A 144,179-nucleotide genomic window follows, 5' to 3' on the forward strand; every position below is an offset into this window, starting at 1 on the left:
AGTTCACCAGATGGCAGTAATATAAATTAATTATTTTAAGTCTTCCAATTTACGGTCAGCTGTACTGAATAGTTGCGGGTATCGTAAAATCAGCTGATCATCAGCTGTGCACTAATGTTTATTATAATCACTGTTGTTCACGAAGATAACACTATACTGTTCACTACACGTTATTAATTGTATATCTTATAACTGTTTTATCTACTTTTAAGTGTTAACAGGTAAGTTTACTATTTTTAAATTGAAAAAATAAGCAGAGCGAGACTGTCACACACCACTGTCAAAAAGACATTGATTTTTCGGTAAATTTTGGATTCAGACTATACATTTACATAACAAACAGCTATATCTAGTAGCTTGGCTCTATCCACAGTACAAGCACAGTATTACAATAAGGAAATAATATTGTAATACTGTGGTACTAGTTCTGTGGAGAGCGGTCGAGAGCGGACTGAGCATCGCGGCGGGCAATGACGATGTTTAATCGCCCTTTCGGCACGCGAGGTACATACACTCTTTCCTTCTATCTCGATATAGTTCTGTGGCTCTACCCGACTAATGCTCTAGTACAAAAACCTAAACATTTCATATACAGTCCACTTTAAGTATACTGCAGCTTCCAAAGAAATATATAATAGAACCATTATGAAAGATTAAGCAGTGTTATAACTTATAAACATGCCCGGGCTCTCCCGGGCTACGTCTTTAAGGATGCCGGGAAAAATGCACTTCTCAAGTTAAATTTACATAATCTTGAAGCAAGATGAATGCACAATCTCGGAGTTAGCTTGCATAGTTGGATACTATACACATTTGTTTGAGTTTAATTAAGTAATGGAATTTTTATTTATGTGATACTAGCGGTCCGCCCCGGCTTCGCCCGTGGTACATGTTTACGTTTTCTCTACATAAGAACCATCCTCGTACTTCAAGGAATATAATAAAAAAAGAATTATCGAAATCGGTTCAGCCGATCTCGAGTAATGCGCTTACCAACACATTTTGCGATTCATTTTTATATATAAGATATATTTTGTGATAGTAGGGCCGATTTTGGAAAGCCTTGTGCTAGCACAGTATTACAATATGCTAGTGTTTATTATCGTCTTGATAAAATATAAAGAAAATTGCAAATTCAAATTCAAATTGTCTTTATTTGCCGAACGTCGTTACAAAGCTGAGGTACAAATAATAAAAATACTTTTAAATTGTGGAAAAATATTCTGATGTACAACCTTATGTTTCAGTGATCTGTAAGTACAACTATTCGGGAGGTACAATTGAATAAACATACACACAATAGACGGTAAACTAGTAGGAACAGTTAAAGGAAGAGAAAGATCTCATATTTTTCAAAATCTTAAGATATCAAAGACTTTCATAAACTTTCAAATACACTTACTGCACTTTAATGTGCAAAATCTTCAACGTTATAATGGTACCTATAAATTCAATGCATTTTCAATTGAACTATTGCAGAGAACGTTCCAGAAATACTTTGTTGTATTCACATTCGATAATGGACATTGGAATTAACAACCTAAATATTACTAAATACGTCTTAATCGTAATAAATGAGCCGTGTTTAAACCCATTTTTTTCCATCGTTTGTCATTTCCTTATCTACACTATTCAAAACCATTTGCTGTAATTTTAACAGCTACAAATAATAGATAATATCACATGGTAAGGACCAATTAACAAAAGATAATCCTAACCGACTTAAAAAAAGCTATAAAATATATCGCAATTGCATCGATATTCAAATTCACAATTTGAATATAAATCGAAATTGAACAACGCACGGGAACCGTTCAATTTGACTGAAACAATACATTCTCACTCTCTCAGACTTGTTGCTTGAATGTCTGACAAAAATGAATCGAGATTTTTTTAATGATTTAAGTTTTTAGATTATCCTGGTTTGACAGGAGTTAAATAAAAACATATTTTCCATGTCAAGCCTATAGTCACTCTGAAAATGTAATGTAGATCGGTACTTACTTTATTTTAAATATAAGTCTGAACTGAAAAAAAATAGTACCGCTCTTTAGCATAATAATATAATCATCATCATCATCAATCAATCATCAATACATATAATAAAATTCTAGAAAAGTGGTGTCTGTACAATGAAAATATGTAAAAAAAAATTTGCAGGGGTTATTACTAAATCGATCCCAAACCCAAAACTGTTGTTAAAAAAATTTTTGTCTGTTTGTCTGTTTGTCTGTTTGTCTGTTTGTCTGTTTGTCTGTATGTTTGAACACGCTAATCTCAGAAACGGCTTATCCGATTTAGATGCGGTTTTCACTAATATATTGTGGTAAGCTTCATTTAACATTTAGTGTTTATTTCATGTCAATCGGTTCATAAATAAAAAAGTTATGACCATTTAAGTAATCACAGCGAACATTTGCTAAGGCATTCTAATACATGAATTACTTTATTACGTAAATTATACGCTAAAGTTATTCCTTGACATGTCCAGATGATCATATCGAAAGTCCCCAAGCGTGGGGGGGGGTGGTTATGCTGAGGGGGTAGTAGGGGGGGTCAAAGGACCGTTTATTAGAGATTTAGGAAGGTTTATTTAGATTTTTGCTCATAAGTTTAAAACCTGCACAAATATGAAGCATTATGGTTACTTCTAGGTAAATTTTCTATATAAAAGGTGTTTGAAATTATGTCGTAGGTATTATTTTTAACCCCCGACGCAAAAAGAGGGGTGTTATGTCCGATATGTGTGTATTGCGTGTCTATCTGTGCCACCGTAGCTCGCTAACGGGTAGGTAATACCAATTAGATGCGTTTTTTTGTTACATTAGTTGTTTATTATATTATATAGGGATAAGTGGGAATGAAAAAAACGAATGTTAGTTGTTAATGTAGGTTGTTAATGTAGGTTATACCCAAGTGATATATCAAATGAAAATAGACGACATGTCAGAAACAATTAGTCAAATTTTATCAAAATCGGTTCATCCATTTATTTGATATAGGGGTAAAAGTGGGAATAAATAAATGAATTTTATCAAATATACTCAAGTGACGTATCTAATGAAAGACATGACGTGTAAAGTACAATAAGACATATTTTATCAAAATTGGTTCATCCATTTATTGATTTATATCGGTAAAAGTGGGAATGAATAATCGAATGTGGTCAAATAATATAATCAAGCGGCATATCAAATGACGTGTGAATTACAATTAGTCATGTTTTATCAAAATTGGTTAATCTGTTTATTACATATAGGGCACCTTAGGGGTGATAGTGGGGATAAATAATCCAAATGTAGTACCAAACGAAAGGATATGACATGTACATAATATATAGGTATGATTAGACAATAGACATGGTTTAGATCAAAATCGGTTCTGCCATTTACTAGGGGTGAAAGGGAAAAGTTGAACGTCTGTGAAAGTAGAAGGAATATGGGAGCGGGAGAATAACCACATCCTGGAAATTTTGAACTCTTCTGTACCTAAGTTTTATACCTAGCTCAGTTTAGTAATAAATTTTACTAACAGTTCTTTTGTGTTATTATTTATTTTATTTCTTAACTTTATAATAATGTGTAAGTACTTATAATTTAGTTGTATATGATAGTACGTGTTTCAAGACGTGTTTACTCAATAATTGTGTGTTAAGTAGTAACTACTATGCAGTCACTATTCCACGCGGACGAAGTCGCGGGCACAGCTAGTTAAGACTATATATTTACTTAAAAAACAATCCTTTTTCCCGTTAATTATTATATTACAATTACGACACGTCGTAATTCTACTCATAAATAACTTCAGTAACAAGCTATTATACCCAGTGTTTCTAACAAAGGAACTGTAATAATGGAAACAGACTGAAGCGTTTATTTGACGCCGAGACGACCCAAATTTCCTCTTTCTTCGGCGCAATTAATTTTTGTCTTCTAATGCTTGGGCTTAGGCAATTGAAATATACGAAAAAGTAATTCTTTTGGTGGTTTCATTTGCTTTAGTAGGATGTTTTGTTTCGTGTATTATATTATTATCGTAAACGTGTACCTACGTAAAATTTAACAGTAAACAAATTCAATATTCCTACACCTGTATTTGAAATAAAATTAATCATAATTGTTAGGGTAGATAGTAGTTGACTAGTTGGCTATAATATGAAATGCGTTGTAAAGTTTTTGTCTTTTTTAAGATAAAAATATATTAAATTAGCAAAAAAACTGAAGCCTGAAAGTAACATCTCGAAAAAAAATATATTAATTAACTACCTACTTACTTACCAATAATTTTGGCATCATTCCCGTATTCGGCCTAGGTAAGTATATTGAGAAAGCCTTTAACATCCATGCTTCTAAAAACCCGTTCGGCCTGCGCCCGCCGGCCGCGGGCCGCCTCCCGAGCTTCACAAATATCTTATTGACAAACTTGTCGCAAAACTATAATAAACTCTATTAAGTACTTATTTACTCTATCATTAATAACTAGATAAACTAATATTTCAATTTTAATTTATAATTTTATATACAGCGCGCGCAGAATGTAGCGACATCTTGTAAAATTACTTTAAAATGAAAATTATAATATTACCATTGTTCAAGCATAGATGGCGCTATATCTATTTCGACAATAAGTAGGTATTTAGAGCAACTTTAACTTGTCCTAATGCTCGGTCCTAATGATATTCACAGATTAAACAATTCACTATTATTAACTAATTTTCTTAATTTGATTTTCATAATATATTTTATTTTGCATTGAACTATATTTTAAAGACCGGTTTTACCGGTTTGCAAATGACATAGCTGTACTTTTTTTCAATGTTTAGACTTTAGACATTATTGACAAATTGAGTTGACTTGACAATTTATATTCCGTCACCGTCATCTCATTAACTTTTGAAGCTCAATAAATCAGGGCTCAGTTTTATAATTTAACATTTTGTACTCGTTAAATATCCATCGATATGTGTTATCAATAGCGCGGACTGGTTTGGGAAAGTGCAACGTGTTAAAATTGTAGAACTCGATCGCAATAATGAAACATGTCGTCGCAACCTCACTATGGATCCATGTACAACAGAACAAAAAGAAAGTGACGAGTTGATCGTGTGTAAACTTAGTGTATTTTAGTTTATTTTTTAGTGTTATTTAAAAATGGCGCAGACGGTGAGACGTGCCATCGAGGGGAGATATCCCTCTTGTTACATACCTAGCAGAATTAAGGAGAGAAGAGCGAAGGCAAGGGCATTGAGGTAATTAAATGTAAATAAAGAAACACTCGAGATCAATGACACGAATACGTAACCTCATATTTTAGTTACCAAACTTATCTTTGTTATAAAGATTAATTTGACCTATTTTAATTGCAAACTTTATAGTGCCAAAAGTGTTTATTGGTTTATTTACTAACTTATGTAAACTTCTGCATAAACCTTTATGATCGTATTTTAGTTGTTGTACATAACATAATGAGAAGGCTTTTCTATTTATTTACAAATAAATTAGAAAAACTGATTAACTGTTGCCATGGTATTGGATTATTTATCTAAGGTAAACTAGCGAAATACAAATAAGATAAGAGAAAAATAGGCACAATAGATTACATAAAAAGTCAATAATACTTACAGTCTCTAATTTTTTGATTAGAAATGCTATATTGGTAATTGGTATGTACTTTTCTATACAAATATTATAAAGAGGAAAGGTTTGATTTTTTGTTTGTTTGTTTGTTTGTATGAATTGAATAGGCTCCGAAACTACTTGGCAGATTTGAAAAATTCTTTCACTGTTGGAAAGCTACATCATTTCTGAGTGACATAGGCTAGGTTTTATCCCGGAAATCCCACGGGAACGGGAACTATGCGGGTTTTTTTTTGAAAACGCGGGCGAAGCCGCAGGCGGAAAGCTAGTAATAAATAAAACGAACATTATAAATACCTTTACATATTAAAAGATTTTAAGTTTGATATTTTAGAAGTAGTTATAGGACTTTTTAAATTTTAATTATTAAATAACTAGATTTCCGCCTGCGGCTTCGCCCGCGTTTTCAAAGGTAAACCCGCATAGTTCCCGTTCCCGTGGGATTTCCGGGATAAAACCTATCCTATGTGTTAATCCAAGTTACCCTCTATATGTGTGCTAAATTTCATTGTAATCGGTTCAGTCGTTTTTACGTGAAAGAGTAACAAACATCCATACATCCATACAAACTTTCGCCTTTATAATAGTATTAAGATTAAGATTACTTAAATCAAACCTATCTATACATCGCTACTATTTGTTGTAGATTAGAGCAGCAACGAAAGCCTGAAAAGCCGGAAGACTTTGTATGTTACTCAGATAGCGATAGCGAGGAGGAGACACCAGCTCAGCAGCACAGGATCCTATCCACGTCCTATAACTTTGTGGACTATGTTCGCTCCAGGGAAATACAGGCTCCCGAGGTATGTAACTAAATATACTAAGATATTATCATACACTAGCTGCTCCGCGCGGTTTCACCCCCGTGGCTCCACTCCTGTTGGTGGTAGCGTGATGATATATCATGTATTGTAATCATGATATAATATTATCAAATTGAAGTGCAAAATTGTGTATGTAATAATAATATTGTTATCAATTCCCAAAGTTATCAAAAATCAATATCAAGATGACCTTTGGAAAACTTTGACTTTGTCATGCCCTATCAAGTATCAACATTTGTGAAGTACTAATAATTATTTAATAATTGTTTTTAAAAATAAGTTTAATAGACTATGCTTGTTAAACATGTTTACTAATTCCCATCTATACGAATATTATAAAGCTGAAGAGTTTGTTTGTTTGTTTGAACGCGCTTATCTCAGGAACTACTGGTCCGATTTGAAAACTTCTTTTAGTGTTAGATAGCCCATTCATCGAGGAAGGCTATAGGCTATATATCATCACGCTAAGACCAATAGGAGCCGAACAATGCGGGTAAAACCACAGGGCACAGCTAGTATGAAATATACAGTCCTAAGTATGTGAGGATGGATGTGTATGTATGTTTGTCTTTACTCTTTCACGTAAAAACTACTGAACCGATTACAATGAAATTTAGCACACATATAGAGGGTAACTTGGATTAACACATGGGATAGATAGATTTTATCCCGGAAAACCTACGGGCACGCCATACGGGAACTATGGGGTTTTTCTTTGAAAACGCGGGCGAAGCCGCGGGCGGAAAGCTAGTACACAGAAAATAACCATGTGCTTCCTATATGATATTTTAGACTTATATAGAGGAAAAAATATAGTTAAACAACCTTTATAATCCGGTATATAACTATTTGTTGAAATATAAATTTAGGAAGTGAATTCCCTACCGAACTAGTTCTTTTCATGATGAAGCATAATGTAATGCAAACAATAGTATACAGGCCAACTACCAATTATTTAAATATTTAACAATTCAACACATATTAGTTGACCTCTGTCTAAACATCTAAAAGATGTTACAATTTTGAAATAAAGCATTGTTGAAGTAAAACTTCCATTTAACACATATAAGTTGATCTCTGTCTAAACATGCAAACAATGTTTGAATTTTGAAAATAAAACAATGTTGAAGAATATGCTATTTACAAATTTAATTTTCTGTTCTTACAGAGAATTAAATTTTCAAATCAAAGTTGCTATTCACTCATTTTATACAGGTTTCATTTTAAACTATCATTCACTTTTTCAGCCTCGTTCCGTGGACCCATCATACGCGACACGGCACATGCTCACGCACGACATGTACCGCGAGACCCCCGTCAACCTGGGTAACATGAACAAGGTGTTCTGTTCCCAGTGGCTCTCCGACAGACAGATTGTGTTCGGCACTAAGTGTAATAAGGTGAGACTTTTTAATGGGTGTTAGTGATGTTACAGGTCAATGTTTAGCTTGTTTACCTTGTAATTAGATTATGTACATAATCATCACCTTCTAATTTAAATTACCTACATGTATTAATTGCAAGAATGTAGTTACTTCAGTTGATTCGCTTTTTCCAAATTAAGTTTGTTTCTTCTTCTGCGTTACGAACAATTTAGGCAACATTTATATTTCTCGTTCATTATACTTTGTTTATTCTCTAATTCCGTCTGTACCTTTTTTAAATATATGACTTGTAATTTACGCCATATTTATGTTTAATAAAGTGAAACTTTTATTACATCGTCTCAAAAAAAACCACACAACATTTGTGTGGTTGTGTGGTTTCATAAAACCACACAACATTTTTTTTTATTATTTATACAGTTAATGGTATACGACGTGCGCTCCCGGTCGCTGGACGCGATCCCAACACTGCGGTCGCGCGCGCCGTGGCCGGGCGCGGAGCACCAGACGGGCATACATGCGTTGCAAATCAACCCGTCGAGGTAAGGCTGTTTACACGCGAGGCGGTTTGTGGCCGTTTTTTGGTGATTGGAATTGTTTTGTAAATTTATATGGGTTTTCTTTCTCCTATGTATGTCATTCTATGATTTTAACAATGAATCGAACGTAGCAGGAGTAGCATATTAAATTTTTTTTTTGTTGACAAAATATATAATTTTGGTAAAAATTATACCTTTTTTTATTTTTTTATAATTTAGTTAAGTATGACATTGCCTATTTTTCAGAACACTATTAGCAACAGGCGCACGTAATTCTTGCGAGTTGGCTATCTACCGTCTGCCAACACTTGACCCTGTGTGTGTAGGAGAAGCGCATAAAGACTGGGTAAGTCAATAATAATTATTCAATTTTATAAAAACAGGATAGTTCTTTGATATCATAATTATTTTTGTAAATTTTAATGTAAAAAATCTATTATTATATTTCTGTAGAAACTGCTATTCGAAGCGATAGCGTTGTCTCTGAATTACGACGATTTTAAAACACCAAACCAATTTTTAATAATTTAATTATACTCATCAATTGAATATTTCAATTGATGATTATATTTTTTTGAATAACAATTAATTTATCAATTATACAAATCAGGAATACTAATGGTCCATATTTATGTCCTTGTGGAACCCCAAATACTCTTAATTCGTTGTAGGGTCGTTTATTATAAGACTTGAAACCGGTGTCTTTAGCTAATTAGAGCAGTAATAATGTAATTATCACTGTTTTGTATAATAATGCATGTGAAAGTTTTGCTCGAATCAAATTATAGTGCTTAATGGGTAATGTTACCCGTGTCAAAGGCCTGACATGTTTGATTCATCTGAATTATATTTATTGATATTTTAAGCTGAAGAATTTGTTAGTTAGAACGAGCTAAGCTCTGAAAAATAAGAAATGGAAAAATATTTTTGAGATGAATTATTCGGTGCGCTTCTTAATATGAGCGGAGCAGTAAAATAAAATGTTGCACAAATGGGAAAAAAATTAATTTTGTGAGCAAACGTGGATGGGGGACCGCTAATCTATACTTATATTATAAAGCTGAAGGGTAGTTTGTTTGAACGCGCTAATCTTGGGAACTACTGGTCCGATTTGAAACATTCTTTCGGTGTTAGATACCCCAATTATCGAGGAAGGCTATAGGCTATATATTATCTCGCTAAGACCAACAGGAGCGGAGTCGGTAAAACCGCGTAGCACAGCTAGTACAGAAATATTTATATCGTCCCATTGAGTTACTATGTTACTACGTACTAGAGAGGCCATCGCTACTACTCTTTTTCTAACACGAGTTAGAGTCAATCGTCTCAAACTATTTTTTTTTGTTACATTGATTGGTTTTAATTGATAAGTTTATTCATATTTTTATAATAAGATAAACAATATTTATTTGTTACATTGATTGGTTTTAATTTATAAGTAATAATAGGCAGAATATTTGCAAATTGTATGACTCACTAGCCGCCCCGCCGCGCTTGTCGCACAGATTTTGTTGGTGTCCTCTCTATAATAATACCTCAATGTATCGTCCAGATCCTGGACATGTGCTGGCTAGACGACGAGTTCGTAGTGACCGGGTCGCGTGACTCGCGGCTTGCATTGTGGCGCGCGCCGCCCGACGAGCCGGCGCCGCTCGCGCCGCTGCACCGCTACATCGCGCCGCACGCCGCACGCGACTGCCGCGCCGGTACGTACACACAGACATACATACATTTTTTTTATTTTTTTTTCATTTCAGAACCAAAGACACATATACATAATATCATAATACAAACTGTAAAACAGTTTGTTGGCAGATGTAGCTCCATTTTACAAATGTACTTCCATTTTACTTGTAAATACAAGAAATTTACACTAAACTTTAATTAAATTTAATACTTTGATATTCTAACTAACAATGTTACATTTCAACGGCGACAGATCACACATCAACTCACTCTCAAATATGTATAACTATAACACAGCTACACATGAATTAAGGGGCTGTTAAGAGCAAATTTAACAGTGATTGCGCTCTCCTTTACTCCCATACAATTGGACAGTGTGCGCAAACGAGAGCGCAATATCACTGTTACTTGGCGGGGCCAGGAAGAAAACAATATGAAAATATGTGATTTAAGGAAAAGTGTGGGTCATATGCGAAATATGACTCGTTACAGTTTCAGGTATGAATATGTTGACTTTGTATTTTAAATTGCAGACCCGTACGTCAAAAAAATAAAGACATAGAATCGTTTAATGATGATTTTAAAACCAATCTTTGCAATTATTTTCTATCGAGACGATTTCGTCCAATTATGTATCGAGTCCGTCCACGTTCTTCGAAATATGATGAATATTAACATATTTTTTTTTGATGGGCTAGAATAAATATATATTTTCTTAAAAAACTGCTCAAATAACTTCAATTTGGTGTTGTCAGCCCCTTAAAAACAGACACACGCAACACAGCTTAACACATGTTCAACACACGCATTATCTCGCGCGCGCAAAGCGAGCTCCTCTATGTTAACGCACACACGTAACACACTGCACGCATACGTCGCACGCGCACACTGCCCACACTTGCACGCAACCTTACACACACATATTAGTTCGCTCCACACGCACATTTGTAAATGCAACACACCCACACACGCGTAACAAGTCAACGAAAATATGACGACACATATGTACTTTTATTAAACCTTTCTTTAATGAATAAACTTCTCCTAAGTTACTTTAGTTCTTTCGAACAGCATGCCAACATTTTTAGAACACAATGTATAAAAAATTGCAGCGTAATAAAACACAAAATCCATAAATTCACAAAAAAATCTCCAGGTCAAAAAGTCCGCGCGCTAACATTCAACAAGCGGTGGCGTGAAATCGCAGCGCTCACTCTCAACGGCTACATACACGTGTTCAACGCGGCGACGTTCCGACAGACGCTGTCAAGGAAGCTGCCGTCGTGCCAGGATCTAGTGTGTTTGGCTACACAGGTTAGTTGATATACACAAAACATGGGGTTTTTTTTTTATGTTAACGTCAATTATTTTTCAAATGAAAGTTTGCAATGTTCAAAAAAAAATTTTGTGACAAAAAAAAGGGCGATTTTGTCGGATTTTTTTATAATTTTAGACTATGTTTGTATGAAAACAATTTTTTTTGTCCACTTATTTTTTTTAAAGATTTATCTATTCGTTTTATATAGAATAAAATACATACATACATGATATCAGTATTTACCTTTCGCATTTTCAGCACTTCAATTTAACTTGAGGTATCTGAAACCGAAATCCTAACCTAAATTTTTTTTTTTAATTACAGGAAAGCGGAATTTATGCGATCGGCTGCAAATCCTACACTCTGCTATTAGACTGTCGCACTTTACAATCAGTTAAGAAGATCACATCGAGATACAATGGATGCGGCATCCGGTCGGCCACGTTTAGAGGCGATATGCTCACTATTGGCACGGGTTTGGGTAAGTAACAGACTAGTTATTAAACTTATTGGTTAATCATAACAATAAAAAAAATCTAGCAAAAAAAATTATGATTGTTTGACTTTATTAATTGTAGACTGTGAAATGTAATGATAAGTAATGAAAATAATAAATGAAAATTTGATTTATAATTGACATAATTTTAATTTGCATGCTGTTAATAACGGCTGAACATGCTGGAAAACTCAATTGTTAACATTGTATATCATGTTTTTTTGGCAAATAAATTAATAAAAAAAAAATACCGTATCCTATATTGAACGTCGTCTCGTCTTTAGATTTTTCAGCTTCAGTTTAATTTTATTCATTTTTTAATTTGTGTGAATGTGTGTGTTTTAAATCGTTCAACGTACTATAAAAAAATTTACTCACACATTCGCGTATTATAATGTTGTCAAAAATTTCCCAGTAGCGTTGTATAAAACGTTCATTGAAAATTAAATTATTACTATTGTATCGCTTATTGGAAGACTGCCAAAAACACGCGAAGGCAGAGTTTTGCTTCGGACGTATTTTTTTTACAATTAATTAAAAAAATAATCACGTTCTTATTGTTATTTTTGCAATTTTTGTGTCGATTTATTAATAATTATATTTCTAAGTGTTTATTTTCCCATCCTTTAAAGTTTAAAGAAACGTATTTTTCAGGCTTGTTAATGTTCTACGACCTGAGGGCGGGCAAATATCTAGAGAGCAACATTCATTCGTCGAAAACAGTCACACTCAGAGCTTCCAGAGGTTACGTGGTAGGTATTTTTTAATTGAATTATTACTATTTTTTGTGCTTTCTATTATTTTTCCAACGCTTGGATTTATAGTTAAAGAATTTCATACAAACTACTCATAATAATAAAAATAAATTGTTTTCTACAAAAAAATAACAGATTTTCAAGTGCATATTAAATTCAATAGAAAATCATTAATTTTTAATGTTCTATGTCCTATTAAGTGAAAAAAGTCACGGGCGTCGGCTATCATATAAATTCACAACTGCCAATTTTTATCTAATTTCACTAAATTAAGGCGAAGGGTGTGGTTCGATTCCCGCTACCCCGCTCAATCAATATCGAAATTTGTATAAAGTAAAAAAAAGTTTATGAAGGCGAAGCACGCGGGTTCGATACCCGCTATCCCGCTCAATCATGTTCGAACTCTTATCATTAAGGCGAAGCACGCGGGTTCCATTCCCGCTACTCGCTCTGAAATCATGAACGAGCTTGTGTCATTAAGGCCAAGCTTGCGTGTTCAAATCCTGCTACTCCGCTCAACCATGATCGAACTTTTATTATTAAGGCGATCAGCAAATATAATTGATATTTTCTTTAAAAAAAAATAAGTTTCCTTAAGGCGAAGCACGCGGGTTCGAATCCCGCTTGTCTTTTATCACTTTTTTGAAGTGAAAACTTCTTTAGCGGCGTTGAGCACTTTTTCTGTAATGGGTATAAAATCTTAAACTCGCGTCAGGACACGTGACCTGATCGAAAAAGCGTAAGACGGATACCATTCCAAAATATCAAACATGCTCAACGTTAATAATCAAGTTTTCACTTCTGCCGGCACTCCCGGAGTGCAACCCGTCTTTTTTTTAATCCCTCAGTCCCTGAATCACAGACACAATAGAAAATCTATTGTGTCGCGGCCCGATCGGGCCGCTCGGTGGTCAATGGGTTAATTTTACCAAAAAAACCTTGCTACCAATACAACATTAAACGCGCCAGTTCCCCGACGAGGAGGCGGAGGGGTTCAACCAGGTGAAGTACGTGCCGGCGATATACACGCACTGCTACGACGACAGCGGCACGCGCATCTTCACCGCCGGCGGCCCGCTGCCCGCGCCGCTCGTCGGCAACTACGCGGGCATCTGGCAGTAGGGGGAGGGGGGGCAACTACGCGGGCATCTGGCAGTAGGGGGAGGGGGGGCAACTACGCGGGCATCTGGCATTAGGGGGGGGGCAACTACACGGGCCTCTGGCAGTAGGGGGGGCAACTACACGGGCATCTGGCAGTAGGGGGTTCTATAATTCAAGAGGCAGAGGGGGGAAGCTTAGAGATGGGAAGGTCGCACGTTGGGAAATACGCGGGCAATGGGGGGGGTACGTGAAGAGGGGGAGGAGGAAGCATACAGAAGAGCGGGAGGAAGCTCACGCAGTACGGGGTGAGGATGAGGATGATGAACAAAAGGGAAGAAACTAACGGGAGAAGAGGGGGGAGCTCGTTGGCTACTACGTACGCGGGAAACTGGCAGTAGGGAACGAGAGGGGAAGGGGAGGAGAAAAGGGGGGGCGATTAGTTGTGTGATAAAGGTGGGCTAATGTTATGAGAAGGGGGGGAGGCAACAGTATGTGTAAGAAAAGAGGGCAGGAGATCTTAAGCTGATTGTGTAAGAAAAGAGAGTCGAACGGTAGCTGATATTTCTTGTATTGGCTGGCTTGATCATACGCAAGAAGGGCTTGTCGCAATAACATGATGGTAAATATCTAAATAAAAATTAAAAAGATAATCAAATATGCTATTAGATTTTATGAAAATGGTTTTAATAAGATATGGATTGCTAGGAGATTTTGTATTAAATGTTCTGACAAAATTATAGATTTAAGCGATTTTAAAGGCAACGAATGCAATATTAAATGCCTTTATATTATGTACCTATAGAATTTTTATATGGTATTTAAGTAATGTATATTAATCATAAAACAGCAGTTGCCTCTCTCCCCTCTTTTTCGCAGTTTTACCCAATGGATGTAATATTATCGCCTATTCAATAATATTTTATGTTAAACAAAATTGAGACCTTTTTTTACTTTGTGACATGCCATTACATTTCCCTGAAAAATTAAAAAACGTAAGATTAGCTGACTGAACATACATGTGATTTTTCGTTGCTCAAATGACATTTTTATTTGTTTTAATGACTATGTGATCAAATAGTAAAATGTAAAGATTTTAAAACACTATGATATTTGTGTTTAAATAATATTTTAAGTTATTTTTTTATTATTGTTATTTGAGCAATGAAATCACTCCTTAGAAGATTTCTAAATAGGTAGTGATGAATTGATGTATTCTATTATTTTATTTCTGTAAAACTATTAATTTCTGGTATTTTTATAAATTGATTTTGAAATAAATATAATGCAATATGAAAAAAAATTAAAATGTTATGATAATTGCACTTGTCATTTTTAAGCGTTTACAAAAACAGCGAAAATGCGAAATGCCCATCAAGTGATCATATTCTTCGTAACTTTAAAATTAATTAAGTCCAATTTAAAAATAGTTCTATCATTGAGTGATTATTATTGCAGATTATTCCATGCAGTTTAGAAATTTCAATCGTAAACGATTAATTTATTTATGAAGTTTACCGCTATTTTGTGATCTGTGACATTGGCCTTACGTCAAAAATTTGGGAGGGAAAATTACGAAGTTTTATTATTAAAGGCTAATGATTGGCAAATTATTTACCTAAGAATTCTAATGTTTATAATATTATAAGATTGATGGATACGTTATGATAACATAAATGTGAGTGAAATACTTAGCATCGTGGAACAGCCTACAAACTAAAGCAAGGCAAGTATGTATGGTTTAAAAAAATCGTGCATTAAAATAGGCAGGTAAATCATGTAGTTTATAGTCTGTTCTACGTTGTTGTTTGGTATGAAGCCGTATTACCTCAATTTGATGTAATGTAGGTTTTATTCTTAGGATTGGTTAAAAGTTTGAAATGTTACGGCCGTGTTTAAATTTGTCGTGTTTCGGGAGCAACCTTGAAATTATATCATTTTAGCTTTGAAACCATATATTTACTGTGAAAGAAATTGATAACTAATATTGTCAAAAACTCGATTGAAAGAAGTTAAGTTATCGTAATAAGGAAAATATTCTTGTAGACCTAGATGTCGCTCAAAACGCTAAAAATTAATTATTATTATTGAAAACAATCTATATCTTATTGAGCTGCGATAATATTGTAATATGTTCATTCTAAGAACTTTATACAAGATTAGTTTTAAATACCACTTACCGAGTAATTTTGGTGCGCTGTCAGATAATTTAGTCCATAGACCATAGATTATTAATGTATGCAATGTAATTTAATGTAATGGAGATGCGTTTGGTGTGTTTTTACAAGTAATTTTCTTTAAAAAAATGATGATTAAAAGACTTGGATACACAGTATATTGTTTTTCTTATAAATTTAAGGATATCTATCACTACATAGTATAAAACAAAGTCGCTTTCTCTGTCCCTATGTCCCTTTGTATGCTTAAATCTTTAAAACTACGCAACGGATTTTGATGCGGTTTTTTTATTAGATAAAGTGATTCAAGAGGAAGGTTTTAGTGTATACGTAGTATATTATTATTAGTCTGTGGTTTTAGTATATAATTTATTAGGTTTTAGACAAAGCGGGCGAAGCCGCGGGCGGTATGCTAGTATAAAATAAAATTATGATCAACATTTTTCCTGTCATAGTTTGGGATGATTAATAAAACAACAGATTCTATCAAATTATTTATTAGGAAGCGATATAAATGCAAAAAATATCAAATGTATTGAAAAACTGTAAATACAATCCAAACTTATATGTTGACAACCCATCCAGGTGGAAGCGGAGAGCCTTCACTATCAATGTATTGATCCCATTGGGACCTGAAACAATAAAAAATACATATCTATTAGATACATATGAATAAAAAAAAGTACTGACATGAAGTTATCTATTATAAATTTTATATTTTTATGTAATTTTTTGTTGATAATGATTGGATTTTTAGTTATAGATGATATTGTTTATACAGCAATATTCATAGACTGACTCAAAAAAATAATTATTGAGAAAATTTCCTGCAATTGTTTTATTCAATGTATAATGCATAGTTAAAATAGGTACATGAATATTTCTCATAATATTATATAACACTAGCTGCGCTCCGTGGTTTCACCCACGTGGCTCCGCTTCAGTTGGTCTTAGTGTGATGATATATAACCAATAGCCTTCCTCGATAAATGGGCTATCCAACGCCGAAATAATTTTTCAAATCGGACCAGTAGTTCTTGAGATTAGCAGGTACAAACAAACTCTTCGGCTTTGTAATATTAAGTATAGATAATAAAAAAAAATACCAACCTGACGGAAACAAACTTGTCATTATCTCCTTTAAAATCAACCTGTGGGTTTGTCCCACCAAAGAGCACCTGCCTCCAATCATCCAAAACAGTGTCTATTTGTATGGCATCTTCCACTGGCTTTGCTTCTTTGGTCAGCTGAGTTTGCAGATTGGTTTCCTCTTTATCATACATTTCTAGCCTTTGCGTCCATAGGGTTTTTAACTTTTCTATAAGATATAAGATAACCTTATCTTAATATATATAAATCTCGTGTCACAATGTTTGTCCTCAATGGACTCCTAAACCACTTAACCGATTATAATAAAATTCGCACACCATGTGCAGTTCGATCCAACTTGAGAGATAGGATAGTTTAAACATGTATGTACCACGGGCGAAGCCGGGGTGGACCACTAGTATTGCAATAAAAAACAAATTATTTTTAAATGTGAATGAATAGTATTAAAAAAATTTAGTTTACAATGAAATGCAAGTTAGATAATTGCCAATTAGATTTGAAACTTATTTTTTTTTTTATTGATACACCTATGTTTTGTTAATATAATATAGACAGGTTATTTACTAAGAAATACAACCCTTACAGTATAAACATTGCATGTTATGCTACACCCCAAAATATACATGAAGAATCAAAAATAAAAACTTACCAATATTTTTTTGGAAGGCATCAGTTTCATTATTAGATATATTTTGACCTCTGCCTTTGGCTGTGTTCTGTCTTGCTTGCCGCAACTTCAAGATAGCATCCAATTTAGCTAAACACTTTTTGGTGTCATTCTTCTTTCTGATTACATCCTTGAGTACTGTATCCGCCTCTAATTTAGCTTGTTCTTCCTGTGGACAATTTAAAACGATTGCACAATCCACAAAATAACATACTTATAATTATAATACTAGCTGCTCTGCGCGGTTTCACTCCCGTGGCTCCACTCCTGTTGGTCGTAGCATGATGATATATAGCCTTATAGCCTTCTTCGATAAATGAGCTATCTAACACCAAAGGAATTTTTCAAATCGGACCAGTAGTTCCCGCGTCGCAATTCGCGCGTTCAAACAAACTCTTCAGCTTTATAATATTAGTATAGACAACAGTTAAATAGTAAATAATATCTTAGGACTTTAAAGTTAAGAACTAATAATAAAGATGTGAAAAAAACCATCACAGAAAAGCTAAAAATCTTCATTTTATAAGTCAACCTGTAACTTGATAATAACAAAAACTTGTTATCGCAGTAAATAGCTTACAATAATCATAGCTGCTTTACCTTGAGTAAATCATCCTTTATCTTTTGCAGATCTTCATCAATCTTTCTAGATCTTTCCTCATTTTCTTTTATTCTTTCTATCTTTTCCAGTTTCCTTTCTTCTCGCAATCTTTTCATACGCAACCGTTTAGCGGATCTCTTTGCCAGGGATTTCCTAGCTAACTCCATGTATGGACTATCAAATTGTGTAATTATTCCATTGATTATAGCCTTTTTCTCCATAACAGTGTACATTATAGACTTCCATTCTTCTTCTGTGTATTTATCAACATTTTCTGATAATTCCTTGTGTTTCTCTTGCATTTCTTTCAATTGCAACATTAATGTTGTTAGTTTTTCTTTCAATTGCCCAATATTTACATCTTTTGGCTTAGTATGTCGTGTCGACCTGATACGACGTTCAAATTTCTTAACAAATTCTTGATCAGTCAATTGAGGTGTTAAAGAAAAAGGGGTGACAGGAGGGGGTGGGGGAGTGGGTAATGGGTTTGGATATTGATTTTGGAATGTAGAATTGCTTCCGTGATAAACATTATAAAAGTTTCGATTATTAGCCATGATTGTTAATATAATTATAATACTATAAGAAAAATATAAAAGCTAGGTTTAGGTTGATTCAGGCAGCTGGCTTTCAGCGTCTTTGAGCACCTGCTCAGCTAATTGGTAATCTTCGTTTTCTTTTAGGTCCTGCTCCGATTCCAGGATTGATTTCAGGTCTGTATATGCTTTCATAAGTCTGGAAAATACGATGATTATTAAATTAATTTTACTTACATCAAACGAATTAAAATCTTTTCAAGTATGCTTAAACAGTTTAATCACACTGCGACCGCCTATCACAAAAGAATCATGCAACTAAAATGTTGACCGCAAAACATAACCTTAGCACACATGTGAAAACAAAGTCATTTTTAATTGTAATTACGTAAAGTCTACGTTCAAAATGTGTTTCAAAATCAGCCCCATAGAGAGAAATGTTAGTAAAATAAATACGTACCGTCTCTGACAGTCAGGGACCATCATAAGAGACTCCTGAAGAACTTCCTCTTGCTTCCGAATATTATGTTCGTCCTGACCCTCGTCTTTTATTCTTTGTACCCTATTCCTTTGCTGCTCGGCCTCCTTTTCGTAAACGACTTTTTCCTTAGCAATGCGTTTTACAACGCCAGTCTTAATTTTTATTTGCCTGATGCGGGGATCTGCCATTGTTGCTCACGCTCGTTTTTGTTTTTTTCCAAGTTTGACAGTGTCATGAAACATGATGTCATGAATCACCACCACCTTCAAATTCGGTTTGACTTTGACATAACTACCTATTTGTACATTGCAAATCATACCCAAAAAATATAATATTCAATGTAGGTATGCAAAAGTATTTTTGAATGAATAGGTAAATACGTGTAGCTTAATCTTTTACACAAAATTTAGCGTCATGTGAGTATTTTTTTAACTATATTGATTATTTTTTATATGGCAACTATTCCAAAATACTTCTTCGGTTTAATTCAAATAATGATCTTCAAAATTAGGTAGACCCACAGGGTTAGACACTATCTGCCAAAGAGAATACAAATACTACAAGACTATCTGCTATCGTTAGCGGCACAGTGGCTGCAATTATCTTAAGCGCTGGCTTTATTAGGTACTTGTTATGTGGTGTTGGCCTGTGGCCAACACCACATAACATTACACAACAATAATAAGGTTTCTGAGTATGTACATAGGTACAAGGTATCCTAATATAATTACTAATTAAAATAATATAAAGAGATAATATAAGATAATATAAAGACTCTTCTAGGGATGAGAATTATTCGTTAAATTATGTGTACTACATCAAAAACAATTCTAATCAAGCTTACATTATGACGTACATATAAAATTACCTTTAAGTTTAACAGACAACCTTGGCATATTGGTTGAGGCGTGAGCATAGAATCGAGGTATCGAGGTTCGATTCGCGGTGAGGATATAGAAAAATATATATCTTGTTTGGGCGGGACATAAAAGACTGATCACCTACTTATTTAAAAAGACAATCAATGAGTGAAACAGGCTAATTGATTTTCTTTATAAATAATAGTTGTATTGTATAAGGAGGTAAATATATGTATAATACTCTAACGCGACCAAACATCATATTTTATACAAAACACTTTAAGATGACAATATCTAATCAGACAAAATTTTATCAGCACTCGATAAAACCGTTATGGAGTCCAAATTATATATCAAAGGTGGTTACTGCAGGTTGTCATGTATGATCGCCTTCTGAATAAGATGTAAATTTATTTATTATTTATTAAACAATTCTATCTATCTTCTACCGTATTGATTTAAGTATAATACATAGATATTATATCAACAACTTAAAAAGGCAAAAATGCGTAGTTTAACAAAAAAACATTTTAATTTATGAAACATTGAAGAGCGCCTAATCCAATAGAAAGAGATTAATTAAAAAAGTAATAAAGTTTCATTAAGCCTACAAAGGTATAACTGGGCCTTGATCGAGATTCAACGCTCTTCATTTATATATGGCGATATTTCTCGACCAACAATTGAATAAAAAATTGGGAAATCTCTCAGTAGTCAAAGAGTACCTAATCATTAGGAAGGATCTTTTTTTCACAGAATATTTTCAACACAATGAAGTTGAACAGAGTATTTTCAACACGTTGAAGACTAGTTGAGTTAAACACTCGAATCAAAGACTAACTCGAATATCGATAGAATATGTTTTCGTCTAACCGGGGATTAAAGATACTGTCAAGACTAACTGTACAAGATAAGAGGTGATATGAAGAAATAATAAATTGATCTCTAAAAATGTATTACGCTCATATCTCTCTGGGTTAAAAATGAAGTGGCTTGTCTTGTTGGCAGGTAAGTTATTTTTTTTATTAAGAATTTTTAAGATGACGTAATTCCGTTTATTTATCTTGGTAAAAACCTACGTTTAATCGAGCTTAACTAACGCGAAATAAGCTAAATTAAAAAAAAATCTAAGTATCTTGTTGGAGCCAGGGCGAGTGGTAGGTACCTATTTTAGAAAATTGTTGTTTAGGTTGCTTGAATTAATCTAATAATTTTATAATTATCAGGGACATAGTTATGAACTTGCAGAATATTAAAGAACATCCTACTAATATTATAAGCTCGAAAGTTTGTGAATAAATGAATTATAAAAAAAATGAATTTCGCAAAAACCACTGAACAGATTTTGATTATTCTTAAAAGTAGCTTATGGACCAGAATAACACATAGAAACTTGCCCACTGGTTCGGCTTTTATTCGCTTTAATTAGTATGTAGCCCATTCTTATAAGACTCGATTTTGACCCACTTTTAACGGACAGATTCAAACTGTCTTTTCATTGCTTAGATATGTATGATCATTGCATTTAAGAGCTTAGACTATCCTTTTAAATTTAGGATCGTATAACGCATCTTTAGTAAACCTCTCAAGTACAAATTCAATAAAGTTTCGATAACATTAAACCAAAATATTGTTAACCATCATCATTCGACTTTTTCCACAGGCTTTTCGGTGGCGCTGGGAGTACCCCGGTCGCCCACCGCCCGCTCCTTTATCATGGAAGACCATGAGAGCGGTGGAAAGGTACTCATTGCTGCTCCTTCAAATGGTAAGTACTTAACAATAAAAAAAACTAATATAGTCATTAGGAAGAGTAACAGAAGTAACAGAATCAGTAAGATCTAGTAATATTTCTATTTTCTACGAATAATTTAAACTAGTTATCAATTAAATTCGTATTACTTTAGAATACCATGCCATTATTGTATGTCAAATCCGAAATGATAATTGAAAGTAGCTGAATCATCCCTTCAACATAACAAGGAAACCTGCACTGTGATAAGATTCCTATTCTGTTAAATTAATATTATAATATACTATAGTATTTCATAGTCTGTGTTTTTATTTGATACCTACTTAGGAAATTCGGACTTCGTGGGTCACATTGGGCGCAAGATTTCCCTCGATGATGATGAGGTATCATTCGACGTATCTGGTACTTACTACGACGATATCCAGGGCTACAAGCTATCCGTTTCGTGGGACGGTCCGAGTGATAGAGTTTTTGAAGACTGTTATAGCTTTGGTAAGAATTATTTATACGTAGCAAAATGCAGTTTACATTTTGTGTGCAGTTACTTGCACTTACAAGAATGCATTTTTTTTTCACACAAAACTTTTAAATATTTATTTATTTACCTTGATCTACGATTATACAACAAAGAATAGCATGATATATTTTTTTTTCTTAATAAGGCTCAGCCCAATGGTTCGGAGGACCAGAACAAAAGGAACAATACTGGCCAATTCAAAAATCCAACCTGCAAAAATACTCAACAATTTCAAAGGAAGACGACAACTCAGCTGTATCGGAGAGATATTGGCTCAACTCTGACGGTGTTTACGTTTACGTCCATCCTGAAGCACCACTGTTTGTTGACTACCACAACGTTTTGGACAATCACATCTGTTTCATAGCTGAAGTAGCAGCTCCTTACTCTTCAAGGCGCACACATAATGTGCTCAAATACGATATCTGGTTCTTCGAGAACGCAAAGGTAGCCCACCAACACGCAGTGAGCAATTACTTGGGACAACCTTCTGGCATCCCAGATTACAGAATGATTCAGTACCCCATCTGGTCTACATGGGCGAGGTATTCCAGGGAAATTGATCAAGACAGCCTATGGGCTTTCGCTAATGAAATTAAAGATAGTGGCTTCCCCAATGCCCAGTTCGAAATAGACGACCTATGGGAAGTTTGCTACGGATCTCTTACAGTGAACGAAACTAAATTGCCAAACTTTAAACAGCTAATTCAGGATATCAAGGGATTAGGTTTCAGAGTTGCTATTTGGGTGCATCCATTTATCAACAAGGACTGCGAACCTTGGTACTCAGAAGCTCTAGAGAAAGGGTATGTGATATTTGCTAATGCGATACTTAATATTTATCGATCATTCAGGTTTTCATTAAATTCTAGTTTTGTGTAATTTTAATTATGATAAAATCTTAATAAATCGATTATAGCCAACGGATAGCTTATATTTTTTATGGTAAAACAAAAAACACGTGATATTCTTATTTGCTCAATTATTTTAGCTATCTCGTTCTAAACGAAGAAGGCAGCCCAGACACAACCTGGTGGAACAACAATGGCTCTATCCCTGGATACATCGACTTCACAAACCCAGAAGCCTCGAAGTGGTACACTACCAGAGTTCAAGAACTGATTGAAACTTATGATATTGATACTTTGAAATTCGATGCTGGTGAATCCAGCTGGTCCCCTCAGGTAAGGTATATGAACCGCTCTCTCAAAATGCTTAAACTCAAACTCAAACTCAAACATTTATTTATTCAATTAGACTTCTTCTAGAAGCACTTTTGAAACTTACACTTACTTACTTACTTTGACACTTACTTACAAATATTACTCTATACTTGTGTATCCCAAATTAAAGGATAAATTTTTAATCTAATAATTATTTTTTTAGATTCCAGTTCAAAACGGAGACATTGATTTACATCCCGGACACATTGTCCAATCTTACGTGAGAGCTGTCGCTGAATTCGGACCCATGATTGAAGTTAGATCTGGAATGAGGTACATTTCCATGTTCATTAGTTTTTGAAGTGAAAACTTCTTTAGCGGCGTTGAGCACTTTTTCTGTAATGGGTATAAAATCTTAAACTTGCGTCAGGACACGTGACCTGATCGAAAAAGCGTAAGACGGATACCATTCCAAAATATCAAACATGCTCAACGTTAATAATCAAGTTTTCATTTCTGCCGGCACTCCCCCAGTGCAACCCGTCTTTTTTTTAAAGCATTTTGAATTGTGTTCATTTTTATAACCTTACAGAAAGCTAAAATATTTAGCAATTCACCAAACTTGAAACATAATAACGCAATACGTAATCGATAACCTTCTTTTTTTGGGTTGATATATTTATTATTTTGTAATTGAAGTTCTTACTTTTTGGTTTCAATTTAGATATAATTTAATTTTTATGAAAAATTGTTAAAGCGGTGCCTACCTGTAATTTAGATACGTAAATACTAATGTTTATTTTAAGTAAATATTGAATTGTTTGAACAAAAAATTATGTATCTAGTTGGTAAGCCTTTTTTAAATAAATAAATAAATAAATAAATTTTTGTATGTTACTTGTAACTACTAGTTGTACTAGTTGACTGAAATGTTTTTTTTTTTATTATATTGATGCTCTCATCGCTAATTAAATTAAAATAAACACGACATAGTTCAATTTTTATCCATTTGTTTTCAAATTTCATAAAGACATTCCAATTATTTTCCACCATTACAGAACACAAGACCTCCCAGTATTCGTGCGAATGGTCGACAAGGACACATACTGGGGCTTCAACAATGGCCTCCAAACCATGATTCCCACCCTTCTCGCTATGAACCTCAATGGATATACCCTTGTCTTACCAGACATGATCGGTGGTAATGGGTACAATGATAAACCGAGCAAAGAACTGTTTGTGAGGTGGCTGCAAGTGAACGTGTTCATGCCTACACTGCAGTACTCTTTCGTGCCTTGGGATCATGATGACGAGGTATTTTTTATTTGAATGTGGTTTAGAAGCTGTTCGTAACTTTCATATATAGATGATATGATTGTTTTCCTCAGAAGAATATTATGTTAAAAAGTTTAATGAGAATTAAATTAAGACAGTAAAGTTTTACGTAAGATTTTTATATGTCAAATTATCCACGTAGTCCATTAGAGCTGCAACTCAAATAAACTGCAATTCAAAGAAAATTAGTATTTACTGATGAAAATTATATTACTTAGAAACTATTAAATTTTCTTTTCTGATGAATATTGTCAAAGCAACATTATTCATCAGTTAACAACCACTTAATTTTCGTTTTCACATATTCCAGGCGGTAGAAATCTGCCGCAAGTACACAGACATACACGCGCAGTTCGCGGATGAGATCGCAGCGGCCATGGAGGCGTCAGTCCGCGACGGGACGCCGGTCAACGCGCCCGTGTGGTGGTTGGACCCTACTGATGAAGCCGCACTTGCTGTTTGGGATGGTGAGAATTAGACATATTATTTCCGTTGATATGTTATCTTAAAAAACTCACTACTATTTATAAACAATATTGTATACAGCCTTAATAAAATGTGGTGCAATTAATAATTAACTGATAATAAAAATGATATGTTTTTAAAATAGCGCTTACCACTGTTAAGCGCGTCAGCGCTGTTACAAATGACCCACAAAATTTCGGGTCATCTGTAACAGGATGGCGGTTCTACAGGGGTCTTAGTACGCAATGACAAAAAGAAAAATGATGGTCAGAACGCTGATACCGGATAAAATATTATAGTATCTTCACCGTGTGTGACGCGCTTAACCGATACTTATGATAAACCCTTAGTTCTTTTATCTTATATTGTGAGAATTTTCAAAATAAAGCTTTATATAGTGTACCTATCTATTTTACAAAATATTAAAATTATTATTATTTCAAAGTTTACCTTCAATACGCACAAAAATAATTGAAAGAACCTAACCTTAACTGTGACAAAATATGCTGCTAAATAAATTCTGCTAAAACTCTTCGTATATTTTTATTTAATTGCTAAATTCCATCTGTGTTTTGTGTAAAATAATTAGCAACCACACAATCTTCCAGAATTCCTCCTCGGCACACGTATCCTCTCCGCTCCCGTGGTAGAAGAAGGCGCTGTATCCCGCGACATCTACTTACCTCGCGGACAGTGGAAGGATGGCAACACTGGCCAGGACTACACTGGGCCAATTACTCTGTACGACTATCCTGCTCCTTTGGATATCCTTCCCTATTTTATATTGCAAGATTAAACAATTAATAAACTGTTTTAAGTAAAACTTGTGTTTTTTTTATATCACACTATAATACCTACCTATATTTTGGCAACACGGGACAGGAGTACACTGGGCCAATCACTCTGTGCGACTATCCTGCTCCTTTGGACATCCTGCCCTATTTTATATTGCAAGATTAAACAACTAATAAACTGTTTTAAGTAAAACTTGTGTTTTTTTTATATCACACTAAAATAACTACCTATATTTTGGCAACACGGGACAGGAGTACACTCGGTCCAGTAGTTTATGCGTGAAACCATACATACATACATACATACATACATACAAACCTTTCCTCTTTATAATATTAGTAGATATAGATATTCATTGAAATTTTTAACACTATTTTCTTAATTTAAATTCATTTAAATTTATTTTCTATTTTTTAGTTCGGTTTTCTATAAAAAGCGTGTTTTTTAGTTTTTAAAGTGAAACTTTTATTACATCGTCTCAAACTTTTTGGTCTGTGTAGGCTGTAGCGCATGTCGCGTGACGGGCAAACCGTACGATAATAATTATCGTACAAATACGATAATTTTGTGCCTAAGTTTCACTTTTACCGTGGTTTCATAAAACCATACAACATTTTTATATTTTTTTAACTATTATTATTATGTTGGAGTAATTTAATAACAAATGACGTAGACCTACATCTTAATCTTGTTCATCCTAATTGATAGTCATCTCATGATAACTACTGATACTAAATAACACAGTATCAAAAAAAATTGTTATAAATTTAAACCAATAACAAACGTGAAGTAACTACTTCTTTTTGAGAAAATAAGAGGAAACTCATTGGAGGCCCGTGTCCCAGTAGTGGGAACGTATAAGGGCTAATTATGATGACGATGATGAAGAGGAATCTAATTATACATTTATATTGTTTTCACTATATATAATACATACATATATTTTTTGTTGATTTATTTAAATAATCAGAGATTGTAGAGAGCCAAAATTATTTTAATAAAATATACAGACGGTGATGATTGATGACAGAAAGATTATCTTCTATTTGCCCATAAGCTAAAATCAATCATTTAAACGAATTTGAATTTCAAATCCCCACTATTTATTTGGGGTATCACTCAAGACCTAGGTACTGAATATTGACATAGGAAATCTTCAATCTACAATTGAATAAATATTTACCTACCTAATGCCTACCTATAGATATTTATCTTAAATCGATACTGTCAACAGGAGTTAGAATAAGTTATCTGATAAATTCATCGTTTATTTCGAGAGATTTCGATAAAAGATGATAATAAATCACGAGTTAGTTGCGGCTGCTGTGCGATCAAAGATGGCGGCTTTGACTGTTTTTATTGGTATGTAATTAATTAATTTATACTATTATGATTCCCAGAAAAACAACTAAGTAAAGGTTTCTAGACTGTGCTCTCGACTGAATTTCGGATAAAGGGTGCTAAATTATTTTAACTGGGAAGATTTGCTATAATGGTGCAAACTAGGGGACACCCTACTTATAATACCTATTCTTTCATGATAATAAATGGATACAGGATATGTAATGGATACAAATTCATGAATATAGACAGAATCAACACCTATGTTCCTGATAGCGGGCTTCTAGTGATTTAATAACTAAATTATTATTTCTTTCGACTTAAAACCTGAGACATCTCGATTTGAACATGGCTACCACTAGACCATCGGTACAGAATTGATAAAATTATTAAAAACTTAATATTTATAAAATGCACAATAGCGTAGGAGTGATTGAATTCGTTGCCTAATTTCTTTAGTAAGTATCTACTGAACTCAGTTTGAAAAAAGAAAGCATATTATATCCAGTCCGTTAATATAATATTTATACTTAATATTTTCCTTCAATTTGAAAAAAAAAGCATACTTATTAGGTATATCAAGTCCGTTAATATAATATTTATAATATTTTCCTTCAATTTCAGCGGTGCTGGCCTTCAGCGCATTAGGCCATGCAATGCCAGTGTCTCTTCGAGCTGATGGTGTGGAGCTGACGCTAGAACCACAGCTCACTGGCGGATTCCACTTGGTACTAACAGAAGGTACGTTTATATACTTTAAAAAGAAACTTAAAAGTAAAAGATCCTTATCGAATTTTCCGGCGCTTTCTTGTCGGTATGTTAGGTTCGTTTATTTGACAGAAGAAGATAAAACATTGATAATACAGGGAATTTAACCGAATAACAATATGACTCACGATTTCAAGAGATAACACTTCTGAAGAAAAACACCTTTTTTATAGTGGGGAAATCTTCCAAAGATACCCACGGCCCCCGGGGAAGGAGCCGTGGGTTATGTCGCATTCTTACCGACTAAAACCCCACTGTGTTCCGTCGAGCCGCTTTAATGATGGGGCCCCTATTTGTTAGTATTCTTCCGCGTCCGAATGTTTCTCAATATTTAACGTTATTTTATAGGTGATCAGAGAACTGTATATGGCCACATTGGAAAGACGTTATATTCATCTTTCACGTCAGAAGATATAGAGGGAGGTGTTCTTATCCAAATTGGAGGGACCAACCTCACTGTTAACACAGTGTTCGATAAAGACGCTGACGCGAGAGGCGTTAAGATCAAATGGGATACAGAGAACTTGATGCGATTTGAAGACTGTATAGATTTTGGTAAGGAATATTTACAGTATAAGTGAATGCTAGTCAAATTATTTTAATTAATATTTTAATTCTTACTATGAGTACGTCGCTACTTGAAATGAACTATAAAATCGATAGTTTATCAATAAGTAAGTATAATATTTTTCAGCGCCTACATCTTCACAGACTGCTTTAAACATCTTTAATGTAGCTAAAAGTAACAAATCCGAAATTTCTTTTAAAATGAACTTTGTGTTCAGGTGATAAGCAATGGTATGGAGGGCCAATGCAAGAGGACCAAGTGTATCCCATTCAGCACGCACACCAGAACTACACAGCATACGTGACACAAGAAGCCGACAACGCAAACATAGTCGAGCGATACTGGCTTAACTCTGCCGGCGAATACATCTACGTGCACCCACAAGTACCTTTATTCGTTGACTACAACCTCCTTCAGCCAAATCACATCTGTTTTGGAGCTCAAATCGCTGAACCCTACTCCACTAAAAGAACACACACTGAACTTTCATATGATATCTGGTTTTTGTCGGACGTTAAAGCAGCGCATAAACATGCAGTGGCCAACTATTTGGGGAAACCGTCTGGCTTACCAGACTTCCGCATGGTACAACACCCCATCTGGTCAACTTGGGCTCAATACTCATATGATGTCACTGGACAGAAAGTTATGGACTTCGCTAATGAAATAAGAGAGCACGGATTTAACGATTCGCAGTTGGAAATTGATGATCTTTGGGAGACGTGTTACGGTTCGATGGAAGTCGATACAAATAAGTTTCCGAATATGACTCATCTCGTTGAAGAGGTAAAGAAATTGGGATTCCGCGTTACAATCTGGCTGCATCCGTTTATTAATGGAGGATGTGAACCTTGGTACTCTGAAGCCTTGAGCAATGGGTAAGTCGAGATGTTGCATTAAATTTGCATACAAAATATAATGTAAGCAGATTAAAAACATTAAAATTCCACAGAATTATGTAATTGCATTTGGTTCAGTTATCGACAGTGCATTGTTTTTCGATCATATCATCATTATTTTAACAAGACTTCATTAAAATATTTGCTTTTCATAATTAAGTAGATTTGATCTCTGATGCGATCGTCTGTCATCAACGATTAAAATGTCCAATATTCAACGAAAAATAAATAAATATAAGTAGTCGCTAATAACACATACAAACAATTTTACATAAATCCCATTTATCATTTTCCAAATACATATTTAACCTACAAAATATTTCAATAAACTTCCATCTTCAGCTATCTAGTACTCAATGAAGAAGGCAGCCCAGCAGCATCCTGGTGGAACAACAACGGCACGTCGCCAGGTCTGATCGACTTCACGAACCCGGCCGCGGCGGGCTGGTGGTCCTCTAGAGTGAGGAACCTTCTCGATACTCATGGCTTTGATAGCGCTAAGTTTGACGCTGGACAGAGCAGCTATTCGCCACAGGTAACAATAGAATTAAAGGTTTTTTATTTATTTATTTACACACACACATAGAACTAACTATCATTACAGGTTAACCTAATTCGACAGAGTTCTTTTATAAATTAAGAAAAACAAACATATCTCATAAAAATATAAAAATAATCACGTTGTAACACAATAATAGCCTATTAAGCCTCAATAATTCATAAACTTAACATTTCTGCTGATAGCATAATATTTTCTTTCGTTTCAATAACGTTTATGTTTTTGAAACGAAAGAAATATCAATTAATAAAATTAATCCTGCCAACGACATGATATGTACTACAGCATACTACCACAACGAATTTTACCTTGCTAACAAAGAATATGAATAAAAAATATGTAACGACAATACTCGAGCTTTCATATTTTTAAAGTGAAACTTTTATTACATTGTCTCAAACTTTTTGGTCTGTGTAGCGCATGTCGCGTGACGGTCGGCTGCCGAGTAGGTATAAAGCAGTGTTCGAAAAGTTTCACTTTTACCGTGGTTTCATAAAACCACACAACAATTTTTATTTTTATTTATTTTATTGTATAATTATTTTTAGGTGCCAGTACAGAATGGAGATATAGATCTACACCCACACCACATAGTGGACGCATTTGTGAGAACTTGCGCAGAATTCGGGGACATGGTGGAAGTCAGAGCAGCATTTATGTAAGAAAATAAATAACTTATACATCTGTTTGAACTCTGTGGTTCGAACTATCAATTATTTATCCAACCTTTTTCCACATAAAAATTGATTCATTAAGGTCGTGAAAAGTTATTATTTCTGTGAATATTTTCTTAAAAAAAGTTTATTTTTAACTCCATACTCCTATCATCATACACAAAACCTTACTTTACTTTACAGGACTCAAGACCTCCCCATTTTCGTGCGCATGGTAGACAGGGACTCCATCTGGGGCATCAACAACGGCCTGCCCACGGTCATCACAACCACCTTCCAGATGAATCTGAACGGCTACCCCTTCGTGCTACCAGACATGATCGGCGGCAATGGATACAACCTGAACCACGCGCAAGCTGACATTCCTTCTAAGGAACTGTTCATTCGCTGGGTTCAAGCGAACACGTTCTTACCGTCGATGCAGTATTCGTATGTGCCGTGGAACTTTGATAATGAGGTAAAATGTGAATATTAAGCATTTATGGAGAATAAAAGAAACGGCCAAGTCTATTTTCGTACCATATCCAATGGAAAGCACAGTTAATTCGTCACACATCAACACATCCCTACTCAAAATTAAATAGGGGTGCGTATTAACGCACCCCTTTTATATATATTATTATCGTAGAGTAATTGAATAATACGATTTGCGTCAATTTTCGTTATAGCTACTTACAAAAATATGTTAAAAATTGAAACGAGTGGTTTTAAAAAAAAAGACGGGTTGCACTCCGGGGGTGCCGGCAGAAATGAAAACTTGATTATTAACGTTGATCATGTTTGATATTTTGGAATGGTATCCGTCTTACGCTTTTTCGATCAGGTCACGTGTCCTGACGCGAGTTTAAGATTTTATACCCATTACAGAAAAAGTGCTCAACGCCGCTAAAGAAGTTTTCACTTCAATAAATCATATCAACATCTAAAATAGACTAAATTAACAGCATTGCAGTTGTAAAGCAGATTATTGTGTTTTATACGTATAGATATCATTATTAAACATATTGCAGTTAGACTAATCTCTAGTAGGTATTTTTTGTCCATCGCATGATCGATTACGACATACATCTCACAAACAAATCAATCAATATTTAATAACAATGAAAGTGTTTCTAATGCTAGGCTTCGTGTTTACAATCTTCGTCATCACCTTTGTTAAATACAAATTAACTCTAATTGCCAGAGACACCTTCAGGAATAATAAGACGTACTTAATATTTATAGCATACCTATTTAATCGTCAATAATCAATTATCTTATTGAATGAGTAATTACTATTGATTAGTGAAATAAGCACCTTTGGTCGGATTTCGTTACAAACTAACTAAATCATTAGAATTTAGACGATTTATTATAACAATGCAGAGTTAAGATTTTAGACCACTAACACCAAACTTGAACATCGATATTTTCATATCCAAATGAAACAAACATAGTTAAAAATATAATTCTTATAGCATCTTTTAATTACATTTTAGTTTATCGCGTTATCTTTGGTACCTGAACAAGGAAAAACCCTATAGACATCATTTCAATATATTCCAGACGATCGAAATAAGCAAGAAGTACACAGACCTCCATGCAGAATATGCTGACCAGATCTATGCGGCCATGCATGCGTCGGTTCATGACGGGTCACCTGTGAACCCTCCGCTGTGGTGGATCGACCCTACGGACCCTGAGGCCTTGGTTATAGCTGATGGTAAATAATTTTCTTATACATCTTATGAATATTATTTCGCTTCGCCCGCGTTTTCAAAGGAAAACCCGCATAGTTCCCGTTCCCGTGGGATTTCCGGGATAAAACCTATCCTATGTGTTATTCTGATGTATAAGCTATATTGTGGTAAAGTTTCATTCAAATCCATTCAGTAGTTTTTACGTGAAAGAGTAACAAACATCCATACAAACTTTCGCCTTTATGATAGTATTAAGATATTAAGATATAAAGATTAAGATGAGGAAGGTTATGATAGATAAGTATGTTGATATGTCTCTTGAACGAGCAGCTTATATGCTCCACGATACACCGTAAGAAACCTCGGGTTACATTCGATTAACTAAAAAATTCAACTTTAATTATCTTAGCAATAGCCAATATAACTAAAAAATTCATAAAAATAGTAGTTTTATCAATTAAATTTGTTTTGTATCCCGTCTTATCACTGAACAGCGAACGATCAGGATAATTTTTATTTCAGCTTACAAAATTTTCAAATATTAAAGTTGTGTTTTACGCGAATTTTATAAAACACAAGATAATTTTCCCATCTTTCTCAGAATACCTATTAGGGGAAGAAATCCTCGTCGCTCCAGTTCTTAAGGAAGGTGCTAGAACCCGTAACATCTACCTACCAGCTGGCACTTGGTTCGAAGAAGGCGACCCAGACAGGGCTCATCTGGGCCCCATTTGGCTCAAAAACTACCCAGCTCCTTTAGAGACACTTCCCTACTTCGTGAAACATAAAGAAAATGTATCTGATTCCGCAACTATTCCTACTTTAACTTTAGCTACCTTCCTATTAGCTCTAGCTATGATTTTCGTTTAATTAACCTTTGAGAGTTTTAATATTGTATTAATATATTAAATGTGAATTGTAAATAAAATACTGTAGTTAGTAAGATAAAATAAATTATACTTATTTAAGAATTTGTTGTTGTTTTATTTCCAAAACTCAAAACCGAGAGGTAAGATAAGATTTATTTAGACAAGGACCGAGTTCCTACCTATTATTTTTTCTGGAAAATATTTTAAGCAGTAAAATAATTTCATTGCATTTGGACGATTGAAAAGCCAGTCTTAAAAGAAAGCTATTTAAATAATACCTGTAAACAGGTGTTTAAGAGATGTTAAAAAATAAGTAAAATTATTAGTCATGAGAAGTGATTTGTAAGATCCGCTTACGAACACTTAGTTGTAATTTCCATACGATTTCCAAGAAAGGTTAAATGGCTGAAACAGATCAGTTGATCTGCCTATAATTATAGAGATGTAATTACTTCCAATGATAGCAAAAACAGATACATAACAAACGCAGGCGCAGGGATGCGAGTTACACAGTCGCCGATGTACTGACCTACGATATGGACCACAAATTATTGTTCTGTGAGAATACATTTTTCTTATCTATATACTAATATTATAAAGCTAAAGATTTTGTTTGTTTGTTTGAACGCGCAAATCTCAGGAACTACTGGTCAGATTTGAAAAATTATTTCGGTATTAGATAGCTCATTTATCGAGGAAGGCTATAAATTATAATATCATCACGATAAGACCAACAGATGTCGAGCACTGCGGGTAAAACCGCAGGGAACAGCTAGTTATTGATATTAGGACATTTATATTTTAAATACAAGCTAATAGTTCTATTTTAATTGCGAATAGATAGAAAGATACCTACGGATAAATAAAGAGAAAACAGAGTCGAACCAAGTTAAGATCTCCATTCTTCGGCGCTGCAAAGGTTTTGCAAAAGTTGTTTCCAATTGTAACAAAAATTACCTTAATTGTTGCTCTTAAATATTCTAATATAGTCCGTAGTCCTGAAAATCTAGTCTATAATTAGAGTAAGGAGATGTACAGATAGATTTTTGTAAATGCAAATATTATAGGTATTCATAGATGCGATGAATATCAATCTTATAAATATTAAATTTCCAAATACGTAACACCAAAAATTTACCCCTTACAACCAAATTACAACTCTATTCCTTTTCAACTTTCAACATATTAATCCTATTAGTTTTTTTTTGCATAAATAGTGCTCGCAGTGTTATCTGCGAGCGTGTATGCTGTGGATATCAAGATATTGGATACATCAGACATAAAACTTCAACTGGAAAACAATCCTCATGGTGGACTTAACGTTATATCCGATCGCAGTAAGTATTATTTATTTTTAGCATACAAATTCATTCCAATGATTATAATTTTGCACGCCTCTTAAGCGAAGCGTTGAGGTGGGTACTACCTACTGTCACTTCGCGCAAAACATCTGATTTTTCAAACTTAAAATGTCTTTATGTATCATACATTGCACTTGTAAGATAATACATACACACACATATTAAGAAAAAACACTATTTTTAACGTTCATGATATTTTTGATGTCATTTTTGTTATTTAAACTAGTTAAAAAACAGTTTAAAAAAGTTCTGTCTTGGACGTCCGTGTGTCTGTAACTATGTGCGGATCCTTTTTCTTGTTAACACGATAGCGACCGAAATACTTTACTAATCTAGTCTTTTTTTTTCTCTTACGCTTGAGTATGCTCAGGAATAGAACCCTTTCATTTTTCAGGGTCTGATTCGATGTGGTTTAATTGTTATTAAATAAACAAAAATAATAATTAATAAATATTTATTAAAAAAAAATTATGAGGCGTGCACTTTTGGATTTTCCAAATATTTTTTTGTATATGCCAGGGATCGAAGACCTCTCAGTTCTAGGATCACACATTTATCACCACCAATTTTGTGTAGTACCGAGATTTAATGAAATCGATTAAATTCATTTTCAAATCTCCCATGACAAATCAATGTAAAACGAAAACGAAGTTACATAAATAAAAAGATTTTAAATTTAAGCCGAAATAAGTTAAATAGTCTTTCATCAATTTTTAAGCAAGATCTCATCTTTAATCCATTACATATATTCCTCAGAGGGTCTCCGAGAAACCATTTCCGTGATAGGCCGTCACGCCGGAGACATTAAAGATACGAATCAAGATGGAGACATCATCCTACAATACGAGAACGATACACGACTCACTATTACGGCTAAAGAAGTGACCAATGGCCATCTCATTACATTTACCTGGCTCTCAGGAAACAAAGAGCGGCTTGAAGATTGCGTTAATTTAGGTAGATATTTATAACCCATTGTTTGTAGTAATTATTGACAATAAGAATGTATTTTCTAACGTGTAAAGGAATTTTCCTGTTTGAGCTGTATTTTTTCTCGAAATCAGTGTTTGTCTTAGCATCTTAGTTATCCATTTATTATTTTCAGTCACAATGGCTTTCAAACAAAACTAAAGCAATGAACTCTAATAACTTTTATGTGATTAATCCGTGAACAAAAACCTAGATTATTAACCTATATTCTATTTTTTAGGTAGCCATCATTGGTACGGAGGACCACAACAAAAACGTCAGTACTGGCCAATCGAAAAACTGCTCTTGCAAGATTATTCGTACGTCACGAAAGAAGCAGACAATTGCGCTGTAGCCGAACCATACTGGCTCAATTCTAACGGCATTTTTTATTACTTCGACAAGAAAGTTCCCCTTTTCGTAAATCAGAATAACATAGATAAGCATGCTGCGTGTTTCTATGCAGAAATAAAACCTCCCTATTCAAAAAAGAGGGAAATAAACGAATTAGTTTACGCATTGGGTATTTTTGATAATCCAAGGGCAGCTCATGAGTTTGCCATAGAAAAATATTTGAAGAAACCCAATGGATTGCCAGATGAAGGCATGCTTACGTACCCTATATGGTCTACGTGGGCAAGATATAAAAGAGGCATTAACCATGACGTAGTATTAAAGTTTGCGAATGAAATCATTACCCATGATTTTAAACGCAGTCACATAGAGATAGATGATGTTTGGGAAAAATGTTATGGATCTCTTACCGTAGACGAGAGGAAGTTTCCTGACTTTAAGAATACTATCGCTACTTTAAAAGAGATGGGATTTAGAGTTACGATGTGGGCTCATCCGTTTATTAATAAGGATTGTGAACCTTGGTATTCTGAGGCAGTGGAAAAAGGGTAAGCAGAAAAAAAAGGATAAGTTCAATGATATTATCTGATAAATTTTTTTTTCGATTTCATCTTCGTTTGATATGGTGTCTGCGGTTATGAAAACCTTCCCTGCTTTAATATATTTTGATTTTCCCATCAAAAACAGGTTGTCGTTATGAAGTTTTTGCAAAAACAAACGTTCGAATATTTTTGTTTCAGAATTATTTTTGATTGTATTATTAAAAAAAATAACATCACATGAATCCAAAAAAAATATGTCTCTATTATCACTTTAAAAAAAATCTTACCAATTATAATCCCCTTTCAGTTACCTAGTGTTATCCGAATACGGTTCAGTAGAAACTAGCTGGTGGAATGACAATGGTACCACCACAGCATACATCGACTTTACCAACCCAGACGCGCGTGTCTGGTACACAGAGAGACTGAAGAACTTGCAAATGGAGTATGGCGTGGATAGCTTTAAGTTCGACGGTGGAGAGTCTAGTTGGTCGCCGCAGGTAGGTAATTTATTTTCCACAGAAATAGATAGATTACTCTTATTCCCAAATGAGCAAAACCTGTCCTATTAAAATTAGCAGTTTTATTTTAGAAAATCCCAGCCTTGAGCTGTACGTAGCATTGAGCAGAACAGCAGAACCATCAAAATCCGTTCAGTGGTTTTCGTGGGAAAGAATATAAAACATTCATACATTGTTACAAAAATTCGCGTTTAAATATTATGAGGAAGTAGGATAAATTAAAATTCTATTGGTATTTTTTAGATTCCAGTACTTAAAGGCGATATCAACGACCAGCCGGGTGTCATAACAGCAGACTACGTGCGAACTGTGGCGCAGTTTGGGCCTTTAGTTGAAGTTAGAACTGGATATAGGTAACATTTAAAAGAAGTGTAAAGTTGCCATAATTTTAAATTTGACAGAACTTTAGCCTACAAAAATTATGGCCGTTGCACAGCGAATACCTAAGCTGTGTTGGATATAGCAATGAAGCAAACACCAATCAGAATTGCACTCCAACGTTAGGAACGTGTCTTATTTTACCATACCTTCCTGTACCTTTAACTATACCTACACCAGTTGATAAAAGCATTACTCTAGGACGCAAGATCTACCCGTCTTCCTGCGCATGATAGACAAGGATAGTTACTGGACCTTCGAGAACGGTCTTCCAACAGTCATCACCACATTACTCCAACTGAACATGAACGGCTACTCTCTGGTGCTGCCAGATATGATCGGTGGCAATGGCTATAATGAACCTCCTTCGAAAGAACTATTCATACGGTGGTTGCAAGCGTGTACATTTATGCCTAGTTTACAGTTTTCCTATGTGCCGTGGGATCTTGATAATGAGGTATAATTCAGTAATATTTTACATGCAAAATATATATTTTGTTTTATTGATTTATGTTTCGTAACAAAAGGCAAATATTTAAATATTTAGAGAATGTAGAGGGCAAAATTCAATTCAGTTTTTCATTAGAACCCCATAAAAGTACTAGAGAACTGAACAATCTTTTGTGTTTCAGTAGCTTTTATGTTTAAAAAGTCTGTAACAAAACAGCTTATTACTGAATAGGTATATAACTATTCCAGACGATAGCAATAAGCAAGAAATTCGTCGATCTACACGAAGCATTCGCGCCAAAACTGCTAGAGGCGTGTTCGAGAGCGGTACAAGACGGGTCACCTGTCAACCCGCCTATTTGGTGGATAGAACCTAATAATACTGAAACCTATGATATTTGGGACCGTGAGTTAACATTTAACTTGAACTAGGATGTCTTTGTAAATATAATTTACTTATAAAATTTGACTAGAATGAGCTAAGATGTCTTTTTAAATTTAATTAATGTCTCTTTGATCTTAGAATTAAACAAGTACCTACGTGGTGCATGGCAATACTTAGGTAAAATATTATTGCGATGGGGCAGTCACAATTTTTAAAGTTCATTTACTAAACAATTTACAAATGCATTTTGAAGAGATAAAACATTACCTTTTTTTCGGTAAATAATGTGCATTTTAAATGTTCCTCTAAATTATACATTTCGTGTTTTCAGAGTACATGCTCGGTGAAACAATTTTAGTAGCTCCTGTCATAGAACATGGCGCTAAGAAACGTGACGTCTATTTGCCAAACGGAAAATGGCAGGCTCAAGGAAATCCAGACAAAATACATGATGGTGGTGATTGGATAAGAGGTTATCCAGCGCCATTGGATACTTTGCCTTATTTTATAAAGGTGTAGAATAAGTTTGAATGTAGAGTAGAAAATAATGTATCATCCACAGTATCATCAGTTCGTGTATTTTTATTAATAAATTATTATGTTAAAACACGTTTTTTACTCACACCATCGTTCCTCATAAAAATAATTTAAAGGGTTCTACTGAACTTATGATTAATTAGCATATTGTACTATCAATAAACAAATTTACTTAGCTATCTTATTTAGCTATCTCTATCAATCCTTTCCTTACACATAAGAAAAATTTTCTAAAAATTCTAACCGAATAAAATAGAGGTTTATAGGTATGAAAAAAACTTATTTAATTGGAATCAAATATAATTTATTCCATAAAAATACTAAGAATTAACAACAATATCTGCAACAAGACCATTTCCAAGTATCCTGAAATCTTCTAAAATGGCTTCAATATTCACTTTATATTTTGTTTCTTCGTTCACTTTGACAGGTTTCACTCCGTTTGCGTTTATAATCTGAAAACAAATCATTAATAAATAAAAATAACAAATAAAATACGGGAATTATCCTAAAAATTATACAGGTAAAAACTTAGTAAAAGGAGGTTTTTTCCGGCAAAAAATACTATTTTTTAATACATATTTTTGTATAATGTGTGCCCAAAAAGTCAATTCTAAATAATCTACCTGAAAATCTCTATGCTCTTTGACGTGTGGTTTCCATAACACCGCGATGACGTCACCGCCATAGTGGTCGTGGAAAAATAGCGCGAACTCGTCGTATGCACTCTGAAATAATATTAAAAGTTTCATACATCTATATTTTAATTAACGAATTTATTACCACGATATTATTTATAGTTTTTTTTCGACATTTACAGCGTTGACGTTTTTAATATTTTAATAGTTGCGCAGCTATGTAGCAGTAGCTTTACTGGTAGCATATAGTTAAAAAAAACAATAATTTTTTGTAAAATTTATGAAAAGGTAGCAGCTAAGAACAAAAATGAATTATTTAAAATTATATATGACCAGCTTTCCGCTCGCGGCTTCACCCGCGTTTTCAAAGCAAAACCCGCGTATTTTTCGTTCCCGTATGATTTCCGGGATAAAACCAATCCTATGTGTTAATCCAAGTTCCCCTCTATATGTGTGCTAAATTTAATTGTAATCGGTTCAGTAGTATTTGCGTGAAAGACTAACAAACATACTCATCTCACAAACTTTCGTATCATATATATATAAAGCTACACTACCACTCACTCACTCACTCACTGACTGACATCGCTTTTCTCGGAAACTACGTGGAAAGTTGGGGGGATTTTGACGTGATCGTGTAGAGGTGCGCCGAGTGACCAGAGGAAAAATATAGCGATCTCGATCATCTTCGAAAACCAAGTGGACCCCTGGAGGTGCGCAAAAACGGTGATACCTGGAGGGGGGGTGTCTGAACAAAAAATGCTCGGAACTGGTGGCGATTACCAGGGGGGGTGGAAAAATGGCGATTTTCGCGAAAACAAGATGGCCGCCGTACTTTGCCAAAATCGCCGTTTATGAATCCTTACGTCTCAAATTTGGCACACGTGCTCTGTTCGAGCCGGCGAATCGATCGGTGCCCCGTTCGAGTGGCTCCGGGCCCCCGTTTCCAACTTCCATACAACGTAAAATCCAACGGCCCGCGGAAACGGTGCGAGTTGGGTTGGGGGTGTCGGAACTAAAAATGATCACCACCCTGGGACGCTACCAGGGAGCCGTAGTGGGATGCTCGATTTTGGAATTTTTCCATTTTTGGCGCAAACATAAAAACGTAAATTTAGACGAGACGAGCAACGGAGAAATACACCAATGATGCATTCGTACTCGCCCAGCTCCCAGGATATCCAGAAAAATACGAAATCTTAAACTTTCCCTCATCTCTCGAAGACAGTCAACGGCCCGCGCAAACGGTAGCAGCTACATCTGGGGTGCTCAAACTAAACTTGTAGTAGACCTCGAGCAATTACCACAGATAGTGAAAAAAATTCAAAATGGCGGAAAAAATGGCCGCCGCCATACAAATGCTAAAATGGCCATCGCTGGTCCGATCGCGCTGAAACTTGGCACAGGGGCTTTAATCGAGCCTCACATTACGTTGGCATACTCATCATCGAGTTTCCATCGCTGGTTTCCGAGTTTCATACAACGCAAAATTCGACGGCTCTCCGAAACGGCGCCAGATAGCCGGGGGGTGTAGAACTAAAAAATAATCAGGAAGATGGGGTGCTACCAGGGCAATTGAGAAATTTCAAATTGGACGTAATTTTTTTTTCAAAAATGGCCGATTTTTCGAGGCAAGATGGTGGCGCCGGTTACTTTACGATCGGTCTGAAAATTGGCTTCTGTGCTCTAATCGGCCATATTTACAAAACTGCATACTCAGAATCTCACTCCGACCCCTGGTTTCCATTTTCCATACATCACGAAATTCAACGGCTCTCTGAACCGGTGGCAGGTAGGTCGGGGTCGCCGAAGTAAAAAATGCTTCAAAACCTGGTCCGCTTCGAGGCATATAAAAATTTTTGGTAAAAAGCGGAATTTTTTTTTTTAGAAAATTTTGTATGGAAATTTCCATAGTAGGAAGGATAATAGGAATATAGCAACGGAAAAAGATGGTACCGCGGGCTGCTTGCTGCCCGCGCACCGCGCAACCTCGAAGGTCGACAGCCTCCCGGAGTAGAAAATATTTATTAACTTTTGAACTACCGCACGAGCCAAGCGAGCGAAGCGAGCGAATCACGGCAGCGGCTGGCGTAAATATTCAAATAGGTAGCGAGGAGTGAAGCGACGAGCGAGTTAAGTTAACTTTTGAACTACCGCACTAGCCAAGCGAGCGAAGCGAGCAAGTCACGTCAGCGGCCGGCGTAAATATTCAAAGAAGTAGCGAGGAGCGAAGCGACGAGCGAGTTAGGTTAACTTTTGAACTACTGCACTAGCCAAGCGAGCGAAGCGAGCAAGTCACGTCAGCGCCCGGCATAAATATTCAAAGAAGTAGCGAGGAGTGAAGCGACGAGCGAGTTAGGTTAACTTTTGAACTACCGCACTAGCCAAGCGAGCGAAGCGAGCAAGTCACGTCAGCGGCCTGCGTAAATATTCAAAGAAGTAGCGAGGAGCGAAGCGACGAGCCAGTTAGGTTAACTTTGGAACTACTGCACTAGCCAAGCGAGCGAAGCGAGCAAGTCACGTCAGCGGCCGGCGTAAATACTCAAAGAAGTAGCGAGGAGCGAAGCGACGAGCGAGTTAGGTTACTTTTGAACTACCGCACTAGCCAAGCGAGCGAAGCGAGCAAGTCACGTCAGCGGCCGGCGTAAATATTCAAATAGGTAGCGAGGAGCGAAGCGACGAGCGTGTTAAGTAAACTCTTTAACAGTTTATTATGAAAAGTCACTGCCCGCTATCGATTAGACACCTCAAAATGATGAAATTCGAGGATCACGTTTCAAGAATTTAACCAATATTTGAATAAGTAATTTATAAACAGTTTCGACTGACTGTAGAATCGCTGTTAGCAGATGTAACAAATGGACAGGAAATTCAAATGCATTTTCAAATGACTGAAGATTTCTGCCCTGGGATGAGCCGCGAGCTGCTTGCAGCTCGCGCACCACGCACCCTCGAAGGTAGACAGCCCCCCGGAATAGAAAATATTTGAATGGGAAATTTATAAGCACTTGCGATTGACTGTGGAATCGCTGTTAGCAGATATTAACAAATTGACGGGGAATTTTTATGCATTTTCAACTGACTGAAGATTTCTGCCCTGGGATGCTTCGCGGGCTGCTTGCAGCCCGCGCACCACGCACCCTCGAAGGTGGGCAGCCTCCCGAAGTGGAAAATACTTGAATGGAGAATTTATAAGCATTACCGACTGACTGTAGAATCGCTGTTAGCAGATGTAACAAATGGACAGGAAATTCGAATGCATTTTCAAATGACTGCCCTATTGCTTCAACCCAGAGGCAAAAGAGGCTCGCGGGCTGCTTGCAGCCCGCGCACCACGCACCCTCGAAGGTCGACAGCATTTCAAAATAGAAAATATTTGAATTGGGAATTTATAAGCACTTCCGATTGACTGTGGAATCGCAGTTAGCAGAAAATTATAAATGGACTTGGAATTCTAACACATATTCTAATGACTGCCCTATTGCTTCAACCCAGGGGCAAAAGGGGCTCGCGGGCTGCTTGCAGCCCGCGCACAACGCACCAGCTAGTCCTACTAATATAATATTATAAATGCGAAAGTTTGTGAGGATGTGTGTGTGTGTGTGTGTATGTTTGTAATTCTTTCACGCAAATACTACTGAAAACAAACAAAACGCGGGCGAAGCCGCGGGCGGAAAGATACTTTATAATATTAGTAGGAAGGATTGCTAATTTCTAAAATCTCACCCTCAAATCGCGCAAATACTCTTCCACTACATGAAAATCAAGCACGGGTATGACGTCACAAGTCCCCTGCACACTGCGTGCCCGCGGCGCACAGTCCACGCGCTCAGTGCGGAGCGGCGCCGAGCGTAGTTGCAATAGTGCGTCGTAGCCCGAGAGGGACGGGACAAACGCGCCCTGCAAACGGTACAACGGTATAGGCACAGAATACATAATAGTAGCTAAACGCTACAGAACGGACACTCTCCGCCTCCCACCAAAATTAAACACTTACCTCACCCCGCACGATCAGTCTAAAATTGGTCCACCTTTTTCTACAGGGACGATACGCAACGAAGATTGACAACATTAATCAAACGTTATACAACATGTATTAATTGACTTAAAGTAATTTTATTACTTTGGATTTGTGATTATCGTTTTCGTAGAAAATGGTTAGATATTGTGCTGTTTACGGATGTATTTCATCAGAATAGTGGTCCTTCGACCCGGATGTGAATCAAATTAGTCAAACTATAAATTTTAGTAATATATTTTTTTATAAATGAGATTGTTCTTAATAATAAAAAAACAATCTCAACTTTATCTATTACTAAAATACTTACAAGCAAATTTTCCTCCCCTTTTTCCACCCCCTTCTCCACATATTGCAGGGTAGCTCTAGCCAACCCCTGTGCCCGGGCCACGACTTGCTGAGTCGGATTTGATAAACTCCATGCGGATGGTAGATCGCCATCGTACGACGTGGCTATGAACATCGCCGGTTTGTTGGAAGATTCCATGAATTTCCGCTCTATTTCTGTTATTTCTTCACCTGGAATACATTTTATGACTTTGAATATTCTATAATATAAAAAACAAAAAAATTAAAAAAATTGACAACAATAAATAGCACTACCCAACAAAAAACATTTATTTGCTTGTTAAGTAGAATTTAAAAATAATATATCGTGTAAAACTTTACGTTTTAGCAGAACTAACAATTTTTCAGCAGGCATTTTTAATGTTTAAATGGATGCTCAACTATTATTTCCGCATTACATGAATTACAAAATAACAAATTCAGATTCTAAAAGTGTCTAATTATATCTTCAACACAAAATAACATAATTGAACATAATTAGATAATTTTTTTTTACACAAAACAAAATTTCTACCATAGCTTCAAAATTAAAACCATATAATTTCAATAAAATAAATGCAAAAACAACTCACGCGTCATATCCTCATTAAAATCGAGCACGTACATCTGGCTTCTCCAGTCCGTATCGGCCAATAGTTTCAACGCTCTATACATCCCCGTGGTGGGATGTGTGGGGGGGGATAGTGGGGAGGGGAGGATGAAGGGGATGGCGGCGAGGAGTTCCACCAGGGGGGCGGGGAAGTGGGGGGGAGAGAGGAGGTGGGAGGATAGCCAGCGTTTGAGGATGCACGCGGTTGGCCCGTAGGCTGGGTGCTTTGTGTGGAGGCTGCGGGTAGATGGAAGTTTTGTAATGTGGGTAGTTAAATATTTGTTGAGTTAACACTATTATAACTTTAAAGCTAGTTTTTAATTTAATTGAATATGTAAACAAATAGTAATGAATAACTTTTACCATTATTATTTATATTTCGAAAATAAATGACTTACGATATGATTTACTTGAATACTTGTGACAGTTAAACAACTCCTATTTATTATTGACGTTAATAGTCGACCTTTACAGAAAAAAAATCAGCCAACTTTTCATAACATTATTTTGTAAAATTAACATAAGTAACCAATAAAAATATGAAATCCCAATTTTACCTCAAACATCACTATTATTTAAACCAAACTAAAATATATTATTCCTTGACTCACCCATGCAAAGCGCTCCTTAACCGCGGCAAGAGCACAGTCTCACACTGCAATCTCAAACTACCTTCACTTTCCTTAAACTTAACCACTCCATTTTCCATTTCCCGTCTCAAAAGAGTTATTTCCTTTGGATGCGCTATCTCCAGTCTAAATGCTAAGCCGTTTTTCATGACGTCGATGTGTGTGGGATAGGCCTGGCTCGGTAAAGTGTACTGTTGTGTGATTCGGTCGGAAATTTGCAAGTGGAATGCCGCTTTAAGGCATCGGAAGGCCTCGATTTCTCCTGGCCATTTGCCGCTGTGTGCTGTAAAGTGGATGGTTTTAGAGATAACCATATATTCACGTTACGAACAAAGAAATAATTATAATTATTATAATCATTAAAAAAAAAGTTGGTTGTCTGTAAAGTCGGTTTACTGACGATAGTTGAACGTGACAACGTCCGATTGTGCTTCTTTGTCGCTCGTTCCGCGCTCTCGCTTGCACTTCAAGCCTTACATGGAACGCCTCAGAGCGAGGTAACGCCGCATGAGTCATGTTTTTTCGTGCGTGCAGCCGGCTCTATCGAATTATAAGACGTTGTCACGTCAAAAGTCATTATTATCAGCATTTCCTAGAATATTCTTTCCTCTCGTTTGAAATACCATAATTTTTCATAACTCTCTTATAAAGGTTTACAGTATTATATTATTGCATCAGCGCACACACATATACAGAAATTTAAAGTAAAGTGATAATTTTAATGTATTTCTTTTACAATCTATTAATAATTGAAGACAAATATAAAACGTATTTAAAACATAACAATCTGAAAACGGAAAAATAAATAAAAAAAATGTGTGCGTGTGTACTAGTGTAAACACGCAAGAAGTGAAACTTCTTTATGACCTTATTTTTCAAAAAATAATTTACTATATGCAACTTTACAGAAATACGTCGACACGCGTGGTAGGGATAAGAACAAGATGGCGCGTAACGGAAAAATGTCACGCGTAACGAAAAAATGTTACACTAAATTTTTTTCCAACCCTGATAAAGAAGTTTCACTTCAATAATTTTCCGTCTAATGATTGACGACCATTTGACAATTAATAAATTCTATAACTTACTCAACTCAACGATAGCCTTATTAGCTGGTGTGTACTCCGGTATGTATGGCTTCTTATCATCCTGGGGCAGCTTCAAGAGGCAGGTGGAAGCCCGTCTCCAGGCCCGAGGGTCTGATGAACTGGGCACAGCTGGTGTGGGGCAGCAGTAGCTGAACACGGGGGATGTTCCTGGAAATCATTTTAACGTGATAACGTTTTTAAAATCGTTTTAGTCGGGTGACATGTTCAGAAACTTGTGTCACACCAAAACCTCACGAGCGCGATCGCAGGTATAACGAGAGAGAGACGGACCGATCTCCCGTCTCATCTCGAGCGCTGCCACCAATAAGACGTTATCACGTAAACATCTCGATCGTAAACCTACTTTACAAACAACCAATTTTTTACTTGAGTATTATCATCTATTATGTTTTGTACTATACTAGCTTTCCGCCCGCGGCTTCGCCCGCTTTGTCTAAAACATAATAAATTATATACTAAAACCTTCCTCTTGAATCACTCTATCTATTAAAAAAACGCATCAAAATCCGTTGCGTAGTTTTAAGATTTAAGCATACATAGGGACATAGGGACAGAGAAAGTGACTTTGTTTTATACTATGTAGTGATGGACAAAGATACTTTAAAAAGTGACTATATAGTGCTTTGCTGATTATTCTCTGTAGATGTGTGTGTATATTTAATAAACACTTGAAAAAGTTTACATGAGTTACTACTCCCTGATTGAGACCGCATATTATGTATTAGCAATAAGGTCGCTTTAAAATGAATGTTTATCTTTTTTAATTGGGCTACTCTGTAAAAAAGCGATAATATGTAGTTGTACATAAAATAATACACGTGGACTTCCGAACATCCTCTTTTTTTCGTCGGTTAAAAAATGATTTTTATTTCCACCATCTAATAATAAAAAAACAGCAAAAGCGGGATAAAGCACTAATTATCCAGATCATATTACTGTATGTTTTTTACTATATGTTCAAATTATGTATGTTTTTTATTACTGGTATTGTACAATAAAGTGTCATAAATAAATAAAAAAAAAATATATATGACCACTAGAAACAGCACTGACTCACCATAAACAGCGCTAATCTCCAAGGGAAGCTGAGTCAATCCTCTCAGATCCCTCCTCAACTCGTCGAAGGTCTGCAGCACGTGGACCGCCAGCTCTTCCATCTGGTCTCCATTGGATTCCTTACGGGCTAGAAGGCTGTCGAAATGCCCGCATATGTGGTATATTTCTGATGAGGGTATACCTGTAAAGAAATGAATAATAAATTTAACACATAAGTTCGGTTTGCAAATTATGTTTAAAGACAATCATAGTGGATATTTACAAATAATCCGGCTCGAAGGACCAAATCTAAAAATACTCCAAATACAAGATAATTATTTTTAAAACTTAATAATGATAATACCCAGTGCATACAAACAAAAAATAACTATAGATTGACATAATAATTCATAGTGAAAAGTTATTTAAAAATTTGTTACTCCTCTTCATTTCATCTTTCATACATAAAAATTTAATTTAGGCAGTTAATTCCAAAACAAAGACTCTCACCATACTTCAACTGCATCAAATAGTCTACAATCTGTGTGGACACATTTCTCCGTTGCGCTGGTGTGTGTGCGCTCCATACACACGCCTCTGTGTGCGTGCCGTCTTGGAAACGACGCAGTTCCGATTTGTCGCCCCAGAATAACCTATGCACGAGTACATTCATTTTTATAAGAAACTAGAGGTCCACCCAGTTTCGCCCGTGGTACATATTATTTCGCAATAAAAGGTAGCCTATGTCCTTTCTCGGGTATCAAAATATCTCCATACCAAATTTCATGCAAATTGGGTCAGTAGTTTAGGCGTGATTGAGTAATAGACAGACAGACAGAGTTACTTTCGCATTTATAATATTAGTATGGATAAGTATATAAGTATGGATGTATAACATACCTAAACTGTTCTGCCTCTGGGAGATTAGCTTCTGGGCCTTTATCAACGATTCTTGTTGCATTTGACGAGTTCAAAACTAATCCAAATGACAACTTCTCTTCGAACCTGGAATAATACACAATTTATAAAAAAATCTTATTTTAAACATGCATATAAATTTCCGCAGCTCTACATTGAAGCTAAAGGATTTTAAGAGCTAAATCACAACAAAGCATAAAATAAAGTCGCTTTCCCTATGTCCCTTTGTATGCTTAAATCTTTAAAACTACGCACCGGATTTTGATGCGGTTTTTTTAATAGATAGAGTGATTCAAGAGGAAGGTTTTAGTATATAATTTATTAGGTTTAAGACAAAGCGGGCGAAGCCGCGGACGGAAAGCTAGTCATAAATATGAATGTTTTTGTTTGTTTGTCCATCTATCAAGTTACAATAGAGCAATTTTATACCTAGATACTGTTTTATTTTCTTTGACACTCCTAATAAAAACTAATTTAAATTTTAATCAAAATAATATCTTACCCATCCTTAGCTTTTTCTGGAGTACTCTTCACAGACCAGGTAAAATCAGCATCAACCAATTGCAGAATTAGATCAACTCTATCTGTAAGACCTTTTGTGAGGAGAGAATACAGAGTTTCCACTACTAAGGGTAACTCGTCAATGCCATAGTTCAGTTTTTCTTGCTTCGGTACTGTTTTTAAGATGAACGACTTTAAATTTTGAATGTTCTTGAATCTGTAAGTATTATGGCTTGGTTGAAAGGCATGAAAAGTTGAAGAATTTTATTTTTATTCCATAAATTGTATAGAATTGTGTAATAGTGATAAACAAAATTGTACGTTTGTTGTATCTTTTTAAGTTTTATTGTAAAATACATTATTTTAATAAAATTTTGGCAATTTTCATATACAAGCAACTTATTTATATTTACTATTGTAAACAGCTATAAAAAATACTGCTTACTGTAAGAATTGCCATGCAAAATACTTGCACTAAATGTTTCTTACCTAATAATATGGTCAAACTGAGTCAAAGGCACCACTGGAGTCATAAAAAGCGGTATAAAGCTATTAATCTTTGGATGATCCAATATATCCACGGCCATAGCACTCTCTCGTCTCAACGCGTTATAAGTGCCCTTACACATTTGCCAGCAAATATTGTAGTACCCAGTTTTATCTAGAAAGACTACTGGGAAATATTGTAAGAACTCGTCTATTGGTGGTGTGTCATCTTCCTTGTATAGCGATAAACCTTTTGTATCCCACTCTGAGGTTTCTATAAAGAAAATTAAATGGTAATATTGAAGAACTCAATGAAGACATGAAAAATAGATTCAAATTAAAATGACATGTGATTAGGTCCGTCATAGTTTGTTTTACAAAAATTGTTATAAAAATAAACTGCACTATGGCAATATTATCTATCGGGTATATTATTTACATATTCAATGATATTTTTTTTTTTTATACATGACTAGCGGTCCGCCCCGGCTTCGCCCGTGGTACATATTTCGCAATAAAAGGTAGCCTATGTTCTTTCTCAGGGTCTAAAGATTGTCTGTGCCAAATTTCATCAAAATCGGTCTAGTAGTTTATGCGTGAAAACCATACATACATACATACACACATACATAATTACAAACCTTTCCTCTTTATAATATTAGTATAGATAATGATATACAGTGGTGGACGTTTAATTAGAAACAGGTAACACGATGAAGTAGTCATCAAGTTTATTTAACATTTGTGTATTAAAGTATTAGAGATTAAGCATTATTTCATATGTAATAGAACACCCGTTTATCTAGTTTTATAATAAATTGCTTAATTTTAATCAAACGTTAGCTTAAATTAATAAAATCAAACAACTTTAGGTGAAGTCTGATTTCCGCGTATTTTCAGTCTGGACAACAAATTAGAAACAGCATGTTTCGAGTGTTCTAAAGTCAAAACCTATTAAAATGCCGTCAATATTTTTTTCATCTATAAATATTTTCACCGTTTTGTAAACATTCTATCTAAAAGTTTCTGAAAATTAATTTACTTTGCAGCAAAAATGGGCAAAAGTAAGATTCGTGACCCATCAACAAGAAAAATAATTTTAAGTTTACAATTTGACAAAAGCTGGAGTTACAGGAAAATTGCAAATCATTTAGAGTGTTCGATAAAAAGATATTCAATGTTACAGTCTATTTCAATAAGCATGGTAGTTCTGATCAAGTGTCTAAAAAAGCTGGACCATGAAAAATCACTGCTCGCGAGGATAGGCAAATGATTCTTTTGGCAAAAATGGATCCATTTAAAAGCTCAAATTCTATTATAAAATTAGTTTTTTCCGAAGATGAACCACGCCATGTGTCGATGAGATCGGTTTTCGGGTGGTAAGTCGAGGCAAAATTGTTTGTGAGAGATGCCAGGAAAGTACAGCTTCTTATTAGGCAGGGAACGACGATTTGCATTTACTAAGAAATATTGTTTGAGAACAGTCCGCCAGTGAAAAAGTTTTATTTTGGGACGAAACAAATTAATTTAATCAATTCTGATGGCAAAAGATACGCGCGTCGTCCAGTTAACCATACCTTAGATAATAAATTAAAAACAGTTAAGCAAGGCGGAGGAAACATTATAGTATGGGGTTGTTTTTAGATTGTTATAATCTTTATAGACAACAACGGCTTTACAACGTCGTGGCTCAGATTGTAAAAGATTTTCACACGTTTGCAAAAACATATTTCCTAATAGAATTGGAACCTTTAAATGGATCTATCTTTGCGAAAAGAATAATTTACCTATCCTCGCGAGCAGTAGTTTTTCATGGTCAAGCTTTTCTAGGCACTTAATCAGAAGTACCATGCTCTTTGAAATAAACTATAGCATTGAATATTTTTTTATCGAACACTCTAAATGATTTGCAATTTGCCTGTAACTCCAGTTTTTGTCAAATTGTAAACTTAAAATTATTTTTCTTGTTGATGGGTCACGAATCTTACTTTTACCCATTTTTGCTGCAAAGTAAATTAATTTTCAGAAACTTTTAGATAGAATGTTTACAAAACGGTGCAAATATTTATAGATGAAAAAAATATTGACGGCATTTTAATAGGTTTTGACTTTAGAACACTCGAAACATGCTGTTTCTAATTTGTTGTCCAGACTGAAAATACGCGGAAATCAGACTTCACCTAAAGTTGTTTGATTTTATTAATTTAAGCTAACGTTTGATTAAAATTAAGCAATTTATTATAAAACTAGATAAACGGGTGTTCTATTACATATGAAATAATGCTTAATCTCTAATACTTTAATACACAAATGTTAAATAAACTTGATGACTACTTCATCGTGTTACCTGTTTCTAATTAAACGTCCACCACTGTAAGTTTTACTGTTTTACCTATGTATAACATTATTATCAAATAGTTGAGAACTGTACTTACTTAAATATATCCACACATTCCTAACAATCTGATAACTGCTCATAATATTATTGATCCGCTTCATCTGCACCAAGCAACACACTAACATGCTAATCACATGTCCAGATACATTCAATTTTCTTTGCCTTATCCAAATCTTTAGTAACACTATAGCCTGTTTCAAATTGTCGCTATTAGCAAGTGTCTGTTTCATGAAATCCTCATTTATTTTTGCCGTCAAGTCGCTCAATACACTAGCATTGTAATAAGGTGTTGGTGAACCAACTTCTGTATTTTCTTCATTCAACAACCATGATTCACGGAGATTGTTACGTCCAGGACTGAATCTGTGCAATTTATAAGCTTCCTCTTCACAAGTAAGGTTTATTCTTACTGATAATATATTGTTTAGCTTTCCCTTTGGATTTATATCTAATACAGGCTTTGTGAGACCTCCATTGAGCCATGAGTAGTTAATATTCTCTATTAAATCAGATTTTGACAAGTGTGAGGCGATAAAAGCAAGATAAGCTGCACGTTTTTTATGATATCTGTAATTAATCGAGTCATTTTTCGTGTATGTTTCTGCTGGGACTGTTATTTGTAAATCCACAATCAATTTTGAGCTTATAGCATTGCCCGAGGCATAAGAACCAACTATATCTATATCCTTGAATTTAAGGAACTTAAACATTGCCTTTGTTTTATGCAATTCAGTAGATATAGGCAGTTTCACTTTTAATTGCTTCGTAATTGCTTTTTCTGATAAATCATATTCTGTGCCATCTTCAGTGATGGATAACAGGTATTCCTTCAGTAAATTAAACCAATCATAAAATCGCTTTACCGTCTTCTCTTTAAGTTGCACTTCTTGCAATATCTCTTCTATTTGTAACCGGAATAAATTGGAGTTGAACAAATTTTCTGTTTCTTGTAGACGATTCAACTCTTTAGCAGTTGGTTGACGGTATAAATTTCTAATACGTTTCTTGCCATCTTTAGAAGCTTCTTCTGCCGGCCTTTTCCCATTTTCATTGAGAATATTTGATTCCCCATCGTCTTCTGAGATAGATGTTTTCATTTCCTAAAAAAAATATTTTTACGATATTTTACAATCAAAAACCTGATGTCCTTTATTTAAAATAAATATTGAAAACGTAAAACTCACGCTCTTAACCATTTTCTCACTCAAGATATTATTAAAACATTTATTTTAAGAACAAAATAACAATATTTGAGGTTACACTTTCGTAAACAACATGTTTCACTTCACATGTGAATAATTGTGAATTTTAGTTTGTCAATGTCAACACAAATGTCAAATGTCAATTATTGACAACTGTAAAAATGATTGCCATTCATAAAAAAATAAGAACCCTTTACTGGCACGTCCACAGTCCATGACACGTCCCCTTAGATCATTAAGTAATGATCTAAGCACGTCCCAGGTAGAAGGGGCAGTTCTAGTCAGGCACGACCTGTGGGCACGACCGTATCTTAGGTCAACGTGTTAATTTAATACCTATACCACGTAACACTTATTACTACTTATTACTATCATATTGTACTCTGTGCAGATATTTTAAATTTGGATTATCAATTTTATATTCTCAAGAAAGAGAAAGAAAAAACAGAAATCATGTATTTTTGTTCATATTATCTATTTGATTACAATAATAATTAAACTTCAGTCTTTATAGTGCAGTACAACACTTTTATATTGTGCAATTTAAAATACTCCACTTGGAATATATTATTTTACGTCGTAACGTGTACCGACAGCATATGAGTTTTACATGAGGCATGAGCAGAAGTCTGTGAGCAGAAGTATACAAAATTATATATTTTTATAATTTAGAAGTAAACTACCAATATAAATAAACGACCTTATTCTTAAATACTGCTTTATTTGTTAAAACTATTTAAAGAAAGTTATTGGAAAAAACGAAATATTTTTACATTTTATAGCTCAAATCTAAGGTTCAAATTTAAACATTAATAACTATTTAAATTTCGATTTTTGAGAGGGTGATTAAATAAAGACAATTTAAAATTATAAGTATTTTTTTATTAACAAAATCTACACTAAATCGTGAATTTGTTGAATTGGGAATAAATAGGTAACATGAGACAACAACTCGGTTGTAATATCGACTTAAAAATAATGGTCTTTGGAAATTTGATTGATAACATCAATAATTTCTGAATAGGACTATCTTTTCACATATTATGTATAAGTAACATTTCACTGTAACACGGTATAATACTAACAAAATTATTTACAATTTTGAAATAATGGCATTTGTGTATTCGCTGCACTTAGCAGTGCCTCCGAGATCTCCGGTGAGTGTCTTTCCTTCCCTCAATACTTCGTAGCAGGCGTTCTGTACTTTATCAGCGTGTTCGTTGAATTGTAAATGCCGCAACATCATAATAGCGGAGAGCAGTAGAGCTGTCGGGTTGGCCATGTCCTTGCCAGCTATGTCGGGAGCTGTACCGTGGACCTGTGAAGATACAGTTATATGAAAAATGCTAGAATATAATGCTACTGTAATACCTACTGAAGTTCACTTGATTTATCTATGATTTTTTTTTGATTAATATATTGTAATGATTTACTTTTCCGAAACAAATTTTTGAATGGCAACACTTAATACAAATGGTAATCCCCAGTTATTATTTATTTATTTATTTAACACTTTATTGTGCAAAAAATAAACAAAATATACATAAAGGTTACAAAAAATAAGATTAGAAAGCACAAAAGGCGGCCTTATCACTATGCAGTGATCTCTGCCAGGCAACCACGGGGAGAAAGGCAAAGAAGCGCAAAAAGTTGTCGGACAAAATAAAAACATATTTTTAGAATAGGGTAGAAATAATAAGAGAACACAATAAAATATATACACATTTTATACAGTACATGATATAAATACGTAAAAATGAACAAAAATAAAAAATATATAAATAATAATATTACTAATATTACCTAAATAAATATATGAAATACAAATATATCATAAGATACTCATACATACACATATGCATACTACATAGTAGTAACTATATAAATATTAAATATATATAATATATATATATATAAATAAATATAAATATGTCTAAATAGAAGTATACTACATAAACTAATCCGAATTATAGGCAGTTAAGAGGAAATGATTACGGACATGATGTTTAAAAGAGGATAAGGAAGGAGCAAGTCTGATTTTTAAAGGTAGGGAGTTCCATAACTTGACGGCAGAGACAGCAAAAGAACCCGCATAAAAATTGGTGCGATGAGAGGGAATACACAAAATAAGTTTGTCAGCTGATCGAAGAGAGTAGTTTTCGCAGTGTTGAAAAATGAAGTTATTCTTAAGGTAGGAAGGAGAGGAAGGATCGAAAAGGATACGGTATAGTAATTGAAGACAGTGGAGATGATGTCGGAGGCGAATAGGGAGCCACTTGAGGCGTCTGCGATAGAAAGAGACATGGTCGAATTTGCGAAGGCCGAATACAAATCGAATTAAAAGATTTTGCAGACGCTCAAGTTTCTCCATATTCTCAACCGTAAGGTCAGGAAAACACACATCCGCATAGTCGAGGATAGGGAAGAGAAGGGATTGAGCTAACATAATTTTTGTTGGAATAGGCAAAAAGTTACGTAGACGCCGAAGAGTACCCGATGCCGCATACACCTTACGACTGATCTCTTGTAGGTGGTGAGACCACGATAGTGTTTGGTCGAGATGAACACCTAGATTTTTAACCACCTTACAATAAGGAATTGTTACTCCACCAAGGCAGACACTGGGTAAGGCGCCCCAGTCAATTTCGGAAACGAGATACGGACTTCCCATGATAATCGCGTGACTCTTAGCAGGATTGATTTTTAGACCGTATTCGTCACTCCAATTGACCAGGGTTGCTAGTTCGGCATTTATATGTCGGATAGCACTAGGTAAATTGTTGAGCGAGGCCTGGGTGTAGATTTGTAAGTCGTCAGCGTACATATGGTAGAGAGAAGTGAGGCGCGAGGTTAAGGAATTTATAAAGATAGAAAAGAGGAGAGGTGACAACACGCCACCCTGCGGCACACCGGCGGAGACAGCAGCCCAAGAAGAGTGGGTGTCACCCATCAGAACACGCTGCCGCCGGCCACGCAGGTAATTACGAAACCAGTCAATCACCGAAGTTGGAATGTTAATCAAACGCAGCAGACTCAGCAGTATGTCAAAGTCGACTGTATTAAAAGCATTGCTGAAGTCTAGAAGAGTAAGAACTGTGAGCTGCTTATTATCCATCCCTGCACGAATGTCGTCTGTTACCTTCACTAGAGCAGTAGCTGTGCTGTGGCCAGAGCGGAACCCGGACTGGAAAGGACTCAGGATATTGTTGGAGTTAATGAAAGTGGTTAATTGTTGATGGATAAGGCGTTCAAGGACTTTGGAAAGGAAGGGTAAAATAGAAATAGGACGATAATCGGATAACAATTTAGGACTAGATTTTTTAGGTAGAGGAATAATGTGGGCATCTTTCCAACAGTTAGGAAAGGTCCCGGACGAAAGAGAGAAGTTAAGGATATGGGTAATGGTGGGATTAATTATATCGAGGATAGGGATGATCATTCTACGACTCACAAGGTCACAGCCGGCAGCGTTAGAGGCGATGGACAATATGCTTTTCTTAACATCACAATCGGTGAGTTGACTAAAACTGAACGGGGGAAATTCTGGAGTTGGAAGAGAAGCAAGGTTATCTAGTGTGATTTGTTTTAAAGTATTGTTGATATAAACTGAAGATGAAAAATGCTGATTTAAATTATCTATATTGACATTGGGAGAGGACAAAGAATGGGAATTTTTACCAACTCCTAGACTTTTTAGGAAGTTCCAAATTTTGACAGAGTCGCCGTTCTCGACAGATGAATGGAAATGGCGTCGTTGTGCGTCTCTACACAATATGTTGCAACGATTACGAATTGTTTTGTATTTCTCCCGGGCATCGTCTGTTTTTGCAGATTTAATTTTGGCCTTAGCTCTATTTTTCTTATTTAAAAGTGATTTAAGGTCAGGAGAAAGCCAAGGAGCTGGAGTATGTTTTCTCTTCACAGGTCGAGTGGGTGCGTGTTTATCGTATAGGCCAATTACAAGATTATTAAATAAGGAAACCTTGCCATCGATGGATTCGGCATCAACGACACTCTGCCAATCACACAGCTTAGCATCAGCAGAAAGCTGACTTAGGTCTATCCCAACAAAATTACGTAGCATAATAGTAGAGGGTTTGAATTTAGGAGGACGAAGGTTATAGGACAGATAAAGGAGATCATGGAAGGAAAAAGCGTCAGCAGGGCATTGACCGTACTTAGCTACAAGACTAGGTGAAGATACAATCATTAAATCAAGGAGGGAGGGATTACAGCCGGGAAAGAAATGGGTAGGATTAAGTGGAAGAACCTGGAGACTGTGGGAGTTTAGGAGGGAGAGTAACTTCTTGCTACGGCTGTCGCCTTTTAATAGACATGTGTTGAAGTCACCCATAAGGATTAAATGATCATATTGGGGAGAATAAAGGTCAAGGAGGTCTTCAAAACTGGAAAAATAATCGATGGAGAGGGAAGGACTATAAAAAACACCGACAAGAATTTTGGAATAGGGCAGATGGACTTCAAGGAGAATATTTTCGGTGGAATTAGGGGGCGGGGGTTGAGGAGAGGAAAATACCAATTTATAGGGAATATGGGAACGGATGTAGATGGCAACTCCACCACCGCCTCTCACAGTACGGTCGTTGCGAATAAGGCTGAAGCCTGGAAGGGAATATGCGGATGAAGGAAGATTAGGCTTGAGCCAGGATTCAGATATGAGGATCGCGTGTATGTTGGTGGAAAGGAATGAAGTGAGTAAATCGGGAAAGTGAGCAGGAATGCTTTGAGCGTTGATGTGTACAACATTAAAGTTTCTCGGGACATCCAGGAAAATAGAGGAAAGAGTTATATCAAGAGATGGCGGAGACACACTACGAAAACTATCCTCACTGCTGCCAAGAGAATCGGAAGAAGGTGAATCTAAACAATCAATAAATTCGGAACTATCGTTAACAGACATTATAATAATATAAACATAAATAAATATGTACTATAATAAATAAAATATAAGAAAAAAAAAAATATATATACAAAAATCGCTTCAATACCCCTAACCCACCGGAAAAAATAAATAAAAACAAAACAAAAACAAACAAAAAAACGACATTTACAAATAATAAAACATAAATTTGAAAAACCGATAAACGCATAGTGAATGTTAAGTCTTATTTACAACACTAATTCCATATGACAGCTGTACGACTTGACATTTGACAGCAGAAAAAGAAAAAAAATATGACATTTAAGTAGGGTAAACAATAATATAAACTACCGTGCGAAAAATATTATGTGAAAGCTATAGAATAATATGTAGAAGTAATAATATAATAAAATTATAACTAAACAAGAAAACGAAATATACAAAATATGAGACACTAACTTAAATGATGAGAAAAAAATACAAATACAAATCTTCTAATATTATATGGGAAGACAGAAGTTTACAATCTTTAGAGTTATTTGTTAATTAATAAGGAAAATAAGGAAAGGCACTATTTAGCTCTATTGGGTCTCCTATTACGCGCTGCACCTTTGACATCCATCGACGATGAAGAATCAGTCTTCGCAGGCACACTGACACAAGGCTTATTACCAGTATCACTCGCAATGGCCTTCAGATCAGCGTTGGTTTCAATACGGTGGCGTGAACCATCAGGAGCAATCACATAAATGCGACCATCTCGAGTCCAACTTTTAGTGACACCAAACCGCTCTCTAGTGGCCATGAAGAGATCATGCCGGTGCTTAGTAAGGAACTCCGATAATGTGACGCCAGATCCCTTCAGCTTCGCTTTGGCTGACCATAATTCTTGTTTCAAAGACAGATTGTTAAACTTCAAGAGAATAGGTCTCGGCTTGCCATCCTTCAGAGATCCCAATCTGTGACATTGAGTTATGCAGTCCGCAGACAAGTTAGGAACCTTCAAATGTTTGGACATCAACTCAAGAGAAATGGTGATGGGGCTTTTATCAGTATCTTCGGCTACACCGTGAAGCAACAATATCTTCCTCCGATTTCTCATCTCTAAGCTGTCATACATTTGACTCAGAGAATCAACTTGGGTTTGAAGGCATTGAAGTGATGTCACAACAAAGGAACGGAAAGCAAGGAAATCAGAGGCCAGACGAGATGGAGGACTTGCCAGAGTGGTAGTTGAAGTGGACTTTTGAAGTTCCTGCTGGAAATCTAGCATTCTTTTGTTGAAGAGTTCAGACATTTGTGCTAGAGACTGTTGTATTGCCTCCATAGTGAAATCAAATTTGTGAAGTGATGAAATCAGCAAAGTTAAGGATTATTATAGTGGTTTTTTTTATGGAAAATATAAAAGTACATCCGGTGAGTGTTTTAGGGTTAATAGACTATAGGCAGGTATCTTTTATCTATGTAAGATGGTAATTATAACGATCCTCTTTTTAATTTAACTCAAGATTGTTTTATAGGCGTAAACTAAACCAATAGAAATAGCATTCTAAAGTTTGTAAATATATTTTTTAGAACTCCGTATGAACTTCACAATTGAAACACCGTACACATTCAATTGTACTTTTCTATGTAAAATAATACGCCGTCTATCAAGAGTTGTTCAAACAGAAGAAGAAAAGTTGTTCAAAAGAAAATTTATTAGACTATAATAGTGAAATGAAAATTTTTATGCTTATACGGCTTTAAAAAAATAGAAAAGGATTTGAAAAAAAAATACTAGGAACGGGGAAATGATGTATAAATGAGGTAAATAAAGCAACACTAATTTCAATTAACTTTATTATCTACATAAATTAATGTGAGACCACACAAACATCGTGTAATCGAATATTACAGATTTGATTAGCATTATTGTCAGATTTCATCTGAAATTGTACTTAAATAAACACGATCAATCACACAGAAAATAATACATAAAATCACATAAATAGTAATAAAAATGCACAGGAATGTATTTCTATAAATACTGAAATTAAATAAGTACCTATTCACTAATTGTTCCTACTACTGAGAATAGCTTTAAAAGTAAAATACATAATTCATAATGAATAAATTAGAAAAAAAATAATAAGAATATTAGCAGACAACACAATACATAAAACAGCCATTTCTCACTATTTATAAATAATAATGGTAACACTAATTAGCTGACAAGGAACTGGCAACTTCTACATGACATAAATGTCGGTGGTATTTAAAATACAAGTGGAGTATGTTCTATTAATCTCGGGGCTAATTTTTAGACAAAAAGTTGCCATATTAAATTAATACATAAGTAATACGAGTATGCGATAAAGAGCGTGGCAGTTATTTGTTTCCAATTGTTACCAATTGCAAATGTGAAAATGAAGGAATTCGCCAAGAACATTTAATTCATTACTCATTTTTATAATGTGAAACAATTTATCAATTGACATTACTTCAAAAATGTCTATATCGACATAAAAATTCTGTATTTCTTGGCAACTCCCTTCCATTCCTCGCAGATCTTATCTTTTATACTTTTTGGCTAAACGCATTCGGCTCGTTAAATTAAATTCAACTATAATTCCTCTACACGTCAATGTTGCGTCACTTGGTGAGGAAAAAAATAACTTAATACTATCGTCAATACTGTAAAAAAGATACGCGTTCGTAACGTGTTATATTTTCGAATCTAACAAACTATAATATAAAATTTTAATGAATTTCCGATTTCGACTTTTCACATAAAACATTTTAATACGAAAAGCATAAAAAATAAATCGTCATTAAAATTAGATTTTAAACAGTATAATTATTCTTGTCAGTTTGATTTTCATATGTTTAGTCAATATAATTAAATTAACCATTTTTATTTCATTAAATTAACCCACGTTACAAACACGCTCCAACGGCGCAACACAACATCGACAACCGCAAATTTACTTTGCCTAAAAAAAAAAAACTAAGCCAGATTCTTTATGATCTCATTCGTATAATCTGTGCACGAGCTGTTCCCGCCCAAATCTTCTGTCAAAACTTTTCCTTCGCGCAATACATTGAAGCAGGACGTTTCTATTTTGTCCGCGTGTTCTTTTAGTTGCATGTGACGTAACATCATGACACCGGAAAGGAGCAAAGCCGTGGGATTGGCCTTGTCTTGCCCGGCGATAGCTGGCGCGGTGCCGTGTACCTGCAAATGTTAGTCGTTTTACACACACGGACAGACATGCGGTCAAGGAGCTTATATCTAATACACTGTAGATTTCGGTATGAACATTAACTTGTAACAAAAAAATATGACGTTGAATGACGCCTGTATGTTTTTTATCCCTTTCACACCTAACTTGCCAAGTTACAAAAATACATACAGGCGTCATTCAAGGTCATATTTTCTTGTTACAAGTTAATGTTCATACTGAAATCTCCAGTGTATTCGATATAAGCTTCTTGCATGCGGTTTACAATGGCCTGAACCAACGGAGTTAGTAAATTTGGGACGGGACTAACATATAGTGTTATATATTTAGTATATATTTAGTATGAATTTGGTATATAAATGGGTTTTATAAAATTTTGTTCCTAAAAATATTATTGTTTGATTGCTTATGGTGGATTATGATTTGTTTTAAATATATATGTGAGATTAAGTAAAAACGAGTTTTGGACATTGAGATAATATTACTACGTATGGAGGAGACACCACGAACAAAATCTGTGCGCCATTTTTTTTGCTCTAACTAAGTTTTAAAAATTATTATTTAGTTAGGTACTTAACGATGAAAGTTATTCCTTTGCACTTTTCCGTATTATTTGTATTATTTGTGCAATATCGTAACACACACGAAGGCATGTTTGATGCGTTTCACTTTAAAACCATTAAAAAATACCGCTCAACATACGTCACATGACGTATGTTGAGTGGAACATAAGTGATGTAGGCGGTGTCGTCTCCTATTAATATTATCTCAATGGTTTTGGATTTATTTTAATGTTATGTATGGATATTTTAGTACGGGATTTGGTTGATTTAGAAAGTTGTAGGTTTTAACGTGTGTAACTTGTATGTAAAACAATTAAACAAATCCAAATTGAGATTTGATTTTACAAAATGAAGTTATAATTCGTGACATAAATGATTTTATTTTTTCCCATAAGATAATATGTAACAATTAATAATAATTTAATTTCAGAGTAAATTTCTAACTAGGTAGAAAAACTGATATGTTACATACAATCTTAATCCCACAAACACAAGTACGAAGCGACTTTTTAATTATATATTTTATTAAATTATTAAAAAACATCACAGTATAGCAATGTGTTAACAAATATCTTGCATGCAGCCATTCTGTACCACACCTGTTAGTGTATATTATATTGATAATAACTTACGGCCTCATAATATAACACTTGTTCTTTTTATTTTATTTGTTTATTTTTATAACCAATGTCTACCTGCCCCCCTAGACAAGTGGCTTTCTATTAGCGTAAAGTTCAAAAGAATAGATTATGAATGTATGAGATTGACGTTTGATTACGACGACGACGACGACGATTGATTACGTCAATCTCATACATTCATAATCTATTCTATTGAACGTTACGCTAATAGAAAGTCACTTGTCTAGGGGGGCAGGTCACCTCTTCTAAGGGGTATAAAATAGTTGAAAACCAATCGCAGATCTACCGAACATTAATAATAGAATATATTGCATTTGATTTTTGTTGAGAGTAAGTTTTTTTTGCTTTACAATTCATGTTTTTAATCTTTTGCCTATAAAGATGATAAAAAGTTTAATATAGTAGAATAGTACAGTAGCACGTATATAAAAATAATAATATTTGATATAATTTTGAATCGTTTTCAGGGAATCTTGTTATCAGAGATAATTTTATTATATTGTCATGTTATTATATGACTCATTTTTTTTGAAATCAGCCTAACATGTACATATTCTAGCTACTTTTAAATCAATGACATCCTTATTCTAAATAAATATTACTTTCTGATTAAATTAAAATCTTTAGAATACAGACAAAAATAGTAATTTTGAAATTCTCGTTATTTATGAACATTTCATAGCTTTTAGTAAGGAAATAACAGCATACAGAATTATTTAAGATTCGAGTCAACGATTTTCGGTCTTTTATATGTATAATTTTAAATTATTGTTTTATGAAATGTTAATTGCATGTACCTTATATTTTGTGTTTGAGTTTTTTGAACGAAAATTAAAAAAAAAATTGAACATTTCATTCAATTTATATCTGTACTAGGCACTACTAGATTCAGTCAAATGTCATATCATTTTCAAGATATTACCACAACATCTTGAAAATGCATTTGTATTTACACCATTTTGTCCCCAAAAAATACCGTCTTCTGCAATTGTCGTATTTACTTAAAAAAAAAAAGACGGGTTGCACTCCGGGAGTGCCGGCAGAAGTGAAAACTTGATTATTAACGTTGAGCATGTTTGATATCCATCCGTCTTACGCTTTTTCGATCAGGCCACGTGTCCTGACGCGAGTTTAAGATTTTATACCCAACTAAAGAAGTTTTCACTTCAAAAAATCTCAAAAAAGCGCGGCAAACGCCTATATCTCATACTCACAGACTCAAAAAGCGCGCCATTCTTGCCGATGTTGCCTGATGGCGTGAGCCCGAGCCCACCGACGAGTCCTGAACACATGTCCGACATAATGTCACCGTAGAGGTTGGGCATCACCTGTAAAATAGAAAAAAAATGCAATCTGTAAAAAATGCTTAATTTATAAAAAAAAAATATTTTTAACCCATTGAGCCCCGAACGGCCCAATCGGTCCACGACACAATAGACTTTCTATTGTGTCTGTGATTCCGGGGCCTGAGTTATTAACTTGTTAAAAATTAAAAAAAAGGAAAGTAATCCAATATCCCTTGTTGATTTTACGCAAGTATTATACATTTCGAAAATAAGACATTGTAACTGATTTTAAAGTGTTTGAAACGTAATATAATGAATAAATCACGTTTAAATTTGTAAAAAAAATCCAGTATCAGTCCGATACGGATTAGCTACACTGACAAACATATAATATCATATTATCTAGAGAATTATCTTTTATATCTATTTTACATAAACCGGTGAAAACAAGACAATTGCTTAGTGATTATTCATATTTTGCGTGTTATTTATTATATTGTAAGTATGACCAAGATTATGGATTGGTAAATGAAAACGACATATTCTTTCTACGACTTCTGAGGGTATTCTTAAACATTCAAGACTGTCAGTTATATTAAATCAACTATATAATTATTCATCTAAAAACGCAGAAGAAAAGTGCTAAAAACGATACAGAAATATTTTATCTAGAATTTTCGAATGTTATATTATAGTTACATTTTAAATTAATTTTTTCATATTTTATAATAAAAAAAGACGTGTGTCACTCGGGGACTGCCGCGGTAAAGCTATTGCATGCTATGCCTTCAAGCCACACCTCCGCGCCCGTCCCCGTGGGGAGCGTGAGGTTTTTTCGTTACGGAATTTCTCGATTCGGTCCCCGCGCTCAAGGCCCGCGATAGAAGCTATGCATGCTATGCTATGCTTAATATTTTCATATACTCACAAGGACATCAAACTTCGATGGATCTTGCACCATGTTAAGGCAGACTGTATCTAAGTAGCGTTCCTCGAATCTAATGTCCGGGTACTTGGTGGCTAGATCGCGGCAACAACGCAGGAACAGACCGTCCGACATACGCCTGGAATATATAGATAGTAGAATTAATTGTTATTGAATTTTGAATAAATGAATGAATGAAAAATCCTTCATCATCATCATTAACAGCCTATGTTTGTACACTGCTGGACATAGACCTGGAAAAAAAAATGAAAAATTCTTCATTGCACACTAAATATAGAATTACAAAATAAGAGGGGCCATCTCGTCGCTGTAAGCGATTTCTGCAAGACAACCCAAAAACAGAAGGATTCAATTTATTGTGAAGGCGTGTTAATGTTATATTTTTGCTTTACAAATAAAATAATTATGCCATAAATAAATATATGTATGTACATAAATAAGTACCTAAATCTTATATATAAAAATGAATAGCAAAATGTGTTGGTAAGCGCATAACTCGAGAACGGCTGAACCGATTTCGATAATTCTTTTTTTATTATGTTCCTTGAAGTACGAGGATGGTTTTTATGTAGAGAAAACTTAAATATGTACCACGGGCGAAGCCGGGACGGACCGCTAGTAATTTATAAATATCATGAAAGATAGATTATTGTGTGGATTATCAAAGGCTAATTAATTTTAGAATAAGTGAATTGTAAATTCTTTGAAAAAAAATGTCTCTAAACCTAATTAATCTAGGTATGTGCGTCCATATTTGATATAAGAAAATAATAATAAAATATTTTCATATTAACCGTTTTGTTAATCATATTAATTATGGCAAATTAATTTATTCCATATGGTTCAAGTATTGAAATAATATTAATTTCACCATCAATGTGCAAATTAATCTCTAATTGTAACTAGTTTAGATGTTTATTACACCGTCACAGTCTAAACATGTTACATAGTAACTTTAACACAAGAAAAGTGTAACTGATTGTTGTCTGTACGAATAAGATATTTTCAGAGCTATATATGAGGAGAAAGATATTGGTATGACATTCTATAAAAGTGAAGTCCCATGTCCCCTAGTGGGGTAAGGGGCAGATGCATTATTCCTACATCTGTTTCACTGACTGATTTTCTTTAGGGACAAGTAGGTGATCAGCCTTCTGTGTCCTGCCAGACCGAGACTCTTCGTCTCCACCGGGAATCGAACCCAGGACCCCTCGGTTCTACGCTCACGCACCACTGTACCAAGGAGGCGGTCATGACATTCTAGATTAATGATTATTATTTTTTACTGTATTTCGATGCCTGTGAAGTGTGAATCCATTCACGCTAATCTCAAAAACAGTTTTACTCATTTTGATGCTATTCACTAATAAATAGACGTTATATTCACGAAAATTGTGTTTATTTCAAAACGTTGAATTGAAGATACTTGAAAAACAAAAAATATTATGTCTAAATGGACAAAGTCAGATCAATCAACTAGTATAAGTATCACATACCTACACTTAAGCCACAATTGCCAAGTAACACAATACAAATGGGCCACCCGACACCTCGTTAACAAGACTATATGTTTCTATTATCACTATGCCATATCTATTGCATAATGTGTGTTCAGTGTTTAGCTGTATTGCATGAAAATATGGTTTTGGACGGATGTAAATTAAGTTGTATCAACATAAGTGTAGCAGTTTGTGGTGTTTTGGAAACATTTTTGATAAGAAAAGGCAATAGTATTCTGGTTTAGTTTTTTGTACTTATTGGTGTGGGATATCTTTTAGGATTAAACAATGCTGATCATTTTAATAAATGTTTATGGCAACATGAGTATACCATATAAGTAGAAAAGTTATTTTATAAGCAAGAATTACATCTTTTAGAGCGAACAATGGACAGAACATTAGTTGATAACAAATTATTTTTATGCTTTTAATATTAACTTAAATATAGTTTTTGTAAACTGCAGTTATATACCCAGTCCTATAAACAACTAACCAGCAACTGTTACGAACATTTATTTGACAGATTTATAAAAAAAATGTGTGCGTGTACTAGTGTACACACGTAAGAAGTGATACTTCTTTATGACCTTATTTTTCAAAAAATAATTTACTATATGCAACTTTACAGAGATACGTCGAATCACGCGTGGTAGGGATAAGAAAAAGATGGCGCGTAACGGAAAAATGTTACACTAAATTTTTTTCCAACCCCGATAAAGAAGTTTCACTTCAAAAAGCAACTACCCTCTTAAACCATACTCACATAATATTAGCCTTGTGGACAGCAGTGACCTTCTTCCTCTTATTATCCCTCGCGAACTGGAACGCGAACTCAGCGACACGTTTGCTGGCCTCCTCCGTGATCAGTTTGATGGATTGCACTACGCCATCTACGATCTCATGCTCGATGCCAGAGTACTCGCCCTCTGTGTTCTCACGGATGGTGACCACGTCCACATTGTCGTAGAGGGTTTTGATACTGTAAGAGAAAATAAATTTATAGATAACTAGCGGTCCGCCCCGGCTTCGCCCGTGGTACATAATATTTACGTTTTCTCTACATAAGAACCATCCTCGTACTTCAAGGAATATAATAAAAAAAGAATTATCGAAATCGGTTCAGCCGATCTCGAGTTATGCGCTTACCAACACATTTTGCGATTCATTTTTATATATAAGATTAGCTGTGCCCCGCGGTTTTATCCGCATTCCTTTTGATAAGGGAGAAGAGATATATAATTATCGGTGCCCCGCAGTTTTACCCGCATTGCTAACCTCTTCATATCGCTAACCTCTTCATATCGCTAAATTTCATAAAAATCGGTTCAGCAGTTTTTCACAAACATACAAACTGAAACAGACACAGATACAGACTGAAATATTACCGGAAAGCTGTTAAATTGATCGATTTTCTGTAAGAGCAGGGTGAACCATATTTAGGTGCTATGCGAGATTAAATTTATTTTTATTACCCTCTATTAGGGATCGAATTCCTAATATAAATCTAAGATTACATTTTTCTGGGTAGGTTTTATGCCAAGACGGCATTTGAGACAGAAAAGTATGCCGTTTGTTTCTCAAAAAATCTGACAAAAAAGGACGTTTCGGCTTCAAAGCGTGAGTAACAAAATAACCGTTGTAAATGTAGTACAAACAAAAGACAGAAAACAAAAGCGATGACCCTGTACTGACGAACTTCTTAGTCACTTTTGCTGTTATCAATTTCATTTAGTTCTGCATTTTATGTGGGTACTTAGTACTATATCCACTACATCAAAAATAAGAGCGTTTGCGCCGAGCACACATGTCAGAAGTGAAACTTCTTTGACAAGATACCTAAATCGTCGCCTTACTTCATGACGTGACGGTATTGCTTGTATACGTAGTATATTATTATTAGTCTGTGGTATTGCCAATTGCCATGACGCACCCTTAAAATTTTACTCTCAACACGCCTAAAGAAGTTTCACTACAAAAATATTATTCGTAGAAAGAATACATAATCATATTTACTGGACAACGGAATAAGGAAGCGTAACAAATTGAAAGATAAGTGTGGATAGATTGAATTGCGAGTTCATATTGACGATAATTTGATATTTAAACGCTTTGAATAATTCATGGTTCTGTCGCGCGCTTGGCAGTATTCCCAACTTGATACATTGTAAGTGAAACAACGAAATAAAAACAAACACTTCACTTCGGCATTCGGACCTAATTTATTTTTAAATTTGCTTTCGTCGTGTTTATTTCATTCATAGTTCATACTATACTCTGAGCTGTGCAATTTCATAGTTTGGTTAAATTGGCATTTATCTTCGCCTCTCATGTTTTTCTATAATAAATTAGCCATTTTTGTATGGAAATACTGTACTGTTTGTGTTATGCAACTTTAAGGCGAGGTCGTTGTATTGATGAGTTTGTAAGTGAGCGCATTGAGTAGACAAGATATAAGCGTTTTCAAGTGCGTTTAAGATGAAGTATCATAATTCATATCATATAAAACAAAGTCACATAATTCATACATCAAATCGGCTAGATCGATTTTTATATTACTTTATCTCCTTGTATCTGACTTCCAAATAAAACATACTTGAAGCGATACAGCTACATATTGATTGTAATTTTGTATGTCATATCAGTAAATACGACAATGGCGTGTAGATAATGGGCTATCAGGTTTCCCGATCAGATTATATTTCCTGACTTTATCATGTGCGGAATTCAAACGGATTACGTACATTTTGTTATCAGTACTTATCAATTTTTTACAATTACGTGACTGATGGTCGTCTGATGGTGTTCTTAATTTATAAGTCACTTTTTGGGGTTCTGTATTCTAGAGGTACAAACGGACGCCTATTAAGACACTGTGGTGTGACTGTGTCTGAAATTAAATTGTGTGAAAAGTTGACATTTTCACAGATGGTGTTTTCTTTTGCCCAAATTACAATACTAAAATAGAATCAAATATTTACGTTTGGCGTTTTTTATAGACGGTGTGGAAAAACTTGTGCGCGAGTCAAAACTTTTAACAAATAACTGGTATTATTGGACATTAAAATTTGTTGTATTTGGCAATTATTGGATTGGATTGAGAAAAATAAATAAAGAAAAGTGACTATGTTTTTCCTAAATAAAATAAAAATGAGAAGCAAGCACAATATCCTAATTAATCTTCTTATATATAAAAATGAATCGCAAAATGTGTTGGTAAGCGCATAACTCGAGAACGGCTGAACCGATTTCGATCATTCTTTTTTTATTATATTCCTTGAAGTACGAGGATGGTTTTTATGTAGAGAAAACGCAAATATTATGTACCACGGGCGAAGCCGGGGCGGACCGCTAGTAACTTATACTTTTATCAGCCCTTTACATGTAAAACAAATAAATATGCAAATGAAATGAGTCATATAAGTCAACTGATACAATGTTAACATTTATTGGAAATAACACATTTATCCTGTCATTATTTTTGGTGAAAAAATAAAGTTACATACTTACAGACAACATGATTTACTTTTTTTATAATTGTAATGCAACATTGACTTACAGATAAGCATAATCAGTCAATGCTGAATGTGAAAAATCAATCACTGATAGGCGAGCCGTTTGCGACATACTTTGGATTTAAATCATTTATATCCTGCAGATTATTAATTTAATCCCATTCTTACAAATTAAATATGATTTATATACAGTAGAACTCCAATTATCTGAATTAATGGGGACCGGGACCCATTCGATAATCGGATTTTTAAAAGAAATTGCCATTGGAGAGAATAAAAGCTATGTTTTGATATTGCACTATTTTTTTATTGAATTAAATGAAAGAAACATGAAATATTCACATGTTTTAAATATTTTTGCAATCATTTTTCTTATTTCCTCTAGTGACAACGCATCTTTATCATCATCATCCTCTCCATATTCTTGTTAGGGGAAGAATAATAGCGCACTTAGACTTTTTTTGGACAATTTTTTGTGATTCGGATAATCGGCGATTCGGATAGTCGGAGTTCGGATAATTGGAGTTCTACTGTATATTTAAAATATGTTTGTTGTAAAATATGTAAATCTGCCCCTTACCCCACTAGGGGACATGGGACTTCACTTTTTTTCTGTAAATTTTTCACATAATGGCTGGACTTATTTGCTTGAATAGCCAATGTTAAAAGTTAAAACCTAGTTCATAAGTTAATAATGCTCACACTATAATTTGACATGAATTGTATCAATTTAATACACTGTATATTGAATATAATATAGTGAATATAATTGTATCAATTTAACCCATTGACCACCGAGCGCCCCGATCAGGGCGCGACACAATAGATTATCTATTGTGTCTGTGATTCCGGGGACTGATGGATTAATACACTGTATATTGAATATACAGTGTATAAAATTGATACAATTCAGTGAGACAAAATTTCAACAGAAGTTTTTGGGATTAGCCATGTTTTGCTATCAGAGTAATTTTAATATTTCAAATATCTATTCTCTTATCTACATGTTATCCTCAATGCTGTTAAAAATAAATTTATGGTAAGGGAACATCAAGGTTTTATGACACAAATATGAATACTTAGTTTATTTTTACACCTATCTTCCAATAAAATAGTTTATGATAAGTCAATTAAAATAATGATTCATTTTATTCATGAATATATTTTATACGTATACAATGAATGAAATTTCCCTTTAAGTATATGAATGATGAAAAAAATGTAACCATCACTTTAAGATATAATAAATAATTAGGTATATTTTGTGAGTACAAGTATATTTAAAAACAACATACAAAAATGTGGATTGTTTTTGAAACACTGGTAAAAATGCAGAGCATTATACTTAGTCAAATATAAAATTTTAACTGAATATACATATTTTACTCACCCATCTAAACTCTTGCAAGGCCTGACATTAGCATACAGGTCAAACTCTTTACGGAGGGCCAGGTTCAAGGATCGGTAACCTTTACCGACTGGAGTCATCAATGGACCCTTCAGCCCAATTTTGTTTTCATTGACAGAGTCAATCGCCCTTTGAGGAATGCCGAATTTGCCATCTGGACCCTAAAATTATAGGTTAATTTTAATGCACGGTTTTAAATCATAATTAAATTTAATTAATAACATAATCAATGTCTTGAAGAATGTTTATTATGAAGTAGTGTATATAACTAACAAGATTTAGTTACGATGTCGCAGGTACTTACTCTAACAGCTGTCACATCGACTTCATCCCACTCGATAGGAACTTTGGCTGCTTCGAATATTTTCTGCACCGCCACGGTAATTTCCGGTCCGATTCCATGTCCAGGGATCAAAGTCACCTTCCGCACTCCAGTGCTGTACTGCGCAGCACCAGCCCTGCTCGCCGGAACCTAAATAAAACACAAAATATATCACCACTATCTTAACCTCGCACACTTAACTACATCCTTGAATAAAATTATGTTAACCTTACTAACGACACTCCCGACCGCACTGGGCGTCTTTTCCACCCCCGAATCGAACAATTTCAACAAGCTCTCTACGACTTTACTCTCACGAAAAGGCTTCAAAAGCGCATTTATGTAATTCTTCGACATAACTATAAGTCTATTTTTGGATGGGAAAAATTAACTACACAAGCGGTTTTTATGTGTTAGAAAGAAGAAATAGCATGCAGATAAACAAAAGAAATTAGTTATTGCATTCACGAATCACAAACTTACGATTTTTTTAATAAATCTTGCAGCCATTTCACTAAAATTTTATATTACGACGACAAGACTCCGCGGCAAGAGGCGGAGGGGAGGAAATTGCGAGCAAGACATCGACGCATGACCGGAAAGTACTGTCAAATTACCAAGGTCGATTTAAATAAAATATTTTATTGCACCTGCATCTTCTTACAAAAATATATGTGGAGATTGCAGAGATTACCTTATACCATACTTATCAACAAAAACATGTGAGTAATTAAATTTATTTAATATTTTTAACAACGATTTCTCTAAATGGATATAAAATTACTGAACGCATGATAATTTAATGCCAGATGTCAATAATTTCGTAAACGTCATTGTCAGCTGTTTCATGTTTGCGAATTGGCCAAAATCTTGCTGAAAAATAATAACAAAATACTGTTTATTTTTGTTTCAAATAGTGTATTGAATGTTTTAAATAATTGAATGAACGTAGTATGAAAACACTTCAGTGATGGATCAACCTCTGTCTTTAAAATTAGCATCATTATGCCTAATTTCTCAACACAAACTCCAATGTATACTGTCGGCTTGCGGCAGTAAATTAGATTTGATTATTGACCCAATTCTCATTAAACCTTTGGAAAGAATATGTGGAGTGAGTTGGTTAAGGTTAGTCTGAGAGACAAGAGTTTTATTTATATTAATCAAACTAAAAATTACAAAGCAACAAGTAGCTAATATTACTATGCCTTCAACGTTTTCTGTTATTCCTCCTCTAAATAAATACATATTTATTTATCTTTCAATTGTACTCACCTTTGAGAAACCTAGGAATATTTTTAATCATTAATTCTTATTGGATTCTTGCAGGCAACATGGTGTTGATAAAATTTACAAAATGGAACCACAATTGGGAAATACGGCTAACACAAATCGTGCATATCTGATACCGGCTTGCCTTCAAAAATACAAATGTGTTCTTGACCAAATCTCTTCAGTACTCAGCCAAAATCCTTCACTAACTGATGCCAAATGTTTCAATGTTATTATTGTGCCCAAAACAATGTCTACTTACGATTCTATACTTGAAAGTAAAGGCCTGTACGACATTGTAAAATTGCACTCATTTTCTTGGGAATTATTTAGTTTAGATGAACAATTACTAAGTTTGGAATTACCATTTCTCTATAGACAAATGTTTGTTGAGCAAAATCAGTCTTTATTGAGCAGCATTTCTATGTGTTTGTGGAGTTTATTCCATGTTACTGGCCAGCCGAAATGTATATTATCGCTTGGCAAATTATCATCCAGTGTTCTTGATATATTGGAGGTGTATAAGGAAAGCTATGAAAGAGATTTTGTTAATATGGAAAATTCCCAAGAAATAGGTGCTTTAATTATCATGGACAGAGACCAAGATTATGCCTCCAGCTTACTTACTCCTGCTACATACAGTGGTTTATTGAATGAAATCTTCAGCATAAACTGTGGTCACTTAGACCTGAATGTCAAAGAAACAAAATTGAAAAAGGGCAAAATGAATTTCACATCTAGTGAGGATAAAGGAGAAAAAAACACAGTGATGACGTTAGACAGTTCTATAGATAACTTATACGGTGAAATTAAACACAGGCATTTCTCTGAAGTTTTAAGCGTCTTAAGTTCAAAGGCGAAACTTTTGAAGAATGAAGACATAAAAGCTCTTGGTATTCAAGAAATGAAAGACTTTGTAGCAACAAAACTGCAGCAAGTGACACTCTTTAAACAGAATTTAGTTAACCATGTGTTGGCGAGTGAGACAATTATTGCGGAAATGAACAATAAGTTTGAGAATTTGACTCAAGCTGAGTGTGAAATGTTGAATAATAGAAATAAAAAATCAAATTTCACATTTGTTGATGAACAGTTTGGTACAGACATTCATATGTATAACAGTTTACGTCTTATGTGCTTGTTAAGCTTGACACAGGGTTTATCTTATGACGAATATAATTCCTTAGTTAGTAAATATTTACTCGCTTTCGGATATAAGTTTCTATATGTGTTTAATAATTTAATAAGTGCTGGTTTGTTAGTGCAGCCATCTAGTCCAAAATTATCGTTAAATATTAGTAACTTAAGCAATCTCAGTGAACGATTACCGAAATGGCAGACTGGCTTTCAGAATATTGCTAATAAATTAAAACAGTTGCCACAAACTGAAGCTGGTACATCCCCTGGTTATGTTTTTAATGGGAGTTATATACCATTAGTCGCTACTCTCTGTAATGCTTTATTATGCTCTGAATCTCTTTCCGAAGTATTGAATAAACTATCAGCTTTAAATGACTTGAAAGTAGGTGGCGCTGCTGTAGACAAGTTAAAAACTGGTATGGAAACATTGAATGAAAAGCTTTCCAATCTATCCATGCAAAGTAATATAGATCTTGGTAGTAAGGACGCAAAGTCAATTTTGAAAGTGTTGAAAAGTGATAGTAAAATGAATAGTGGGTTATGTATAAAGCCTCGGACGGTTTTAGTGTTTATTATTGGCGGGGTGACGTATGCTGAAATAGCTGCATGTGATGTTGTGCAGGCGGCGACGGGGAGTAAGATATTTATCGCTGGGGACTGTATAGCTAGCGGCAGTGATATTATGGCTGCTAATATCTAAAGAAATTAATAACGTCAGGATTAATTTGTTATGTGTATACATATATTAATGACTATTTTATGTTCTCACTATAATATTATGATCGTAAATTGTAACCAGTAGAATTTAATGTACGAATGTAAAATCGTTTACATTGCTTTTTACTACCTATAATAGATAGAAAAGAATTAAATACTCTGAATAAAAAAGGAATTATGGGTAACATTTTTAGGTAGTCTTAAGGGCGCGTATAAAGTCAAATCACCAATCAACTTTTAGTTGATACGTGTAATATTCAAGACCAAATATAAAAAATAAAATATATGTAAAACTTGATGATATTTTCGATTATATTGTCAGATCAAAAACATAAAATATTGAAATTGACTCGATAGAAAAAATTCACGAAGTTACCTCTAAATTTCACACTTTTACGTTTTTTACTGGACATGGTAATACTTATTATGATTTTTTTTTCATAAACAATTATATTAAAACATTTGCAATATATTTGTCAGAGCATTTTGTGTAATTACTTTTAGTTTTGGTTTAATCACGATAAAACACTTTTGGCGCTTACTATATTTTTAATTACGCAAGAAATCATCTTCCATCGCACGTTCCGGGAGCTAAAAACATAATTCTATTTCATACATCAGACGCTATCGCTCCGTTGAGACGAGTAGACCACGCTAAAATTGCTGCGCCGTGTTTTATAATTACGCCGAATATTGATTTGTTGAAAATGGTAAACAACAAAATGAAAAGACTTAAGAAACGAGAACTAAAGAAGATTCAAATTGAAAAGATAACTAAATGTCGAAGGTAATAATGTATATAATGTATAATATAATAGTATTGTTATAATATTAATAAATAATAATTATAATATAAAAAGATAAGTCTTGATTTACCTATTTGAGAAAGTTTAGTTAGGTAAATAAAATTCATAGTGGTACCTAATTCTTACAGTCGCGGTGTAATCAATCAAGTCAAGAAAGATTTATATTATTATTATTACTATAGGCAGATCCTATGTTCGCTCCAGTAAATAATAATATCAGTAATATGTAAACCGGTTGTGAATAGTACATATATATTATATTTACAATCTGTATTAGATAATCATACATAACATCTATACATAGGTATAACAAATTCGTACGAAAGTCAAAATTGTACTTACATTGAATAGGTATTTTTTTTTATAATATACATATGTATATGTATATATATAATATATTCATAATCTGTATTACATAGTAATATGTAGTACATATCTATACATAAATATAGTTTTTAGAATTTTTGTATGTGTGTCTGTATGTAGGTATGTCTGGGCTCTAATTTTGGTGCAGATATAGCTTGAGACCTGAGAAAGGTCATAGGATGAGTTTTATCCCGTAAATAAAAAAAACTGTCTGTGTTTGTCTGTTTGTTTGTACACGCTAATCTCCGGAACTACTGGACGGATTTGAATGAAAGTTATTTTGTTGTGTAGGTACTATTATATTATCCGGGAAATATAAAATAATAATTTATTTTGAAAACTGAAACACCTGATGCAGAACCGCAACAGACCACCTAAACTATAGATTCATTTGAGAAAGTTTACCCAGGCGAGTTTGGATATTATTATTTGTGTAAATTCTGTAAATTCGTTTCCGCGAGTTGAGTATTCATGCGACGATATTTATAGATACCTACATTCATAGTGCAACACACTGCCTTGCCTACAATTTACAAAGACACTTTTTATACTTAGTTATGTAGGTACCTAATTCCTACGGTCGCCTTGCAAATGCAATCAATCAAATTGACCCTGTTTGAAAGTAATTTACTAATTTCACAGAACAATTTTAAATTTGGAAAATGTGGACCCTCACTCTCAACCTGTGTCTACTGACTATTGCCACGCAGAAAAAAATACTCCAGAAAGGTACCTGCTAAAGTTACCAGCTGTCGATAAAATAATACGTAAATTTCGAAGAACTTTGTAATATTTTATAAAGGATAATTTTTATTTTTATTTTTAGAATAATTGCTGAGTCGAAAAATGTCGTACAATCTAATAGTCCATTGAATAAAAAGTTCTAGAGTGCGTGAGTTAGTAACGTAAGATGTTTCTTCGGAAACATGTCAAGAGTCCCTAGGTAATAAACATACTAAAACCCCGGGCCACTAGGAGGAGCCCCGGAGTGGGGGGAGGGGGAAAATGGGTCCATTTTTTCATTTTTCGCTTAAATCTCAAAAACGGTACATGTTAGAGAAAAACTTTCAAGGAAAAGTTGAAAGGCCATAAAATTATCTACAAGTTGTACCTGAATCATTTTTTCCTATATCCTACCGTTTCTGAGTTATACGCAGTAAAACATGATTTTGGCTCAAACAATTTCCACATCAATCGATCAAAAAATATTTCTTTCTTCCAAAAAACTCAAAAGTGCTACTTGTGACCGGTACTGATAGATTGCTCTTAATTAGGTCTATAATTGGTAAAATAAACACATTCCTCCATGGAAGCCTTTAGGAGGAATCGATTGTCAAAATATTATATTATGGTAGTTTGAGTTACTGAACTTGATCTTTTTATTTTTTTCTTCCAAAAAACTCATAAGTGCAACTTGTGACCGGTACAGATAGATTGCTCATAATTGGGTCTATCATTGATAAAAATACCAGATTCCACCATGGAGGCCTTTAGGAGGTATTGAATTTTATTAGGGTAGTTACGATACATGAACTTTTTAACTAACTACCCTAATAAAATTCAATTCCCCGTAAACGCCTCCATGGTGGAATCTGGTATTTTTATCAATGATAGACCTAATTATGAGCAATCTATCTGTACCGGTCACAAGTTGCACTTTTGAGCTTTTTGGAAGAAAAAAAATAAAAAGTTCATGTATCGTAACTACCCTGATAAAATTCAATTCCCCGTAAACGCCTCCGTGGTGGAATCTGGTATTTTTAGCAATGATAGACCTAATTATGAGCAATCTATCTGTACCGGTCACAAGTTGCACTTTTGAGTTTTTTCGAAGAAAAAAATAAAAAGATCAAGTTCAGTAACTCAAACTGCCCTAATATAATATTTTGACAATCGATTCCTCCTAAAGGCTTCCATGGAGGAATGTGTTTATTTTACCAATTATAGACCTAATTAAGAGCAATCTATCAGTACTGGTCACAAGTTGCACATTTGAGTTTTTTGGAAGAAAGAAATATTTTTTGATCGATTGATGTTGAAATTGTTTGAGCCAAAATCATGTTTTACTGCGTATAACTCAGAAACGGTAGGATATAGGAAAAAATGATTCAGGTACAACTTGTAGATAATTTTATGGCCTTTCAATTTTTCCTTGAAAGTTTTTCTCTAACATGTACCGTTTTTGAGATTTAAGCGAAAAATGAAAAAAATGGACCCATTTCCCCCCTCCCCCCACTCCGGGGCTCCTCCTAGTGGCCCGGGGTTTTAGTATGTTTATTACCTAGGGACTCTTGACATGTTTCCGAAGAAACATCTTACGTTACTAACTCACGCACTCTAGACCCCCCTTGGAGGGACTCATTCAATGGACTATAACCAAATTAATCAAAATAAAGTTCTGGAGGAATGTGTGTCGTCGACTGCGTATGTTTATTTAAAAATAGTATCTATACTCGCTATTTCGACAGACTTTTTTTACGGATTCGTGCTCTATACTGTTTCCCTAATATTGTTTTTTTTTTATATATTACATACAGACAGTTTTTACTTTTTTTATTGTTTTATAATATGTATAGATTATCATTAATAATTATAAACAAATAATAATAAAAAGACATATTACATAATTTGTGATGATTTCAACTTCACTGTTTTATACAATTATTTTAGACAACATACCTACTAACTACCGAAAATACGCGTTGAACGAGCGAAGAATATTGTGTATAATTTAGCGTGCGATGAACTTTACGTACGTTGGATGAGCCGGGTGTATGAGGGTATTGTGAGGGCGCGCGGCATGGCGCGTAATGTGCGGGGCTTAATCGTAGAATTATCTGGCTTTATACGCCTTCTTAATACTTATTATAATATATTGGTGAGAAAGCACTGCCTATATTTGATTAAAGGGGGAATCCCCTCTTCATTTGTCATTTAATGATATTTATTTCTATGTAAGTGTATTATATTCACTTCGTAGGTACATATATCTCAAATTCTAATGATTATGCATATGCATTGCATTAAGTTTATATAATATTTAATTGCTCATATACAGTGTATAAAGTTAATTATAAGTATCTCTATGACTGTTAAGCTTGAAATAAAACAAAAAATCAGTAAAAAATATATATTTCGTTTTATTTATCACAGTAAAAAAATTATCTTACATTCTTAATTATTAATAATACGGCTTCAAATCGCAAGCAAGATGGCCGACATAACATGCAATGATAATATAATAGATATAACTTAGAATTTAATTAATCTAGAGGATTTTATATTAATAAGCTTTTGGTCCGAGATGTGGTAAATATTTCTAAGCCTTTCAGTTGAAGAACAATATCTCCTTTTTGAGGTTAACTAAGTATTGTCTTTTGTGCCGATTTTAATGAAAAATCCATCCATTTGATTTTGCCTTAAAAATATGTATGTATATATTAAGATTTGTATCAATATTACAAAAAGTTTTACTTGATCCGAATATTTAAAGGTAGTTATAAAAACTATAAATAAAGTTTTTTTTTTTAATAATGTCTCTCTGTCTTTTAACTGTAAGAAAAGAAAGGGACATAAATATGAATATTAATTTATATTACAAACGATTTTTTTTTATAAATACAAGCATCTGCACCAAATAATATTCGGAAAACAGTTTGTAATATGCAATGCCATGTTTTTTTTAATAATTTAATTTGGCAAGAAAGTATTAAAATCAATGCATAAAAAGTCCATTATATTACTTTTAAAGGCAAAATCAAAGGTCAAGTACATGATAGTTTAAATTTATACAGAATTGAAATTAAATAATAATTAAAATATTATTCAGGGATTATAAAGCAGGGATTAATTACACACTAATTCCAAATAATACTTGGACTGCTTCGAAATGTTATTTTCGTTTCGATTATTTAATTTTTTCGCGACATTCTCTCCTTAAATTGAGTTATTATTCTACTTGCGCCAGTAAATGCAAGTAACTTGCGCTAGTAGGTTCAAATACGCACACAATCTTTATTTTTATAGAGTAATAATTATTCTACTGGTGCCAGTAAACGCAAGTTACTTGCGCTAGCTTATACAAGTTACTCGCGCCAGTTAGTTCAAGTCACTCGCGAAAGTGAATAACTTGCGTCACTAATTGCAAGTTAGTAACTTGCGCCAGTGCATGCAAGTTACTTGCGCCAGTACTGCGCGAACTTGTGAAAGTGTTCGACGAGTGCCGCCATTACAGCTGTGACGGATAAGTCTAGAAGGTTCTGTAGGTAATGTACCGCTTCTTCATCGCCCAGGTCCAGGCTATAGAGAAATTAAAGACATGGTTATTAAAATGGTAAAATTAACGCAATTAATTTGTTGTAGAACAACGGAATTGATTAATTTTTGTCTAGAATAGCGAGGTGTTAGTAGCTTGTAAATGATGTTGTAGTTCTTATGCGTGAAAGGTTTACACACACAAGGCTAATTACCCAGAAAATGATGAAACAATTGAAAGTGAATTTAGATAGCCAGCAAAATCAATTTAAATAAGACAGTTTAACAAAAAAGAAGGCTTTATTTCTCAAAAAAATTACAGCCAATAAATATACTTAATTACGATATGAAAAGAGACAATTAATGGGAAAATTATTTTTCATTTTTAAAAAACTTCGCAATATTATCACAAAAACAAGTTTTTAAACAAAATATAGCACACTAAACTTACCGTAGTTTATCCTGCACTTTCTTAACCGCTTTATCCGGCTCGAGAGCTATGTCTGGTACCGACGCGTCAACCATTAGAGAGAACAAGTTCAGCATGAGGTTAGCGTGTCTGGAAGGATTATTTAATGTATAATAACTTCATTTATATGAAAAATACTTTTATTTCGCACATGGCAAATTCTGAAAATATGGACATAAGGTCAGCCGAGGCAAGTGTGACATAAATTTAAATGGTACAAATTATTTTTTTAAATATTTCGTTACCGTAATAGTCCTATGCCGATATTTTAATTTTAATACATTAATTATTCATTTGTTCAATATTTTAACAATGATTTGTAATGTTCCTAGAAGTTTTGTGTGACATACGTAAGCAAAAAGAAAGGAAGGTTGGAGATTGACACACTTACCCCAGGAATGGGGCAAGTGTAACAGATAGCATTTTTATTTGTTCCTCTGGTTATTGTTGCTGGTCTCTTACTGAAATAATGAGATATTAAATATGTCAACTTAATTTATAATCTAATTCAATAACACGATAGTCTATTCTTGCTTGCAACAGATTTATATTCTAGAAGGGGTAAGTGTGACAGATTTTTCGAGGACTAGTGATGTGACAGTATGTTACACTTCCCCCGGGAAGGTTTAAGCATAATAAAACGTAAATATGTACTTATTAGTTAAATATTATATTTAATTTAAAAAAGTATCTATTACAATTGAAGCCATTTTCTTCTCAAAATCCTCTGAAAAAACTGTTGGTCTCCCATGAGATTTCGATTTTACACCACGAACACCATTTACGTGTTAAATTATAGTTGCTCTAGGAACATTGTAAACTCTGGATGCTTTCAAAGCTGTCATATGCTGCTCCCGTACTGCTTTGACTGCTTCGCGTAGAGTTTCTTGAGAGTATTTATCAGTAGCTTTTCTTTTATAGTATCGTACCATCTAAAACAAAAAAAATGCTTCAATTTTACTTTAAAAAAAATCGTTGTATAAATATATGCTGTCCCATCACTATCATGGTATCCTCATACAAAAGGGCTGGGGTAAGTGTGACTGTGGCACACTTTCCCATGTTAGGTTAGCGGGTGAGGTAAGTGTGACATTGCACATATGTCAAAGAATATCAGAAATTTGGGCACAGAAACATATAAAACTTCAAATACAAATCGTAATACTTTGTCGCTTACCTTTAATTCCTTAAAACAACACTCCAAAACACCAAAAATCACTAAACGCGACGTCCCAGATATCACGGACTTCAATCATAATTCGCTTTGTTTTTCAAAATGGCGTGTCGGTAAAACAGTTGAGTATTTGCTGTGTGTCGATACAAAAATTAATGATGAATAAGTTCTTCTAACGTACGTTAGATGGCGTTAAAACAAATAAACGTGTTTAGGGCGCGTAATTTGAATTTGTTACACTAGCCCCACTGTCACACTTGCCTCGGTTGACGATACTTAAAAATAAATTCATGTAATTTGTTTGCATGATGAGCATTTTTTTATGTCTAAACCTTACTACTATTATCAATGAGAAATATCTTCAATAAAAGGTCTATTACCAGCGCAAATGTAGAAAAACATTTGTGCACTGTCTCCAGAGATCTTAGTACTATCCTGCTATAGTTTCAATTACTATTATTACCATTTTCTGAAAAAAGTTTAGGATTTTTTGAAGTGAAAACTTCTTTAGCGGCGTTGAGCACTTTTTCTGTAATGGGTATAAAATCTTAAACTCGCGTCAGGACACGTGACCTGATCGAAAAAGCGTAAGACGGATACCATTCCAAAATATCAAACATGCTCAACGTTAATAATCAAGTTTTCACTTCTGCCGGCACTCCCCCAGTGCAACCCGTCTTTTTTTTGTCTTTACCTGCGCAAATGAAGGAAAGCCGTATAGCACTGTTTACGGAACTCATGGTAATGCTCCGAGTGGACCCCACCCATGGCTTCCACCATCTCTTTACTGAGTTTCATTGGTGGGGGAAGTGGTTTGGGATCTCTGCCCAGGATGTAACCGAAGTCGATGTGGAATAATGCCCCGGATTTTGTGAGGAGGAGATTGTCCAAGTGACGGTCGCCTACACCTGTGGACAGGTTGAATTGGTTGTTGAAACAGTGTTTAAAGAAAAATTGGTCAATGAATTGCTTCATTGTTTAAATCCTTTTTTTATGCGGTAGGGTATATTTTATTGGTATGGATCGAATAGAATTAGATTCTGTATGGAACAAATTTAAATTTTTTGTTAATTTTATATATTACAGTAACTTAGATATTATAGTGGAAAAATAAATTGATTCCGAAATTTTTGACGGGAAAGTTTTTAAGCGTGTTGTGTGAAATTTCAAGGTCGCGTCATGGCAATACTGCGACGATTTTGTTATCTGTGAAGCTTGCGGAAGCAGTTCCACTTCTGCCACTCACCCAGCAGGTACGTGATGACGCAGTAGCCGGCGCAGGAGCGCAGGTACGTGTCCATGGTGTCGGGGCGGATGCCGTAGGGCGCCGTGTCGCAGGCGCTGTGCTTGCGGAAGAAGTTCTGTATGCTGCCCTCGCTGGCCAGCGCCTCGGCCACCGTCACCGACTCCACGAACTGCAGGAAGCCGTGCTTCGAGCTCGTCGCCAGCACTTTGTACGGCGTCAATTTTAGGTCCAGGTTCTCTCTGCAACCGAGTGTAAAGTGTATCTTTATATGTCACTCAAATATTTATTTATTCAATTAGACTTCGTCTAGAAGCACTTTTGAATCGTCACTACATATTTTTAACATTTACCACCGGCAAGAACTCACTTGCCGCTTGTAAGGGACATTTATTTATTAATGAAAAAATATTGTATAATTCCAGAAATAAAGAATAGGTAAAATAACATTAATGAAAAACATGAACATGGCAAGTGTACATCAACAGAGGCGGCTCGCCCTAAGGAGCGCTGGTGCAGTGAACTCCCATAAATAATTATAATAAAATCATAGTCCTTAATTTAATTATTACCATTAATTATTACTATTTAAAATCAATCGTAATCTTTAAAACTACTGTTAATACCAATGAATATATCCATCATTCCATCATCCCATACACCTGTATAATACCTACTGTATTATGTAACGCGCGAAGCGGAGCGCTCACGATTGCGCTCCAATGAAAAAAGATTTAGTACATTTCCTAATACGAAATCCAATAGGAGTGAAAGAGAGGGTTTTGCCAGAGCCCTGCGCGTGAAACAAAAGATTTTCTATGGAAAAGTAGCAAAATTCGGAGCGCCGCACCCGCAAACGTTGCCGGTTCGTTTTTACCGCCAGGCAGGACAGCGATTGCGCGCGAGGTTGCCAGTTACCACTTCTATAATATAAACAAAACACTCGAGTCAACTTCAATGCACGCGCGCGATTCATGCAATTTTCTAATTAAAATTATAAAATACGTGTTGAAATAGCCTGTAGTTATCAGTATTACTTGTGAGTGTTAAAATGAACAATAATTATAATGTGGCGTTCATTAAAAAGTGTGATAAAACGTTACAAATTCGGCTTGAATGTAAAGCTAAGGGACCGCCACGGCCTGAACTTGATCTTACGCAAAAATGTACGACAAAAACGAAAACATATACGCGTGTGTTTAAATCTGAACAATATGTGAAAACACCGCGGTTGTGATGAAAGCAACAAACTATTTTGTTTTCCGTGTCTTTTATTTAAAGCGGGCGCGGCCGGCGGAGGTGAGAGTTCTTGGACTGAAACGTGCGTTGACGACTTAGCTCATCTTTCAATCAAGATGAAAAAACATTCACAATCTCGGTACCATTTGTTGAATGAACTGCAATTGGCGTCTATCGGTCTTGTCGCTTTAAGTTATAGATATTTTTGCACACCAAAAAGAAAGACGTATCACGTATGCATTTTCTTTATAAGTAATTTTTTTGATAAATTGTACTGCTTTACACCATGTATTTTCAGTGTTTTATTTCAAGTGAACACCCATAAAATTTAGTCACGAGCCGCCTCTGTACATCAAGCGGCCTTTTTGCTTAAAGCAATCTCTTCCAGGCAACCATAAAATAAAGAACATGTACGACAATAAGTAAAACGAGAAGGCACAATCAAAAAGAGAAAAAGAAAAATACTTTTAATCCTTTTATTCAAAAACAGTGAAAAAAGTATTTAATCGGTTAACTCGTTTCATCCGACAAACAATATTTGCTCTTCTATGTAATATTTAAATAATAAATATATTTTCGTTCATTTTATGAAATTAAAAAATTCTGATGACATACAGGAAAAAAATCTGTTTGGAGTACCACAAGGATATGTGTTGGGTCCATTGCTATTCATAATGTATAAGAATGACTTCATACATACATTTCGATTAAATTGTGAAGAAAACCTAAATATTGCGATTTCAGAATTATAAACCGATGTCACTATTATTACAAAGCACTATATGAAAGAAAAACACAGCTTTTTAGAAATCTTAAAATGTTCGGAATAGATAAAAGTAAATAATAATTAAATGGTCACACTGATAGCGAGAGACGCGATGTATTCAATTGGTGAGGGAGCGGCATTCGCATTCAGTTATTGTTCTTTTCAATCGGCGGACGGGCGCGTCAGTAGTTATCCATCGGCCTCCACGGAAGATAGTTGTCTGCCGCGCGCATCGGGAGCGCGTACTCGCTTGTTTGTTACGTGCTGACCACGTATTTAATTAGTATTAAATCGGCCCACGGAATTTTTAATTATATTCATTTAATTGTGGATTCGAGATATTGATAGTAATATCGCGCTGACCGCGAGTTGTTTAATTGTGAAGTGTTAATGGCGGCGTAGTGTGCTTGGCTGTACAGTGGTGACGTACATTCATCGTAAATTGTATCTTTTGTATTAATCTTTTATTATCTATTATTCCCGTAAATATAGTTTTTCCTCCCCAAGGGTGCCCTATTGTTTTTATACTATATGGCTGACCGACTCACCACATATGTACTCATAATCTACGCGACGTGGTAATTTCAGGTATGTACCTAGGGTTTGATTTCGGTAATATTTAACTATTGTTATTTTGGAAAGTGTTGTGTCAACGGTTCGCCGATCCGTTCTTTGTGATACACATAAAAAAACAACATCATTTCTTTTGATTTTATTTTATTTTATCTTACCTCCTCAACAATTTATCCATGAGTGTTATCATTTGCAGGATAAGCTGGTCCTGTCGCAGATCGTCTCCATGCTTGAAGATAGCCTCATACTCGCTTCCCTCAGTCGTGAGGAACGTCAGCTTGCACGGCATTAATGCAGATTTGAATAGACTCGCCTTTTTCGCTACTATGCCCTAAAAATGAATGCATTGAATGAAATATTATTATTGTAATAATGTTATTGGGTATTTAAAGATGCAAAGTGTCAATAAATCTTCAACAATTTTTCCATCAAATACAATTAGGTTAAAACTATTACCAACTGTTCAAACGTTTCAAAATTTTTAAAACAATACATTTTATAGTTATTGATTCTGAATTTTATTTCACTTCATTAATTATTGGTATAATGAAATATTTTTTATTCAATTAATCATGAATGCAATCACGGTCTTAGATTACTAACTTTACCTTACTACATCTTGTTATCGGAAGAAAATTATGTATCACACACACACAAACACAATCACACGTCAAATTCACGTCTGCCAGTTGTACACACAAACACTTCTCTCTTGTACCTTAATAGTGACAGTAGGATCCAGCGGGAAGGGCATCGGCTCGAAGTTGGCAAAGTTGTACTTGAAGTGGTCCGGATCGGCCAATAGTAATTGCAATCTTTCCGCTTTGCGCTGGCGCGAGCCGCTCTCTCGTGCGACGCTCTTGACGAGTCGCACTAGCTTGTCTATGAACACTTGTTGTCGCGCTAGAAATGAGCGTGTTCGTTGTTGTGCACAACTACCTGAGGGAAGAATTTTTTTTAATTATTATTTTTTTCATATAGAGGGTTCATGTGTGGTTACATGTCATGTTTTATTATTTTTTGTTTCTGAGTACTTTTAACCGTGGTTAATGTGTTCATTAACGTTATTGAACCGATAACTAGTGTATGCATCTGTGTTATTGCGTGTATGCGCGTGCGTGCGTAATATGTTCCTGTTGTGCAAGCGTGCAGTTTTATGGGTGTATTAAACATAGGTATGTGAGCGTGTGAGCAGATATTTTTTTGGTGAGTTAGTATATCCTTGTTGCGTGCGTGTGTTTTGCATTTATCACTAGTGTGCGTGTGTTATCTATACGTGAGTGTTGTGTGTGACGTCACCACATGTGCAAGTGACGTCACGCACTCACCCTTGGCCAGGCGGTGCGAGAGGGTGCGCATGACGGCGAGGTACATGCCGCGCGTGGGCAGCGGTCGCGGTGCGTCACCGTCCTCGCACTCGACCAGCAGGTACCAGTACAGGTAGTTGGCGAGGGCGCTGTTGTGGCACGCGCGGCTGATCAGGAACGACGCGAGACTCTGTTCCGCCGGCTCCGTGGGGCTGAACGGCCAATCGGAAGTATTTACGTCATAATTAGTTCGGATAACGCATATCTATTTGTTAGGCGAAAAACTTAATTCTAATGTTAGTACTTAACTCACTCACTCATAGACACATAATGCATAAACAAGTCATTTAGAAACAACACGTGTAGGGTCTAAAGATGCAAAACAAAATTCGAGCAAAATATGTATCGATAAAATTCCATACAAATAGCTATCTATAACGCGTAAATATATCATCATTTCAACGTGCAAGGGTGTTGCTTCTATATAAAAAATTGTTATTCTATGAACATACTAGATTTTAATGATTTCTGTACACCGTTATAAACTTATCAACATAGAAAAATTGCACATTCTCTCAAGTCAATCATTATTGTATATTAAAAATAAAAAAGGACCTAACGTGGAACCCTGTGGGATACCATTTGCATAGCCGAGTCCGGAGATTTTTAATCCATCAACAAAATCTTTTCGATACCGACAATTAGGTAAGAGGCTATTAGATTTAGATATTACTTTTCATTCCATATCAAAATTAAATATTTAACAACGTTTTATGATCGAAAAATCAAATATGCAACAAAGTAAAAAGCTATAGCGAAATCAATTTAAACAAATTGTTTAAATATTTAAATTGAAGCAAAAATTGCTTGGTTTCAGTTTTATTTACTTTTTAATTAAATCTTATAAAATTGAATCCACATTTCCCTAGCTCACGGCACCACGCGTGAACGGCTGGACTGATTTCCACAATTCCTATTTTGTTGTTGTTTTTATTGTCAGGAGAAGGATCTTATCAAATTAAACCTTAAGGAATTTGCGACAAAAATTAGTAAATAAAAAAAGACCATAATATGTGCCAAGCAAACGTGTCAGAAGTAAAACTTCTTTGGCAAGATTCAAAGGAACGGGAACTATGCGATATTCTTTGAAAACCGTAAAAGCCGTAAGCGGAAAAAATGAAAATGAAAAATATATTTATTTCATACACGCAATTTTTCAATGACAGAAAATTGATGGGTCCTCCTAGTAAGTTTACAAAACCCTGAGTCAGGAGGACCCGCTCTTCCTTAACTAAAGTTTACAAATATAATACGTGAGCGTATGTATGTGTGTGCGTGTGATAGTGAAAAAGTGAAATATTACCTGAATTCAGCATTATCGTCGAGTGTTTGTATCGTTGAGTCGGAAGCCCCCTCTTCCGCTGTATCCGAATGTCGACTACTAGTTGATGTTGTCATTTCACTTGCTGTTAGTCCTTAAAAAGGTTTATTTACCTTATTTATTTTTTGAGTGGCAACTTCTTTTTAAACATTTATTTATTTATTTAATAAAAATTAAATGTACTTACTTACCACACCAAGTTAAAAATAGTTACAATTATACAAAAACGGATTAATACAGTACATAACATTATGTAAACATCTGTCAAAAATGACTTTAATCTGCTAATAAGTTTCATTTCAAGAATTATTTTAACACCAAAAATAAATTTTTTAGTTTAATATAAATTTAGAGATCAATTTTCAGGAATTTTTTTACAATAATAAAAAAATATATAAATCTCACCAGACGCAGAAAGTAATGTGGCCTGGCTACCGCGGTGTTGCGGTCGGATCTCTCCCTCAGTCGGTATCGCCAACTCTTTCCCACAAACTCGCACGTATTCTATACAAAATAATTGTATCGATATTATTTAGAAAGCCGTTGAGAAATTGTGTGAATTTGAATACTGTCAGACTATGCAGAACATTAAATTTCAATCAGAACATTAAATAATTTTATCAGAACATTAAATTTCAAATCAGGACTTCCGAGTTATTTATTTTTTTTTTTATTATGAATAGGCAGAAGTTTGGCCACAATCCCACCTGATGGGAAGCGGCGATGTGGCCTACTTTGCCTATTTCAAGGACATGTTTCTGTCAAAAGGTCACAAATAATGGAAAAAATATTTTTTTTACAAAATCTAAAAATATCCACCTACCTTCATGTATTTCAAGGAAGTCTTCATACTTCAACGCTTGTACTAATTGCAATAAATACAACAGAAGATCTTCATCGGGTGCCTGCTTTAGTCTGGATATTGCGTACCTGTTAAATAAAAAAATTGTTTTAAATAAGAACTATTTCAGCAGTTAATCTAACAGAGAATATAAATAAAATGACCTTTATAGTTTATTAATTTAAAGAGTTAGTGAAAAATGAACATGTAGTGTGCATATAGTGAATTTTTTATTAAATTTAAGTGAACTTAAAGTTGACCATTTGGCGTTGGACTTTATTTTGAGCATACTTAGGTAATTTTCGCAGCAAAAAATTAATATTTTCTTTTATAATTTTTGTATGTATAACTCACTTTCTTACAGCGGGATGCGTGAATTTTGGTGTCAATAATTCAAGGGCATCTTCTACGTCCATGGGCGCCCATTGTTTCATCATTGCTAATGCTTGACGTACCTCACCTGAATATTTAAATTTATAATTATTAATTTTTGTAATTATTATTTTTTGTAATTTTCAAAGGTAAATATTAAATTAAATTTTGTACCTGGTCGATTCCAATTGACACATTCTAAAAACTTGGTGAGTGCTCTTCGATGAGTTGACAGATAAAATCTGAAAAAAAAAAAAAAATTTTTTTTATCATAAAAAGTACTTTAATCCATTTGTCCAGAAATACGGAAATATAAACGTACTGCCAAAAAGCTCTATAATTTGTGCTCTGCTGGGTCTATTTCTGGAAAGTTGCAAGGTACACCCACCCAACTTCAACAAAACCCTCAAAATCTCCTATTCCAACCATCTTTTCCCACTTTTCCTGGTCCAACCAATTCTTACCGATACTTCCATATAAGATCCTGTTCATCAGCGGACAGCGGTGCCGGTGGGCTGGACAATGATCCCGCAAGACGATCCCTCTCACCGGCTGAGCTAGAAGTTACTACTTAGTGTATTAGTTATCATTACTCACTCCTACGTCCAGAAAGTCAGGAATACTTGTGTTACTGCCAAAAAGCTCTGTAATTTGTGTTCTGTCAGGTCTTTTTCTGGAAAACTGCGTGTCCTAGCAAGATCTTCCCACCCAACTCCAACAAAACCCTCAAATCTCCTAATCCAATCATCTTTTCCCACTTTTCCTGGTCCTAAACTGATTCTTACCGATACTTCCATATAAGATCCTGTTCATCAGCGGACAGCGGTGCCGGTGGGCTGGACAATAATGCGGCAAGACGATCCCGCTCACCGGCTGAGGGCTTCGCGTCTCGAGCTGGCGCTACACCGCGGACTGAACGAGCAAGGCGATGCTGTTTGCTTTCTATTAGGTTCTCCTGGGTAGAAAAATATGAGATTTTTTTGTTGGTACTTCTTGATGAAACAGCATTATCAACTAATAGACTTCAAAATAAAAATTCACTATTGATGGACATTTTTTGAACATAGAAAATGGCGTCAAATACATATATAACAATTGTTTAATTACAATCATAATAGCTTGCATGAAGTCCTTGCTTTACCTGTAGTATTTCGTAATCGGGTACGGTCACAATTTCAGCTTGCGCTCTGAACTGGTACATTTCGTCGCCGTCTTGTTCGTAGTACACTACTGCGTGCTGAAAAGTAATAGATAATTTCATTATTATTTTTTCTAATATGTATTATTGATGTAGAAAAAATAATAATGAAATCACGTGATGTTTTTTTGGCATTTTAACATATTACATGTTATATACAAAGTCCAAATAAGTATTTAGATTACTTTAGTAATCTATACTATAATATTATAAAGCTGAAGAGTTTGTTTGTTTGTTTGAACGCGCTAATCTCAGAATTCCTTCGGTGTTAGATAGCCCATTCATCGAGGAAGGCTATAGGCTATATATCATCACGCTAAGATAAACAGGAGCGAAGCTAGTATGAAATAGCCGGATAAAAAATCTTTATCTGACCAGTTATAACAATTTTTATATGTATTTACATATTTATAAAGAAATCCTTACATCAACGCCATCTATCTGAACTGTCGGGAACTCGATCATGAGGTACATATAGTTGGAGTTTCTCTTTTCTTTTTCGTTGATCATTTCAATCTCTCTGAATGTGAGTCTGTCGAGCCAGTCCACCTGAGAAACATTAAAATAATAACTTTAAAAATATCGTTACTTAATAAAATGAAGTTTAAAATGTACTCCTTGATTTCTATATCTAAAGAGAGAACGAGACAACACATTTGGATAATATATAAAATCTGATCAATAGCTTTTATCTGTAAAAATTATATTAATAACTTACCCATCTTTACAACCTTAAACTTGCAAATTTGGACAACCACTACCACACTAAATTCTAATACTTTTCAACTGATAACCTAACAGACATACACAATTTCTATTCAATTATCACACGTGTAGATACGTCTTAATTTAAACAGAAGACACTATTTCTAATAAAATAGGACACGTGTATCAATGGTACTCGAACCGTGACGTAACTCCCATATATATTATCAATTATAGAACAGGTTCATTCGGCCTTCCATCTTTGTTTATAAACATCGGTGCTATTTCATAAGTTATTAATTATGTAAGCAATAACCAAAGCCTTTCTAACCTACATAAGGTTTGTGAATATTTAATTGAGTGCCATGAATGGAATTGATAGTATTTTTTATCTTAATAGTCTAATAGAAATCTTTTATTTTGTTATATCTTTTGTCAAATCTACTTTCTAGTCGTTAATTCACTATACTTAACCAAATTATTTGGTTTCTATTGTATTTTTAAATGGTAGTTTTTAGAAAAACATGGAAATTCTGGTACATGTCTCTATTTTAATATAAGATTTTTTTTTGACGCCTTCTTAATATAATTTTCTTATACTTAGTCATAGTTTGAAAAAACTATGTTGAAAAATAAGGTGGTAAGTGTTACCCACCTACAAAGTTTTTTCTTGTTTTTGTAATTTATAACTTGATATTTCAAGTTTAACAATAAAGTGTAGATGTACAGCAAACTAATTACTTAATTATTATTATTATCCAAAAAGTAATATTGCCATTAATATGGTAATGTTTAAAATATAATTACAAGTATGACTTCATTTATTCTTATTACGCCTTTGGGATGTTATTATTTAAATAATGCAATTATTTTGTGATTAAAACGAATTAAATATATCATTCTAAATAAACATTAAATTAAATATAGCAAGAAAAATTTTATATATTCAGCCATTCAATTACTACGTTTAAAAGAATTAAATGCTTTTTCATTTTTCATTTCAAATAATTCTTTATTTTTTGTGCCCAAAATAGTTGATGATGTCACACAATCAATGTCAACACTCCCCAATTCACATATACGCATAAACATATCTACACGTTGATATGCTTGGTACTAATTCATACAAAATTCGTTCCCTTATTACGTACATACTTAACTAAAAGATCAACTCACCTTTGGCATGTGGCCATTGCGATGTTTCTTGGCCAGCTTGGCCAGCCTCTGCATCTGCTCCTTGCCCCTATCCGGCGCCTTGCCTGGCGTCTTCTCACTTCCCTCCACGCCGGGCCACACGCGAAGATCGAACATCCCCTTTGGGACAAACAGTAACTTCTTGAGCTGACCCACGAGGTACAGGTAACACTTCTTGCAGGCGTTCAACGTACTCGTCGAATTGCCCATTTTAACGCGCACAAATCATATCAATTCACTACACTATCACTTGTCAATTCCTCCATGCTCCAAGCTTTCCCGCTTTTTCGATACATTAGTGTTTAGAGTTCTAGAAAGCGCGGGAGTTTGAAACGCACTGAACTATCTTGCAGGATTGTGACGCAACGATAGCTGAGGTCAATATAAACATAATGGAGCAATTATCGATCATTATTTATATGTGGGCGGGGCGGCATATCAGCGAGGATCCAACTTGATCTTATGAGCTCATAGTTACGCAGAACTAACTACTAACTTGAGGCTCGAGAACAAAAATCTAAATGGGTGCTAAAAGTTCTGAATTTTCAGAAGCACAGAGTACCTATGCCTATAACCTATACCTACAATGGACGGTTTCAATGAAATTTTATAGCAGAAATGGTAAAAATCATGAGATAAATGACTTTTCTCTGTAATTTCCAGACTTGGTAGAAAAGTGCGCTTTACGCTGCGGTGTAGCATAGAAATTTACAACTTCTATTCAATTAATATTTTCACAAAAGCCTATGACCATTTCTAAAGTTCCAACTACCTTTACAATATACATACATATATCGAAATACATGCAAATTCGTATAGAGGTATACATGTAATGTAGACCGCCTCCTTGGTACAGTGGTTGACGCGTGAGCGTAGAACCGAGGGGTCCTGGGTTCGATTCCCGGTGGAGACGAAGAAAAAAAAATGTCTCGGTCTGGCAGGACACAGAAGGCTGATCACCTACTTGTCTCTAAAGAAAATCGATCAGTGAAACAGATGTATGAATAATGCATCTGCCCCTTACCCCACTAGGGGACACGGGACTTCACTTTTATACATGTAATAAGCACTAAGGCATAAATATACAGTTTAAGTATAATGGCTGGTTCAGACAAGGTAATACCATAATTATTTGTACCTATTAGAATAGGTTTTACCTCTGATAGTAAATAATTATCCAAACTAATTAGTATTCCTCGTTTCAAATGAGTGCTCAACGCTTATGAAAATGCAAAAATATTTTATTTTTAGAAAACTTAATTGCATTAAGCTTATTTGTAATAAAATGTCTCACGTAACCTTTAAACAGATGTCATGAACCCGATAAATATTTACTTTGTAGTTTATATCCTACTACTATTATAAAGGCGAAAGTTTGTAAGTATGGATGTATGGATGTTTGTTACTCTTTCACGCAAATACTACTGAACCGATTACAATGAAATTTAGCACACGTATAGAGGGTAACTTGGATTAACACATAGGATAGATTTTATCCCGGAAATCCCACGGGAACGGGAACTATGCGGGTTTTCCTTTGAAAACGCGGGCGAAGCCGCGGGCGGAAAGCTAGTCGAACATAAAGGTAATAAATAAACTCGTAATGTTATAAGATTAATTGAATCAAACAGTGTGCCAGTTGTTTTTTATATTACGCAGTTAAAATAACAACTTGAAGACTCTTCTAGAAAAAAACATTCTAAGGAAAGTTGGTATACTCTACCATTAGTAAGCTTACATATCCCGGAATATATTTTAATCACATTTATTTAATTATATGTATTTAATTGTTTACTTTAAGTTAATGTTCCTTTGACAGTTTAAAATACATAACTATATTTTTATACATAACGTCATATGTGGATAAGACCTTCAAACCACCATTAGGTAGTCATAGTTGAATTATTCCAAGGTTTTTATAAAAAAAGGTCGATATCTAGTCGAGCCATAACTACGCAAAATTTTAAAAATATACCTATGTAATACGATTTGTAGTGACAACATTATTATTTGTAATCTAATTATTTTGAATCGTTAATTGCGGAGATCAAATTAGCATTTAGATGTATCTATGAAACAGTTGAAGATGTTAATGATATACCTACCTATTGCTGCTTTTGTTTCTGATTATTATGAGAACTAGCTTCCGCCCACGACTTTGTACGTGCACCCCCGTTTTTCCCCGTTCCCGCAAGAATTTCGGGAAATCCTTTCTTAGCGGATGCCTACGTCCTAACATCTACCTGATCTTTTCGGAAGATCTGCTAGTCTGGTATTCTAGCATCTATTTATAAAAATGCATAGTAACATTCACATGAAAAACAAAACGAAAACCTACGGTATGCAAATAAGAGAAACAAAACACCGAAGTAGGAAATAAAAGTTAAATATAAGTACAACAATGAAAAACGTTTTAAAAAACTCATTTTCGAAATAGCTCCATAGCACAAGTTACTGGATATTTTTTTTATTTTTTTTAATAAGATGTTGCCTTCAAAGTTTTTTAACCCTGATTTACCAAGTTTATATGTAATTTTCATTTTGATTTCATATAATTTTTTGGATCCGACATATTCTTTAAACCTTGAGTTTGAGATAAGGCATGTCCTTTGTCAACGTAACTTAATTATTGTTAAAACTTTTTGAGTAATTAATGAAAACGGAAATGCATTTTTGCAGCTTATCTTGTTAATTAAAAAAATGCTTTTTTTATTTACTTATAAAAAATGCTGGAGATACATTTTCCTTGTCATATAAACTATCGCTCATATTTATTAAAAAATCTCTAGGTATCAATAATTAACATGTCTTTGAACTGTTTGGCTAGACAAAATGCTAAATTTTATTCTAATGGTATAAGGATAATATCTAATATGTATATTCGACATCCTACGCTTTTACCATAAATTTGAAAGTTCACATATTAAGAATCAATTTTTATGTAACAAATATTAAAAGTAGGGCAAGAGTTATAAATTTATAATTTAGTTATGTGATTATTATTTATTTTTTAACTCTTTTAGGAATCGTCATTCTTTATTCGAACCGCTAGGGACTTGCTTCCTGAATCTGTGTTCCCCAACTAGTACAATTTGGAGGTCTTCAAGAGGAGAGTGAACAGGTACATTTTAAGGAAGCGCGCTCGATCTTAGGCCACATCTCAGCTTACCATCAGGGAGATTGTGGCCAAGCGCTCCCCTATAGTACAATAAAAAAAACCTAGTTACTATGGTAGAGGTTTTCTTGATAGATTCATAACATTAAAATCAGCTCATAATTTTTTTTTCATCTACTTAACAGATGAGGGTACATTGTTCTAATCCCGGATATTGGACCATTTTTAATGGAGGTATTTAATTTCCCCTAAACCGATTTAACCTGAATAGAGTTGCGGTCAGAATACTAAAAAATTTTAATTATTATTAGGTACCTACTACCTACTAGAAATTAAAGATCGAAGAGTAAAAAAATATTTGAATACACACAATATGACCGTGCATTATGAATAAAAAATGCATTAATTAAAATATAAATAATCAATTAAGCAATGCAATTAACATGTTATCGTTTCCGCTTTTTAAATTGGAATAAAAATATAACATTTACAAAAAAATGTGAAAACAAGACATAATTCTATAGTCTGTGTTTTTTCTTATTATTTTGTTTCTGGTGCAAATAAAGTATTTATTCATTGATTATTTATTCATTCATTCATTCACATAATTTTATATTGAAATAATCCTGATTTACTTCTCAAATAAAACAAAAATCTTGTAAAAAGATGGAAGTAATAACTTTGTTTTAACTTTTCTTAAAGTAGAACTTTGTAAATTATTTAATCAGTAGAAAGCTGGGTAAGTAACATAGGCTGTATTATATTTTATTGTTCCGGTTAACAGGGGCTTAGCTTGTACTGCAGAAGCGAAGCAAAAATCTTAAAACAAGTCATCAATACACAGTTACCTAGATGATTTCTTTTTTACATTAAAGTTTGTTAAAATAAATAAACACAGAGATTTAAAAAATGTTCAGCACAGAGGGAGCTTTTATCGAAAACATTGTGATATTTTTTTGGTAGGTATAACAAAACTATTTATTTTAGGATTGAATCCATACTATCCATACTAATATATATGTATTATAAATGCGAAAGTAACTCTGTCTGTCTGTCTGTTACTCAATCACGCCTTAAATACTGAAACAATTTGCATGAAATTTGGTATAGAGATATTTTGATATCCAAGAAAGGACATAGGCTACTTTTTATCCCGGGAAGTAGGATAGGTTTATCCCGGAAATCCCACGGGAACGGGAACTATGAAAGAAGAAAGAAAGAAAGAAATATGCGGGTTTTTCTTTGACTGCGCGGGCGAAGCTGCGGGTGGAAAGCTAGTTATTTATAATTATATGTATAATAGGTCCATTTAAATCCCATCCCATGGGATAAGTTTATGAAGAACGATAAGATTTTGGAAATACATATATTATTTAAATTGAAATTGATAAATATACAGAATAATAAAATTACCGATCAATATAAAATCATAAGTTATTTTAGTAAATAAAATTCGCATGCACCTATTAGATTTTTAATGAAACATATTTAATTAAAAATATTTTAGCAAACTTTGTTTTTCGATAAAACAATAAATAATACGTTAGGACAATCGATCAATAGAGAAAAAAGTAGGTTGATTTACGTCAACCAGCTTTACGAAGGCTGCAGAAGCACAAATTTTTCACACAACACTGACAAAAAAATCTAATTTTTAGCAAACCACTGTTTTCATTACTGCGAAACGTTTCAAAACAATAACAATTAAAACCGCCATTTCCAAAAACAACAGCAATTCATAATTTATCTAAATTAAACCAATAAACACCCCTAGTTTATTCAATAAACATTCTACGAGATATTCAACTATAAATCTCATGTTTCAATAACATTTGTACAGAAACCAAAACTGTTTGTAAACAAAAATTAACATAATTTTATAAGGAAAATACTTCGATCAACGTGTGCAATATTTCGCGACGTCAAACAAACTAAAACATAACTTGTAGATATCTACCGACTTCTGAATAATGTTATAAAAACCGGTCCTCAAATGCAGTACGCCATCAGATTAAATGTACAAATCGTGTTAACTGTTTAGTATTTATTTTATCAAACAACATACACGACTTTTATTATTGTAAAATTAATTAGTAATGCTAATATCATACAAAGAAGAGATGTTTATTTTTGTATGTATGTCATCACTAGGATACGGATAAACTATAATAAAGCTTTGAGTCTTCCCGCTGTCTGTCAGTCCCTATGTATGCTTAGATCTTTAAAATTACACAACGGTTTTTGATTTGTTTTTTTTTTTAAGTGAAACTTCTTTATCGGGGTTGGACAAAAATTTAGTGTAACATTTTTGCGTTACGCCGTACGCGTGACATTTTTTTTAATAGATAGTGGTTTTTGAATAAAGTTTCAGTAAATTATTGATTAAGTTTTAGAAAAAGCTGGTGAGCCACAAGCGGAAAGCTCGAAACGAATAAGTAAGTAGGTATACTCAAAAGCTACTGTGTATTCAATATCATTTTTAAACATTAAAATAATGTTAGTTACATTTAAACAAAGATAAGAAAGTTAATTAATATTACAGTTTACAACCTAAAATTTAAATATTATACATAATAATATAGATAGAAATTAGAATAGGTAATTCCAATCCACGTGATTCTAACATTCGAATAAACGAACCCGTTTTAAAAATTATAATAATTTTACAATTTAATTAAGGATGATTTACATGTCTCGCGACGAATGCACTTTTGACTGGTTAATGGCTAAAAACGTTTTTATAAAATAAAAAATATAAGTCGTAAGGTACCTACCTAATATACTTAGTCAGTTGCGCGTTTTACTCATTTAGTAGTATGTATTTAGTATCTCATAAAAAGCATTATCTATGTATAAGGTATAAAGTGTCTATTTGTGATATTCCTAGGTAGGTACGTACTTAAAAACGACTGAAAGGTTCTAAAAACATTTGCGTAGATATTTTAGAATAATAAATTAAAAAGTATGCTGCCATAGCTTTATTTTTTGCATCATTGATATAAATATGGCTTATTTAAATCAACGATCGGTATTCGGTACATAATTAATTTAGAGTACGGTAGCGGCATTTCAGCTGAATGCCACTGTAGGTAGTTTGAAGTTGTTTTGGCATCATGTGATTTCGTTCACACGTTAGTTGCTTGTAAATTGTAATTATGTAATTGTATGGGAATATTCCAGAAACAATAATAATATTCTTTATTTTTTTAAAGTTTAAATCATTGAAGCTATAGACACCGAAATAATCGTAAAAATGCGGACATGAGACATTGTTAAACGTGAATTTTTTTGGATCGGCAAAATGAGGGTAGGTTCATATTAAATCTCATGATGTGTATAGTTGTATTAGACAGGTATGTTTCATACATAGAGAAGTAAAATTATACAGAAAAAAATCCATATCTATTCCACTAAGGTCTAAGAGCCTGCACATAGCCCGATTCGTGAATTTATAATCTATACTAATATTATAAAGAGGAAAGGTTTGTTTGTATACAGTATGTATGTATGTATGTATGTATGTAATATGTATGTATGGTTTTCACGCATAAACTACTGGAGCGATTTTGATGAAATTTGGCACAGATAACCTTTAGACCCTGAGAAAGAACATAGGCTACCTTTTTTTTGCGAAATATGTACCACGGGCGAAGCCGGGGCGGACTGCTAGTCACTATATAAAAAGTCGCTGTTGTACCACGCTGTGCGTTGAACGGGTAAGCTAGTTTCAAGGTTCGTTAAATATTTATTATTTTTAAAATAAGTTTATTTACTTTAATTATTATAAAATACACGATTTCGATATTAATTATTATTATAGTAACCTTCGTGTGATAAAGAACACAATGGATTAAATAAAATTGTGTGAATGCAAAAATTATAGTGTACCTTTCGTTACATTAACCTTCATAATGTTTTAAAATATTTAATAATTTACATTTTGCATAAGTAGAGATAAGTTTATACTACATATTATATGCTTTTAGCACAATCCTAAAAAACACGATTTTATTCGTATTTTTTGTTACTAAACAAAGGAGAATGGGCAAATTGGGCCTGAAACTTGGGCTAAGACCAATACACACGAAATATTGTTTTTGTGATAGATCATTACACATACCTTACGAAAAAAATAAAATAAAAAAATAAATCAACCGGGTTCTTGTACAGTCAAGGCAAAAAGTTTTATTTATTTGGCTATTATTTTGCGCACAATAACGGTGTTTTTAATTCGAGTGAAGTAAATATAAATCTAAATGTCACTGGAGTGACTGAGTTTAACCACAAAAAACGTCTAACTACGTTGAATTATAATAAACACGGTATAGGTACCTGTTACAAAACATAATATTAGTGTATTTCGGTTATTAGAAGGCTTAAGATTAGTACGTATTTGTAAGTGAAAGTGAATTGGAGTAACATAAAGATATTGTCATTGTCTTATAACAGTTATTTATTGCAAAAAATATTATACACAAAGAAATAAAACTTGATGTGACTGTACAAAAACCCGGTTGATTATTTTTTTATATATATTTTTCCCGTTATGTATGTGTTATGATCTATTATAAAAACAATATCTCATGTGTATTGGTCCAACTCAAGGGTTCAGGCCCAACTTCCATAGTAAAATGCCCATTCTCCTTTTCATGAGTTGTACTAATAACACAGCAAAATAAATTAATTTGTTTTTATTATAATAAAATATAGGAGCACAAATACTAGTTTATTAGCCGGTTTGTTATATTTTTAGCCTAATAAAAAAGAATTGTATGAATTTTGATATAAGTATGGATAGTTTGAACTTCATACAAAACTTTTCTTAGAATAACTCGATAAAGCTACGTTTGGTCATTTGTAATAAAATGTACAGAATATTTGCTATTAAAATATCTTCTTCAGTCAATGATAAGAAAAAATATTCGTTTAAAGTGTATGCAGTATAAAAAATTTATTTGACCTCCGCAATCGGAATGTGAATCCAATTTTATGAATACTTCGTATTGTTACCTCTTGATGTAACAACATTTTATATCAAAAAAAAAATAATAAAAATCTATTTTTAAAAAAGACACAATTCACTGGTTCAAAATAAATGTAAATAATTTGGAAAATCCAAAAGTGCACGCCTCATAATTTTTTTTTAATAAATATTTATTAATTATTATTTTTGTTTATTTAATAACAATTAAACCACATCGAATCAGACCCTGAAAAATGAAAGGGTTCTATTCCTGAGCATACTCAAGCGTAAGAGAAAAAAAAAGACTCGATTAGTAAAGTATTTCGGTCGCTATCGTGTTAACAAGAAAAAGGATCCGCACATACAGACACACGGACGTCCAAGACAGAACTTTTTTAAACTGTTTTTTAACTAGTTTAAATAACAAAAATGACATCAAAAATATCATGAACGTTAAAAATAGTGTTTTTTCTTAATATGTGTGTGTATGTATTATCTTACAAGTGCAATGTATGATACATAAAGACATTTTAAGTTTGAAAAATCAGATGTTTTTCGCGAAGTGACAGTAGTACCCACCTCAACGCTTCGCTTATGAGGCGTGCAAAAGTGGTACTAGTGAATTGTGTTGCACTTTGTTATAATACAACTTTCTCACCTGTCTCAACATGCCATGTTTGCCAAACAGCGAGATGGTTGTACCACCAACCACCATCAGCTTCCCTGGCCCAGCGCAGTCATATATTGTCATGGCGAGTATAGCATTACGAGGCAAATCACTGTAGTACACTGGTAGTGTTACCCATTCATTCCAACTATGAACAGAGACATATATCTTCGTTTTAAGGGTGCGTATAAAGCAAAATTACCAATCTTCTATTAGATGATACATGTAATATTCAAGACCAAGTCTAAAAAATAAAATATATATCAAACTAGATGATATGTTCAACGATTCTGTTTAATCAAAAACATAAAATATTAAAATTTACTTGATAAAAAAAAATCACCAAGTTAGCTCTAATTTTCACACTTTCACGTTTTCTACTTGACATGGTAATACTTATGATTTTTTTTTCATAAACAATTATATTAAAACATTTGCAAGATATTTGTTAGAGCATTTTGTGTAATTACTTTTAGTTTTGGTTTTATCTGCGATAAACCACTTTTGGCGCTCTTTTTTTCTCGAGATAAACGTTTGGTTTTGTCACGATAAAAGGCATGCAACATGATATGTTTTCATATTAAATCAAATTGAAAACACGTCATGTTGTTTTTAGTATGTGTATGGTAATTATTACAGAAAACATTGTAACAGTTACAGTTATTTGAATTGATTTTAACTCTTTGTAGACAATACTTTAGAGTTTGATTTTACGCGAGTATTATACATTTATAAATTAAAATCGCATTTAAAATTCAACAAAATATTTAAATTCTTGTAGATGATTTTATCTGGTCTTAATTCATGAACATCAAATTATGACTCTCATTTTAGTTGTAGTTAGGGTTCACTTACTTCCATCTATTAGTGAAAGCTTTATATGACGTAGTGACTGGGAGTGCTAGAGGGACCCCATCGCACAACACTTGGCAGGTCACAAAGAGATCGGAACACCCTTCCTGGTATAGCCCAGAGAATTTTAGCATAGGATCGGAGAGCAGCTTGTCATATTCAGGCTTAGATCGCTTTCCTTCTAAAGTACCACTGAAATGTAAGTAATAAATATGAATGATATTTAGAAGTAAAACACTTTCAACAGATGTGCTTAGATATTATTTTCATAATACCTGTGGGTGTTGGTGATTTAAAGTAGTTTGAAATGTTTATCAACTTTCATCAACACATTCTTTCAAATTATGCGTATTACATGTGACTATGTGTGACTAGATTTTGTATGAAAAAACAAGCATATTGTAAAAAACAATAGTCCTAATTAGCAAATTCAATAGGGCTTATTTTTCAATCCTCGGTTAAAACTTATTCATCGAATAACGTATTAAACTACCATTTCAAAAATATATTATATTTGTCCGTATTTGACAGTATACAGGTGACATTTTAAAATGTTCGTGTAATACTTTATTGGACGCATAAATTTTAACCAACGATTGAAAAATCGGCCCCTAATTGAATAAACGATTTGAATTTGAACTTTGAATATTGCTGGTTTTATATACTTTTACCATACCATACAATCCAGACAAAACTTAGGTAAATAGCTAGTTTTAAATAAAAAACAAATACAGAGTAGTGGGTGACATTCTACTTTTTACACTTGTTGTGTTAGGAATGGAATGTGTAAATTGTAATATTTCACGCATGAGATATTAGAAAATGATAAATTCTATCACACAGGTTTTCTAGTAAACTAGTGAAGAAAAAAGTAACATATTATATTTATACTTTCCACTAGTCTCTTTCAAACTATAAATAAATGAATTATATGCGTGTTAAATGTTTTTTAAATATTTTGATTACATATAAATTAAATTTAAGTCTACATACATTTTTATTTCAACTTTGTGGTCCAACGATGAACTATACACATAGTAAAACTTATCGTCCATTTCGTTCATTTTGAATGTTTTTTATGCACACAGCTTAATATATATTAATTTATTTAACTAATAAATTGCAGTTATTTTCATTGTTTGCTTCTTTTGCCAAAATCAGTGGGTCGACACTTAGAACATCGTTTTGGTTAGGATTCCATTATCAAGCAATTTTAAACTTCATTCAATTGACATAGAGTTCAAATTATTTTGTACTTTTCCAAGATCTAAGGGCGAGTCTGGCATGCCAACATTTAGAAAAAATAAAAATATTTCTAATGTTGGCCTCTCCGATGTAATCATATATTATAAGATTTAATATTTTAGTTTTAATTATTTATTATTATTTCTTCTTTTTTTTTAAACCTTATTTTTGTACATTTTAATTTTAAGCTAGTACATTTATAAATTATTTCTTTCTTTCTTCGATTTCTTGTCAATGGTTAAGACTTAAGCATAGACAACGTCTTGATGTTGATTCGTTGTTTGTTAATTTGAATTCAAAATGGCGTTTTATTTTGTTTTGGTGGAAGTTATACAAAATTTGTTCTTCATATATCGTAGATTTTGTTATTTACTCAGTTAATCAAAGTGTACATTGAATTTGTTAATTTGTAGTATTTCTGCCAAAAGTGAAAAAAGAAGAAAAAGTGTTATGTGTAAACAATGTTAAAATCTTTGTGTGTACTTAATAATTATTTGATTTATGACTTAATATTTGCAATATGTACCCAATGAATGTTATTATATAATTATAAATATTATATTAAAATAAACTTATTGATCTACATTGTTGGTGTTTTATTTTTAATTTCCTATAAATTTGAATAAGGATGAGAACTAGTAGTGATGTTACCCAGCATCGAAAATTTTATCGATATCGATATGAAGTTTTATCGATAATATGCACTCAAAAAGACATCACTAGCACGTCAACTTTTAAATGTTGGCAGCAATGTGTGTCATTTTTGACGTAAGTGAGCTTATGTTGGTATATATGATTCGCCCTTAGCCAATACATGCATATGTGTGCGTGAGCTCGAAATCAAAGTACTGAGTGCCGTCTCTTACTATATTACTTGCTCTGTGGCCAAAATCTGATTTGTTTTGGATAGATAAAAATTTATCTGTTGATTTATTATTGTCAAATGTCATTTATGACTTGAGTCTTGAGATTGCTATATATGAAAATTTGTTTAACTCATGGAACTATATATACTACGTATGGAACCCACACTCCCTAAGAAAAAGTAAAGTCAAAAAATTTGACCTTGAATCTTATCGTTTCCCCTCCGTCTCTTTCTAGTTACGGTGAGTCATAATATATATAGTATGTCTATATTTCCGTGGGGTGAGTATAAATGTAAAAAATTCAGGATATTAAGGAAAAAAATAACGGATACATCAATTTTATTCGTATTAAAATTTTACTATAATACTAGATTTTGCCCGCGACTTCGTCCTCGTTGAAGTCATAAAACATAAAATCCCATTTATCCCGTGGGGATTTCGGAATAGCCTTTCTAAGTGCACCTTTAGGATACTCTAGATATACAGAGTGTGCCAAATTTCATGTCTTTAGGTCCAGTGATTTTAGGCTGTGCGTTGTCTGTCAGTCACTAAGTAACGGGAGAGTTTTATATTTATTGATTGATTGATGGTTGATGATTTACGGCGGAAATAAATTACGTAATTGCATTTATTATTCTAATATAGTTACTGTAGAATTTTTGCAAATAGATAAAAAATAGATGTTCAAGTATTTAACATTGGAAAATTGTAATGTTCCTTTCAGCGTTTTTTCATGTTTGCGTCTTCCGTCTTGCATCTTCAGAACACAGGACCGCTATAAATTATGACAACATTTTGCTGTATAATTTGGCGTTACGTCCAGTCATTTGAGGAATTAATGAAGTAAAATATCAATGTGTTTTTATAATATTTATTTATCATTACAATGCCAACTGCCTTTACAAATTTGCAAATTATAAGATAATAACAATAAAAAGTAACGAAATCGGTTCACTGAAAATATTTTTATCATTCCATACCCTTAAGTATTTAAATAGTTTTAAGAGTACTTGAAATATGAGATCGTGGTCTAGCGCTTCCCTATCATACAATAAAAAACAAAATATAATATATTCAGGGTGTAATCGTTAAGTGTGCACAGGTGATTATTCCGTAACTATTGCAGGTATCAAAAAACTTTAAACTGATATCGATATGATACTGATATGATACTTTACCTAATGAGTAAAATAACAATAATAACTTTTTTTAAATATAACAAGAAATATCTAAAAATGTAACTTTAAACCCTCCCATACATTTTATTTCCCGTAACGTATATATTACGTTCCCACTGCTGGGACATGGCCTCCTATGAGGTTACAGCCACATCCACCACACTGGCCAAGTGCGGGTTTAAAATGAATGTTGCATATCTTCACTTTTTCAAAACAGGATATTTTTAATTCTACTATATTTAGCCATGTATTACGTTCCGCTAGATTGGACGGAAACCTGTAAAGAGAAAAGAAGATTATTTGCAAAATATAAAAAAAAAATGTCATTTAGATACAGATAACACAAAATGTGTGCTGTTGTCTTGTGCTTCTATTTCAGTAGGTACCATATATGTATGTACTTTGAGTTTTTGATTTTACAATATATCATTATATAAAAGTAGTAAACAACGTTTTTATACCATTAACTTTCACGCCAATTGAACTAACTCAAGTGGAGAAAGACTTCTCCTCATATAAAATACCATACCGAAATATATGTACACAATTTTATAAAGTATGGACACCCTAGTCTAATATTTATTACAATCATGAAACATTTAATAATAAGCAAATAACGATGTTAAATGGAAAAAACCTAATCAAAATTAACATTATAATCACAGCTTCGATCTATTATTCCAGATTTAACAACAATTAAAGTAGAAATATTACTAAACTACAATTTTACATGAAGCGTAGTTTATGCATGGTTTTTTGTACTTACGAATGAAATATAATATCACATCCTGGATGCCATTCACTTTTGCAACCGCGCACAATATATTTACAACCATTTCTATTAATTTTGGCTCAGAATAATTCCAAAATACAAGAACAAACTCACGAAATGAACATAAACATCCGCCATTTTGCAGTAAACATTATTTGACACCTAGAATTGGGGCTGCCGCGCAACGATTTTCATAACATAATTCAAAATATGGGAAAAAAATTATGAGCGTGTTCGATAAGCAGTCCATTTTAAAAGTTGTAAACCTTTGTTATTTCAATGGAAAAGCAAACCTGCATGAATCTCGTTTAAATTTCATTTTTTTAGCGGATTTTATTAATGATTTATGTCATATAGACTATTATTACTGACAGTCGATTTTTTAATGCACGTCAATAGGGGAAAAATTTACAATCACGCTGGCTACCCTATGGGGTAAACAGGGGTTACTTGCGGTCATTCTATCAGTTTTTTATTTATTCTTAGGAGTTTGGGTTCCAGTATGACTATAGTTCCATGGTTTAACTGCTGCTTGAATGCTACCATGGAATGCTACCAATGCAAAGGGTAAAAATGTACGAGACACAAAAGATATATAACCACAAGATATAACAATCATAGCAATATGTAAAAATTGGATGGAGAAAATCATGAAAATACAAGTAACAATCCATTATTGAATCTTCTTCTTCTTCTTTTTTCAAGTGGTAACTCCCGATCCCAGTGAGGAAGGCATTAGAGCGAGCGCGCACAAGCAACTTTGTCTCCGCAACTATTTTGTCTCTCCCATCAATTTGTATGGGGAGTTGCGTCGCTACGTGCGCGCACTTTCATACTAGCCCACGGGTGGAGAGACAAAATAGTTGCGGAGACAAAATAGTTGCGGAGACAAAGTTGCTCGTGCGCGCTCGCTCTTATACTCTTTGGAGGAAGGATTCTGCCAATGTCAAGTTTTGAGCAGATGATCAATTTATGTTAATGCTCATGTTATGCGTGTGTAAGCGAACTCTGTGCTGAGGAATCCATGAAATTGAATCGTAGACAGAGAATCCAATTGGTTTCTCTGTCTACGAATTGAATGCAAATTTAGATGACATTGACAGAAATGTTGGAGTTCATAGTTCATACTGGTCTACGATACTGGTAACTGCTCAGGGCGTAGAGTGAGAATGAACCATTACATGTACATTCTCCCTCTACGGCTCAGGGTAACTGGCCGTATATACCTCAGTATATACATAGTAGTCTTTCTGTGTAGTCTTTGGTAACTGGTTCATAGTTCATACAACTGTCACTTCGTATACACGACTAATGTCAAATCGATTGTATCAAACAATAAATTTTCTACAATTTATTAAACTTAAAAAGGTGAGTGTGGGAATTTCTTGCTGTTCATAAAATATGTACACTGTATAATATGTCAATTATTTTTGTGTTCCTATTCATAAAAAATGTAGTAGTCAAATATTTATGTATTTTTTTAGTTTTAAATGTATTAAAAATGTGGCAATGTATTAAAAACGCTACGATCAATGATCATACATCGACTCACAAGTTAATCTATGTCATAATCAGAATTAATATTATATTGAGTCATTTTTTTCTCTTTTCAGAACAATGACAAAACTACTAGAATGGATATCCGCTATATCAGCGTTCTTTGCAGTATGGTATTCGTTAATCGGAGGTTATGTGAAACACCCTTTAATTGAAGCGAATATGAACCTTATTTTACTATCACCTATATGGTTAATAATAGTATTTGGCTTGTATGCCTTAACAGTGGTCTTATACAGAGTGTTCACCTTTAATAACTGTGAAGCCGCATTTTTGGAGTTGCAGAGACAGATAAAAGAAGCTAACAAAGACTTAGTTGCTAAGGGACTTAAGTGGTAGTTTTTATAATAATCATGTTAATAAGTTATTGTAATGCATCTGTTTTGTAAGTTATTGGTTCTTATGATGTAACTGAGTTATAGGATATTAAATTATTAAAGTAATACACACTATTCACTAGTTCTTGTTGTTTTTAAATTTTTTTTTTATTATTATTATATCTGCGATCAGTCGCTAGACTATAAGCGGATATGTTGAAGGCGCGTATGGCAGGAAGGATGCTGCTCCCATTGGAGTCCACCCCTTATTTTATCGGGCTTGGTAGCCGGCAGTGTTGACTAGTCAAAAATGTCTCGTCGCTTTTTGAGTCGACGCACGTTTTCAGGTTCAAGCAGTTTTGTAGCAAGTGGGTTTGGATGTTTTCCCAATCGCACTTTGTATGAAAAATGTTGCGTACATATTTCCTCTTTGATGGTTGGTATATTCAATAGAGTGTGGACCTCTTCTGTTCTGATGAACCAGGGAGCACCTGATAATTGCTTGAGAATATAGTTTTGAACTCGTTGCATTATCATTATATTAGAGTTACAGCTTGCACCCCAAAGTTGCAGTCCGTATGTCCATATTGGTTTAAGAACTGTTTTATAAATGAGGAGTTTGTTGTTCATGGACAATTTTGAGTTTCGACCTAGAAGCCAGTGGAGTCCTCTGTATTTTAAATTTATTTCGTCCCTTTTTTTTTTAATGTGTTCTTTCCAGGTAAGCCGACGATCTAGATGCATGCCCAAGTACTTGACAGTATCACAGTGGGGAAGTTGAGTACCGTTTAGTGTTACAGGAGCACAGTTATCTTTGCGAAGAGTAAAGTTGTTTTTAAATTGATGAACAAATCGTTTCTGTAAGTTTTGACTAATATGTAATGATGTATAGAAAAATATCAAAATAATAAAATCATATTTGAAACTAGTGAAGTGGATACTATAATAATTTAATAAGGTATTTTATTTCTATTTTAAATATTGTATTTGCCTACCACACGGCACACCTAGTTTCAATTCACTCTGTATACCAATTTCTTACTCATATTCTATCTATTTAATAAATATATTCTTGACTGTATCAGAGAAAATTACTTGAGTTCATGTAGTTAGGTGAATAGGTTGAGATAGAGAATGAGAGATGTACATATTTTTAATAATAAAATTGTTCATGGATCTTGTTTTGTATAAAAAATGAAATAGAAATCAATTGTTTTAGATACAGTAGAACCTATTTAAGTCGAACATCAAGGGAGACGCCAAAAAATTCGAGTTATATAGTTTTCAACTTATGGAGGATTTTGACTTAGGCAGATTTGGATTCAACATAAAGAGTTTGAGGTTTATTCTTATAAGGGCTAATTTTTAAATCCTTGGTTAAAACTTATTCGTCGAATAACGTATAAAACTACCATTTCAAAATGTATTCTTATTGCCCGTAATTGACAGTTTACAAGTGACATTTTAATATTATCATGTAATACTTTATTGGACGGATAAGTTTTAACCAGGGATTGAAAAATCGGCCCTAAATTTTGAATTAGAGAGGTAAAATAAATAAAAATTCAACTTGCAGAGGTGACAAACATATTTATATTTATTATAAATCAACATTATTTCAAATTATTTTAAAATAAAAAATATGGCATTGAAAAAGTCAGTAATTTTTTTTTGCTTTATATATTTTGGTTGTTCTCTATCTATAGCATTGTCTTATCTATAAAGAGCAGAAAATTCTTCTACTTGAGAGTTACTGGTTTGATCTATAAAATTACGTAAGGTTATCAATGCGGTTCGCGCCTCTTCGATGGAAACCCATGGAGCGCATGTACTTTTCACGTCTTCTATGTCATCTTTTTTAACTTCTTTAAAAACAAGTTCCTGTCTTCTTTTGAATTTTTCTAACCATCCATTACTGGCTCTGAAATTAACGATTCCCAATTTTTTAGACAATATTTGGGCTTTTTCTTTTAACCGTGCTCCACTAACACTGATATTTTGGCTGCGACACTGCTCAAACCATTTAAGTAAGCATTCCTCCAAGGCCGGATATTTTACAATTTGTTGTCTTTTGCAAGACAAACTTTGACCGTTTTGTATTTTTCTCATGATGTCTGATTCATTTTTTATTATTGTTGAAAGAGTACTCATTGGCAGGCCAAATTTTTTAGCAACATCTTTCTTTTTTTGACACCTCTTCACAGCTTCGAGCACTTCTAATTTTTCACCAAGACTCAAAGTTTTTTGTTTACGTTTCACAGCACTCATATTGTTAACTGTTGTACTAATTGATGTGTATTGCCGTAGAACCAAACTACTACTGACAGTATTTAAGTCGAATCAAGCAAACACGTGTTTACGTGAGTCATAAATTTATTATCGTATACTCCTAAAATGTTTTCTAAGAAACAATAGTGTACTTACATTGTCGGCACGTTCTTAAAGTCGGTAACTTGTTTTTGTTCGAACAATAGAGGTAATAAATTCCTAATGATCAAGTTGTAAAGGTTGTAAAATAAAACGTTGCTATGTTCGAGGTCAAATTTGTTTTTTCGAGTTTTAGAGTGAAAATATGTACCTACCAAAATGGCGAGGGGGATTCGGTGATTAGGGTCATTGCGCCTGTTCGCGTCCACTTAGTGCAGTTGGAAAGTTTGAAGGAGAAAATAAAAATGTTCCAGAACTAATTTCAACGCAAAATTTATGTAACGTGTTCATTACATAGTCTATTTTAAGATTTACTTTCAATTGTGTTGGAAATATCATGTGGTTTTTATTTATCTAGACAAATAGCAGAATTAGGCGTTTTACCCAGTTCGCGTCCAAAAATTCCAGTTTGCGTCCACCCGTGGACCAGTTCGCGTCCACCAGCTTAGAAAAAGAATTAAGAGTGTATTGGGTGATATTTTATCAGATAAATGCAAATAAAAATTAGATTTTAATAAATTATTTATTTACGAATATAGTTATTTAATAATAACCGGCCAAATGCGAGTGGGACTCGCACACCGAGGGTTCTTGTATAAACTGTTTTTTTTCATATGTTTTAACTGTAAATGATTATTTTTTCAATGTTTCCCTTATTTGTGCTATAAGACGTTGCTTCGTACCAAACTTCAAGTGTCTGTGTTCACGTAAAGTACCCTGTAGGTTTTGATTCCCTTGCGAATGTCGAAATTTGCGAAAATTTGCAGCATAAACGGCTGTATCTTCTGATTGCTTTGGCTTATAAGTTTGATTTTTTCACTGCTTTAAGGGACCGTAGACTTGAGTATTCAATATAAATTTCAGCTTTATATCTCAACGCGTTACTGAGAAAAAGGGTTTTGACAGAAAGACAGACCGGCAGACGGACATACAGACGAACGGATATCAAAGTGATCCTACAAGGATTCCGGTTTTTCCTTTTGAGGTTCGGAACATTTAAATTTAAATTATCAAGTTGTGGTCTTAGTCAAAAATGTACAATCTAGTTTAAATTACATATTTTAACAAACAATTCATTGCTACTTAGTGAAAAACAATGTGGACGCAATATGTTCTATTGTTATGCACTATAGGTATAGTTTGCGCCCACCGTGGACGCAAAATGGAAGTTGTACAAATTCGGTGTAGTAATTCGCGTCCACCTTATTTTAGCTATTAATTGTAAAAGAAATAAGCTGATTTATAATCCATACTATTCCATGTTTTGTTAGCAAAGTAAAGAAACAGTTACATATTCAAAAATTCACATTTAATAATAAGATACTTACCGTCAAACGCGATGCTGCGCACTATTTTTTTCGCAAAATCCCGCGCGTTTTAGCTCTCTCGTTTAATAACCAAAATTAAATATTTTTTTAAATAGGATAGGCGGTGCGCAGGCATATTTTGAATATGTGTGCATGTCTCTTATACATTGAGGTATTATCGGAAATTTTTCTTATTACAATTTTACTAAAAGTATACTTATTTTCGTGAATTTTCTAAAAGATATCCGCAAAATGGACGCGAATAGGCATGTGGACGCGAACAGGCGCAATGACCCTATTTCGAATGGCGAGGGGGATTCGGTGATTATTTCGAATCCCCCTCGCCATTTCGCTTTACACATGTCTACTCTACGAGGTAGCCGAAGCAACACAAAATAGAGATTAGTCATTAGAGAGGAGAATATGCGAACAGAGGTCAACGACCGCAGCTACTATAACGGTAAACGGACAAAAGACGTGCGCATTTTGTTTTAAAATTATGACAGTTTTAAAATGCGTCAGGTATTAGATACCCGGCAACAATGACGCCGGGTTAAGAACACTTAAAAAAAATTCTAGTCTAAAAAGTTTTCTTAGACATTTTTACAAACAAAATATACCTGACAATGTAACGATAAAATATAACTTAACTCTAATGGATGTTATAAACTATTGTTAGACGTAACTTTTGATTTAATATTTTTGTGGATGAATAGTTGTCAATATAGCTGTTACTGTCACCTGTCAGAACATGCTTAGCTGTCGAATACTCCGAGACTCAGGGTGTCTTCCGATATGCACTGCAACCACTGCACAGTGCTATCACTGTAGAAAAATTCGTTCCGTTATGGACTGCCAGTATACTGCCGCAGTACCCTAGGGAAATTTATGACGTCATTAATCGCCGCCATATTCTACTGTGAGCACTGGCGTTTTCGAGGTAAGGTACTCGCAGTACTTTGATCACGTGATCAGTCCACAGACCTATTATACATTATACTCTTTGCCACAGAGCAAGTAATATGATCAGTCAAAACCACTCGAGTGCCTAACGTCTTATAAACAAAGCTACAGTATAATCAGAAAATTTTAAAGTTCTGTAATTAGTTTGGATTAATAAATAAAACAATGGAAGAATTGCAAAAATTAACTTTATTAGACTGTGTTGAAAATGTTCAATACGAGCTGAAAGTTCTTTTTTATTCTTTTTTATGAAAAAGTACTTAATTTTATTATATTATAAATTCAATTTACAATTAATATTAATTAAAATATTTTTAATTGGACAGTACTCCAAAGCAGTTTATTTTTATGTTCTAGAAAACTTTAATACACTCATTTGAATGCTGCGTCAAAAAATGCGGCTGACAGTATACTGGATTGCGTTCCGTTTTAAATCGTAACCAGTATAACTGGCTATAAAGGAACGGCTTCACAGTATACTGAATTGACGTCACACCTTACAGTGGTCGCAGTGCATAACGGAATACACCCTCCGAATACTATAAATTGCCGCTTTCCTTTGACTCGTGGCGTCCCGTCCGATTAGGGCCCTTCTGGCCTCCTCCACTCAAGCGACAGCTCAAGCCGAGGTTCGTGGTCCCCGTCAAAGGGGGACGCCCTTGTGCATGTCGCTACCAGGGTGAACCTTCAGTTCATCCCCGCGTCCGCGTTAAAATGTAGAAGCCCTTCTGGCTAACATTGAGAGACACCACAAAAAAAAAAAAAACGACTCGTGGCGCAATCGTACGGATCGTGCCTAGGGGCTCGGACGTTGTTTATATGACGTTTGACCCAACTACCTTCACTTTGCTAATAGTCGTTGACTTGCTACGATTTGTTAATCAATTAGGTAGCTGTGTAGAATCGCAGTACATTCTAATTACATTTCAAACTAATATTTAACCCAGTCTCGCGTGTAATTTCTATTACTATGCATTTATTGAAGTAAAACTTCTTTAGGCGCGACTAGGGAGTAACTCAGATTTATTTTCTGACGGAAGTAACGCTTACTATAGTCTGCGTAGTTTCCGCCATTTAAAAATAATAATTCTGATTGGTTGTAAGTATATGTCATATACTACACGCTTCTTGACTTATACGCCAGCTAGTGGCAAATATCATAATCAATTAGGATTATTTATTTTCAAATTTTCAAACGGATCAATTGTGAATAGCAAAGTGAATGAAAAATTCAACAGTTTTAAAAACATTATTTTAAATTGCAAAATTTTTTGAAAATCTCTAAATATAAGTACTTGTTTATTTATTACTTTTAAAATAAGTAAATTAAAAATAAAAATAAACATGTTGCGGATTATAATCAATCTATTTTAAATATTGCTGAAGACAAAGTAGTATCCATAGCAACAGATATGTATATAGGTTGTCATTCAGTTGAACAAGAAGCATATGTACGCCAACAATTTCATAAAATGTCAGTTATTGATACAGGAGGATCGCCTTATGAAATCATATTAGTTCTTAACAAATTTTACATTATTACAACCAATATTGATGTATCTGATGGCTTAGCCAACGGTTGTGTTGGAAAGTTAGTGTATATTGAACGTGATGACAGTGATAACATCATACGCTTATGGCTTGAGTTTCCTGGTAAGATAGGAGAGAAAATTAGGAAAAAAGCTGCCCATCATATTCAAACTCTAAACATTAGTAGAACAGCAGTCCCAATTTTACGAAGATCGTCATCTGTACCAATGAATAGAAATAAGACAATATTTGCAAAGAGAAATCACTTTCCATTAGTATCTGCTTGTGCGCTTACAATACATAAGTCTCAAGGTGGTACTTTTGATCAAATCGTTTATGAATACAATAAAAGTCACAGTCAGCAGCTGTTATATGTAGCATTATCACGAGTAACTGATATAAATGGATTGTTCATTGTCTCAAACACCGATGACAACAAATTTTATCATGGAAGAAAGCGTCCAGGGGGAATAGTTGATTTACAGTGTGAATTTGAAAGACTTTCAAATTCTCGCCTAATAACACAACAGGAAGAATTATATAGGTAACCTTGTAAATGAGAGTAACATTACACTATTTTCCTTCAACTGCCAAAGTTTACGTGCTCATGTTTCTGATCTGAATGATAAAGTATTAAAAAGGTCCACATTGCTGTTATTTTCCGAAACTTGGATGAAAAATGACGAACAAATTCTTATTGAAAATTTTTATTGCGTTACCCAATACAAACGACCCAACTCAACTGCTGGTGGAGTAGCTGTATATCATTCATCTACAGATACACTGAACAATGTAACACCAATTCAAAATATTTCACCAACTATATTATCACAAATTTCCGATGAGGTTTCACAAATTGGTGACATCGCCTTGGTTCGATGTGTTAATACGAATGACCAACCTGTGATTATCGTTGTTATTTATATTTCTACAAATACTAGCCTGACAAATATCATAAAATTTATTCATCAGCAATTACTTCACTTCACAATTGAAGGTTCTCGACTTTTAAATAGTAATTATCATGAATTACCGATGATTCTAACTGGAGATTTTAATGTTAATTTTCGCTCTCAGGAATCTCAGCCGTTAATTGATTTTTTAGAAGAAAAATTTGATTTATCTATGAATACTTCTCGACTTCATTCAACAACGCGTTTCGGTACAACGATAGATGCTGTATTTTCAAGAAAAGTAGCAAATTTAGAGAGTAAAATTTATGTTTCACATTATAGTTACCACAAACCTATAATTTCGTACGTAAGAAATTATGATGACATTCAATTACCTGTTTCGAATGAATAATATTAATATAACATTTAAATAATCTTTGTAAAGCACATGAATAATAAATATAATTAAATTATAATATAATATTTATTTATTTAAGTTAATATTTAATCATTTCAGTGATATATGTCGTCAACGCCAAAGAAGTTTTACTTCAATCGCGCGTAAAGGTTACACGCACACACTTTTTTTATTTGTATAAAGTCTTTTTAAAATATAAATTGTAATTTATTATAATGTAACTATGTTTTATTTAATAAATCATAATACCTTGCAGCTAATTTTGTATGTGAGAAATAAAACAAACGAAATATTTAAAAAATAGCTAATTTAATTAAGCTAATCATAAGATTTATTTACATTACATAGTATTTACATATTATTCAAAAATCTTTGGCTCGATATACTAAAAAATTGGTAACATTAAAACACAAAAAGACATACAAATCCACAATGTTTGCTTAATATTTTCTAAGTAAATCATGAACACGGAAATCAAATAGCAAAAAATAGTGACAATGATTTACAATAATAAAATCTTATATATAAAATTATCGTGTCACAATGTTAGTCTGCATACTCCTCCGAAACGGGTGGACCGATTCTCATGAAATTTTCTGTGCATATCGGGTAAGTCTGAGAATCGGCCAACATCTATTTTTCATATGTACCACGGGCGAAGCCGGGGCGGACCGCTAGTATTTATATAACATTGGTGTTTAGTGTAGTTATACTAACTTTTTACTGGATATACAATTTATTATTTATCAATTATTGCTTTAACTTTCCAGTGCTAGGTACTCTTAACTAGCGAACGTACAAACACTTAAGTAAGTATTTTGCAAACAAAGCTTGTTTTATAGTCTACGCATTTTTCGTATTTTACAACAACATTCGTATATATATACGTCTATCCGTTTAGTAGTGCATTTACACATTCGTATTCACTGTTCAGTGTTCGCTATTCGGCTCGTCATTCGACAAAACTTTCGTTTACTGTATCGTCGCGAACCACAGTTCACAAATTTGTAGTACAGTAGGATCGTGTTAGACATTCAAGTCCTTGTTTACATCCGTAAACCGCTCTTAGTTGCGAATACGCGAATAGCAAGAGGACTGTTAATAATTACGTGTTCTTTATTGGCCTCGTGGTTCGCACGAATGTGTAAATGCACCATAAAACATTTAATGCCCTCTGTGTAAATTGTCTATGGACCTTGCATATTTATTAAAAAAAAAGTATTTTGGTCCATTCCGTGGATTTCATATTAATTGTTTACTGCTAACCCATCCGTGGTCCTTTAGCACCCAATCACGAAGATACTACAGATTTGAATGCAAGTTCAAAAGAACTTGCATATTAGAACTTGAATATTGGGAACTAAATCTTGAAAAAAAGAAAAAAGTTTACTGTAGGTCATAAACAAAGTTAAGTACTTAAGTAATTGTATTCATATTATTTAGTAAAAAATTTAGACAATTTTGTAACTACTTCAGATTTAAACTATTTTTAAATAAACAATATTACAAACAGGCATATCTTAATTCTTAATAATTCATATTCATAAAAAATTAACATGCGTTTAGCATCAAAAGAAAGCATAATAATTGTGGAAACATCCCAAAATTCCTCTTAACTTTTTGAAGTAAAACTTCTTTAGGCGCGACTAGGGAGTAACTCAGATTTATTTTCTGACGGAAGTAACGCTTACTATAGTCTGCGTAGTTTCCGCCATTTAAAAATAATAATTCTGATTGGTTGTAAGTATATGTCATATACTACACGCTTCTTGACTTATACGCCAGCTAGTGGCAAATATCATAATCAATTAGGATTATTTATTTTCAAATTTTCAAACGGATCAATTGTGAATAGCAAAGTGAATGAAAAATTCAACAGTTTTAAAAACATTATTTTAAATTGCAAAATTTTTTGAAAATCTCTAAATATAAGTACTTGTTTATTTATTACTTTTAAAATAAGTAAATTAAAAATAAAAATAAACATGTTGCGGATTATAATCAATCTATTTTAAATATTGCTGAAGACAAAGTAGTATCCATAGCAACAGATATGTATATAGGTTGTCATTCAGTTGAACAAGAAGCATATGTACGCCAACAATTTCATAAAATGTCAGTTATTGATACAGGAGGATCGCCTTATGAAATCATATTAGTTCTTAACAAATTTTACATTATTACAACCAATATTGATGTATCTGATGGCTTAGCCAACGGTTGTGTTGGAAAGTTAGTGTATATTGAACGTGATGACAGTGATAACATCATACGCTTATGGCTTGAGTTTCCTGGTAAGATAGGAGAGAAAATTAGGAAAAAAGCTGCCCATCATATTCAAACTCTAAACATTAGTAGAACAGCAGTCCCAATTTTACGAAGATCGTCATCTGTACCAATGAATAGAAATAAGACAATATTTGCAAAGAGAAATCACTTTCCATTAGTATCTGCTTGTGCGCTTACAATACATAAGTCTCAAGGTGGTACTTTTGATCAAATCGTTTATGAATACAATAAAAGTCACAGTCAGCAGCTGTTATATGTAGCATTATCACGAGTAACTGATATAAATGGATTGTTCATTGTCTCAAACACCGATGACAACAAATTTTATCATGGAAGAAAGCGTCCAGGGGGAATAGTTGATTTACAGTGTGAATTTGAAAGACTTTCAAATTCTCGCCTAATAACACAACAGGAAGAATTATATAGGTAACCTTGTAAATGAGAGTAACATTACACTATTTTCCTTCAACTGCCAAAGTTTACGTGCTCATGTTTCTGATCTGAATGATAAAGTATTAAAAAGGTCCACATTGCTGTTATTTTCCGAAACTTGGATGAAAAATGACGAACAAATTCTTATTGAAAATTTTTATTGCGTTACCCAATACAAACGACCCAACTCAACTGCTGGTGGAGTAGCTGTATATCATTCATCTACAGATACACTGAACAATGTAACACCAATTCAAAATATTTCACCAACTATATTATCACAAATTTCCGATGAGGTTTCACAAATTGGTGACATCGCCTTGGTTCGATGTGTTAATACGAATGACCAACCTGTGATTATCGTTGTTATTTATATTTCTACAAATACTAGCCTGACAAATATCATAAAATTTATTCATCAGCAATTACTTCACTTCACAATTGAAGGTTCTCGACTTTTAAATAGTAATTATCATGAATTACCGATGATTCTAACTGGAGATTTTAATGTTAATTTTCGCTCTCAGGAATCTCAGCCGTTAATTGATTTTTTAGAAGAAAAATTTGATTTATCTATGAATACTTCTCGACTTCATTCAACAACGCGTTTCGGTACAACGATAGATGCTGTATTTTCAAGAAAAGTAGCAAATTTAGAGAGTAAAATTTATGTTTCACATTATAGTTACCACAAACCTATAATTTCGTACGTAAGAAATTATGATGACATTCAATTACCTGTTTCGAATGAATAATATTAATATAACATTTAAATAATCTTTGTAAAGCACATGAATAATAAATATAATTAAATTATAATATAATATTTATTTATTTAAGTTAATATTTAATCATTTCAGTGATATATGTCGTCAACGCCAAAGAAGTTTTACTTCAATCGCGCGTAAAGGTTACACGCACACACTTTTTTTTTCTTAGCTTACGATAGCAGACGAAAAAAATGGAGATTCGACATTTTTAAGTTTTCACGCACACAGCAATTAATCAAAATTATCACACGCAAGCATTTATAAATTCTGCTGAAGTGGTTAGTGACTAGTAAAGAAATCTGTGGGATTAAAAAAACGTCCTGATTTTTATTAAAGAACAAACAAACGAAAAATGAAAGAGAGTTTAAAACATTTTTCTTATTACAATAATCGCATTTAATCAATCGGGTTTAACTGTTTAAAGCTACAATTTGAAAGTGCCTATCTACGGATAGAGAAGAATCTAGTTTAAGGTGTAATGGGGTTACCATAACAAAAAAAAAGGAACTGCTTTACTAGAATTTTTACTCTATGATGAAATGGATTTTCTTACATTCCTTGGTACCTATAATAAAAATACACAATACATTACAATAACAAACAATAAGTACAATATAATAATATAAACTGTAATTTTACAGTACATAATAAATATTATTGAACTAGGTATCGATTTATAATACTAAAAATAGGAGAAATATGAATAGATATACCTACTTAATAGAAATTGGTAATAATAAAGTATATTTTATATATCTACTATTATTAGTAAGTAAGTACAATATTTATCTACGAAGTTTTAAAGTGCTAAGCTATTGAGTAGAATCTTAGTAAAATCTATTATGATAATGTAAAACGTGTAATTTAACGTACCTACGTAGGTATATCACATGATCGCAATTAATTGAAACAAAATACCAGTAAAACTAAAAAAAATATTATTCAATAGGACAAGATACAGTAACGCAATATGATTTTACATCCATCCATTAGAATTTTTTCATAATTATCATAATTATATCACGTTCCTGAATCAAGACCTTCGTCAAAAAAGGACCAACATCCACTTACAATACCTATATTATCTATAGAGATTTCCATATCATTTCATATTACATCTATCTATTTTATGTACCTACGAATTAACATGTTAAGTACCTCTTTCTAATAACGACCCACAATTTTGACGGAATAAGGGAAAGATGGGGACTGGGGTCACTGAATTTATCTTAGGAATTTTTAGTTAGCAGATGCCTTACATCCTTTGCGAGGCAGACGCCCACTTAGACCTATTTCTTATTATTTTAGTGAAACTTTTATTACATCGTCTCAAACTTTTTGGTCTGTGAAGCGTCTGTGTAGCGTACCGTCACGCGACATGCGCTACACAAAGCAGTGTTCGGAACCGTTCGAACAGTTTCACTTTTACCGTGATTTCATAAAACCACACAACATTTTTTTTTGAAGTATTAGGGACAATTTTTTTCTACAAATTTTTAGGCAGGTACTGAGAGCAGGTAAGTGAAAAGTTTGGGGATATTAATGTTATATGTAAGTAATTTATTGGTTTCGTAAACACTTTTCTTTTAAACATTGTAGTATTTTCCCGCCCTTTTTTCGTATTTATTTGACTTTACTTTGTCATTGTGCGAAACTCGTTCTTAGTGGAAGTTAGCCCATATTGAGCTACAATGTTACTTAAAATTGGTCCAAAATTATTTATTTATAATTATTTATACTAATTATTATCTGCATATAAGGTGCACCGAAGTTAGAAGTAAAGATTTTATTTGTTCTAAAATGTGATTAGGGAATTAGCGAGTCAAATATTTGGCGTATATTTTAATTTTTAGTAGTTAGTTGTTTTGAAGTTTATAGAATTTTAGTTTAGAACTACAATAATGATATGAGCTAAAGTTCCTACGTTGATAATGGGAAGGGATTGAAATGTAGATTATTTATTAGTAAATATTGAAAAGGCACACATTGCTGAGGCATCACATAAAATATTGCGAGTAAAACTGTGTAAACTTAATTAACCTCTATATTATAATATGATTTCGTTTAGTTACTCTGTAATTGCAATTTCCCGCGAAAATGTGTTGCCACCGCAAAAAGATGTCGTATAATTAATTACCTTTGTAATGCAAATTTTGTCACATTGCATTGGTTTAACACAGTTGTTCTTTTCACTACTTTTATACGATTTTATAATAATTTATGGATTCATCTTGGAGGGAAATAATGTGGCAGGGATAAGCGGTAGATACTGAAGTCCTTACGATTTATTCGATAAATTGAAAAACGCATTTGACTAAAATTATATTCCGGATAAGTTTAAAACTGTCGCCTGTTTGTTAAAAAAATGACATAAAAAATTAAACGTATCAATAAGATTCTTCAATTCGACAGTCAATTGAGACAGACTTCAATTTTTAGCTGACGATCTCGTTTTCGCGAATTTGATTTCCTTTTTACTTCAAAACAGTGATTAACACCTAGACACAAGGTCCTAGTATTAAACTGTAAACCGGGCTAAGACTTGTATCCAGTAAATGTTCAAACAAGTCGGTACACAGCCACAGCTAGTAAGCTGATGCTCGTGCTGATCCTCATTGGTGTGAAGTGAGTTGCGGATGAATTCCCAGAGAGGATTAGGGCTCGTAGCCGCTGTCGTTCCTGGTACCTGGTGTCTTCCCCGGGAGGGTCGAGACACTCGAATTCACAGCACCGCTCGCCCACTCGGAAGTTATTGCAGAACTGAAAAATGTTGTTTTTTAATTAAATAGAGTAAAAAATGTGTGCGTTATGTTAATTAGCTAAAAGGCAGCTTTTTATGATAAAAGAGATGTTATCGGTTGTCTCAGAAAAGAACAAGAAATTACATCCTTATATAAGTTATAACCAATGAATTCGCAAGTTTATTTAATTTTACCATTATTTTGATCAATGCATCCCATGTATATGTATTAGATAAACTTCCAATATTCAGCCATTCAACTAAAACTAATCTAGCCTATCTATCCGATATATTCCGATATAGTTTTATAGCATTTAAATGCTTTGAATGCTATAAAACTATATCGGAATTGTTTATTATTTATTAAATTCGGCATGCAGTGAGGAAAGACTAAAGAGTGAGGGCATAGCGTAGGCGTCCGCAAAGAAAGGATTTTGATCAATGAGTAGAATTGATCAAGGGTTAAAATAGGGGATGAAAGTTTGTACCATAAAATTTATCATTATCAGGCGAAGCTGCGGGCAACAGCTAGTCTATCATAAAGTACATACATAAGGTGGGTCGCAGTAAATCGCCTTGCACCACATGGGCTCCGAGTGGTAGCACACGCAGATGGAGCACACCCCCGGCCCGGGGACGTACAGCAGCCCGTGGGGGACCGTCTTCCCCTCCCAGTCCACGCAGTCTTCTTCTACGCATTCTGAAATTAGAAATTAGATATAGAATTTTTTTTTTTTTTGAATTGGTTCTTCTGTTTTCGTGAATCTGTCATGACGTGTGTGTTATAGAAAGTGGTATTTTTTTTCATTTCATTTGCACGATTCCAAGATTATTTCCTTAAAAAATTAAATGTTATCGAAAATGTCTACATCATAATATGACATACTATAATTTTTTGTATATTTTTGGTCTCAGTAACATACACTTCTACAATAAATAAATGACAGAAATTATATAGGTCATCGAGCAGCATCACATCCCACAGGCCACACTGCGTTGACATCATGGTATCCTCACAATAAAACATTTTTATTATTTACCGTTAACTACTCCTATTCCGATTGGAAATAGAAATGGCGTAAACGATTAATCTCAGGGGATCTAATGACTGGTTTGATATTTACTGAGCAAATGTTTTTGATACAGCTTAATTATTGCTCTATAACAGTACTTATAGTAATAATTATAATTTATAACCTTGCTTCCTTGATAACGCTAATATAGCAAAACATGATGTGAAAATTGTGAAATTTTAAATTCGCTTTCCGCGTCTCTGTGTCTAGGCGTAGATCTTTAAAATTACGCGACAGATTTTGATGAAGCGTTTTTTAAATAGACGGAGTGGTTTTCTTGGCAGGTTTTGGAATACACTTTATTTGATTTTATACAAAGCGGGCAAAGCCGCGGGCGGAAAGCTAGTAAATTTTAATTCTTAAATCCTAAAAATAGGAAACATCGGAAAAAATCATGCTTGCGGCCAAATTTTGACTGGCAACCTAGTCGATAGGTATATTTCGACTAGGTTGCCAGGTAGGTCGATAGGTATATATGGTATATATTCTCCTAATTTATTGGTTTCATCAAAAAAACTATGAACGTACACTATGTAATCCTGCGGTGGGATCTAGTACCTACTATAAAGTCAGCCGACACGTTTCGTCCCTACTACATGACGTGACCTTTGCGTGATGGGAAATCCGTTCTAGCTATCTGTATTTCAATTTTCAATTGTAGGTATATTATCCGTGATATAATATTATTAAGTATTTCTAATAATGTATCTTTGTATTATAGTGTAGGTACCTAATACATATAATAATTAATATCTGTACCTACCTATATATATCTAATGTTTACCTTTGCAATTTTAAGTTATCTTTTTTACACCTATGTGTAGATTTTTAATAGTCTATATAAAATGAATGGAAAATGGATGTGAAATTTTGAAAATGTAAACTGGAAGAACAATTGCGAAGCTACGGAAAAAGTTTACCTATATACCTCCTGAGTACCTATGTCCTACAAAATATACGACATATTAATAAACAATCATCCACCAGCATAAATCTTGCTCATCACAAAAGAACCTATTAGTCTAATGAGGCACACATAATATTAACCTATATGGAAAATGCATACGTTATCTTGTTATGTATGGAAAGCATTTAGTGCTCATTGACCGTCTTATGTGACGTCCGTATATCTTTAAATGAATATTAACGCGTCACTAACAAGTAAGTTATGTAAAAGAATGTAAACACCATGATAATAGAGGAACTAAAAGGTAGAATTAAAGATCAAAGCTTTAACTTCTTCCTAAGACTGTGCATAATAACGAATGCAATAACTGTAACTATCTCAATTCTTCATAGTTAATTTTGTATCTAAATTAGTTCTTCTAGGGTATACTTTTTATTCAAAAGAAAACTTTATTACAAAATACTTATGTGTAGAAATCAATGCCAGGTTTTCAAGAAGTTTCATTGATTTTCCGTACCTATTATATTTTAAAATTAAAAAATAAACAAGTCTTTGTGTGGTTATTTAGGATATTATGAAATATCCAACCCTCTATGAGACGCAATATTTAGTTGTCATTCCTTGTCTGAAGTAACTGCCTTTATAACCGGGTATACGTAATTATTGTATAATTTGACGATAACAAGTGCCTTTGAAGTGTACTCTGTACTTGAATGAAATATGTTTATTGTTTAGGTTTAATTCCGCAAGCCTCTTTCTCTGCGCATATTTACAATCAATTGATATGATCTCTCTTAAATCTTTAACCACCAGAACTCAGAAAGGCTTAAACATTTTTTGCTACTGTGGTACAAACGCTACAAACATATTATATTTTAATTTTGATAGCCAAGACAAAAACACAAAACCTTTGACCATTATAGTCAAATATTTAAGATTTTAAACCCAATAAATTTCCATACCGTTCTGCATTTTGCTAGAAAATTTAGCTTGGACATTTTTTACTTCTACAATTATTTATTCATCTAGCAAACTATCTGCATTAAAATCCAATGATTTAATTTCTTGTCGCAATACAGAGTATCAAGACGCTTTTTAGTATGAACGTAAAACGGTCAAAGGGACTTCTTGAATCTCAAGGAGACTGTATAAGTACCTAGTCCTTTTTATCGTAGCTCCTTGGAACTCCATTTTATAGTACATAAAGAAACCGTTTCACAAGTTCAATTGATATTTTTCGTTGCTTTAATCAATATATTATTACAATTTAATCACGACTATTCTTCATCATCATCCTCATCATCAGCTGATATCTGTGACACTATAAATTTATAAAGAATATAAAAAAATCGATCACGAATCCGCTCCGGATGGGCGTGAAAGGATGCGGGTTCGAGTCCCGCCTCGTGATCGAATTTTTTCTATTCTTTGTAAATTTATATTTATAAAGCACTAGCGGTCCGCCCCGGCTTCGCCCGTGGTATATATTTACGTTTTCTCTACATAAAAACCATCCTCGTACTTCAAGGAATATAATAAAAAAAGAATTATCGAAATCGGTTCAGCCGTTCTCGAGTTATGCGCTTACCAACACATTTTGCGATTCATTTCATCAACCAAAAATATCAAATTCAATCTGTGACACTAGTAAATTATGATGGCTGAAGACCTTACCGCCATAATAATATTGCGATTTACGATATATGATAATTGAAGCAGACCACCGTAGTATTTTACATATAGGAAATCTGTATTTTCAACCCTATAAATCATCTGCTAATTTGTCGGTTTACGCGGGTAAATGTGACTCGCTGTCAGCACTTGCCAGTTAAGTGGAGTATGAGCCAATCCAATTACGTGAAGATTAACAATATGACACTGTAAATTGCAATGAGCGAAGGCTATTGACGAGCAATTGTTGTGATTGGTAGTTAGTATAATTAGTTTCTGCTGAAGATTAAAATTAAATTATAGTAGGTAGTTAATATCTACCTAAAATATATGAACCAACATTTAATCAATAATAAACAAATTAAACAAGTATTTGTGTCTTGATCGAAGACGCGAGGTTTAACAAATTATTAACAGACTAAATTATTAATTAAACCAAGTCATACTCAAGTCATATCTTTATTAATTAAAATGTATGTCAAAGTTCTCGTTAGGGTTAATACATTTTACTACGTTGGTATTTGAGACATCATTGTAGAGAGATATAGTAGAGATATCAGATACTTTTTTTATGAAGGAGAAGAAATAGGTATAGGTAGATAATAGATAGTAAGTATTTTTTGAAAATCCAAAAAAAAAAATGAGGAATAAATCGAGATTTTAATCTAATTTATATAAGGTAGGTATTGGACGCAATAAAATATCCGAAGCTGGTGTCTCAAAATCGATCTTGAATGAATTGCAACATTTTATAATTAGGTGATAATAAATTAAATAATGATAACACAACGTATTATATTGTATAAGAAACCATAAAAAAACAAATTTAAAAATTATACGCCACAAAATAATCCATAATCTATTTTATTATTCAGTCGAATGTCTTATTTGTAAAGTCTGTAATAAATTTAAAAACTTGGCAGAGAAATCTTGTTAAAAATCTTCTCGTTAATATTTGGTCCGCAGTCGGTTAGATTTATGCCCCATGTCCCCTGGGGACAGTAAAGATCATTTTATGAGGGACACTGGCTATTTCTGTGGGACACGTGTTTGGAGAGAAAATAGAATGATATCGCAGATAAAATAATAGTATTGCGTAGAGAGGTGATTTTTGTATTGAAAGAAATGTAGCTGTGCGTACCTAATGTATAGGATTGTGTTGAGGGAACTTAATTTGGTAGGGTTGTATCTATGGTGAAGCAAAGAAGGTTATGACTTATGAGTTTCATAATTTAGATGTTAGTAGTACCACAGACTAATAATAATATACGTAGTACGTATAATAAACTGCGTATTATTTGATAAAATATAAGGTAGGTTCAATGCCTACTAGCTTGAGCAATATCACATTACACTCAATTAAATATGGCACTCTCTCAAGGGCAATTTCATAAGTTTCGCAGCTAGAACTTTTCGTGAAGGGGTGTTATTTTCAAGTATTGAATAATAATGATAAATGAAATACTTAGCTAACATATATTTTTATCAATTTTTATAACATATAGCCATAATTTGGATTAGCATGAGTAACTTTTATTGTATTTATAGATATGTATTTGTAATTTACAATAGACATCTCATGAAATTAAACTAAATATTTGCTCTACGTCGTAGTGAAAGATGTTTAAACAGTTAATTACGTAACATGTTATCTTTGTAGCAAATAAAGAATTATGAATTATAAATAGTAGCGTATTTTTAGACTAGAGACTAGACTATACTAGACTTATATCTTTATTAGAGCCTCGTCTCACGAGTAACGTTTTTCTAGAAATAAAAAAAATATGAACTCTGAAACTTTTAACGAATGCTAAAAATGAATGCTGGCCTTTTTTCTAAGCTTGAAAAATACTTTGTTTTTTTAACATGAAATTTAATTTCTCTTACTTTGCTGTGATTTTTTTTACAACAGCTGTTGAAGTATAATTAGTATCCATCCATTAAGAAATTAAAAGCAAATGTACCTAAACTTATGTAAGTACATACTGTATAATGTATGGTCGTATAGCATACTGTTTTCGAATCAGTGGTAAGGTAATATAATTTTATTTGTTGCTAAATACATCTCCCACAAAAAGTGCAAGTTTAACCAAAATCGGTTTAATGGTTATAGGTATATGGATATTAGATAAATTATCTTGAAGTATGGTGTAATAATTCCAATAATACCTATCTACACGAACGACGACGAAAGTATAATAGCCTTTGAAGTTGGTTAAAAATTATTGTAAAACATGTCTTCCGTATATTCGGGAGTCTAAAGACTCCTTCAAAAAGTCATTAAAATCACGGCAGGGGTTTCTATACAAAAGTATGTCACGGTGTCTTCGCTCGTCTTTTATTTTTAATAGGTGAGAACTTGGGTGAGAACTTGCAACCTCTTTGACATGGGTTTATAAACTAATCGTGAGAGAGAAAACCAAGAAGCTTATAGAGAAAACTAATAAGGTCTTTGCGTTAATAATCTACAAAAATATAAAAGTTTCGAGTATTCGCTTAACTCCTTGGAAATGGCACTTTTTATAAAATGAAATTCAGTGCTCTACGAAACGATATTTTTTTTAATTTTATGATGTAGGTATATTTGGTATATATATAGTAGTTAAGTAAAAGTAGGTAATGATTAGGGTGGCGATCGTAGTAAAAAGCAAGAATAATAAATAATATTAAGTATATAATAATATGTACTAACTAATTAGTACTTTTATTTCTTTGTATTGATTGAATTAATAAAATTAAACTCATTATTGTTGTAATATTAAAAACCCTTTATTGTAATTTTATCAAGAATCAGCGATGTTATAACCCGACTTCGTAATAAACATTTCAACAAAAAACATTACTGTGCAAATTCATCCTTTAGTTACTTCAAAAGTTTTCTGAATTTTTCACTACTAGCAAAACCTATTAAAGTTATTAAACACTAGCCTTCCACCCGCAGCTTCGCCCGCGCAGTCTGAAAAACCCGCATAGGTCCCGTCCCGTGGGATTTTCGGGATAAAACCTATCCTATTTCTCGGGGTAAAAAGTAGCCTATGTCCTTTCTCGGGTATCAAAATATCTCTATACCAAATTTCATGCAAATTGGTTCAGTAGTTAAGGCGTGATTGAGTAACAGACAGACAGACAGAGTTACTTTCGCATTTATAATATTAGTATGGATTTAAAATTCCGACAACGCTCGCTTACAAAACCAATGCCAATCTAAAACAAATAAATACTGCATTGTTTGAACATTGACAATCATAAAGGCTTTTAGTAAATGCAGTGTCAAGTTTTATGTAGTCGCAATGCGGAATTCTCACCCCTAAATTAAAGTTTGGCTAACCATGAGTAAGTTGCTTTGTGTTACTAATTTATTTATAAACATTTGAAAATAAGAGCAAAGTTTATTTTTGGTTGGGGTAATTGTGTATTTAATTTTAAATATTTTATTTGTTGTAATGCATTATTAATTAGGTACTTTGTCAACTAGATATACTCCGTGAGTTCATCAAAAACTTAAATAAAAATTATTTTTCGAAAATATAGACTGATGGATCTTCAAATATTTTCATTCAAATCAACGATGTGGTGTTAGTAACTTCGAAAGGCTCACAACATATAGTAATAAATGATAATAAAATGCATTATGCAAAAGCATGCAAAGGTTATCCTATATTTTATGTCCTAATCAGCAAAGAGCCCTAATTAATAAAGTAGGGCGACGTTGAAAAAAAAGGGTGACAAAACACAATGTATGGATTAATTATTTATTTTTAAAACGTAGAGAAAATTCTCTATATTGTATATATTATTTAATACATATTAAAAATGGAACATGTGTCTAAATCATTCAAAACATATTAAATTTAGAAAAACGAAAAATAAATGAAAATGTTTTCCACGTGAAAATGTTCGTTTATTTCTCGACGTATAAAATATATTAATATTTAGTGCTAACTCATATACCTTAAGCACTAGGCAACATTGTCGTGATTGTTGATCTGGGAATAAGCTATCATTTATCATATAAATGACGTGTTTCTATTGTTTTTTTATTTAAGGTATATAGCAAATATAATTTTCGTCGTTTATTTGACGTCTTTTATACGTTTAAGATTATTTGGTACCTAGTACATTATAATTCATTACCTGCTGCTTTAATCATATCAATATTTTCCGTTAATTTTATCGTAATAATACTACAACTTGTTTCGGTTTTGCCTGGATTGACATGAGATATCTAAAAAAAGCTTTTTTACTCGGCTTTGACGAGCTTTTGCTTTGAAACCGGTTGAGTATTTTTGAGTTGAAAGTAAAGAAAAATAACAAGAAGGGAAGTGTCATTCTTGTATAAACGGAAAAAAGAAAACTTAAGATGAAATTGCTTATTCAAAACCACTGCTCAAAACTATCACTTTGTTCAAAGTCACATTGACTCCCTCTTCCATTTTAAATGAGAAAATAAATTCTTCCACATGAGTATTTACAAGGATGAGGATAAGAACGTAATGTAAGGAATTAATTTAAATTCTACACCAAGGAGTTCGTATAACTTGTGTCAACGACGTTGCAAATTTTGGCGCCGAAATTTTAATTACGCTGTGACATGGTTATTTTTGGCGCTATGAGAGTGTGTTAGGTACGTTTCCTTTAAATAACAATTTAAGTGATAATTGTTATTTATAAGTATGAAAATTATAAAATATGCTGAATTATATGTGGTGAATGGCAAGCCTTATATAATTTATTTCTATCTGTGCTGGCGACAAAAATAGCGGGAAAATAAAAAATATAAAGATTCCCGCCCGATTTTCTCTTTAATAAATTTAAGGTTATTTCATAAATCAGATAAAATACAAGCAAACGATACAACAAGAAAAACGTAGGGTATAGACTTCATTTAACATTTTTTAAATAGTAAATGAAATGCTAAAATTTTGCTTTTTATATGGAAGATTAACAATTATAAATGTTTTTAGTCTATGTTTTTATTCGAAGTTGATAACGCCTATTAAAATTCATCCTGCATATTTCAAAAACGAATTATTCAGTAGGTGCTTTTTACATTCAATTTTCAGTATTAAATCAGGAGGCAATTAATGGGCGACGTTAAAACCAATCTTCGTTTCGACCGCAGACCTCGACGGCTGATTGGTAGGTCGCTAAATTTCAATCAACCTGTTATATACCTACTCAAGTATAGGAATCAATAAATTTTATATTTAAAACCACTGGTAAAAGCTTTCAAGTCTATATAGGCAGGCTTTTTCGTAGACTGAAAAGTTGTACCTATTTTAAAATTTTTGATGGTTATTGGTCACTCAAATTATATTTTATTGAAAAAAAATGTTGTGTGGTTTTATGAAACCACGGTAAAAGTGAAACTGTTCGAACGGTTCCGAACACTGCTTTGTGTAGCGCATGTCGCGTGACGGTCGGCTGCCGAGTAGGTATACCTACTCGGCAGCCGCGATACACGCGACATGCGCTACACAGACCAAAAAGTTTGAGACGATGTAATAAAAGTTTCACTTTAAAAAACCTGAATCATATTTTCTTGGATCAATATTTCTATTTAAAATATAAGTACACTTTTGTAAAATCTTAAGGAAGACTAGAAACTTGATTGAAGATGGATTTAATTGCGATTTTCCTTAACCGCATCGAGTCTTTCCTAGCTTAGTATTTACTAAGCTACCTACCCGCATCGCAAACAGAACATTTCTTTATTTTCTTACATTCACCGATCTCCTATACATATTCTACCGAATCTTGTTACAACTCCATTGCATTTTATATTATTACAACCTATCAAATCCTTCTATGAAACACGGCACAAAAGTAGGTAACTACTTAAAAATTCTTACGAATCCCTTCGCTCTACATTCTTTTTGTACTTTTATAGTTCTATAGTATTTATTTAAGAATCTAGTTATAGTTTTAAGAATTCATTTATTACCTAAACGAACGACCTGTTTCCACGAATTTCAACATAGCGTGATCTCATGTCATTGTAAAGCCCAACTAAAATCAATGAATGGTCGTTGCATGACCGGGCTTGTAACGCAGCTAATTACCATAATTTGCTTGTACGTGTAAGCAAATCCGAGATAGCATTAGTAGATTTCGATCTTATGATGCTAATTTGCATTTATGTAGGCGACGATTGCCTCGATATGAGAGAATTGTCAGTACATATTGCAGGATAAATTTATACTAATGTTATGAAGCTGATTGTCTGTTTGAACGCGCTAATCTCAGGAACTACTGGTCCGATTTGAAAAATTCTTTCAGTGTTAGATAGTCCATTTATCGAGTAAGCTATCCATACTTAATATTACAAATGCGAAAGTAACTCTGTCTGTCTGTCTGTTACTTAATCACGCCTTAACTACTGAACCAATTTGCATGAAATTTGGTATAGAGATATTTTGATACCCGAGAAAGGACATAGGATAGGTTTTATCCCGGAAATCCTACGGGAACGGGTTTTTCTTTGACAACGCGGGCGAAGCCGCGGGCGGAAAGCTAGTAGGCTATATATCATCAAGCTAATACCAACAGGAGCGGAGCACTGCGGGTTAAACCGCAGGGCACAACTAGTGATAATATAGTATTTATAGTGTGACTTTTGACGTTGTTACCACAATTTTATTTAAAGCGCCTTTTCTTTTTATAACCATGAGTTTTAGTAATAGTTACACACGCCTTCTATGAGAGTTTAGGACATTTATCTTCACATTGATCAACGTAAAAATTGTGTCTAGATGACAAACTTTTTGAACTTTTTCTTGAACCTTTACTTTAATGCTCCATTTATATTTTACGCTAGCGGTCCGCCCCGGCTTCGCCCGTGGTACATATTTACGTTTTCTCTACATAAAAACCATCCTCGTACTTCAAGGAATATAATAAAAAAAGAATTATCGAAATCGGTTCAGCCGTTCTCGAGTTATGCGCTTACCAACACATTTTGCGATTCATTTTTATATATAAGATTTTGTTATTACATACCCTAATAATTGAACGTTGTATACAAATAGCAGGCTAGTCTAAATAAAAATAGGCCGCTAAAATTCAGAAGAGACATTTTTGTACCACTCTTTTTCCAGACGAAGCTTATTAAGCTTCACTTATAAGTTATAGGGTAAGTAAAAGTAAGGCCGGACGTCTAATTTCCGATGTTAGTGACCTAACGTTTCGTCCAAACTATTTACTATCTTGTCCTACCATCAATATTGGCAATTTCCTTCATTTTGTATGTGTGGTGTGTTTTATCATGTACCTATTCATATCATCATAAATCACATTAACTATGTTATTTATAGGTAGGTCAATTCTGCGTAGCATAATACCAGATAATATTCCATATATTATTGAACCAAAACACTGTTAAAATATCGTGCTCACGGGCTTTTAATTACCTACCTATGAAATTGATTCCATACTTCTCTAACCATTGTAGAGTAAAAGAAGAACACATACTTTCACATTTATCCTACTAATATTATAACTGTGAAAGTTTGTGAGGATGTGTGTGTGTGTGTATGTTTGTTACTCTTTCACGCAAATTCTACTGAACCGATTACAATAAAATTTAGTACACATATAGAGGGTAACTTGGATTAATACATAGGAGAGGTTTTATCCCGGAAATCTCACGGGAACGGGAACTATGCGGGTTTTCCTTTGAAAACGCGGGCGAAGCCGCGGGCGGAAATCTATTTTTAGTTATAAGAAGAAGTCTTTTTTATAATCCGTAAAATGCATTTCAATACTATTGCTGTTATACTGGGAGCACAACGTTTAAATAAATAAATAAAACAAATTTTAAAACAATATATTTTTATTTCTATCACGAAATAAAGATATTTATGTATTCTATTCTAATCGTCAGCTTCTGCATAAACCGTAGAGCGCTCTACGTAATTTTAACACTGCGTCATTTATTGCATTTACTTATATTCTAAAAGCTCTATTGATAAATTCACATAAATGAATTTTAGTTAGGTATCTAATAATACAAAAAAGTTGATAGAAATAATTAAACTGCACCCATACATAAAAAAATAGGTAAGAATGTATATACAATAAATAATACGTCGACTCACTTCTGAACTATACCTAATTCTGTAATTCTTTTTTATATGTTTATCATTTTCACACAAAATTTGTATAAATCAAAACAAATCCAACATTTTCACCACGGGCGGAGCCTGGGCGCAAATCCAGTAAAAATCAAAAGATAACCCATTATAAAATGCACTCAGTTTGATCAAGCCATTCGCAAACGTTTACCTCAAACATAATCGCAGTTCCACCTGCATTACGCTTTCACGATCATTGTTCAAAGTTTGACATGCTTGTCTTTGATCTGCGGAACGACTTTATCATGATTTTGATGTTTTTAATACCACACTAGCGCAGCGTTGTCCGCGGTTTGCTCGCCTAGAATTTCTCATGTAAAGGAGATTTTCTTAGAATTATAACTATCACAAGACATAAAAATGATATTAAACAGGGTGTCCCACTATTGGTATACTAAGTGCGAAGGGACTTGTAGTTTTGCATACACTGATCACGTAAAAAATACTTAAACAACAAAATTACGTCAAAAATGTTTTGCTAAATTTTTCCTGAAAATCCATGTTTTCATCTCTAACTTCGCGCAGACGGCATATACCGCTTCTCTAATGTGAGCATTTTGTCTATGAAAACATAATCTTAAACGATAGCTCACGTGCGGGTGGCAAAGTTGGGCGGGTTGCTTGTTATGGGTGTTCACATAGAGTTTTAAGAATTCATCTATTTGAAAAAAAAATGCGTCTGGAATTTTATAAGTATTTTTTACGTACTCAGCGTATGCAAAACTGTTATTATATTTTTATAATAACTGTATAATTGTTTCGTTGTGACTCTATAAAGGAATTAAAATATGTAAATATAAATTTTAACAAGTTAAGAAACTACTAAAGGAAATTAGAGTCGTTTAAATTTTAAATATAAGTAGAAAAAGTCGAGTATGAAAATTGCCTACTAAAAGCGCATTAAGCATGCCTACGTAATTAAAATTTATTTGTAAATGGGCAACTGAGTTTTAAAATGAGTCATTTCAGTTTTTAGTAAGTACTTTTCTTGTGCAATTTTTTAAACGATTTAAAATTTAACTACCAAATTTCGATGAATCAGAAGGTTCTAGCAACACTAATTATAAAGAGATTTGATTGTTTGTAAAATATAAAAAATAGCTCTACTATTTTAAGTTGAGAAATGATTGTAGCAGCCTCCACGAGATAGGTTTAGTAAGCAATAAGATATATAAATTACGTAAATTACTAAATATATTGCTAAAATAAATCCATATACTAGTTAATATTATAAATGCGAAAGTAACTCTGTCTGTTACTCAATCACGCCTAAACTACTGAACCAATTTTCATGAAATTTGGTATGGAGATATTTTGATACCCGAGAAAGGACATAGGCTACTTTTTATCCTGGGAAAATGACGCAATCCCGGAAACGGGAACTATGCGGGTTTTTCTTTGACTGCGCGGTCGAAGCCGCGGGCGGAAAGCTACAAAAATAATTTTCAGTCTATAACAAATTTTATAATTAGAGCGCTATCAAAAACCAACAAAGGGATAGACAAAAGAGAGGAATACGATTAAATTTGTCATTTAAATTTCAAGTTCTCTGCTCGTCAATTAAAACAAATGAAATCAACCAGAAAAGAGAGAGAGCAAATCAATTAACGAAAGTAATAATATAATAAAAACTGAAATTGAACGGATAAAACCAGCATTATAAATAATTTATTCAAACCTATCGTTGAAATATGTAATGACGTTTCAAAAGTGCTTCTTTAAGAAGTCTAATTGAATAAATAAATGTTTGAGTTTGAGTTTGAGTTTGAGTTGAATTAATTACAAAAGTGTTGAACTGTTTAATGTAATTCAATCGAGTGACTTTATTAAATTAACTTATTATGTATGCACAATTGGGTTCTACGGTACTATTATAAAACAATATAATGAATGCGACATGATACAATCAATACTATAATAGTACTCTTTGCGACGACCTATCTTAATTTAGACTAGCCTATTGCCAAGGAGATATATTATTATAGAGCGCAAGAACCTTAAGGCAAGTAGATTGTCTATTTCTTCATTTGCATAATCTTATGAAAAAGATTACCATCATAACACACACAGACACACAACACTAGTTAGTAATTGTAAAATGTATAAATAAGTGTAAAACTCCTAATTAGTGTATAGTAAATATTATTAGATTAAGGTAATCATAGTGTAAGCTGTGAAGCTGAAATAAACATCCGTGGAGGGGACTGACTTGGGCAGTTTCATTTGTGATTACAATATTTTGTCGAATATGCTAATCACTACGCCAACGAAGCAATGTATATGAATGCAATGCTCTCTGATTACATCTAATAGCATCTACAGACGCTCCGATTTGGTTGGTGCCAACCATCCGACCACGACCAAATCGGAAAGTGTAGAGAGCGGTCGGTCCGACATAATTATTATTAATATTGGTTTGACGTGGTCGGATGCGCCGGCGATACCGACCAAACCAACTTCCTATCCGATCCAACCAAATTGGAACGTCTGGAAGCTTTGTTCCGACCAAATCGGCTCATTCCATAGAGTAATATAGGTAATTGGCTCATTCACATTCGCAACGCCGCCGGTGTAGGACGTCAACATGAACGCCGAGGGAGTTACGGTCACCGAACGTGACATATTAATAAAATTGCTGGAACTATATAAAGACTTTCCCTGTTTGTGGGACTTAAGTAACAAAGATTACGCAAATAGAGATGCCAGAAATCAAGCGTATTTTATTATGTTAGAAGTATAAAAAAAAATTGTCAGTGCGGCTACATTAAAAACCTTAAAAAATAAGTTGTAAGAGCCGCATATGACTGTAATTTTCTCTATTTCTATAGTAGAATTTAGCCCATTCTCTTCGTACTATGGTCAACTGACATATTACTCTACGGTCAACTGACAGCTGGAAGGCCAACCGTCGGACAATCTGTAGCAATGTTGGAATGGTTGCCTTGTCGGTTCCGATATGGTTGGCACCAACCAAATCGGAGCGTCTGTAGATACATTAAATTAAAAGTTTCAATTCAACTGAAAACTGTCAACTGCAAATTCTGTGAAAAAAAAAAACATGAGCATCTTTGTCGTTAAACCAAAAAGTTTTCGGAACGTGACATCTGCCAAACCCGCATTTATCCAGCGTGGTGGTTTGTATTCATTTCTGCATGTATCCTGCATTTTTAACGATATAATTAATACAATTTCCTGTATATTTGGGATTCAAAGAAATGATTAGCATTGTCCATCCTTCTTGCTAATGGAATATATTGTCAAATTTTGCATTTGATGAGGTTTATAAAATTTAAAGCTCTACATCAGGCTATTAGTTAACTATTCAAGTCATTGTGATGTACCTTTTTTTAACTATATGATTCATTTGCACATAACCAACTTAGTAACTAGTATGAACCTCAATTTATGAACATAAACAGAAAGAAGTAAACCTCCTTGGCAGGTAACAAAATACTAAGCAAAATACACTAAAAGCATCTACAGACGCTCCGATTTGGTTGGTGCCAACCATATTGGAACCGACATGGCAACCATTCCAACATTGCTACAGATTGTCCGACGGTTGGCCTTCCAGCTGTCAGTTGACCATCACTACATAGTATAAAACAAAGTCGCTTTCTCTGTCCCTATGTCCCTTTGTACGTTTAAATCTTTGAAACTACGCAACTGATTTTGATACGGTTTTTTTAATAGATAGAGTGATTCAAGAGGAAAGTTTATATGTATAATAAAATCCATTAAATAGTGGAGAAGTACTGTTATTTTTGAGGTTTCTAATGTGATGTCGTAAATAATTACATTTTTTCCGTTGTTTTGGCGTTGTTTTGGCGTTGCGAATGCGAATGAGCCGATTACCTATATTACTCTATGGAATGTGCCGATTTGGTCGGAACAAAGCCTCCAAACGTTCCAATTTGGTCGGATCGGATAGGAAGTTGGTTTGGTCGGTATCGCCGGCGCATCCGACCACGTCAAACCAATATTAATAACTAGCGGTCCGCCCCGGCTTCGCCCGTGGAACATATTTACGTTTTCTCAACATAAGAACCATCCTCGTACTTCAAGGAATATAATAGAAAAGAATTATCGAAATCGGTTCAGCCGTTCACACGTGATGCCGTGACAACGCGAAACGGGTGCAGACCCGCCGCCTTTTTATAACTCCCGCCGCGAAGCGCGTCGAACGCGGCAACTGATACACAAAAATAATCCTTATGGCATGATTCTGTATTCACGCGCGATGACTTATAGCGTATTTCATGTATAACTTTGGTGTTTCTACACCGATTTACATGATTCTTTTACTATAACCTGCCCAGGAGTATGAAGAATAATTGTGCCAAATTTGGTTAAAATCCGTCGTGTAGTTTCTGTTTCTATAGCGAATATACAGACAGACAGACAGACAGACAGACAAAAATTTTACTGATTGCATTTTTGGCATCAGTAGCGATCCCTTATCACCCCTTCATAGTTTTTTTTTAAATATATTTCATGTACAGAATTGGCCTCTCTACAGATTTATTATTAGTATAGATAATTATGTCGGACCGACCGCTCTCTACACTTTCCAATTTGGTCGTTACATTACATTGCAAACGCAGGCTGAACCCTACGAGTTTTATCAAAATAATGTACTAAGTATTGTATACATTGAAAAGGTCTACAGAAAAGTTCGCGATGGTATATATCTATCTCTTATGGATAACCCACAATAACTTTTTTTTGTCATTTACGTTTTACGACAAATAAATGAATAACAAAAAAATAATCTATTTGCGTAATCGTCCCACAAACAGGGAAAGTCTTTATATAGTTCCAGTAATTTTATTATTATGTCACGTTCGGTGACGGTAACTCCCTCGGCGTTCATGTTGACGTCCTACGCCGGCGGCGTTGCGAATGCGAATGAGCCAATTACCTATATTACTCTATGGAATGTGCCGATTTGGTCGGAACAAAGTTTCCAAACGTTCCAATTTGGTCGGATCGGATAGGAAGTTGGTTTGGTCGGTATCGCCGGCGCATCCGACCACGTCAAACCAATATTAATAATAATTATGTCGGACCGACCGCTCTCTACACTTTCCGATTTGGTCATGGTCGGATGGTTGGCACCAACCGAATCGGAGCGTCTGTAGATGCTATAAGTCTATGTATTGAAAGAGTCTTTCTGGCTTTTTAAAAGAAAATCGATCCGCGTCATAGATACGAAACCACACCACAAGGTAGATAAGGTAACATGGAAATTCATACTAATCCATACATTAGCCATTAGGAAGGACAATATACTAACATCTATACCTACTATAATATTATAAAGCTGAAGAGTTTGTTTGTTTGTTTGAACGCGCTAATCTCAGGAACTACTGGTCCGATTTAAAAAATTATTTCGGTGTTAGATAGCCCGTTTATCGAAGACGGCTATAAAGCTATATATCATCACGCTAAGACCAACAGGAGCGGAGCAATGCGGGTGAAACCGCGGGGAACAGTTAGTATAGCTCCTATATACCTATGTACAGAACAAAAATAAAGACAAAAGTTAGTGCATTCGTGAGTTGGACCGCTTTCAAGTGGAGACGTGAGCTTGTTAAGGCTGCAGATTTTCAACTTTGTTTGATGCTGGACTCGCTGCCTTTACAATTGACTTAATGAGTTTTTCTTAAATAGCTATGTTAAATATGCTATTCTTCGCGACTGGTCATTCAAGTTTCATTTGCAAATATACTTATCTAAGTATAAATATATGTAAACATGAATCTCCAATTTCTTTGTTCACACTAAAACTTAATATATGCATTGAGTTACTATCTATTACGTAGTACGTACTAGTACATAGTAACTCAATGAAAACATGACCGTTTAGTGTTCATCATTATTCATTATAATCCAGTCTGTAGGTATTTATGCTCTACAAAAGGTGGCGTAGAAAATGTTTTGAAACGATATTGTTTAGGTATGAAAGGTTAATCAAAATCCAAGTTTTCGACCTTGACGGACCCAGGCGCTAGCCGCCATCTTGAATTAAAGGTGCTAAAATTAGGTATATTTTAAATAACTTCTCAATTGTTTACTAAATCACAAAAGTGTCTATGAGGGGTTCAAAGAAGACAAAATTACCTACATTTTTTTCATACATGATTATTCTGTAAGTCTTAAAGGTAAAAAGTTACAAGCGACGGAAATAATAATATTTCAAAAAAATCATATAATTTTAATTTTGTTTAAAAATTGTACAGCTATCATTTTTTAATTCTCTTTGATGACCCGGGCTGGTTAATGGTGGCTTCTTCATTATCGTCGCTGAAATTTTCTGTTTCATTGTCTGTATTTTTAGTTTCCAACCATGAAATTTCGTCATCATGACCAGAAGAAATCGAAGACGCTGGAGCACGCTTTCTAGTAACTTTTTACGGAGGGGACATGGATAAGGAATCCTTAGACGATATCCGATATGAACGATTCGTAAAGTAATCATTAAAAAGTAAATTTAATCGACGAAATTTCATGGTTGGAAACTAAAAATACAGACAAAGAAACAGAAAATTTCAGCGACGATAATGAAGAAGCCACCATTAACCAGCCCGGGCCATCAAAAAGAATAAAAAAAGATTGCTGCACAATTTTTAAACAAAATTAAAATTATATGATTTCTGTAAATATTATTATTTCCGTCGCTTGTAACTTTTTACCTTTAAGACTTACAGAATAATCATGTATGAAAAAAATGTAGGTAATTTTGTCTTCTTTGAACCCCTCATAGACACTTTTGTGATTTAGTAAACAATTGAGAAATTATTTAAAATATACCTAATTTTAGCACCTTTAATTCAAGATGGCGGCTAGCGCCTGGGTCCGTCAAGGTCGAAAACTTGGATTTTTATTAACCTTTCATACCTAAACAATATTGTTTCAAAACATTTTCTACGCCACCTTTTGTAGAGCAGAGGCTTTTACATTTCCCCACAGACTGGACTATTAAGTATTCGAATCTTTGGTTCTACAGATTGCAAAATAAAGTGTTTATTATGGTGATGACGTAACTTCGTGTGACATGCAATTATTTTTTTTTATTCGAATAAAAGAAATATTTAGAGTTTTACACACTATCCATATTAATTTATGTAGAGCTAAATTTTGTAGACATTTAAATTGAGTCCCAAAATATTCAAAGGTTAACATTCAAACTACTACCGCCTACGTTGGATGTAATGGCTCAATTATCGTTTCTAATTGAAAAGGTAAATCCTTTATCACATATAATTTTGTTGTTTATCATGTGTTGGTTGTTGGTTGGTTGGTCATCACTTGAAAACTACACAATAACATGTAGTTTGAATATTAGATACACAACATAATGCATTATTTTCTGGATAATGCATTATGTTTGTTTCCCAAAGACAAATAAATTAATAAATAAATAAATAACGGGGTAGAGTCCATGTAGAGTCGCAAGATTTCCCTACTATAAATAAAATGAAGAGTCAGGCTGAGCAGCTAGTTATAATTACGTTAGATTCAGGAAAAGTTGCAGCGTAATTAATTATTTATGGCGTTTCATAAATTATGAGGAATATCTTTCGCTACTCTAAAGTAGAAAGTAAGGTGATATTAGATAAGATTCAATTTGCTCTGACGAGGGTTCTAGTTGCTAATGAAGTTTTTATTCCTGTATTATTTATATAATGAGGGCTGTCCATCCGCAGTTTTCCTCTCGTGATAATCTGATAAAAACTTAATTAAATTTTATTCAAAGTTCTTATATCAGTTAAACCACGTCTGCAATTAGCAAAAATCAGCCGAGGCAAGCACAACAAACTACATACAATTAGTTAGTTAGTTAGGACGTAGGCGTCCCCTAAGAAACGATTTTAGAAAATTCATCCCCTAAAGGGGTAAAATAGGGGATGAAAGTTTGTACGATGAAAATTTATTTTTTCTACGCAGGCGAAGCTGCAGGCAACAGCTAGTCTAGAATATAATTGCACAACTAAACGATTCAGTTCTAGTAGTACAATACAATCCTTTGTATCCGTAATTCAAAGCACGTACAGCATCGGGCAGTCCTTCATTTCTTGAGTACTAGAGCTTTTAAATTAAATACCTACCTTGTTACAGCTCCTGTCACTTTGCTGATAAATGATCACTTTGCAGTACTCACTATAACTTTGTCCTATATGGTAAGGGATAATTGAAATTGAGTTATATTACCTTGGATATAAGTTTTATGTTCGATAAATTGTTTTATGATGAACGCCTGCTATGAAATTGTCGTAAAATTGAAAGCTCTAGGTTTCTTGAAGACATGTGTGTTTTGGAGCATTCAAATGGGTAATAATTCAATGCTATCAAATGTCCTCATAAATGATAGGACCTAGTTTATTTTAATATATGATAAACAGTCTGGTTATTAGTATTTTGAAATAAGTAGTGAACTACAACCATAGCAACCAGGGAAAAGAATGATAGTACCTACCTATTTGCTCTATCATGACTTTGATCTTATAAATGTGATTGTAATCTACAAAAGAAAGCTTAATTCAACCGGTCACAACTTAAAATATTAAATACACAGATAAGCTTTAAATACAATTAATTAAGTATAACAAAAACTTTCATAAACTCGATACTGTAACAACGAATAACTCGCAAACTTTTGTTTCCAATTAAAAACAGTTAGCAAACTGCCCTATTAGCGAAGTGTAAAAAAATAAAGAGCGAACTCACCCGCGATCGTGACGAGTGTAAGGAGGATTGCGAGAGCGACAACGCGCGGCATGTCTACTCCGTGCGACGGGCCGCAGCACACTGACTGGCAACACGCCCCCCACCCCCCGAATGCGGCATTGCGTTTACACGTTTTCGGATTTACATATTTTGTTTTGAAATTCAGAATACGTAAAAAGGAAGAACGTTTCGAAACATTGTATTTAATATATTTTATTATTTTTCTTTTATAAAAACCAGGGAAACACAAACATTCAATGATTGTAGAGTCACACAATATAATGTAGAGTCGTTTATTTCTAACAAAGAGCTTGTTAAGTTATAAGTTTTATTAAAAAAGAAGGAATTTACGGTGGATCTGGATTTTCAATTAATATATCGTATATCAACGAGTCATCTCAAGTCATAACTCATACGTCATATTAAGATTTCCATAAAAAGGGTAAACTTTACATATTTTTTGTATTAATTAAATATATGTATTTAAAATTATATGCTTTATTGGTAAAGATTTTTTTTGTTAAAACGCGTAACTAACAAAAATATGTCTCTACCATCATTTTAACTCTACCATTCAAGATTTAAATAAATAATATGAAATACATACCAAGCACAGACTCTACTTTACAAATATTCTAAGCATAAGTTACAGGGTAAGTTAGTTTATCCCGTGGGTAAATTCCGTTAAGCTCTTATATCTCTATGAAATGTAAGGAAATACGATATCTAGTGTGAGGCAGGGACAATATTCATAAAGGTATTCACAGACATATTACACACTAGCTATTTACCCTGGCTTCGCCCGAGCAGCTTTGTGGCAATAATAAATATAGTCTATCTAGTTCACTCAGTAATGATTTTATAATTTTCTTTTGATAAAAACAATGTTTTTCTAATCTGTTGTACAGATAATATCAATAAAATTAAAAATTTGTGAAGCAGGGGCGTGTAACATAAAAATTAACATCAATGCACCTAAGTTAAAGTCTTACCTAAGTTTTTGACAATAATATAGAGTATTCAATACAATCTCATAAGCTATTTTATCGTAATGATTTTAAACGTTAATTTTGAATGCTATTTAGACAATAGCAATGTTTTTATAATCTTTACTTTAATTAATCGTAACAAGCACCATTCTTAAAAATAATATACACCTTGCGTGTCAAATAAGACCCAGAAACGTCATAAAAATAATTATAAGTATATAGTTTATATATTTTTATTCATAAGCTGTTTTTGCTTCAAATAGGTACTCAAGCTCCACATTTATTCAATCCCAATCTTGATAAGTTCTTTGTTCTTAATCATTTTAATTTCCACTTTGATCATATAATTTATTACTATGTAGAAAAAACAGACATTTTAAAATTAATAATTTTAATGTCCTTTTTCATTATATTTAACCCTAAGGGAATATAAATAAAGGCATGACACAAAAATTAATAGACTAGAATGATCTGTTACAAAGTTGCAATTTACTAATTGCCACTTAGTGTAAGGGTTGTTCTTTTTAGTTCAATTTTATTATACATAAGTTTCAAGAATCGTATTCGGCATAAAGTTTATTAAGTTTGTTTTTTAATGTTTACTTAATAAACATTATTAAATATCCCCCCTCTACATTATAACAATAAATACACTAAATGGAAGAATCTACACAAATTATTCATGATTATTTTTATTTCTTCTTAAACATGCAATCCTCTTACGTAAATCGCCAATATAACATGTACACAAACATACACATTTGTACAGTAATTTCTCTCTAAACGACGTCGTTCATACACTATCTATAGCTATGTAACTGTTTCCACTGCAAACAAACTTGTTAAAGAGTGTATCATTTTTCTTGGACTCTGCACTGTAACAATGTGCATGAATTTTGAAGTATTTTTACTCTTTTCAGCATAATATAAACGATGTGACATGCATTTCATATGTAATGTTATGAAAAATGCAAATTTAACTCTTTTCAACAGAGAGAGACGTAAATAAAATAAATAAATAAATAAAAATCGTTTATTTGTTTCTTAACACAGTAAAATACCTAAGTATGTTACTTTTTAGTATTAGATAACAGATATAAAATATAATACTTATTATTTTGTTTTAATTATCGCTTGGGTTCTCTATACATTAC

At 33.7% G+C, this 144,179-nt stretch overlaps 12 protein-coding genes and 1 long non-coding RNA gene across 16 annotated transcripts; 6 read left to right on the plus strand and 7 right to left on the minus strand.

Moving 5' to 3' along the window:
* Positions 1 to 4,830: 4,830 nt before the first annotated feature.
* DCAF12 (DDB1 and CUL4 associated factor 12-like protein) lies at positions 4,831 to 13,796 on the plus strand. The gene is made up of 10 exons (XM_090113093.1): positions 4,831 to 5,248; positions 6,283 to 6,439; positions 7,708 to 7,860; positions 8,266 to 8,387; positions 8,631 to 8,730; positions 9,937 to 10,090; positions 11,227 to 11,384; positions 11,713 to 11,869; positions 12,539 to 12,636; positions 13,609 to 13,796. The coding sequence occupies exons 1-10, from the start codon at positions 5,151 to 5,153 to the stop codon at positions 13,759 to 13,761; spliced, it is 1,350 nt and encodes a 449-aa protein (XP_089969219.1). The 5' UTR covers positions 4,831 to 5,150; the 3' UTR covers positions 13,762 to 13,796.
* A 2,599-nt stretch (positions 13,797 to 16,395) lies between these two features.
* Positions 16,396 to 18,849, minus strand: LOC149899927 (uncharacterized). Its single transcript, XM_090113260.1, has 4 exons — positions 18,292 to 18,849; positions 17,674 to 17,860; positions 17,025 to 17,232; positions 16,396 to 16,546 (listed from the first exon to the last, which is right to left on the minus strand). Exons 1-4 carry the CDS (start codon positions 18,847 to 18,849, stop codon positions 16,477 to 16,479), a joined length of 1,023 nt encoding a protein of 340 aa, XP_089969386.1. The 3' UTR covers positions 16,396 to 16,476.
* Positions 18,850 to 18,886: 37 nt separating this feature from the next.
* On the minus strand, positions 18,887 to 19,551 carry Tbca (Tubulin binding cofactor A). Its single transcript, XM_090113261.1, has 2 exons — positions 19,289 to 19,551; positions 18,887 to 19,027 (listed from the first exon to the last, which is right to left on the minus strand). The coding sequence occupies exons 1-2, from the start codon at positions 19,495 to 19,497 to the stop codon at positions 18,898 to 18,900; spliced, it is 339 nt and encodes a 112-aa protein (XP_089969387.1). The 5' UTR covers positions 19,498 to 19,551; the 3' UTR covers positions 18,887 to 18,897.
* A 1,491-nt stretch (positions 19,552 to 21,042) lies between these two features.
* On the plus strand, positions 21,043 to 26,225 carry LOC149899929 (alpha-galactosidase MYORG-like). The gene is made up of 9 exons (XM_090113058.1): positions 21,043 to 21,177; positions 21,833 to 21,937; positions 22,250 to 22,414; positions 22,585 to 23,245; positions 23,431 to 23,623; positions 23,826 to 23,935; positions 24,661 to 24,916; positions 25,248 to 25,404; positions 26,011 to 26,225. Exons 1-9 carry the CDS (start codon positions 21,153 to 21,155, stop codon positions 26,196 to 26,198), a joined length of 1,860 nt encoding a protein of 619 aa, XP_089969184.1. The 5' UTR covers positions 21,043 to 21,152; the 3' UTR covers positions 26,199 to 26,225.
* Positions 26,226 to 27,445: 1,220 nt separating this feature from the next.
* Positions 27,446 to 33,656, plus strand: LOC149899930 (alpha-galactosidase MYORG-like). The gene is made up of 9 exons (XM_090113056.1): positions 27,446 to 27,559; positions 28,163 to 28,279; positions 28,655 to 28,861; positions 29,092 to 29,752; positions 30,116 to 30,308; positions 30,881 to 30,990; positions 31,190 to 31,463; positions 32,552 to 32,708; positions 33,287 to 33,656. The coding sequence occupies exons 1-9, from the start codon at positions 27,490 to 27,492 to the stop codon at positions 33,553 to 33,555; spliced, it is 2,058 nt and encodes a 685-aa protein (XP_089969182.1). The 5' UTR covers positions 27,446 to 27,489; the 3' UTR covers positions 33,556 to 33,656.
* Positions 33,657 to 34,090: 434 nt separating this feature from the next.
* LOC149899931 (alpha-galactosidase MYORG-like) lies at positions 34,091 to 39,063 on the plus strand. Its single transcript, XM_090113386.1, has 9 exons — positions 34,091 to 34,112; positions 34,772 to 34,891; positions 35,672 to 35,872; positions 36,126 to 36,786; positions 37,088 to 37,280; positions 37,545 to 37,654; positions 37,881 to 38,136; positions 38,379 to 38,535; positions 38,846 to 39,063. The coding sequence occupies exons 1-9, from the start codon at positions 34,091 to 34,093 to the stop codon at positions 39,031 to 39,033; spliced, it is 1,908 nt and encodes a 635-aa protein (XP_089969512.1). The 3' UTR covers positions 39,034 to 39,063.
* Positions 39,064 to 39,338: 275 nt separating this feature from the next.
* On the minus strand, positions 39,339 to 53,010 carry Mat89Ba (nucleolar protein 6 Mat89Ba). Its single transcript, XM_090113028.1, has 14 exons — positions 52,905 to 53,010; positions 51,758 to 52,820; positions 49,326 to 49,596; positions 48,838 to 49,053; positions 48,318 to 48,422; positions 47,928 to 48,070; positions 47,440 to 47,619; positions 46,362 to 46,529; positions 45,256 to 45,556; positions 44,628 to 44,881; positions 44,018 to 44,226; positions 43,416 to 43,589; positions 39,678 to 39,779; positions 39,339 to 39,506 (listed from the first exon to the last, which is right to left on the minus strand). Exons 1-14 carry the CDS (start codon positions 52,914 to 52,916, stop codon positions 39,372 to 39,374), a joined length of 3,333 nt encoding a protein of 1,110 aa, XP_089969154.1. The 5' UTR covers positions 52,917 to 53,010; the 3' UTR covers positions 39,339 to 39,371.
* Positions 53,011 to 53,782: 772 nt separating this feature from the next.
* Idh3a (isocitrate dehydrogenase [NAD] subunit alpha, mitochondrial) lies at positions 53,783 to 71,795 on the minus strand. Of its 4 annotated transcripts, none has more exons than XM_090112826.1 (7): positions 71,689 to 71,795; positions 71,188 to 71,355; positions 70,866 to 71,044; positions 66,727 to 66,942; positions 64,447 to 64,582; positions 63,447 to 63,560; positions 53,783 to 54,240 (listed from the first exon to the last, which is right to left on the minus strand). In XM_090112826.1, exons 1-7 carry the CDS (start codon positions 71,713 to 71,715, stop codon positions 54,016 to 54,018), a joined length of 1,065 nt encoding a protein of 354 aa, XP_089968952.1. In that variant the 5' UTR covers positions 71,716 to 71,795; the 3' UTR covers positions 53,783 to 54,015. The 4 variants fall into 4 exon arrangements, with proteins under 4 accessions (XP_089968952.1, XP_089968949.1, XP_089968950.1 ...); XM_090112823.1 differs by lacking the exon at positions 71,689 to 71,795 and adding an exon at positions 71,434 to 71,626; XM_090112824.1 differs by lacking the exon at positions 53,783 to 54,240 and adding an exon at positions 59,630 to 61,021.
* Positions 71,796 to 72,042: 247 nt separating this feature from the next.
* On the plus strand, positions 72,043 to 74,320 carry Vps33B (vacuolar protein sorting 33B). Its single transcript, XM_090113173.1, has 2 exons — positions 72,043 to 72,333; positions 72,535 to 74,320. The coding sequence occupies exons 1-2, from the start codon at positions 72,176 to 72,178 to the stop codon at positions 74,315 to 74,317; spliced, it is 1,941 nt and encodes a 646-aa protein (XP_089969299.1). The 5' UTR covers positions 72,043 to 72,175; the 3' UTR covers positions 74,318 to 74,320.
* Positions 74,321 to 78,622: 4,302 nt separating this feature from the next.
* Pi3K59F (phosphatidylinositol 3-kinase 59F) lies at positions 78,623 to 102,974 on the minus strand. The gene is made up of 19 exons (XM_090112998.1): positions 102,813 to 102,974; positions 101,823 to 102,011; positions 100,959 to 101,115; positions 92,205 to 92,342; positions 90,750 to 90,872; positions 90,267 to 90,362; positions 89,911 to 90,080; positions 89,300 to 89,367; positions 89,108 to 89,213; positions 88,736 to 88,842; positions 88,318 to 88,416; positions 87,895 to 88,006; positions 86,553 to 86,743; positions 85,943 to 86,163; positions 85,383 to 85,555; positions 82,650 to 82,888; positions 82,098 to 82,311; positions 80,212 to 80,319; positions 78,623 to 79,805 (listed from the first exon to the last, which is right to left on the minus strand). The coding sequence occupies exons 1-19, from the start codon at positions 102,881 to 102,883 to the stop codon at positions 79,682 to 79,684; spliced, it is 2,706 nt and encodes a 901-aa protein (XP_089969124.1). The 5' UTR covers positions 102,884 to 102,974; the 3' UTR covers positions 78,623 to 79,681.
* A 1,813-nt stretch (positions 102,975 to 104,787) lies between these two features.
* LOC149899936 (uncharacterized) lies at positions 104,788 to 106,386 on the minus strand. The gene is made up of 2 exons (XR_016457822.1): positions 105,875 to 106,386; positions 104,788 to 105,385 (listed from the first exon to the last, which is right to left on the minus strand). It is a non-coding gene; the product is annotated as an uncharacterized LOC149899936 (long non-coding RNA).
* Positions 106,387 to 107,197: 811 nt separating this feature from the next.
* Dpm3 (Dolichyl-phosphate mannosyltransferase subunit 3) lies at positions 107,198 to 107,910 on the plus strand. The gene is made up of 2 exons (XM_090112940.1): positions 107,198 to 107,248; positions 107,494 to 107,910. Exon 2 carries the CDS (start codon positions 107,498 to 107,500, stop codon positions 107,774 to 107,776), a length of 279 nt encoding a protein of 92 aa, XP_089969066.1. The 5' UTR covers positions 107,198 to 107,248; positions 107,494 to 107,497; the 3' UTR covers positions 107,777 to 107,910.
* Positions 107,911 to 121,161: 13,251 nt separating this feature from the next.
* Positions 121,162 to 142,105, minus strand: LOC149899938 (integral membrane protein DGCR2/IDD-like). The gene is made up of 3 exons (XM_090112941.1): positions 142,037 to 142,105; positions 122,075 to 122,223; positions 121,162 to 121,543 (listed from the first exon to the last, which is right to left on the minus strand). The coding sequence occupies exons 1-3, from the start codon at positions 142,086 to 142,088 to the stop codon at positions 121,343 to 121,345; spliced, it is 402 nt and encodes a 133-aa protein (XP_089969067.1). The 5' UTR covers positions 142,089 to 142,105; the 3' UTR covers positions 121,162 to 121,342.
* Positions 142,106 to 144,179: the final 2,074 nt, after the last annotated feature.

Source organism: Colias eurytheme, chromosome 19 (assembly GCF_061535395.1).
Source record: "Colias eurytheme isolate Ceu_HAF_F1 chromosome 19, ilColEury1 Martin Lab GWU primary, whole genome shotgun sequence".
NCBI lineage: Eukaryota > Metazoa > Arthropoda > Insecta > Lepidoptera > Pieridae > Colias > Colias eurytheme.

Coding starts and splice junctions, on each gene's coding strand:
- LOC149899929 (XM_090113058.1), top strand. CDS start 21,153: ATGAAGTGGCTTGTCTTGTTGGCAG. Junction 22,415..22,584: donor TGAAGACTGTTATAGCTTTG/GTAAGAATTATT, acceptor TTTCTTAATAAG/GCTCAGCCCAATGGTTCGGA. Junction 23,624..23,825: donor AATCCAGCTGGTCCCCTCAG/GTAAGGTATATG, acceptor TTATTTTTTTAG/ATTCCAGTTCAAAACGGAGA.
- Idh3a (XM_090112822.1), bottom strand. CDS start 71,562: ATGTCGAAGAATTACATAAATGCGCTTTTGAAGCCTTTTCGTGAGAGT. Junction 71,356..71,433: donor TCGGGAGTGTCGTTAGTAAG/GTTAACATAATT, acceptor TGTTTTATTTAG/GTTCCGGCGAGCAGGGCTGG. Junction 61,022..63,446: donor ATGGCGCGCTTTTTGAGTCT/GTGAGTATGAGA, acceptor TAACATTTGCAG/GTACACGGCACCGCGCCAGC.
- Tbca (XM_090113261.1), bottom strand. CDS start 19,497: ATGGCAGATCCCCGCATCAGGCAAATAAAAATTAAGACTGGCGTTGTA. Junction 19,028..19,288: donor GTCCCTGACTGTCAGAGACG/GTACGTATTTAT, acceptor CGTATTTTCCAG/ACTTATGAAAGCATATACAG.
- Dpm3 (XM_090112940.1), top strand. CDS start 107,498: ATGACAAAACTACTAGAATGGATATCCGCTATATCAGCGTTCTTTGCA.
- LOC149899930 (XM_090113056.1), top strand. CDS start 27,490: ATGATAATAAATCACGAGTTAGTTGCGGCTGCTGTGCGATCAAAGATG. Junction 27,560..28,162: donor GGCTTTGACTGTTTTTATTG/GTATGTAATTAA, acceptor CTTCAATTTCAG/CGGTGCTGGCCTTCAGCGCA. Junction 28,280..28,654: donor CCACTTGGTACTAACAGAAG/GTACGTTTATAT, acceptor GTTATTTTATAG/GTGATCAGAGAACTGTATAT.
- LOC149899927 (XM_090113260.1), bottom strand. CDS start 18,849: ATGGCTAATAATCGAAACTTTTATAATGTTTATCACGGAAGCAATTCT. Junction 17,861..18,291: donor TAAAGGATGATTTACTCAAG/GTAAAGCAGCTA, acceptor AATTGTCCACAG/GAAGAACAAGCTAAATTAGA. Junction 17,233..17,673: donor TGCCTTCCAAAAAAATATTG/GTAAGTTTTTAT, acceptor TATATCTTATAG/AAAAGTTAAAAACCCTATGG.
- Mat89Ba (XM_090113028.1), bottom strand. Junction 49,597..51,757: donor GAATGTGTGGATATATTTAA/GTAAGTACAGTT, acceptor TTTTCTTTATAG/AAACCTCAGAGTGGGATACA. Junction 39,507..39,677: donor AAGAGCATAGAGATTTTCAG/GTAGATTATTTA, acceptor ATTTGTTTTCAG/ATTATAAACGCAAACGGAGT.
- Pi3K59F (XM_090112998.1), bottom strand. CDS start 102,883: ATGAACGAAATGGACGATAAGTTTTACTATGTGTATAGTTCATCGTTG. Junction 92,343..100,958: donor AACATGGCATGTTGAGACAG/GTGAGAAAGTTG, acceptor TTTGTCCCAAAG/GGGATGTTCGATCTTCGCGT. Junction 79,806..80,211: donor AAAGTGCAGGATAAACTACG/GTAAGTTTAGTG, acceptor ATTTCTCTATAG/CCTGGACCTGGGCGATGAAG.
- LOC149899931 (XM_090113386.1), top strand. CDS start 34,091: ATGGACCACAAATTATTGTTCT. Junction 34,113..34,771: donor GGACCACAAATTATTGTTCT/GTGAGAATACAT, acceptor TTGCATAAATAG/TGCTCGCAGTGTTATCTGCG. Junction 34,892..35,671: donor TAACGTTATATCCGATCGCA/GTAAGTATTATT, acceptor TATATTCCTCAG/AGGGTCTCCGAGAAACCATT.
- DCAF12 (XM_090113093.1), top strand. CDS start 5,151: ATGGCGCAGACGGTGAGACGTGCCATCGAGGGGAGATATCCCTCTTGT. Junction 11,385..11,712: donor TAGTGTGTTTGGCTACACAG/GTTAGTTGATAT, acceptor TTTTAATTACAG/GAAAGCGGAATTTATGCGAT. Junction 11,870..12,538: donor CACTATTGGCACGGGTTTGG/GTAAGTAACAGA, acceptor CGTATTTTTCAG/GCTTGTTAATGTTCTACGAC.
- LOC149899938 (XM_090112941.1), bottom strand. CDS start 142,088: ATGCCGCGCGTTGTCGCTCTCGCAATCCTCCTTACACTCGTCACGATC. Junction 122,224..142,036: donor TACACTCGTCACGATCGCGG/GTGAGTTCGCTC, acceptor TTCTAATTTCAG/AATGCGTAGAAGAAGACTGC. Junction 121,544..122,074: donor TTTACTGCGACCCACCTTAT/GTATGTACTTTA, acceptor AACATTTTTCAG/TTCTGCAATAACTTCCGAGT.
- Vps33B (XM_090113173.1), top strand. CDS start 72,176: ATGGATCAACCTCTGTCTTTAAAATTAGCATCATTATGCCTAATTTCT. Junction 72,334..72,534: donor TGTGGAGTGAGTTGGTTAAG/GTTAGTCTGAGA, acceptor GGATTCTTGCAG/GCAACATGGTGTTGATAAAA.